At 44.3% G+C, this 124,259-nt stretch overlaps 4 protein-coding genes across 4 annotated transcripts; 2 read left to right on the forward strand and 2 right to left on the reverse strand.

The window, feature by feature from the left end:
- Positions 1-26,941: 26,941 nt before the first annotated feature.
- On the reverse strand, positions 26,942-61,074 carry WDR93 (WD repeat domain 93). The gene is made up of 17 exons (XM_033167767.1): positions 60,753-61,074; positions 60,121-60,331; positions 57,022-57,086; positions 55,441-55,519; positions 51,439-51,611; positions 51,126-51,167; positions 49,458-49,545; positions 48,172-48,355; positions 46,795-46,865; positions 46,452-46,538; positions 44,729-44,860; positions 43,703-43,910; positions 42,404-42,464; positions 41,462-41,618; positions 31,624-31,777; positions 30,016-30,135; positions 26,942-27,596 (listed from the first exon to the last, which is right to left on the reverse strand). Exons 1-17 carry the CDS (start codon positions 61,017-61,019, stop codon positions 27,578-27,580), a joined length of 2,118 nt encoding a protein of 705 aa, XP_033023658.1. The 5' UTR covers positions 61,020-61,074; the 3' UTR covers positions 26,942-27,577.
- Positions 61,075-62,940: 1,866 nt separating this feature from the next.
- Positions 62,941-72,086, forward strand: PEX11A (peroxisomal biogenesis factor 11 alpha). The gene is made up of 3 exons (XM_033167168.1): positions 62,941-63,096; positions 67,573-67,688; positions 71,300-72,086. Exons 1-3 carry the CDS (start codon positions 63,041-63,043, stop codon positions 71,854-71,856), a joined length of 729 nt encoding a protein of 242 aa, XP_033023059.1. The 5' UTR covers positions 62,941-63,040; the 3' UTR covers positions 71,857-72,086.
- Positions 72,087-82,359: 10,273 nt separating this feature from the next.
- On the forward strand, positions 82,360-101,049 carry PLIN1 (perilipin 1). The gene is made up of 9 exons (XM_033167766.1): positions 82,360-82,478; positions 83,462-83,525; positions 84,308-84,512; positions 86,622-86,704; positions 88,516-88,768; positions 92,232-92,386; positions 95,557-95,700; positions 98,040-98,285; positions 99,509-101,049. Exons 2-9 carry the CDS (start codon positions 83,481-83,483, stop codon positions 99,911-99,913), a joined length of 1,536 nt encoding a protein of 511 aa, XP_033023657.1. The 5' UTR covers positions 82,360-82,478; positions 83,462-83,480; the 3' UTR covers positions 99,914-101,049.
- Positions 101,050-112,628: 11,579 nt separating this feature from the next.
- LOC117056930 (ras-related and estrogen-regulated growth inhibitor-like protein) lies at positions 112,629-118,057 on the reverse strand. The gene is made up of 4 exons (XM_033167629.1): positions 117,830-118,057; positions 116,098-116,151; positions 114,843-114,919; positions 112,629-113,410 (listed from the first exon to the last, which is right to left on the reverse strand). Exons 1-4 carry the CDS (start codon positions 117,966-117,968, stop codon positions 112,985-112,987), a joined length of 696 nt encoding a protein of 231 aa, XP_033023520.1. The 5' UTR covers positions 117,969-118,057; the 3' UTR covers positions 112,629-112,984.
- Positions 118,058-124,259: the final 6,202 nt, after the last annotated feature.

Here is a 124,259-nt window from a genome sequence, read left to right on the forward strand (position 1 = left end):
TCTCACTCTGCCGACGAGCTGCACTGCCCTTTCCACCACTGGCATGGTTGGCAGCAAAAACAAACAAACAAACAAGCCCCAAGTGAAAAAGAAAAGACCCCCCCACACATGGTACTGCCAGATATGTGGTAAATGTGCTGACCATGATGCTCTTCTCAGCAGCTACCTCTTGGCTGCTGCTGTTGTCACCACATTGTGTTGGAAGCTGAGGTGCAACTCAGCTTGCTTAGAAGGGTGTGCATGGAGTTAAGACAAAAGTGGGGAACTCCAGAATCCTAAACTGTCTCTGTCTCTTTGGTCTCTGTGCTGACATATCCGTTGAAGGCAAAGTGATGTGTTAAGCTGGATACTCTCTCACTTCCGCCCTGCCTCTCATGCCTTCTCTGGACCTCAAGTCAGGAGGTATCTTCTGACAGCAAAGTTAGTCAGCTGGTACTGTAGAATTCTGTCCTGCCAAGAATGTCCTGTTAAGTGTAGGTACATGTAAGGTAAAGGGCAAAGGACCCCGGATGGTTAAGTCCAGCTGAATTTGACTATGGGGTTGCAGCACTCATCTCACTTTCAGGCCGAGGGAGCTGGCATTTGTCCACAGACAGCTTTCCAGGTCATGTGGCTAGCAAGACAAGACCGCTTCTGGTGCAACGGGACAATGGAACAGAAGCCAGAGCGCATGGAAACGCCATTTATTTATTTTAGTTATTTATTTATTCAATTTATACACCACCCCATATCCGGAGGTCTCAGGGCAGATCAACCCAAGGCCTGGTTAAAAAGGAACATTTTTGCCTGGCGCCTAAAGGTGTATAATGAAGGCGCCTGGCAAACTTCCCTAGGGAGAGCATTCCACAGATGGGGAGCCACTGCAGAGAAGACCCGTTCTTGTGTTACCACCCTCTGGACCTCTTGAGGAGATGGCACACAAAGGAGGGCCTCGGAAGATGATCTCAGGGTCCAGGTAGGTTCATATGAGATTTACCTTCCCGCCACAGCAGTGCCTATTTATCTACTTGCACTGTTATGCTTTCGAACTGCTAGCTTAGCGGGAGCTGGGACAGAGCAACAGGAGCTCACCCCATCGTCCATATTCGAACTGGCAACCTTATGCGACGAACCTCAACTTCACACTCTCCCCTTGTTACTAAGTGAATTTCTAATCAGGTGTTCTGGGTCAAATTTCAATCCACCCCACCTGTCCCTCTGAGGTCCGTCTGTTATGTCAATTCCCTTTTATTAATAATCTGGGAATCTCTTAGTAACTGTAGTTTTCCTGTCCAGCGGCCGTGGCCGGTTATATCCTCTGCTCTGGGCTTCAGGGGTTAAACTCTTCTTTGCCTACAGTTCGGGGTCTCTCTTTCATTAGATCCCTCACTATATCAGTTAGCTAAGCCCTCTTAGCAACTCTGTGGCAATACCAGGGTTTCCGCCCGCTAGCCCCTCCTGAGGGAACTCCAAGACACAAACTATCACCCTGCAGGTCAGTTTTGTCCTTTCCCTGAGTTCACCTCCTCATGAGCATACATAGCTCGGTGGACCAAATGAACGACGATATTTTCTTAGCTCAACAATAATAAGTCTTTATTTCTTTCAGAACATAACGGTTTCAATAATGTTTTATAAGCTTAGTTTCATAACAGAGTAAACTTTTTCTTTCAGCATCATATACACATCTTCAACGTATCCTAACCTACCCACCACTATCCTGGCCCCACGCCCTCCTTCTTCCAGTCACCTCTCTAATGGCTGCTCCCTCCTTTTAAAGAGCGGAATGTCCTGCCTCCCATGGGATATCTGCCACTCAAATTGGGGTGCCCATTAACTCATAAAACACCGTGGGTTTCTGAACATCCCTTAACTTAGATCCGATTCGTTACAACTGGCAAGCCCAAGAGGCTCAGTGGTTTAGACCAGAGCCCGTCCTGTTAAGTATAATTGCTTAATTGACACTGAAACAGAGAGTGCCTCTGTGTATTGCTGGAAAAGGTTTAACGTGGGGAAATTCCCCTGGAGTATACCAAGTGCTCTCTGAGCTCCTCAATGGGTTGAAAATTCGCTGTTAGTTGTTCTCTGGTAGCTAACATGTGAGTGTTTCATTTAAGGCCACAAGGGAAGCAGTTCAAGTGGAATCCCACCATCATGGGAGGGGGGGTGGCTGAGTCTTTTTTCTCAGGCTCTGTGGGAGTAAGGACGTGTATGACCCTCTCCAGTGAGTGAATACAGCTCCAAGCAGAATGGAGATGGTAAGGAGAGCAGACCTCTGATTTTAGATCTGTTTGGAGTATTTCATATTTTATAAGAAGCTGAACCTGTGCTGGACTGGCACATGATCTTATGGATATTTTGGATGTATCATTTGCTGTTTTTGTCTTGTTTTTAAGAAAGTTCTGCAAGTAAAGCTTTAATTAAACTTATGGCCCTCAACAACGTTTCTATTCCAAAATGCTCACAGTTGCTTCAAGATGCACAATATTAATGTCTGCACTATGTCCTTCTTATAAGAAGCCTTAGCTTTCTTGTTTTATGCCAAGTCTCTTCCAGTTGAAGGTGTGTTCCAAGCAGGGATTCATTTCACTAAAGTTAGCATGTGGAGTTTGCATGCAACAGCAGAAATTAACACAACACAGTTGTACCTTGGTTTTCGAACAGCCTAGTTCTCAAACGTTTTGGCTCCCGAACGATCGAAACCTGGAAGTGACTGTTCCGGTTTTCAAATGTTCTTTTGGAAGCTGAACATCCGACGTGGCTTCCGCAGCTTCCGATTGCCTATAGGAGCTTCCTTCAGCCAATCAGAAGCCGCGCTTTGGTTTTTGAATGCTTTGGAAGTCAAACAGACTTCCGGGACGGATTCTGTTCAACTTACAAGGTATGACTGTACAGAGTCATCTGAGAGTGCACAGAGATTGGGGGGAGAGAGGGAATGATGAGTTGACAGTAGGAGCTCCCCCCCCCCATTGCCTTGGAAGATTAGCTGAAATGCCTCCACAATTCTTAGCCACCCAATGGAGGGGCATGTGTCTGTTTACGCATGGATGTTCATGCTCAGAACTAGCTTCCCCCACTACAGATAGTCTCAGTCTTTTCATGCTCACTATAGCAATCCTGCACTCTTTAAATATAAATCGCTTGGCTAGCGTGGTGCCATTTCCCTGTAGTTTGTCAAGATTTATATCACATTTTAACATTCCGCATTCTGTCCTGAATTGAGCAATTTTTCAGTATTCTATAATCATCTCTCCAGGAAATGGCAATTACCTCTGCCTGCTTTCCTGCTGTTCCTCTGAAAATGCTGCCCCGCCCTCCATTGTACTGCTGCTGCAGAGAAGGGAAGAAAATCCCATCTAAGGCCCTGTTGACTTCCTTGCTTCCTTGCTTCCTCTTAGTTCCTCTTATGTTTAATTTTTATCAGTTTGTTCACTTGTTTATTTATATGCAACCCCTCCAAATGCCCCAGGAAGGTTGCAAATCTTTTATTAAAAACCTTCCAAAAACTAAACACCACTAAAAACAAGATCCAAAAATCAAACTGATTGCAGGCAGTGACAACATAATCTAGCTAGGTGAATTAAAAAACAAAAACAAAAAAACTCAGAGACTGTGCGCAACTAACTAGGCTTCTCTTAGCTACCTTTTGGGAAATGAAATGGAAGGAGCCCAGAATCCATCTTCCCTAGGTCAGTCCATAGCCTTGGGGCAAATACAAAAAAAGGCCCTGCTCTGTCTCAATTTTATTAGTCATGGGAGCTTTGAACTGAACCTACCCTGCAGATCTTTACTCAACACATGTCTAGATGAGGGCCGTGAAACTGTAGGTCAATCCAGACAAGACCAAGTTACAAGTGGATAGCCGTGTTGGTCTGCCATAGTCGAAACAAAATAGAAAATTCTTTCCAGTAGCACCTTAGAGACCAACTGAGTTTGTTCTTGGTATGAGCTTTTGTGTGCTGAAGAAGTGTGCATGCACACCAAAGCTCATACCAAGAACAAACTCAGTTGGTCTCTAAGGTGCTACTGGAAAGAATTTTCTATTTTGTTCAGACAAGACCAAGAATCACTTGTGCTGTTGACCAAGGGATTGGAGATTTGGCCAATTTGGAATTGGGTTGGACTTCCCTTGAGCACTTCATCAGAGACTCTGCTCAGTGTCACCCCATTCGCCAAAGTTTCCATTGTTTTGATTGTCATTATGTTATGTATTTTATACTGTAAACCACCCTGTGATTCTCAGATGAAAGTGAGTGAGTGAGTGAGTGAGTGGGTGGGTGAGTGGGTGAATGAATGAATGAATGAATGAATGAATGAATACAGTGGTATCTTGGTACTCAAAGGGCTTGGCTCCTGAACAAATTGGCTCCCAAACACCCCAAATCTGGAAGTGAGTGTTCCGGTTTGCAAACTTTTTTGGAAGCTGAATGTCCGACGTGGCTTCCGCAGCTTCCGATTAAGTGCAGGAAGCTCCTGCAGCCAATCAGAAGCCATGCCTTGGTTTTCGAACCATTTCGGGAGTCGAACGGACTCCTGGAATGGATTGAGTTCAAGAACCAAGGTACCACAGTATGTGTTGGGGGTTATTGGGTTGTTTTTAACTTTATTTTGACGATGTATTTTGTGATTTTATATTCTGATTTTATCCTGTGAACCGCCCTGAGACTTGCATGTATAGGGTGGTATATAAAATAAATAAATAAATATAATACAAATAGTAATAAATAAATAAAGTTAGGTAGCAGGGGGGCTGCCTAATCCTATACCAGACTACTAGTGGGTGAAGTGTCAGGGTGGGACCCTCTCCAAGCACACCGCTTGAGCCCTCCCCATCCTTCTCATTTAGCACCATGGAACTTGTGACAATACAAAATTAAAGGTTTTCGGAGTAAGTTTCAGATGACCTTTCCCTTGCAAAGGATCACCTGTGTCAATGCACACACTTTGCATGCAGAATGTCTCAGGTTCAATCCCTGGCATCTCCAGTTGAAAGAATCCGACAAGAGGAGATATATACGACCTCTGCCTGAGGACCTGGAGAGCTGTTGCCTGTCAGAGTGGGGAATACTGGGTTACATGGATAAATAGGCTGACCTGGTAGGAGGCAGCTTCCTATGTCCTCACTAGGGGCGGAGGAATTTGTCACTTTTGTTTCTCATGTTTCCAGACTTAAATTTAGTTCTCTGCATTTCCACATCAGCTTGCTAAAAAAAAAAGACTTTGTAATCATCAACATTTTAGTGCAAATTTCCCAGTATATACACTGTTCTGCAAAGCATTTTTTTCCTTAATAAAATGCAATGTTGTGTCTTATTTTCATTAATATATGCATTTTAATGCACAATTTAGTACATGCATTTTTGTGCGTATTGCCTGGCGGGACAACTGCATTGCAAAATTCAGAGAAGTGGGATTTCGAAAGGGCCATGTTTCTGTTTGCAGAGTTTCAGGATGTGCAAATTGGGTAAGTTCTGCACTCATCCTTCATAATGCTCCTTTGACACTGCAGCACTTAGAGTGGGTACCAAACATAATAATTAAAAATGCTGCCATTGTTTCTGCATTTAGAAGAAGGTCACTTCACCACTGCTTTTTCAATTCCCAGAACTGAAATTTGCAGACAGTTCAAAATGGCACAAGGAGTTCTGCTTTGTCTCCCTAAAGAAAGGGTTGTATGTGTGCAGGACTTTTGTGTGTGTGTGTGTGTGTGTGTGTGTGTGTGTGTGTGTGTGTTTCTCCCCACTAAGGAGATTGTCTCTGCTTAGTAATTACAAAATAGAAATGTCACTGCTGTCAAATGAGATAATACACCTCACGCATCAGGACACACACTGCTTAAAAATCAAAATGAGTAGAATTAAGAGGCTGCCGGGTGAATATGCATTGATTAAATTTACAGGCATTAATCACTTTGAATCAAAACTGAATCCCGTCAAGGAGGTGGTAAATGTGTAGGGAGAGATCAAAAAAATGGAAATGATCCCCCAACAAGGCTGTATTCAAATCACTACTGGGAACAGCTTTGAAAGTCACTTCGTTCAAGATCAGCCTGGGCTTTAATTTCATGTCCTTTATAATAGGAAACCCAGCTGGTGAGTGCTAGGGGAACCCCTGAGGTTTCCAGAAGTAGAAAAATATTTTTAAAAAACAAAAGCAAAATGGCGGTGGGAGGGGCCCTTGTTTACAGGCACAAGGGTTGACTGGGGCACTCCACATCCCCTCCAATATTAACCTCAGGGACATAATCTACATCATGGCCCCTATACCTCCTCCTCAGAGGATGGGGCAGGGATGCAGACGCAGCAGCTGAATGAAGTTGGAGCCAAGCGATCGCAACAGCCCTTTTTTGTGACCCTCCTCGGCGAGAAGCCCAGAGAACAGGCCTTTTCTGTGGTGGCTCCCTGTCTGTGAATGCTATCCCCAGGGAAGCTCCCTTGGCGCCTTCATTACATATCTCTAGGCACCAGCCAAATACATCTCTCTTTTCCCAGGCCTTTGGCTAATTAAACAATCTATGGCCTTTTAGACTGGATGGGGTAGGTGGGTATTGTTTTTGTTTGTTGCTGTGGTATGTATTTTTGTGTTATTTTATTGTAAACTGCCCTGTGATCCTCAGATGTATAGAAATGTAATTAATTATATAGAAATGTAATCAAGAAAAACCCAGAATGTTGGGTTAGGAATGTTGGATAATGATATCCAGGCCAAAGATAGAAGCATACTAATGTATGCAACCGCGTCAGCTAGACTCCTAGTAGCAAAAAACTGGAAGTCCGAAAGAATACCCAATAAAGAAGATTGGCAATTAAAAATGATAGCGTATTACAATTTGGCAACAAAATATGAAGAAATAAAAGGCATAAAGGAAACAGAAAGAGAAAGAAATTGGAAGCTGTTTAAAGACTATATTAAACATCACATTGGAAAAGCCGATCTCCTTGCAGATATGTAAAGGCTCAAATAAATGGAAAAGGGGGGGAGGAGAAAACCATATATATAGGTATGCAGATAGAACAAAGAATGGTATAATGCAACAAAGGGAAGGCTGTGAAGCAGGGGGAGTGGGGTGAGGGAGAAGCAAGGGGCTGAGGGGGGAAGGGGTAATTGGATAATGCAGAATGGTGGAGTTTATTTTGTATGATGATCTTATCTATATTTGATCAGCAATTTTGTATTTGTGTAACATTTGTTTTTCTTTGCTGTAATTGTGTGAAAATCAATAAAGAATATTTTAAAATTTAAGAAAGAAAGAAAGAAAGAAAGAAAGAAAGAAAGAAAGAAAGAAAGAAATGTAATTAATTAATTAATTAAAGCAGTTTCTAGACTGCTTAATTTGTTGTTGTTGTTGTTGTTGTTGTTGTTGTTGTTGTTGTTGTTGTTGTTAGACTAATCTCTGCATCAGTGTTCCTCATCTGTATAGTGGGTTTATGTTTTCTGGTTGCCACTCCCCAGCACAAGGCTCCCTGAAGAGTGACAGCACAGAAGAAGACACCTTCACCCCCGTATGGTCCCCCTTCATCGCACACGCAGCCCAACAAGACAATGACAAAAATCTACCGACAGCATACAAATCAATATGGCTAACCTGATCCAAAACACCCACCCACCCCACTCACACAGGAAACCAAAGACCATCACAGCCAACCACAAATGAACAATCAAACCCTACGCCAATCACAACCTCTCACCGCCAAAGAAACACAAGCAAACAACAGAGAACCAACACAAGCGACGCTGATACCAAATCCTACATATATTAAGGGAAATAGAAACATCATCTCCCCACCCCACCCTCCCACCCATCCCACCCACTTCCTTCTCCCCCCTCTCTCCCTAATGTCTCAACAACTAAAATTGATCTGTAAAAATGTTTTATGGAAAAATATGAGAGACATTACACACTTTGTAAACCAAGAAAATCTTTAATAAAAAAGGGGGGGGAAGTATGAGAAGGACCATTGCTCAGTGACAAGAGAATCTGCTTTGCTTGCAGAAGGTCCCAGGCTCAATTTCCAGGTATGGCGCCCCCATCTTGAAACCTTGGGGAGCTGATCCCAGTTACTTCAGGCAATAGTGAATGACGTGGACCAAGGATCTGTCTCATTGTAATGCACTGTCTTCTGTTACTATGGGGGCATTGCTACAAAGGAAAGAGTTTGGTGGCAGTGGTAGGAGCCCCATGCACTGGCTACCCACTCATCTAGGTGAACAGAAAAAGCAGCTCTCTAAAACTGTTTGTGATGCAAACAGGTAGGTGTGTGTGTTTGTGTGTGTGTGTGTGTGTGTGTGTGAGAGAGAGAGAGAGAGAGAGAGAGAGAGAGAGAGAGAGAGAGAGAGAGAGACTGCTCCTTATGCTCTTAGTAGGTCCATTCCTTCTAACAGAAAAAACATGGGAAAACTTGGATTATACCATTCAGGTTGCAGTCGAATAATAATAATAATAATAATAATAATAATAATAATAATAATAATAATAATAATAATAATAATAATAATAATAATAATAATACAGTTGTACCATGGTTTTCAATGTGAGTGTTCTGGTTTGGGAATTATTTTTGAAAGCCAGACGTCTGGTGCTTCCTGCAGCCAATCAGAAGCCATGCTTTGGTTTTCGAACGTTTTGGAAGTCGAAAAGACTTCTGGAACGGATTCCGTTCGACTTACAAGGTACGACTGTAATAATAATAATAATAATAATAATAATAATAATAATACACAATGGCAACTTGGTGAGACTTATTTCCAAGTAGACAGACACAGACGGGGCTGTGCTGCAAATTCTTTTGCATTTGGATGAAGCCGCAGTTGTAGACAAGATTTGGCATCATGATTTATTGCATCCTCCCTACCGCTGAATCCGATTTGCACACATGCCTCTGCAAAATGCTCACCTTGGCAGCCATCCTATTCCCACCCCAACCCACCAGCCCCACCTCAACTGCAAATATAGCTAAGGACATCAACAGCCGATGGAATTTGCAACATCAAGTTAACTGTCCCATCCATCTCCCTCACCATATTTTCATATCTTGTCCTGGGGTTCTTCAGCTCCCACTTCCTCTTTCTTCTTTGTAAATGCATTTGTAAAATATTTGTCAAAAAAACAAACAAACAAACAAAGGCCAGCAGGCACAGATAAATAATATTTGTTCCCCACCGACAATGTACTTGAATGTACAAGTGGAGGCGGAAAGAAGAGTGGCACTTACGGCTACATTTCAACAACAACAGAAAGACAAAAGGAATAGGCCAAGGAAACAAAGGGTGCGTCTGAATAAATGCTGTTGGGCTCACTGCACTAGACAATTAAAGCCGTATCAGAACACTTTAAGCAATTATGGCTTCCCCCAAAGAACCCTGGGAACTGTAGTTTTTTAAGGGAGCTGAGAGTTGTTAGGAGGAGATCCCATTCCCCTCATGAATCTACAATTCTCATAATCCGCTGGGATTGAGGATTGCTAGACACACACACACCCCTCAATCTGTTGCAGAAAAAAACAACTGTATGGAGGGACCGTAAAGACCCTTCCTTTAAGTAAACCTGTGTTTCCTTCAATGCATTATTGCATATTGCTTTATTTGGTGTAAGTTGTTTATTTTAAAGTTATTGTGACTCTTTATATAGGATCTGATTGTTACTATTCATGTTTGATGTTTTATTATTATTATTGTGTGTGGGGGACCACTCAGAGTGGCTGGGGCACAAATATTATTATTATTATTATTAATTCAGGGACTGTTGGACCACAACTCCCATCAGCCCCAGCTAGTATGACCAGTGATAATGGGAGTCTTAGTCCTAGGATGGCCATGATCCTACTTTCAAGGTGGGCGTTTACACATCTCCCTGTTAGTCATACCTTTCAATGCATTTTCCCATCACTATCCAAACCAAAGTATTATTATTATTATTACAGTGGCACCTCTGGTTGCGAACGGGATCCGTTCCGGAGCCCCGTTCATAACCTGAAAGGTCCGCAACCTTCGTGATTCGGCGCTTCTGTGCACGCGCCAAAACCCGAAAGTAACCCGTTCCGGTACTTCCGGGTTCAGTGCATTCATAACCTGTAGTGAACGCAACCCGAGGTATGACTCTATCATCATCATCATCATCATCACAGTATACAGAGGTGGGTTTAGGATAGTGGGACTGCGTGGAGCCTCAGGGGTAGCACAACTATGAAGTAGAATGGAAGGCGAGAGGCAGGGGGACACATTTTGGTGTCGCACAGGGCGTCACTGAGATTTGAGACTCCAAGAGCCGCCTCTGCAGTACACTGTATAGATTCAAGGGGATCTGTTGAGCTAAGGCAGCAGGGTGCATCATCTACTTCAAATGCGTAAACCTGGCAGGTTTATTGAGCTCATTGTTAACTAAAGTGCTTGCACCAGATTCAATGGCTGCTCCTTTTTCATTTCCAGAATCTCGGTGTTTCCCTGCAGAATGCATTTCTTTCACTTCGTTTTAAACCAAATCCCTTAATAATCAACATTTTTTGAAAACCCTCTTAATTAATAGAGTTGCTAAAAGCCACTCCGGCACATGGAGCAAAACACAACAAGAGACATTAGTTTGGCGGAAATGTAATAATGCAATCACACACAAATTACAGCGAGGCTAGAAATTATAAGCCGCAGCTGGTTTCAATTTGTTGTTTTGACCTTTAACTGAAAAATGAATTTTAATTGGCAATTGGCTTCGACAATATGTTTGGTTTCCAAAGCAATATCGGAACGCAACGGTTAAGTGGTTTAAATAACTGAGGTTCAGCCTAGTCTAATCTTTTGAGGTTCAGTTTAGACCTTGAGCAGCGGGCGAAACCCTTTCTCCTGCGGTCTTTCCAACAAGAGGCACTGTCAAAACAAGGTAAACAGTGTGGCAGTTAGGTCCTTAGGTATCAGAGAAGGGACTGGATCAGCATCTACTGGAAGAAGGGCCAGAGCATGGTTTGGGTTCAATGGTTGGCCAACAATATGAGAAACGTCAAAAATGCTTCGCCGAAGCCCGGTAAGAGAGAGGAAGAGAGAGTTTTGGATTTGATATCCCGCTTTTCACTACCCGAAGGAGACTCAAAGCGGCTAACATTCTCCTTTCCCTTCCTCCCCCACAACAAACACTCTGTGAGGTGAGTGGGGCTGAGAGACTTCAGAGAAGTGTGACTAGCCCAAGGTCACCCAGCAGCTGCATGTGGAGGAGCGGAGACGCGAACCCGGTTCCCCAGATTACGAGTCTACCGCTCTTAACCACTACACCACACTGGCTCTCACATGGTAAGCTTGCTACACTCTCACCATAAATGTACCTAGCCCAAAAATGTTAGGCTACACCAGTGTTTCCCAAATTTGGGTCTCCAGCTGTTTCTGGACTACAATTTCCATCACCCCTGACCACTGGTCCTCCTACTTAGGGATGATGGGAGTTGTGGTCCAACAACAGGTGGAGATCCAGGTTTGGGAAACCCTGGGCTACACCGTTCATACACCAATTCCTGTCTTCCTGTCTTCCATCTTCCACCCCACACGGGGTCAACTGAAGCAGGTTTACTTCACCCTGCTGCATGGAAAAGATGTAGCTGCCACCATGTTTTTCGCTTTTCCTCAGGTTCTAACTCGTATCTGGAGTCATCCTGGCAAAAGAAAAAAGAACAACAACAACAGCACAGCAAAACAGCAAATGGCACAGCAAGGAAAATTGCCATTTGTCTTCTCCACCCCTCCCTTCTCCTCTTCCAACGGAGTGAAATGCTTCCCTAGGGACACAGTTTGAAGTGCGGACCAGGGTGTTTTGCACCACAGCTGTTCCTTTGACTTTTTATCTTGCATTGTGATTTCTTTTTCTCCTTTTCAAAGGCCTCACTACAAAGAAGTCTATGTAAACTAATGAGAAAAATATTACATCCCCCATCGTCGGGGAAGAGTGACAAACCGATCCCATTATTTTTCTTGCGGACTCCAGTCTCCCACTCCCAGCGCACGCTTTCTCTGCGTTCCTGAGCAAAATGGAATGATTTTATTACCCGTGTTCCGCATGAGTTCCAGGATCTCATCAGTTTCCGAAATGCTACCACACGGCCTTCTCGGGAACATAGATTAACCTGCCTTGTGCTTCGAGGGGGGAATAATGAATACATTTTTTTCCCTTTGGCAAACACAGAGTTTTAAGGCCATTTGGTAAAAGACCTGTAGTATTTATAAAATGTGAGCGCCTGTTGGCTTTAGACAAAGCCTAGCCAGCTCAGGGTCCGAAGGCCATTCCTTGGATTATTTCAGGGAGAGGTCAATGTGGTGCTTTTGATATGTTGCAGATGATAATTCCCATCAGCCTCAGCAAAGTCAATTGTCAGGGATGATGGGACTTGTAGTTCATAATGATGGGAGAGTTATAGTCCATAAGGCCTGGAGGGCACCATGTTAATTATTACGGCTGTGAATACCCCACCTGTTTTGATTCAGAGCTTGTTCTGGTGCTTCAAAGTGGCCCGGATTTAACCTGGAATTTCAAGACCCACCCAACCTGAATCCAGACTCCAAATCAGAAAGTGCATTCTTTTTCTCCTCCATTCTCTATGCTAGTCTGTAACCAAAATAAAGTTTGATACCACTTTCTCCTCCATTCTGCTTTTATCCACTACGGATTTATGCCATGAGCTGCAGTCTGTAAGGTCAACTAGGGTATGGAAGATGAGAGATGGATGGGTGCAATGCTCTATTAATTTTCTGCATTTAAGGTCTTATGCTCTTATACTCAGATAATGATGATGATGATGATGATGATGATTTTATTATTTATACCCCGCCCATCTGGCTGGGTTTCCCCAGCCACTCTGCGTGGCTCCCAACAGAACACTAAAAACAGAATTAAATTTCAAACATTAAAAACTTCCCTAAACAGGGCTGCCTTCAGTTATCTTCTAAAATTCAGATAGTTGTTTATTTCCTTGACATCTGATGGGAGGGCACCACTATCGAGAAGGCCCTCCGCCTGGTTCCCTGTAACCTCACTTCTCGCAGGGAGGGAACCGCCAGATAAATATAATGATAAATATAAATAAATATAAATAAAATATATGATCTGAATTTTTGTGTTTATGTACAATACAGATGATGAGAAATAATTCTTTCATGTTGCAATGAAGATCAGATTATTAGAAACATTAGCGTTAGTTGTTGTTTTTTAAGTAGACAAACTTTATTTTTTGAAAAAGAGCTTTTCCGGCCTTCTTGTGAAAAATTTCAAATCACATCATGAAAATAAATTGTGGTAATGTATGATTCTATACTTAGCCCGGCCAAATCCACAAGACATTGCTGAGACATTGTAAACTTTAAATGATTCTTAAATAGCTTAGTTTTGCTAAATGACCTCTCCCCAGAAGCTACTGTTGCTGGAATTTTTAATAGTATTCTTAGGATGACACAAACATTTGGAAACAGGTCACCAAGCCTGTACTGTTAACAAGTTCAACAGATCTAATGGCTTTAACTGTGCATTTACAACATTTGCTTTATGTACGGAGGGTAAATGTTGCGTTTCTTTTCCAAAATCATCACCATTAAGGTCAGCAGGATATTGCTCTGATAAAGATTTCCTCACTTTCAAACATGGTGAGAGGTAAGTATCTCAAACGAAAGATTGTTTTCTGGTGTGGAGTCTACTATTTCTGCAAAGTACTTCGCAGGTTCCCCCTCAAGCAAAATGTGTTGTTCCACAAGATTCTACCATTCTGCAATAAATTGATTTTGTGAGTCAGGGGACAGATAATGAACATGAGTCACTCCTTTTCTGTGACTCCTCTACACTTAGCACCTGTTCCTGTCTAAAGGTAAAGTTACCCCTGACCGTCGGGTCCAGTCGTGTCCGACTCTGGGGTTGTGGTGCTCATCTTGCTCCATAGGCCAAGGGAGCCGGCGTTTGTCCGCAGACAGCTTCCAGGTCATGTGGCCAGCATGACTAAGCCACTTCTGGCGAACCAGGGCAGCGCACGGAAACACTGTTTTCCTTCCCGCTGGAGCGGTACCTATTTATCTACATGCACTTTGACTTGTGCTTTCGAACTGCTAGGTGGGCAGGAGCTGGGACTGAACAAAGGGAGCTCACCCCATTGCAGGGATTCAAACCGCCAACCTTCTGATTGGCAAGCCCTGGGTTCTGTGGTTTAGACTACTGCAACACCCGCATCCTGTTTAGGAAGTTTTTAATGTTTGATATCTTATTGTGTTTTTAATATCCTGTTGGAAGCCACCCAGAGTGGCTGGGGAGGCCTGGCCAGATGGACGGGGTATAAGTAATAAATTACTGTATTTGTTGTTGTTGTTGTTGTTGTTGTTGTTGTTGTTGTTGTTGTTATTCCTGAAGGATGGGGCCCTCACCTGGAGAGCAATTCAACGAGTCCTAAAAGTTCCTGTTGTTTGATTCACCAATGTGTTGGGATGAACCATTAAATGCTAGAACATCTTCTCCCAAGAAGAGTACAACATTGATGATGCACTTTAAAAGGTTGTTCCATTTCACAGCTTCAGTTTTGATTATACTTCTAAGATTTTGTCAACTCCTGTCTCAGGCAGCAGGTACTTTTCCAGTACCCATCAAGCTAAGTAACAGTCTCTGTGACAATTGCCTTTTTCGTGTTTTGGGATCCTGTAGGAAAGTTTCTGCCGCTTCCCATTAGAATCCCAGTCTTCAGCAAATATCAGTGCAGATGTAGAGGCAGAAGTGCTAGTCTTGATTGTCTGGTATCAAAACAATTGACATGGAAAGCAATATAAAGCTATATCTGTTGACTTCAGGCAAGCCACCGTGTTACATGTACTTCTCCATTAATGGTTTGAAATTTCAGTATGTATTTGCAGCAACACTGTTGAGATGTGGCTAGCCCTTTTATCTGCTGTAAAATACTTCATGCTATAACTGATCTCCCTCTGTTCAACTTTTAAAATGCTCTCCGGGCTTCACCATTCTTTCTGTCAGGTTCAGCTTTGTTTGTAATCAATATTACAAATGTAAGTAAAAATTGTAGCACCTAGCTATGCTTGCATGCTCAAAACAACAACAGTGCAGTAAGAGAAACCCTGAAAACATTGCCTTGTTGCAAGTTGGCCGAAATAACTCGAGTTGTGCTTTACAATTCTCCGTTCATTATATCTGAGCAACACCATTTCTCAGGTTAACCAATAATTCTAAATTAACAGGACAGAGATGAAAAATTATCCAGTCTTAAGAGGGCCGGATTTAGGTTTGATGAGGCCCCAAGCTACTGAAGGTAATGGGGCCCTTTATATGTCCAGCTGTCCTTTGTCAACAACAAATTGTCACTGTTTTTTATTTTGGGTATGTGCTATATGGTAATTTATGGACATAATAGGTATCTAAAGCCATTTTATTTGTTTTTTATCTTATATTTTGGAAATGTACATCCAGGTGTTTTTTTCTTTAATTTTTTTGGGGGGGCCTCAAGAGAGTGGGGCCCTAAGCTATAGCTTGTTTATCTTATATGTAAATCTGGCACCGAGTCTTAATAAAGCAGAGCACTATGAAACATCGTGGGTATGTTGAGTGTGGGGTTTGTTTTTTGTTTTTATTATACCTTTACAAATATAATTTGAATCAATGCAACTACTAACTAATCACAAGACAAAGAAACCAGTAGGAGAACACTTCAGTCTCCCAGGACATTCTTTACAAGATCTCAAAGTAGCTGTCTTAATACAAAGGAATATCAGAAATAGACTGGAAAGAGAAGTTGCTGAATTGCAACTAATTACCAAACTTAAAACCATGGAGAGACCTGGTCTGAACAAAGACATTGAATTCTTATCTCATTATACATGACAAAGCTATCTTTAGCCATCTCACCCCTTGCTTTTTCCTTTAGGACTAATTGCAGTCATTAACAGTTGTCAACAGGTCTTCCACACCTATCAGCCAATCACCCATTCCCACCACCCTTCTGAGTAATACCCCTCCCCACTCTCTCACTATATATATATAAGGGTCTGGTGACTTCTGTTTCAGTGTATCTGAAGAAGTGTGCATGCACACGAAAGCTCATACCAAGAACAAACTTAGTTGGTCTCTAAGGTGCTACTGGAAGGAATATTTTTATTTTTTATTTTGCTTTGACCTGATGTAGTCAGCACTTCATTTGTTCATGATAGTAACGGTGGCAATGAGCTGCTTCACCCTCCTCTGCTTGAAGGGGGGGCAAGATCAGTGCTGGCACCTGCTGCCCTTCACTCTGTCCCCTTGTAGGTGGGGGGCATCGCCCACAGGAGAGGCAAGGCAATCCCACCTTCTCACCTCGCCTACTTCTGCTCTCTTTCACCAATACTTCTGCACTGCCTCTCTGGATTGCCCCTAGGAGAAGTACGCGGGGGCACAGTGTCCAATAAGGAAGCAGGCTTACAGAAAATGTAAATGCTAAAGGTAATGGGAGCCCTGGCCATTAGGTCCAGTCGTGTCCGACTCTGGGGTTGCGGCACTCATCTCGCGTTACTGGCCGAGGGAGCCGGCGTACAGCTTCCAGGTCATGTGGCCAGCAGGACTAAGCCGCTTCTGGCGAACCAGAGCAGTGCACAGAAACAACGTTTACCTTCCCGCCAGAGCGGTACCTATTTATCTACTTGCACTTTTGACGTGCTTTTGAACTGCTAGGTGGGCAGGAGCTGGGACCAGGCAACGGGAGCTCACCCCATCGCGGGGATTCGAACTGCTGACCTTCTGATCAGCAAGCCCTAGGCTCAGTGGTTTAACCCACAGCGCCACCCGCGCCTTCACAAATATATGCAAACGTTTTCTGAGGTCCCAGGAAAAAAATATTTTCTATAATTTTTATTAAATTTTCTGTTTTACATTTTAGAATATTCATTTAAACAACCTTAAAATATCAATGACTACCCTTCTTCTCCTTCCATGGTACATTTTACACAACATAAATCCCTGCATATTTTACATGAACTAAACCACTCAGTATTCCATGATTACATCTATCAAAACTTATTTACACTGTTGAATTTATCTTAATACTGCCAACGTTTCAAGTGTATGCAATTTCCTCCGTATAATCAATCAACATTTCCCAATCTTCTCTAAACATATGTTCGTCTTGTTCTCTTATTCTATATGTTAAGTCTGCAAGCTGCACATATTCCATCAGTTTATGTTGCCATCCTTCTTCAGTTGGGACCTCGCCAGGGGCGTAGGAAGGTGGTGCGGGGGGTGCGGTCTCCCCCGGGTGTCATCCCTGAGGGGGTGACAAAATGACACATGCATCTCTCCTGCCCAAAATGGCAGCGTGGGGCTTGCACCCGCCAGGATCTCCGCAGCGCCCCCATGGGTGGTTCGCCCATCCCTTGCCGCTCCGGGTGCTGGAGCAGCTAGCTACGCCCCTGGACCTCGCACGTTTTCCATTTGGGGGCTAACAGTAGTGGCGAACATAACCTTTTTTGACACCTGGGAATTTCCATCTGAATTATCCCCAACTGAAAGGACTCTGGGGTTTTTTTTGGGGGGGGGTGCTTTTAAACACCCCCCCCAATTCATTACGAATTATTTCCTAAAACTATTTTACCCATTTACAGGTCCACCAGGTCCCAGGAAATTTCTGGCTCCCCTCCTTTGGCTGCTGGGACCCCTTTATGACCCCAGGCTAGGATATGATGTACCCCCTTGCACCCTGCTTTCCTGAGCTCTGCCATGGGGTTGCATGATGTCTACTTATGGTTTAAAACCCTGCCCAAACATGTGTTCATGAACTGGGGAAGAAGAAGACCTCCTGCATGTTTCTCCTTCTCCCTCTCCTCCTTGCTGTCAGACTGCTTTGGATTGCTTGGTGTGGATCTGATCTAACCTTGGACTGCCTCAACCCACTCTGTCCAAATTCTGGGTCAATTCTGTTCAGGATCTGGGATTCGGCCCAAGCCCTATTGATGACCCAGTTTTGCATTAAGGTTACATTCAACAGTGAACCGCAGTCGCTTCTTTCTCTCCGATAAATGTAGCTGCATGATCAAATTGTTACTAGGCACATTGTCTCATTCACACATTATGTTTTAGGTTTACACTTCTTCTTTTAAAAGAAATATATTGTTTGTTTTAAGCGTTCACAGACAGGACAGGCAACGAAATGCTGCAGCGTGGAATTCTCCTGTTCATTGTTACAGCCAGCTAGTCAATGCTGCCATCCACGAGGTTCAAATCCAGTCCAACCCACCCCAACAGCCAGTCACAATTCTGTAGCCACTGAGGATGGTCAGTCCTCAATGGGCAGTTTGGGGGAATTTTAAATGTAGTTTTATAAATCTCCTCAAGCCCAGGACTTTTTCCCCCCAGCCAGAATGCACCAGAACTCAGCTCTGTCGCCTCTCAGGTGTGCACTGTTGCCATTCTAAGACAACAAGAGACAGGTTCGTGGTGAGCTCCAGCACCTCTTTTTCTAGAAAAATAGCACTGCTTATACATAAGGACATAACTATCATGCTGTTTACCACTCCCTGTGAGAGCCAGTGTGGTGTAGTAGTTAAGAGTGGTAGACTTGTAATCTGGGGAACCGGGTTTGTGTCTCCACTCCTCCACATGTAGCTGCTGGGTGACCTTGGGCTAGTCACACTTCTCTGAAGTCTCTCAGCCCCACTCACCTCACAGAGTGTTTGTTGTGGCGGAGGAAGGGAAAGGAGAATGTTAGCCGCTGTGAGACTCCTTTGGGTAGTGAAAAGTGGTATATCAAATCCAAACTCCTCCTCCTCCTCTTCTTCTTCTTCTTCTTCTTCTTCTTCTTCTTCTTCTTCTTCTTCCCTGTTTAAAGAGTGCCTCTCATTGGAAAGACCAGAGGAAAAAGTGTTTCACCCCCTGCTCAAGGTGTAAACCATTATTTCTCAAACTTGGGTCTCCAGCTGTTTTGAGACTACAATTCCCATCATCCCTGACCACTGGTCCTGCTAGCTAGCTAGGGATGGATGATGGGAGTTGTAGTCCAAAAATAGCTGGAGGAGACCCAAGTTTGGGAAACATTGGCGTAATTAAGAGAACTCCTGGTGAGTTTCGGCACCTCTTTTTCTAGAAAGATAGCAATGATCAAGCCTACATATACCTTCCTCTTTTGTGTCCTTTTGACTTCATAAGCAGCGGCACTCATATCTGAACATGAGAAACATGAGAGAGAAGGCTATATTGCTTTACAGCTTTATTGCCTCCTCCCCCCCCCAAGTGGTTTACAAAATGCCGATACACTTATCAATGAAAAAAGGATTAATACAGCATAATAGGGAAGCACGACAGAAAAACATTTAAAACAACAACAGATAAACTCATCGGTCCCAACAAAACCCAGGTGATATTTTTTAAAAAACACACTGAAAAAGATAAGGGACTGCACCAGATGAGCTTTGCTGGGTATTATGAAAAATGGAGACAAACTACTCCTTCACTTTCTCTGCGCCATGCTGAATATTATACACCGCTATCATTTTAAGAACTTCAAAACTGAGAACTCGTGCTTGATTTTATGTTTTTCTCCTCTCTCCCAATCAATTTTCCTTTTCTGTTGTCTCTTTTATATTGTAACCCTGAGGGCGAGGAGTACCTTATTACTGGAGACTCTGGCTAAACATCAGGAAGAACTCTCTGGGAGTAAGAGCTGTTGGACGGTGGAACAGATTCTCTTTCTATGGAGGTTTTTAAGCAGAGATTGGATGGCCACCTGTCATGCATAATGACTTAGTTGAGATTCCTGCATTGCAGGGGGTTGGACTAGATGACCCTCAGGGTCCCTTCCAACTCTACAATTCTATGATCCCATGATTCTGGGATTCTCTGATTGTTAAGAGCCTTTTTTTAGTTGAAGAGTGGGATAAAAATGCTTCATATCAGCTGAGAAATAATGTTTTGAACTAAGAAAAATGGCCCAAGAAATAAATAAAACCAGAACTGTCTAATTCCCTCTGCTGCTGCCCTTTCTGAAACGAGCACACATAATTTCATGTCCTGTCATCACGATAGCATATTGCCTGTGTCATTTCAAAACTGTGAATCCCACCACCTTGCCAAAATGCTTATCTTTTCCCTTTCATTCTTCAATAAACCATGATAGAAACTAAGCCAAACATACCCCAATGTTTTGCTACTTGGGCCAGGAATGGCAGGAACCAAGGAAAACATTGGCAAGTTTAATTAAAAACTTAGCAATGTGGTTTACAGTGAGCCGTAACCATGCAGATAGCATTGCAATAACCCTTTCCCATATTAAATATGGCTTCAATATTGTTCAACAGAGAGTAGGACATTAGCACAAGTAATCATCCCTGCCCAGTCAGGGTTAAGGGGAATTTGCTATAGATAGAAAGGTTGTTTATATAATATTTCTTATATTTAACTTAATACCATTTCAACACCGCCCTTTGGCCCAAAGTACAAAACAGAAAGGCTGGGCTGGATGAATCCCAAACCGGAATTAAGATTGCCGGAAAAAATATCAACAACCTCAGATATGCTGATGATACAACCTTGATGGCAGAAAGTGAGGAGGAACTGAAAAACCTTTTAATGAGGGTGAAAGAGGAAAGTGCAAAATATGGTCTGAAGCTCAACATAAAAAACTAAGATCATGGCCACTGGTCCCATCACCTCCTGGCAAATAGAAGGGGAAGAAATGGAGGCAGTGAGAGATTTCACTTTCTTGGGTTCCATGATCACTGCAGATGGTGACAGCAGTCACGAAATTAGAAGACGCCTGCTTCTTGGGAGAAAAGCAATGACAAACCTAGACAGCATCTTAAAAAGCAAAGACATCACCTTGCCGACAAAGGTCCGTATAGTTAAAGCTATGGTTTTCCCAGTAGTAATGTACGGAAGTGAGAGCTGGACCATCAAGAAGGCTGATCGCCGAAGAATTGATGCTTTTGAATTCTGGTGCTGGAGGAGACTCTTGAGAGTCCCATGGACTGCAAGAAGATCAAACCTATCCATTCTCAAGGAAATCGGCCCTGAGTGCTCACTAGAAGGACAGATCCTGAAGTTGAGGCTCCAGTACTTTGGCCACCTCATGAGAAGAGAAGACTCCCTGGAAAAGACCCTGATGTTGGGAAAGATGGAGGGCATAAGGAGAAGGGGACAACAGAGGATGAGATGGTTGGACAGTGTTCTCGAAGCTACTAACATGAGTTTGGCCAAACTGCGGGAGGCAGTGAAGGATAGGCGTGCCTGGCGTGCTCTGGTCCATGGGGTCACGAAGAGTTGGACACAACTGAACGACTGAACAACAACAACAAAACAGAATTAAAATCAGTGGGGGGAAGAGACAAAAATAAATTTTAAAAAATCAAATCACACTGAAAGACAGCAATTAAAAGCAGCAGCTATGATTGTACACATACACACAAACACAAATACACATAACAGATAAGTTCCTCCCCCTCCAAAAAAGCTCCTCCCTTGATGTCAAAATGAGAGCACAAAGGAATTTCCACCCAAACAGACAGGACAATTGGAAGATGAAAATGGGCGATCAAACCTAAAGGCACATACAGTACATTCGTACCTTGGCTCCCAAATGCCTTGGGAGTCAAACGTTCCGGCTCCCGAATGATTGAAAACCGGAAGTGAGTGTTCCTGTTTTCGAATGTTTTTTCGGAAGCCGAACATCCAATGGGGCTTCCGCGGCTTCCAATTCTCTGCATGAGCTTCCAGCAGCCAACCAGAAGCCGCGCTTTGGAAGTTGAACGTTTCGGAAGTTGATCGGACTTCTGGAACGGATGCTGTTTGACTTCCAAGGTACGACTGTACACTTGAGCTTAAGTGGTTTCTGAACAGCAATTACAAAAGATACTTAGGGTGCAGTAAGTGAACAGAACAGTGTACAATGCACAATGTTCTGTGTACAATGGCATCTCAAACATGATCCTTCCATTACAGACTTTTAGTACATTCTTTCCAGTAGCACCTTAGAGACCAAGTGAGTTTGTTCTTGGTATGAGCTTTCGTGTGCATGCACACTTCTTCAGATGAAGTGTGCATGCACACGAAAGCTCATACCAAGAACAAACTCAGTTGGTCTCTAAGGTGCTACTGGAAAGAATTTTCTATTTTGTTTCGACTATGGCAGACCAACACGGCTACCCACCTGTAACTAGACTTTTAGTACCTTGTCCTTAAAGATTTGGCTAAGTTCATGAAGATTTCAGAAGGTTTTGCTGATTTTCACAGCCTTTTTTAAAGGATAATCATGGCAAAGGCAAAGTTAGAAGCTGGTTAGCCACCTTGCTGATTCTCAAGCCCCTATTTGCTTTCAATGTGGCAAAATGATGTTAGGGCAGGGGTGGGAAAATTTTGGCCTTCCCGATGTTGCTGAATTACAGCTTCAGCTAGCCTGAGCAAGCATGGCCAATGGCGACGGCGGATGGAAGATCTAGCTCAGCAACAACTGGGGGGGGGGCTAAAGGTTCCCAACACCTGTGTTAGGGGGACACTTGCAGAGAAATGGCAGGGCAGCCCCTCAAAACCCTTCCCTCACCCGGGTTCTCCACTGCAAATCCTCTCCACAGCTGCTTTTCCTACCAAACCCAGGGAACTCATTTGGAAACTAAAGTCTGAGAAATCTATAATTTGGTTTGCTATCCCCTTGCAGGCAATTACATGGTCTTAACAAGGAAAAACCTCAGTAAATATTATGCCATAGAACCAGTGAGATGTGTTACTGAGAAGCTTGGTTCGGCTAGAACTCTGCACGTTCCCTGGAATTATGTAGGTATTTTGGCTGCAATCTGAGCAATTAGTGTGGTGCCACTGCAAAACAGCAGAGGAAGCAGCATTTGTCTAAGCTGGAAAATCTCCTTTAGCAGCTAGGCGTGGGTTTGAACAGCAACATCAGTTTAAATATATATACATATATATAAAGCCCAATTACACCCTGGAACTCTGCCATATTTAATGGAAGTATTTACCTTTCTTGGAGTATGGATTAACTCTGGCAAGAACAAGAGGCTTCCTTCCAGCAAACATGTTCCACTAGCAATCAGATGGAGTCAAAATTTCCATTTCCTGGGGTAACATCACCACTTTCCTTCAATGTGGGGAACTTTGGTCACTTGGATCCGTGTCCTAATTTGCTAAAGAACCATCCATGACCATTTCCGAGCACAGCACGTTTCCGAGCTCAGTTCAAAGTGTTGGTGCTGACCTTTAAAGCCCTAAATGGCCTTGGTCCAGTCTACCTGAAGGAGCGTCTCCACCCCCATCGTTCTGCCCAGACACTGAGATCCAGTGCCGAGGGCCTTCTGGCGCTTCCCTTGCTGTGAGAAGCCAAGTTACAGGGAACCAGGCAGAGGGCCTTCTTGGTTGTGGCACCCGCCCTGTGGAACGCCCTCCCACCAGATGCCAAAAAACAACTACCAGACTTTTAGAAGACATCTGAAGGCAGCCCTGTTTAGGGAAGCTTTTAATGTTTAACAGACTATTGTATTTTAATATTTTGTTGGAAGCCACCCAGAGTGGCTGGGGTATAAATTATTATTATTATTATTATTATTATTATTATTATTATTATTATTATTATTATTATTATTATTATTATTCAGTTGCTCTGCAGTAGGAAACTTGTGTTGTTATGCTTGCTGAGTTTACCTGTGTCCATGGGCCAATCTCTCTTCCAGCCATATCGCCAACATTATTATCTGTTGGTCTTAGTTCTAATGCCAGTCAGTAAGCTTCTTTCCTATAAATGAGCATCTCAGGGATCCCCCCAAAATGTGCACTGCATGAATTTAATGCTTGCTAGGCTGCTCCACATTTTCCTTCAAGCCTGCTTTACTCCATGGATGACTTTCTTTAACTCAGCTAGATCATTTCTCCTTGCCTCTCAGGTACGGTTGTTATTTTCTTCCAATTAGTCGGGGCCCTTGCAGAAATTACAAGCCAGGAAAGCTCTTTGGATTTCTGAACCACATTAAAAAGGGTTTGAAGGAACCTAGAGCAGGAATCTGGTTATGGCTCAAGGCCAACCTATTCCTGGTCACTTCATCCTGGCCTGAGCCTGTATGTTTCTTTCCGAAATCAGAGTCAGCTTGAGCCGTCTCTCTCTGCTGGAAGAACCAGCCACCCAAACAATTGAATTGCCGACAAGAATCTATATATAGCCTCAACCTTGCACCCACAGTTCATGGTGAAATTTTGGGAAAGGCTTCTTTTTGTACTCCCTTCCTGGTAATCATTAGCATCTCGCTTCTCTCTCCTACACTTGCTTTTCTCATTCTCAAAATGTTGCTGTCTTTCAATCCTTGCATTATCCAAACCAACATCTGCATTTAAGCATCGAGTGCTGGTTCTACAGAATCCATCTCACTGCCTGTGCGGCAATTCTCCATCCTCCGATTGTTTCTATCACTACATTAGTAACTGTTCCAAGTATAAGTATATGGGTCACACACCTGGTTCTGGGTAACCTGTGCAACAGCTTGTAACAACTAGCCATCTCCCTGTTTTATGCTGCTGTACTGGCACTTCAAGCTTCAAAGCCAATTTACACAAAATGACAGACAATGAGTAACTAAATATTTTATTTGCATTTATCTCGACATTTGTTGATTCTCGCCAGATCCTTCAAGTAATCAAGACAGTATTGGTAATTCTAAATTAATACTAACATAGTGCAATAGCCACTGTGGCATGAAAGTGTCTCCAAACTCAAGATCCCCAAACATGATGTAATATATGGGTTCATGTTTCTGTGTGTACGGAGGAACATTAAATCAGTTAACAAAGGTTTCCTAATCATGAACACTAAAATTCTACTCTGCAGGTCTTTTAGACGGGCAATTACAGGAATGCCCTTTAAAAAGTATCTCATCAATCATTTCTGCAGTGCTTTGTAACTGCCAGACGACCTCCTTGGGAGGTAGAACACAATTTAGAATTACTTTAGCTTTTACACTTGTCTCGTGACAATAGAAAGGAAAATAACCCTATGTTCTAGCAGAACACGGAAGCAACTGCTATAACAATGCGCTATCCAAATGAAAACACAACCAGATTTTTTTTCAAAAGGCTGGAATGTACAACAAAATCATGTGTGCATCTACTAACAAAATAATTACGCCGCAAGGAGACTCCTCTATAATGTTCAGTGGGGAAATGGATTTTAAAAGTCTCTTAAATGAAGCTGCACTGAAAAAGCCAAATCACAAAGCAGGGGTTCAGATTCTGTTCCAAATAGGATGGGTGGGTTGGAGAACCTTAAATGGCAATGCTGGGCTCTCAGTTTAGCTTTGCTGTTTTTTTTTAATAACAAAAAATCCCTTTCATTTATGTCTTGCTGACAAATGGGTGTGCATGAGCAGTTCAGAGAATGCAAGAAGCTTGCAGTAACTGGGCTTTTGCTGCCTTTCTGCAGCAGTCCATGCAATGCAAGGTACTGTGTTATCTCTGCGTCTGGCAGATAGTGTATTCTGTGTATATCATGGTGGAGGGACTTTGTGGAAGCATCTCTCAACTCCCTATGCTTGGACTGGCTCCATTCATGCCCGGCTGACATGAGAGTAGGAATTGGCAGTGCTTCCAAGGACACTGGGGTACGTTTGGTACGAATGCTTGTCGTGTGCTTTAGAGTACTTCTGTTTTCTCCTCACCTTCTGCGCTGGAAATGCATAGTATCCCAACGTATGCCCCCTCCAGACCGTCATCATATTGTGCATTCATGATGACTTGCGTGCATGATGGTACCAGGGAAGTGATCCACAATCCCGCTGTCGACACTGTTTGAGAACTGCTTCGTTTGCAATTAGTTCATGTCCTGTAGCTTCCTGCTAAAATCCTGTAACGTTTATGCTACAAATGTTTGGGGGCGGAGGGGTTGTCCCACTTTTGTTGCATTACAGTGCAACGAGTGTCCTTCCAGGCAGTAATAATGTGGTAACAGGGAAGCACCGCAGAATGATGCTTATAAATCCACTATTTATTCTGCACCTATTATTGCAACAATGGCATGTTGCAGAACACAGCCACACACACAAAACACCTGAATCACATTGATGATGGCTGTTGGCTTGCTGTACCCATAGGACTACCAAAGGCAGGTTAATAATAATTGATTGCTACAATTTTATATGCTCACGTATCTCTGATGTTGGGGGAGGATCTCCCTTAGGATGGAAGCCAAATTGTCCCATAAAGTGTCGCCCTAAGAGACAGCTTAACAACACACCAGAGGCCTACGGCTTATTCACATTTATGGATTAAACTTTTAAGATGGTTGTCAGGAGTATTTCCACATCAACACACAAGATAAATATGCTAATGGTTCGTTTGCATTTTAAGGAAGACTCCTGAATCAGCTGCCTACTTTGGCTGTGGCAATGCAGCGCTCTCTAGTGGAAAGCTATGCTGTTGACATTCTGCTCGGAAAATACAGTACCTCTTAAACTCATAAGCAAGGTTGCCAGCTCTCACAAGTACTACCCAACTGGATCGCTGAGAAGTAGGTTTGTTAGCTTTATAAGGTGTCCTGGGCCTTTTTGTGAAATATTATTGCAATCCCAAAGAGCAGGGTGTTTCAAACTTACAGTCCTAACCATGGTTTAGCACAGTGTGAACAAACATAGAGAAGCCTTGAGATAATGTGCTTTCTCCCTCTATCCTGGGTTTGGGGCAAACAATGACGTGCCATTTCATCCTATTAAGTGCAAATCCTTGTTCTGGGGCTCAGCCTAAATGCCAAACTCTAATATGCCTCAAACCAGGATGACAGAGAGGTATGCAAAGAAAAGAGGGAGTGCATCATTCCAAGGCTCCTCTTCATTTGTCCACATAAACCATGGATTGCCATTATGCCTGAGCCACCTTGCAGCCTGTGGGACCCTGGGCCAATGAAGAGCACTCCACTGTGATTTGGAAACACAACTAACTGGCAGTGGAAAACAATTGTGCCTGTATCTCCACCATTAAAAGTACCTGCAAATAGAAGCAGCAAAAACCACATTTTCTTGCGCCTCTGCAATTTATTTGCATGTAAGGTTCCCATATTAACAAAGTGAGCATAGTGTCTTCTGTTGTTATTTATTTGCTGTATTTTAGTAGCAGTACTATTCATTTTTAAGATGTCGAACACTGGTAGGTGTCATGCAAGAATTAAAAGCAAACAAACCTAGGCCCTATCTATAGGTTCAGGTTCAGAAGGGAGAATGAGCACATGAGGAGGTGGTGATGGAACAGACAGTAGACTTAGACCACTTGCAGAGATTTCTTCAATATTCTGTAGCATCACATATTCCAGTTTCCCAGTATCTTTGCCTATGTCTCCTGTATTTTGCTCCACTTCCACCTTGCCCTTCTCTGACATTAATTACATTTTAACAAGGTTTGCCCTTTAAGCTTGACAGTCTATTCCCGTTTTGGAACTCATTACCTATTGGGTTCAGAGCCTGAAGGCTTGTGATGGTGGATCGGGTGCTCTTTGAAAGGATCCCAAAAAATGGTTATGGGAAAAAATAGCCAAGTTACTCTCACAGCCAGAATTCCTCAAAGCGCTCGAGCAAATGGCAAGGATGCTGTCCATGCAGAGTGTAATTCATTGGCTCATCACTGAGTCCTTTGACCACTGTGCCGGCCGATGTGTCATGGCTCTTCAGCATCCCTGGGAAAGAAGTTAGAGCAGGAAAGCAGAATTAATTGCTGATTTAATAGCAGCCATGTGCAAGGCTGGGAGGGAAATGTATGCAGGCACACCCACAGTCGCTATACCATTTAAGCTTTCCAGAGGTCTCTGGGTTGCAGCAAGTGCAATGCATTGGAGCTGGAAGGGGGTTATCTCCTCCCCTTTCAGATATAAGGCCACAAACTCACCTATGAGTAGGAAACGCCCGAAAAAAACAGAGAAAAATACAGCAAAACTTCTAAGGTGAGACCACACATAATCTTGTACTTCACATATACACAATTTAATGGAAGAATTGTAACAGTCGTTTTTTCTATGGTTTACAGACGCTATATCCTCTTAGGAATCAAAGAAACACACCATTTTTATTTTTCACATACTTCTACCATAAAAAACAAGGTAAGGAACCAAATACCTTGAAAAGCCACTTGGGCACATATATAAGCACGAGACTTTAAAACTTCCTGTAATAATAATTTATCTGATGTTGTTGAATTATGACCTTTAGTGAATGATACTTTATAATTCTGTTTAAAACCTTACATAACTCGTTTGATGTTGTTTAAAATGTTCAATTTTGAAACTTGATGTACTCTGTGCTATTTAATACTATTTGATATTGCCAGCTGAAGAAGGCATCCATGCCGAAACGGGGCCCTGTCCTGGTCTCCCTGGTTTACACCTGACACGCATTGGAGAAGCCCTGACAGCCATCTCTAAAAGACTTTAAAGAAAACTTTCATATGAAACTATTGTTGTTTAAGACTGTAATTCTTTACAGAATTGATAATACGTTTGGAATTACTTATGAGTAAACGCATGTTTTTTTGTTAAAACTTTGGCCGATGTGTCATGGCTCTTCAGCATCCCTGGGAAAGAAGTTAGAGCAGGAAAGCAGAATTAATTGCTGATTTAATAGCAGCCATGTGCAAGGCTGGGAGGGAAATGTATGCAGGCACACCCACAGTCGCTATACCATTTAAGCTTTCCAGAGGTCTCTGGGTTGCAGCAAGTGCAATGCATTGGAGCTGGAAGAAAGGAAGAACCCAGAGTAGGGTTTTGCAGCTAGAAGTTGGCTGCACTTTTAGGCACTCTGCTCAGAAGTGACAGGAAATGGGTTTAGCTAGGGCTGCCATATGTCTGGAATTTCCCGCACCTATCCGGACACAACTTTTGTGTCTTCATTTTCACTTCATGAAATATGGCAACCCTAGTTTAGCACTAGGGACGCGGGTGGCGCTGTGGGTTAAACCACAGAGCCTAGGGCTTGCTGATCAGAAGGTCAGCAGTTTGAATCCCTGTGACGGGGTGAGCTCCCGTTGCTCGGTCCCTGCTCCTGCCAACCTAGCAGTTTGAAAGCACGTCAAAGTGCAAGTAGATAAATAGGTACCGCTCCTGCGGGAAGGTAAATGGTATTTTCGTGCGCTGCTCTGGTTCGCCAGAAGCGGCGTAGTCATGCTGGCCACCCAGAAGGTGTACGCCAGCTCCCTCGGCCAGTAAAGCAAGATGAGCGCTGTAACCCCAGAGTCGTCTGCGACTGGACCTAATGGTCAGGGGTCCCTTTACCTTTAGTTTAGCACAACCCTTCATGATAACCCAAGTGCATGCCTCTGTGAGAGCTGCCAATTATCCTACTGGACTCAGCTCAAAGGTTTTGATTTTATCATTTAAAGTCCTACACCTCTGTTTTTAAGTTTTAATGCATGGGTAGGCAAACTAAGGTCCGGGGGCCAGATCTGGCCCAATTGCCTTCTAAAACCAGCCCACGGACGGTCCAGGAATCAGCGTGTTTTTATATGAGTAGTATGTGCCCTTTTATTTAAAATGCATCTCTGAGTTATTTGCGGGGCATAGGAATTCATTCATTTTTTTCCCCTTCAAAATATAGTCTGGCCCCCCACAAGGTCTGAGAGACAGTGGAACGGCCTCCTGCTGAAAAAGTTTGCTGGCCCCTGTTTTAATGTTTCACTGTGCTTATTGTTTCGAAATGTTTTTGATGGTTCTTAATTATTTAAAAAATGTGTCCCTCTAATTTCCTTTTGTATCACTGAACAAACGGCCTTGGCCCTGTACCTCCACCGTTCAGCCCAGACACTGAGGTCCAGCGCTGAGGGCCTTCTGGCAGTTCCGTCACTGCAAGAAGTGAAGTTACAGGGAACCAGGCAGGGGGCACAGAGCACCATGAGACACAGACATTTTTCTAACACTAACTGGTCAATAACATCCTTCTTAGCATGTGGCAAAAGGGTAAAAAGCTCCTCATGACAGCAAAATAACCTGCTTTAGGAAATTGCCTGGACTGGCAAAGGATGGATAAGCAGCTGCCGTTAAGATGACAGGCATGGGTTGGTGAAAGACACAGCAACACAAAATCAGCCTCTGAGAGTGACCAACTCACCTAGATTCCTCTTCCTCTACCACTTCTTGTGACTCTCCCTTTGCTAAGGCTTTTGCGTAGTTCTGCAGCAGGCTCCAGCACTCGGGCATCTGTTGGCTAATTGTGGACAGCCGCTGCAAGCTGGCAACGAGACAAAGACAGAGATTCCATCTCCCTGGGCTCCTGCCTGAGCCCACTTTGCCATGCCTCATTCACTCAGTGCCAGATGGTTAAGTGAGAAGGAGTTAAGTCAAGATGGTGTTCCCCAACACTGTAAGTAATACTTATCCTTCGTAGTTCTCACTTTAAAGTTCCCAAAGTGATTCACATCCGTTCATTTTTATAACAGCCACATAAAAGTAAGTGATCGGGACAAATGTAAAAACGGGACATATAAAAACTTTTTAAAATAAATAATGCAATTAATCCTCATCATATTGTTGCACTGGTTTTAACAGGCTGTCAACCACCTAGAGGACACAATTGGATAAGTAGTATAAAAGTGTGAGTAAATAAAATTACCATTATTATTATTATTATTATTTCAAATTATATCGTTCCTCTCAAAGGAGACCAGGGCAGCAGTTTAGGCTAATTTAGCCCTCAGAATAAGGAATACTCAGTATAAGGTGCTCATCTGTGTGGATCATGTTGTACTGCCATCTAGTGACATTACAAACAAATTGCACCCTGTGGAAAGCATCACAATAAATGCTGTATGCAATCTTCCCTGAAATTGGAGCTTGATACGTAGTTTATCCAGAGAGATCACAAGTCTTCTCTACTGCACCCAAAGTATACAGAAGCACCTCCGCCCAAAAGCACTGAACTGTCAAGGCAGGTACTAATCTATAGGCATATGTTGTTGTTCAGTCGTTCAGTCGTGTCCGACTCTTCGTGACCCCATGGACCAGAGCACGCCAGGCACGCCTATCCTTATGGCTGCTATTAAATCTGGAAATCTTGGGACCTGGGGTACACCCAGTTGCTCCATTAACAGGGGCCACTATCCTGTGGATTGTTTATTTCATTTATGAATTGCTTCCCCTGAAACATCCTGAAGCAATTAACATCAGTTTTTACATCAGCGATAAAAACGTTTATGAAAACAATTGCAAGTCCAGTGCAAAGAAAGGCTGGGATAAAAGTATCTGCATAAAAGGCTTGTTGGGAACGGAAGGTCTTCAAGAGGCACCCAAAAGTCAATAGAGACAGCACTTGTTGGACATGGAATGGGAGGGAGAGCAGGTGTTGTTGCCACACTATAAGCCTAAATCCCAGGACATCCTGATTATATGGGATCTGCCCTCCTGCTGACTGGTGAAGCAGCTGGTTGGGTATGTGAAGGCTGAATTACATTCCAGGTATCCTGAGCCCCAAGCTGTGTGTATATGTGCATGCCAGTATCAGCACCTTGAACTCAGCTTGAACAGAATATATGTTTTCCTTATGACCTTGGTGCTGTGCCAGAGGAGAGTTGGAATGCACCGAGTTTGTTTGAGAGTCTAACGCTGTTAGGTAGAGTGCTGATCTCTCCAGAGAACATTCCTGCTCCGGTCCCCTGTCGCAATCACATGAGCAAAAATGGCTTGCCAGCTCCAGGTCTTTTTTCCGATTCAAGAAACTTACCTATCTTTTAGGAAGATGTTACAGCGCTTGTCCCAGGGTAGGACTGCTACGGCTAAGTCTTTGGGTGGCTCTTTGGCTTTCAGGGTGAAAGCCTCCGTGAATGGGTAAGTTGTGAAGTCAAAGAGGAAAGTAGTTTCAGTTTGCTGCTTGATCCCTGTGGGCAGAAAGAGAACAGCTTGCTAAGAGAGAAATACACACACACACACACGAGTTGGGATGGGCACTATTTTTCTCTTTTGGGGGCTGTACTCCCGTGGGAGAAATTTGTTAGGAGTTGCATGCCACTAATGTGTTAAATGGAGGCAGTGAGAGATTTCACTTTCTTGGGTTCCATGATCACTGCAGATGGTGACAGCAGTCACGAAATTAGAAGACGCCTGCTTCTTGGGAGAAAAGCAATGACAAACCTAGACAGCATCTTAAAAAGCAAAGACATCACCTTGCCGACAAAGGTCCGTATAGTTAAAGCTATGGTTTTCCCAGTAGTAATGTACAGAAGTGAGAGCTGGACCATAAAGAAGACTGATCACCGAAGAATTGATGCTTTTGAATTATGGTGCTGGAGGAGACTCTTGAGAGTCCCATGGACTGCAAGAAGATCAAACCTATCCATTCTTAAAGAAATCAGCCCTGAGTGCTCACTGGAAGGGCAGATCCTGAAGTTGAGGCTCCAGTACTTTGGCCACCTCATGAGAAGGGAAGACTCCCTGGAAAAGACCCTGATGTTGGGAAAGATGGAGGGCACAAGGAGAAGGGGATGACAGAGGATGAGATGGTTGGACAGTGTTCTCGAAGCGACTGGCATGAGTTTGGCCAAACTGCGAGAGGCAGTGAAGGATAGGGGTGCCTGGCGTGCTCTGGTCCATGGGGTCACGAAGAGTCGGACACAACTGAACGACTGAACAACAACAACAACGTGTTATTGCTTTTAAATCACATACAGACATACCTTGGAAGTCAAACAGCTTAGTTCCCAAACGTTTTGGCTCCTGAACATCGCAAACCAGGAAATGACTGTTCCGGTCTGCAAACTGTTTTTGGAAGCCGAACATCCGACGGGGTGTCCACGGCTTCCGGTGGGCTGCAGGAGCTTCCTGCAGCCAATCAGAAGCCGCACTTTGGTTTCCAAACGTTTTGGAAATCGAATGGACTTCCGGAACGGATTCCATTCGACTTCCAAAGTACGACTGTATTCTATTGTTGAAAGTAATTTGAGTCTTTGCAGTTGACAGTGACAAACAGACAAACTCATTCATTCATTGATATGATAGGCTTATCAGCTTGGCAGAGTGGTTCTTGGTTCTTGCCTCCAGGTGCAAGCAACAAAGTTCAATAAATAGGACCAGGAAACTTCTAGAGAGGAGGGAAGACACAGGGAGATTCCACATTAAACAGCGGGTGTGCTGGATCACTGCAATAGGATATCTGAAAGCCTGCTGCTTGCTAATTGATACATTTCTCCCTTGGAGATTCCCTCAACTAAAAGGAACCTGATAAGAACTGGAATGTCAGGTTTTCTGGGCATCTTAGAGTTAATGATGCAAGAGGCGTTCTGATCCTGGGAGTTTAGCCTTGCCCACTGTAATACGGGCACTTTTCCTTTGTCTAGAAAAGGGGAGGTTTGGTTTCACTTTCCCCTTCTCTGCATCATTCTGCCTTATTGCTTTGTGTTACTGCTGAATGTTAGTTTGCTGCAAGCATGCAGCTCAAGTCTGGAGGACTTGTGTGTGTGTGCTACTAAATAAAGTCTAGTTTAGTTTAGTAGCACTGGCGTCTGTCAAGTTATTTCACGACGCCACGGAGAAGCAGACCTAAAAAGCCATCGTGACGCTGTGCTTAACTCTGCAACTGGAGAACGCTAAGGGCGAAGCAGAAGTGTGCCTGGGCGCCATTGATGTCGGAGACGATCGTAAAGGTGATTGATTGCAGTGCCGGCCAGCAGCACTACTTGGGTCAAAGGTTTTATGACCCAATATCAACACTATTCAAAACAGGTTATGGCTTAATGGCTTAATTGCTTTATTGCCAAGAAGCTACGCTTTGATGGCGAGGCGTCCTGAGGAGATTGATTGCCAGGACGGGAGGTCTGCATGTCTGCGGGGCCGGCAGCCGATAGCCCAGCTGGAGGACTGTTTTGTGCCATGCTTTTGAGGCACAAAGCAGGGAAACCTCGCTGGTGAAGAGAAGCCGTTTTCCGGAGCTGGGAGCTGAGAGGCGAGTGCTGAGTTTGCAGCCACGTGAGTTACCTCAAGCCCCAGGGGGGAGATGGCGCAGTCCCATGAGAGTTTCGTGCCACCTTTTCCAAGGTTGGATGGGAGAAACTGGCAAGATTGGGCCAAGAAAATGGAGATATTTCTGATTGCTAAAGATCTTTGGACTTGTACTCAGAGCCCACCAGTTCAGGCCCCTGCTGCTGAAGCTGCTGCAGCACTTAAGAAAGACCAGAGGGCTACTGCTCACATAGTCATGGGCATAGAGGAAGAGCTGATGGTGCACATAGACGCTGCCACTAATGCCCACCAAATTTGGGAGTGTCTTAAGCGTGTGTTTCAAAGAACGTCAGCTGGTGCCAAACTTCATACAACTAGACAGCTGTTTGAGTTACGTTTGCAAGAAGGAGGCTGTGTGCGTCAACATGTGGCCAAAATGCTGGCACTCTTCAACAAGTTGAGACAGCTGAATGTTCCTTTTTCAGAGGAACAAAAGGTCTATATCCTTCTGAGCTCACTAGACCCCAGTTATGAGACTCTTTCCTTAACGCTGGAGTCCATGCCTGCAAGCCAGTTGAATCTGGACTATGTTACTGGGAGGCTGCAGGACGAACAGGACCGGAGGCAGAGAGAGAAAGGGAAAGCTGTTAAGGGGGGTTGCTTTTTGCCTAAGCCCAGGAGTGGAGAAAACGCTGAGAGCTCTGTTAAAGCTTTTGCAGCTAAGCGTTGTTATCTGTGCAATTCTGATAACCATCTTCAGGCAGACTGCGATCAGGCTGACTTCAAAGATGGTTTCCATGGCAACCGGGAGATGAAAGGAAGACCACGTCGTGGGAGAAGAGGACCTTCCAGAGCAAGCAGAGGAGGGGCTGGAGCCCACTGCAAAGCAGCTGCATATGCCTTGGTTGGAAAGACAGTTGCTACCCCCAAGCTGCGTTGGTTAATAGACAGTGGTGCGGGGAGACATCTAGCGCCACCTAGCAGCCAGTTGCGGAACTGCAGGCCGATCCAAGATGCAACTGCAGTCACTCTGGCTGATTCAACCACAAGACCTGTTACCAAAACTGGTGTTATGTTCATGCCTTGTCTTAATGATGATATTGATGTGTATGTTTTAGATGGTATGAAATTTGGTTTACTTTCTGTTTCAGCTTTAGACAATGCAGGTTATCTGGTCAGTTTTGGGAACCAGGTATGCACCATCTCCAAAGATGGGAAACAATTGGTCCAGGTGAAAGGCCATGATGGGGTGTATATGCTGGAAACTGACAACAGCGCCACAGAGAGGGCGCAGGGTGCTGAAACAAGTAATGGCATCTCTGAGGAGACTCAAGCTCAGTATGCCAACTTACCCACGCATGATCAGTGTTTGCATTTATGGCATCGCAGATTCTCGCACGTGAATTGGAAATACGTGCGCAAGCAGGTAGAGTGCACTGATGGTTGTAAAATGAAGGAGTGCTCCAAGTTTCTAGACTGTAGAGCTTGTAAAAGAGCCAAAGTGCATTCTTGCAGCTACCCATCGTCTGATAGGGTGACCAAGCAAGCTTTTGAGCTTGTGCATGCGGATCTCTGTGGTCCGATGGGGGTGCCAAGCATGGGTAATTCTCGCTATGTTCTTTGTCTCACTGATGATTTTAGTCGAGCAGGATGGATTTCCACGCTCAAAGACAAGGGGCAAACAGCGAAAGAGATTATAGAATGGGTGAAAGCAGTAGAGGTGGAATTTGGAACCCGCGTGAAAGCGTTTCAGACAGACCGAGGCACAGAATTTACTGCATCTAAGCTGCAGGATTTCTTTCGTGCCAAAGGTATCAAGCATAGAAAAACTGCTCCTTATTCTCCTCAAGAGAATGGTGTTTCTGAGAGGAGGAATAGAACAATGCAGGAGGCAGTAGATGCTCTCTTGTTTGACTCAGGCTTGCCAAGATGCTATTGGGCTGAAGCCTGGAGAACTGTCTGCCACACTCTTAACAGGACATACAGTTCCGTGATAGGGACCACGCCCTACTTTCTACTTTATGGAAAGAAGCCCAAGGTCCACTATTTTCGGACTTTCGGGGCAGAAGCTTGGGTTCTTATCCCCAGACATTTACGTAGAAAGGGCAGTCCAAGATCGCAAAAGTTGATTTTCTGTGGCTACGAGACAGGTTCGAAAGCCTGGAGATTTGCTTTCCCAAATGGCGATCGTTCACGAGTCATAATCAGCAGGAGCGCTGAGTTTTGTGAGCAGCAAGGCTGGAAAAGGATTCACGGAAATCCTGAGGTGCTCACAGATCCGTTCAGCGATCTTGACTATGAAGATCAGCCAGTTACACCTGCTAGTGGTGCAGAAGGTGGTCAACCTGCTGGTGTTTCGGGCCGCATTCCCGAACACGACCAGGGTGCAGTGTCAGAGGGGGCAATCCCAAAGAGACAGGTGAAGACAGAACCAAGGAGTGCACCCACATCTCCAGAAGTAGCTAGGAGAGGCAAGCGAGGTAGGTCCCCAAGGTCCCCAACTGGGAAGCCCAGTCCAGGGGGACATAGCAAGCGCAGTAGGTCGCTTGGTGGTTCACCAGACGCCAGGGACTCCCAGGCTGAGTCTAGCACGTCTGGGTCAGGGGGCGAGTCACCGGTGGTGCCACGGCGTTCCAAGCGCACTACAAAGGGGAAACCTCCTGACAAGTTCCAAGCCACTAATGTTTGGGCCGGTTTTGCTCACTGCGAACCGGAAAGTTTCGCTGAGGTGCAGAGATTACCTCAGGCAGAATCCAGCAAGTGGCAACAAGCAATGGAGAAAGAACTTAGTGCCATGAAATCTCTTGGAGTTTTCACGCTGACAACTTTGCCAGCTGGACAGCAAGCTGTGAGCTGTCGCTGGGTCTATAGATTGAAACCCACTGCAAGTGGAGAGCCACAATATAAGGCTAGATTGGTGGCAAGAGGTTTCAGCCAGAGGCCAGGAGTGCATTACTCACAAGTCTATGCACCCACGTCCCGTAGTGAAACAATGAGATTGCTTCTTGCTGTAGCAGCGCAGAGAGGCGCAGAAGCTGCTCATTTTGACATTGATGTCGCCTACTTAAATGCACCGCTGCAGGAGGAAATCTATATGCTACCTCCTCCGGGTTTTGAGGGCGACAGGCCAGGTCTGGTATGGAGGCTACACCGCTCCATTTATGGTCTCAAACAGTCCACGAGAAACTGGAATCAGTGTCTCGACCAAGCGCTGGAGAAGCTAGGCTTCAGGAAAAGCCATGCGGACAACTGTTTGTACATAAAAGGGAAAGGTCAGCAACAAGAATTGGCCCTGATCTTTGTCGACGACATTGTGCTAGTGGCCAACACAAACAAACAGGTGCAGGAGTTTGCAAGTAAGCTGAGGCAGCACTTCAAACTCAAGGAGTTGGGTCCTGTGAACATGTATCTAGGGGTTCAGATTCACAGAGACCAAGATGGCAGTTTTGTGTTGAACCAGAGCGCAAAGATTGATCAGTTACTCAGAAAATTCAATATGGCAGACTGCAAAGGTGCAAGGACACCAATGGAGACGAGTTTTGTAACTGATAACCAATCTGTTGAAAAAAGAGAGTTTGAGAACCAAGAGGTATATCAATCTGCTCTGGGAAGCCTGCTCTATCTCTCGCAGTGGAGCAGGCCCGATATTGCATTTGCAGTTAATCTGCTGAGCCAAGAGGCAGCAAAGCCCAGTGTGATGGCATGGAATGGGGTCAAAAGAGTCCTTAGATATTTGCAAGAGACCAAAGAGTTTAGCCTCACACTGACAGCCCAAGGTGATGAACAGCTTCAATGTTGGGTAGATGCTGATTGGGCTTGCGGCTCAGACAGAAAGTCAATTTCTGGAATAGTGGTAAAATTTGGAGGTTCTGTAATTGGCTGGAGGTCCAAAAAGCAGAGTTTAATTGCTCTATCGTCAACTGAGGCAGAGTTCAGTGCTCTTTCAGAAATGTGTCGAGAGCTTGAATTCTACAAGTGCCTAGTGCAGGAAGTGTGTGAGAAGTGTTACCTACCCATCACCATATGGGAGGATAACCAGCCATGCCTGAAGTTGGCGGAATCTGGTCAATTCAACGCACGAACCAAACACCTGGATATTCGGTTCAAAAATGTGCATGAGAGCGTTAGGACAAATGTGGTCAAGCTGAAATATTGTCCTAGCGAAATGAATCTTGCCGATGGATTCACAAAGCCCTTGAGTTTCCAGAAACACGAAGTTTTCTGTGATGGGTTAAATGTTGAATGAAATGTATATATGTCTACCCAGGATTGCGAACGAGAGGGGGTGTCAGGTTTTCTGGGCATCTTAGAGTTAATGATGCAAGAGGCGTTCTGATCCTGGGAGTTTAGCCTTGCCCACTGTAATACGGGCACTTTTCCTTTGTCTAGAAAAGGGGAGGTTTGGTTTCACTTTCCCCTTCTCTGCATCATTCTGCCTTATTGCTTTGTGTTACTGCTGAATGTTAGTTTGCTGCAAGCATGCAGCTCAAGTCTGGAGGACTTGTGTGTGTGTGCTACTAAATAAAGTCTAGTTTAGTTTAGTAGCACTGGCGTCTGTCAAGTTATTTCACGACGCCACGGAGAAGCAGACCTAAAAAGCCATCGTGACGCTGTGCTTAACTCTGCAACTGGAGAACGCTAAGGGCGAAGCAGAAGTGTGCCTGGGCGCCATTGATGTCGGAGACGATCGTAAAGGTGATTGATTGCAGTGCCGGCCAGCAGCACTACTTGGGTCAAAGGTTTTATGACCCAATATCAACACTATTCAAAACACTATTCAGAACCATGTGGGGGCGGGCGGGCTTTTTCGTGTCACTTACAAATGTGACGCTCACTTTCACTTCCTGTGAACCAAAAAAGCCCAGCAGTCTCGTAGTGAGCACATTTTGCATACAGAAGGCCCCAGATACAATCCCTAGCATCTCGAATCGAAAGGCTCAGGTAGCCAATAATAAGAAAGGCCTTTGCCTAAGACTCAGGAGAGCCGTTGCAAGTCAGAGAAGACAATGCTGGACTAGACGGGTCAGGGGTTTGACGGTATATGCCACCTTCGTTTGTTCATGAGGTTACAACAGTGGGAACTGTTAATTAGCCAGGAATTCGACCAGAAAGGAAGTCGCTCACCTTGTAAATTGCTGCATGCAAGCTTCATGGCCTCAGAAAGAGGATGGGAGGGTTGCTTGCAATTTAACTGGAAATATTATGAACTACAATCTTGCACATGCATGGCATGAGTCTTCCATCAAGAGATGGGGAACCTGTGGCCCTTGAGGGACCTGTGGCCCTTGAGATGCCATTGCCCTACCATTCCCAGCAGTCCTGGCTATGGGCCATGCTAGTCGGGGCTAATGGAAGTTCCAGCCTTGAACTATATGTTCAAAGGCAGCTGGAGTTGGGCTTTGTGCATGCTCATTGTTGAACTGAAACCATTGACTTGGCAATCTAACTTTGCCTATGTGACCTGGCGGCAAGGTAATGGGGCCACACAGGAAATTTTACATACCACAACATTCTACAGTGCAGATACGAAGCACAAAAAAGTTGCAAATTTTGGAAGGGGGGTTCTGTAATTACAGAGGTTTTAGCAGAAGCATCTGTTTGGCCACTGTAAGAACTGGATCCTGAACTCAATGGGCACATTGGCCTGATCTAGAAGGCTCATTTTATGTTCTTAAAATGATTGTTGTGAACCACCAATCAATTAAAAAATTCTTCAAAAACTCCAAATCGCCAAAAGAGAGGAAATGCTTCAGCAAAAGAGGACTACTTCGAAAGAGAGAGAGAGGTGCAAATTTAGAAGCAATTACTGTATATTCTGGCGTATAAGACTACTTTTTAATCCAGGAAAATCTTCTCAAAAGTTGGGGGGTCATCTTATACGCCGGGTGGAGAATCTGCGGTCAAGTATATCTCAAACTCTATATTTTAACTGGAAAAGTTGGGGGTCGTCTTATACGCCCAGTCATCTTATATGCCAGAAAATACAGTACTGTAATTTAAATAGAAATATATTGCATCATATCAGGGAAGACTCTGAGCAAATGATCTGTGCCTTTGTTTTGTCTCCTGTCCAAGTGTTAACCACTACTGAGCAGCTTCAAAGCTCCTGCCCTCACTTCTTCTGTTTTTACCATTAACCAGCTTTAATTGGACAGCCCTCAAAATAGAGGACCCCTTCAAGTTGAGGTCTGACCTCTGAAAAGTAGGGCACATGGCCATCCCATATGTCTATCAGATCTTGGTCCTCTTCCCATATGTGTGTTGTGTCATGTATACTAGAGATTCCTGAAGAAAACATAAGCAATCCTTTTCTTTTTAAGAAAAATAGAACAGTAGAAGTGGGGGAAGGGAAAAGGGGAGAGGGCATGCTGATAATAATAATAATAATAATAATAATAATAATAATAATAATAATAATAATAATACCCTGCCCATCTGGCTGGGTTTCCCCAGTCACTCTGGGCAACTCCCAACAGAACACTAAAAACAGGATAAAACTGCAAACATTAAAAACTTCCCTAAACAGGGCTGCTGAACAGTATTATGTTCTCCAGCCTCAATTCCCCCACCATCTCAGGTCAGAGGAAGATTCAAAGTGCGAGGAGAAGAAGCAACTTTCCCTCTGCCCTCATAGAGTCCAGATTTTGTGGCTTTACTTAACTCCTCAGACTCAGTCACATAATAGGGGTTGGTGGCTGCAGAACAGCCCTTTTGAGAAATACTGACAGCACCTCAGAGGTAGCAACTTATCTGCAGGTCCAGACTAGCCAGCCTCCACATGGCCTCAGCATGCCACTGAAACAACAGCTCTCCTTAGGCAAGTTTCAGCCAGCATCTGCCACAGCTACCTGTCCAGGGTCCTGAAAGGCCATGCTTTGCCTTGCCTGTTGTAATCCTGCATAGCCTCTTTTGACTTTGCCCTATCGCAGGGGTGGCCAACTCCCAAGAGACTGCGATCTACTTACAGAGTTAAAAACTGGCAGTGATCTACCCACTTTTGGGGGGTTCAGGTCAAAGTTGCTGAGCTTTTTGGGGGAGGAGGAAAGCCCCATTTTGGGGGGGGGGGGAAATTGAGCTATTTTAAGGGGAGCCAAAGTTGTTGAGCTTCTTTGGGGGGAGCCAGTGATGTACCACAGACATCCAGTGATCTACCTGTTGGACGTACCTGCCCTATCAGATGTGACCCTGAAATGCCAGTAAGTGCCTTGCTTCAATCCAGCATCCCCTGGATTGAGCCAAGCTAGGGCACAACAAGCAGACATCTTAAAGAGTTCTCTGTGATGCTGCAGAGAACACAATAGAAAGAAATTTGCTTACCACTTGAGGCATGTTATGGGGTCTCCCCGCTTCAGGGGAGGGGCTTGAATGCCTCCAAGTGCTATTTCTGAGTTTTCAGTGCCCTGCATTATATAGGATCTATGTCTGCACAAGTGCCTGCATACAGATGACAAAGGAGGTGACCCCAGGATTTGACAACCTTGTCTGGTGTGGAAGGAGAAAGAAAAGGAGGTCTCAAAGACAACAAAAAAGTTGGGGGAGGTGGAAGAAGACATTCAATAGAATAAGTTTGTCTCAGGTGAATTCTCTATTCAGTCTGCCTGCTCCCTTTTGTATCTAGGAGATCCTACCTTGGAGGAGCAAGTATTGGCCCTGAGTATCCACAGAAAAAACAGGCTGCCAGGAAGTTGCCACCTTGTAGGAGGGAGGCATGATGAACTGGGAAATATAATCTTCTGTGGTGGTGTCCATCAGAATGGCTGTGCCGTCCCAGAAGAAAATCAGCACCTGGAACAATGGAAGTTCATCACTTATGACAGAAACCCACCTAATGAACGGATAGTGTTTCTATAGCTACTTTCTTGGATGGGATCAGCAGTGGGTCTTGGCATTTTCCCAGGTAGGTTATGATTCACATTCGCAGGCACAGCTGCGCAGAAGATTTTAACAGTGCAACAGGATTTATACAGGATTTTAACAGTGCAACATAACAGGGTCAAAGCCTACCAGTCTGGCTTCGTCCTTCCCTCAAAATCCAGGGGGTGAAAGATGTAGGGCTACGCAGAAGTACAAATCCCATTTCAGTCAAAAATGTATTTACTGATGCTGAGAAAACTCAGTTTCTTAGCCTCAGTTCTCCACACGGAAAGAAAAGTAGTTCAACTCAATAAACTGTAGACAGATGATCACTACTGTTGTTGGACTGGACAGCCCCTGTTAGGGCTACTGACCTTTTGATTTTGTGTGCTTTTAAGTATACAAGCATGGTTTATGTGGATAGTGGGTTGTTGTTTTTTTAAGTCTGACAACTACTCTAGGCCCCAGTTTAGACGTGTTATGGCTGCACACAGTTCTATGGGCTAGCTGTCTATAAAGCATCCATATTCTACCCACAAGAAATTGTAAGTCTTAACTGAAAATTTCATGCCCAGATACCTTAATCTTGGTGTGTTAATCTAACTAAAACAGTATCTCCTCTCGCCCCACCACACCCCACCCGCAATGCTGCTTTCACATTTCTGGTATTCAGAAGATGCAGAAGACATTATGGGAGGTAATCAGAAAACACTCACTGTATCAGGTAAGGAAGAAATGGTTGCTATAGCAGTGATGGTCTGATTGGGAGTCTCAGGCCTATGAAAGAAACCGAAGTTTGTGTTACTCTTTGTGCATTGTAAGGTCCTCGGTTAGTTGCTCATGAGTAAGCAGGCAAAACTACAAGTTTCCTTTAATAGTTTTATTGTGCAAACTATGCACAGTGCAGAGCTAATAAGTTCATGTCTGTATCAAGCGCCGTCAGAATCCAGGAATGGCGCCTTCCAGTTCTGACCCCAACAAAAGAGTTTCGGTATACGGAAACCCCACCTCCCATCCTTTCGTTTCACCCCTCGACGCCTTTGGGGTGCCGGAAGCTGCGTGTCTCCTTCATATCCCCTTGAGCTAGGGGAGTGCAGGGTCTCTCCAGCATCCTCAGAGCCTCTTCCCTCCATACCCTGAAATGCATGCATGCCCCTCCCCGCTGGAAGCCTCGCTGCTTCCTCTGCTGTCAGAGGAGGTGCTGCTGGTCAGGTGGGGCCGGGGCTCTCTGTAGCATCCCGAGAGCCCTTCCACCACCTTGCGCTGCGCCAGGGACAGTTCCCCAACAGGCATCTTGGGGGAAAAGCACATTGGTGAGAGCAGAGAAGTGGATTTGCATAACTATTCTGGGGAAATGGTTTGGTTTTGCTTCAGATTGCAAATGAGGCCAACAGAGTGTTCTACAATGTTCAAAAGTCATTGCCTCCAGCAGACATAGCCTGATGTATTCTTTTATTTTATTTTATTTTCATTTTTAAACAGCACAAGTCTCAGAATTCCACTTTGGTTTCATTTCTCCAAAATCCCCCCCCAAAAAAAAAAACTATGTTGTCAGTCCAGATTCCTGGGTGAAATCCTGAGAATACACCAGGAATTTCCCCTAAATGCTTTAAAACTCTGGGAGTGGAGGTATTCATTTTAATTAATGAGAAACTGGAGTTCCACTTTTCTCATCTGCTCTTACCTACTCATGCCCTGTTTCCCTAACAATACCCCCTTGTATCCCAAATGGCCTTCCCTTGTCCCACTGGGCAGTATTTTCCAGCTGCAACTATGAATTCCAACTCCCAATACTCCTTTGGAATCAGAGTAGTCCCGACCAACTCCAATAAAAAGAGGACTAGAAAATGAAATACCCTCTTCTTCTGGGAAGTACAGGAGTGGAAGACAAGGTATGCAGCTCTTTTTGTCTTTGGAGGGCCTGGGCTACAGAGTCCTCTCAATAGCAGAACATCTCCCACCGTTCAAACCAGGTTCTGGGTCTGTAAACAGCCAGAATCCTGCCTCATCCGTACCCCAGCAGCTTGGTGTCAAATTCTTTGGCTCCCGATGTAATCAGGTGGAGAGACCCATCTGTGCACAACACCAGAAGCTTCACTTTGGTACTCGCAAGAACTTCACTGGAGCCAGGAACTTTCTCGCTGAGTGAGGGTGAACATGGCATGAACTGGATGCTTCGTATAATGTATCCTTCAGGGAGCACAGTCACAGACAACGGGAACCCTAGGAAAGCATAAACATCACAGAAGGAGAACAGGAATGACAGCAGGATCCTCCTGGCCAAGGTAAGACAGATGGTTTCTACTAGACTGGCTGATAGGTGGGTGGGTGTGACCTGACAGCATCCATTCTTCACATCTGAGAGCCACACTTACCCAGTGCTTGGATTCTGTAATTTGCTACATTGGCTGGCCAGCCCACATCTATCACATGCTGTAGCATATTAGAAGATGTGTTTCTTAGTTTACATTTCTTAGTTTACCCACTTGTTTCCAGGCACAATTCAAAGTGCAAGGTTTTATTTATTTAAAGCGTTTTTTATCCTGCTCTTCAGCTAAAAAGGTTCCCAGAGTGGCTGGCCTATAGTTACATGAGATCAGTAAAAACAAGAAGGGTTCCCACCTACAGTATAATAATCTAAAATACACGAAATGAAAGGGGAAAGAAAACTAGCAAAGCCACGTGCCAATTCTTAAAGTTACACGGTAGTTATTATGGTGGCTAGCTGGAATGGAAATAGTTCAGGGAGAAGAGAAATCGAACAGAGCTGGTCTCCTGTCCGAGCTGATGGAATAGCCCTGTTTTTCCCCTCACTCTGCTGAAGCCTGACCTAAAAATCCTTAAACAACCTGGGGCCAGAGTACTTGGAGGTTCATGCCTGTTCCCACATGGATCGGCCCAATCATTAAGATCTTTGGAGACCCTGCGGTGCCTCATTTCTAGAACTCCCCTTTTTTTAATTCACCAAGTGCCTTTGCTTATGGTTGGTGAGGGAATAGCCCCATGGCAATCTCATGAAAGCTGGCAAGGAGAAAGCTCACCAATAGATTTTTCCCAAACAGTAATGGTTCCATCTTCGCAAGCAAAAGCCAGGTAAGAGGAGCAAGGTGTGATGGCCGAATACATGAGTGGAGAGGCACAGGGCCAAACCATGTCTGGTTTTGGATCAGAATCTAAAAAGGAATGAAAGAGCTTATGAATGATGGGGCCTCTAGGAAGGAAAGGGACAGTGCCTTTTGCTTAGTGCTACCCTTCGTTTATACACTCCCCCGCCCCCCCAGAGCACCGGAGTGACAAGCATGCTGAATCCAGCCTCATATTGGAAAGTGAGCGAGGTCCCAGCTAAGGAGGACTGGCAACTTAAGTTGACAAAATATGCAGAACTTGCAGATTGAACATATAGAATAAGAGAACAAGAAGAACGTACATTTAAAGAAGACTGGAAAACATTTATTGAATACAGGTGAAACTCGAAAAATTAGAATATCGTGGAAAAGTCCATTTATGTAAGCAATTGTATTCATTAGTTACTGGAGTTTAATATATGAGATAGACTCATGACATGCAAAGCGAGATTTGTCAAGCCTTTGCTTGTTATAATTGTGATGATTATGGTGCACAGCTGATAAAAACCCCGAAGCTAAAATTGTTAATTTGGGGTTCTCATCAGCTGTACGCCATAATCATCACAATTATAACAAATTAAGGCTTGACATATCTTGATCTGCATGTCATGAGTCTATCTCATATATTAGTTTCACCTTTTAAGTTGAATTACTGAAAGAAACGAACCTTTCCACAATATTCTAATTATTCGAGTTTCACCTGTATATGGAAAATAACTGTATACAGCTAAAAACGCTGACAGCATTAAGATAAATTCAACAGAGTAAATAATTTTTGATGGATGTAAAATGGAAAACTCATTTGAACGGTTATAGTAAAATATGCAGGGATGTATGATATGCAAGAGAAATGATATGATATGGAAAGAGAAGAAGGGAAGCCATTGGATATTTTAAAGTTTGTAAAATGTTTATTTGGAAATGTAAAATTAAAAATTTAATAAAAATTATTATAAATAAAAGAATCCAGCCGCCTATGAGTTGCTATTTGGCCCTACATCCTTTTTTTCACACCAAGGGGGTACCCTGCCCATCTGACTGGGTTGCCCCAGCTGCTCCAGGTGGCTTCCAAAAGAATATACAAAACACAACAGCACACCACACATTAAAAGCTTCGCGATACAAGACTGCCTTCAGATGTCCACGGGAGGGTGTTCCACAGGGCAGGCGCCACCACTGAGAAGGCCCTCTGCCTGGTTCCCTGTAACCTCCCTTCTCGCAATGAGGGAACCACCAGAAGGCTCTCAGAGCTGGACTTCAGTGTCCAGGCTGAATTATGGGGCGGGGGGGGGGGGTGAGAGGTTCCTTCAAGTATACAGGGCTGAACAGCTGTTGTGGACCCTCTTACATCATGCCAAGGGTCAGAACTACATTGCCAGACAGATTAGGCCCATGCAAAAAATGGCATCTCTGAACAGCAATATTGTATCATGGGAACACTAGACATTTCAGTGAAGAAAGCAACAAAGGGGTGGCAGCCCAGAAGTGGCAGGAGCAGGAAGCTCAGCTTAAAAATGCCACAGCTCCGTTGCAGATATGACCAGAAGAGTCTTTCTGGGATGGATCATGAGGAGGTTTGACAATGCACATAAAATTGCAGCTGTTACTTGCAAGAGTATATCTGCCCACACGGCATTACCAATTTTCTCCTTTGATGGGCGACTGAGAAGGTAGAAGCAGAGGTTGTGGCTCCTGCTCCAGTGAATGCTGAGAGCAATGGGCATATCTGGGGAATGGGAGAAAGAGAAGGCAATCAAAAAAGGGCCAACAGGGGAAACAGGTGCTTCAGAACCCCAGCACTGCTCCCCTCTCCCCAATTCTGAGAGCAAAATGAGAAAGCGAAAACAGGGGCCATGCAAAATTCAAATCCCAGATACAAAGTTCCAGATTCCCCACCTAGTTTTGTTCAGGCTTGCCTCTCTAATTCTGCAGAAGGAACTTCCGCAGTACAATTACATGCCCTACCAGGAACTGGAGATTACCTGGCTCGGCTCTGAATTCGGTTCCAACAGGCAAAGTGCGGCCAGGCAAGTGAAAATGGAACATAGCATTGCTGAAATGGCAGCCGGGGGGGGGGGGAGAGCGAGAGAGAGAATAAATCATTTAAAAACATATAGGATATATATAAAGGTTTAAGAAAAAAAGATAGTCAGTGACACTGGAATAAGTAATGCTTGTGCTAAAACCACCACAAAAAAGCAACAAGAAAAATTGCAATGTGACTTCCTGTTCAAGTATACATTATACTAGGGGCTGCCACCCCTGCTCATTCCACATGTCTGTCCACCTACCTGTCAACCCCCACACCTGGCCAACTCCTTCTGCCTAATAATAATAATAATTTATTATGTATACCCCGCCCATCTGGCTGGGTTTCCCCAGCCACTCTGGGCGGCTTCCAACAAAATATTAAAAATACAATAAAACATCAAACGTTAAAAACTTCCCTAAACAGGGCTGCCTTCAGGTGTCTTCTAAAAGTCATAGTTGTTTATTTCCTTGACATCTGGTGGGAGGGTGGGAATTACTACCAAGAAGGCCCTGCCTGGTTCCCTGTAACCTCACTTCTCGCAGTGAGGGAACCGCCAGAAGGCCCTTGGAGCAGGACCTCAGGGTCTGGGTTGGACGATGGGGATGGAGACGCTCCTTTAGCTATACTGGGCCGAGGCTGTTTAGGGCTTTAAAGGTCAACACCAACTCTTTAAATTGTGCTTGGAAATGTACTGGGAGCCAGTGTAGGTCTTTCAAGACCGGTGTTATGTGGTCTCGGTGGCCACTTCCAGTCACCAGTCTAGATGCCTTTGCATCTGACCAAACCCCATTCTTTTTACACCTTGCCCACTCCATCACCTATCCCCCTCACAGCTCAGCCCACTTCTCCCCACACATTTCAAAGAAGGGGGAGGCACTTCAGAGAGCAGTTTTCTGAAGCGTCTCCCTCCCTACATTAAACTTTGCTGCAGCTGCATTTAACGGAAGGGGAAGGCACTTCACAGACTGGTTTGCAATACTGCTCTGTGAATCATCTCCCCCCGCCCCTCCATTATATGGCTCACCTGGGCTGTCAGCTGCCTGCACTTCTCACTCACCTGCAAGCTGTCCCGCTGGAGCTGGTGTGGCCACCTATCAGCGGCCACATGAACTGCAGCGTGATGACAGCCTTACATTCCTATGTATATAGAAAGAAATCAAGCCACCGATTAATAAATTGTCCCATGAACCCAGGGTGGGCTAGAGGTGAATCTTTCCAGCTTTACTACTTCAGCAGAAATGAACTCTGGGGGTCTTGCTGCTCCCAGGAACATGACAAGGATGAAAGATGGAAATAAAAGTTAGATGTAATATAACCACCTACTCACCTGGGTTTCTCCTCCTTGATCTCTAGCTCATCTTCTGTCTCCAGATACTGTTGGAAAGTGCTATTAAATATCGCCTCCTGCCGCTCCCATTGGCTTTCCTTGAGCATATGGTTGTATCCCAAGCCAGTCACACTGCCATCATCACTCTTCATTAAGGCTTCATAAGGATGCTTAAATGTGCTTGCTGAATTTAAATGTATACAAGACAGTGTTAGAATCGGTCATGGGGTCCTTGCCATGAAGAATCCTTGTCTGATACGCAGCAGGATCCAGTCACAAAGGGCTACATCATGTCCTACTAGCGTAGACAGGAAACCTGTTGCAAATCTGCACATTGTATTCCCACTGGGCATCTTTTAGAGAGAGAATCCTCCCCTCTTAATGCCCTTTAATCAGGGAAGGAGAAACAGTAGGCACCAATTGAAAACATTCTATTTTCTTTCGGTACACTAAATGCTGTTCAGTATAGAAGACACGGTTCTGTAGGGATTGCAAAATCAGACCAACTCTGGGCTCTGATGGCCTCTGCTGGTCAATGCTGTTAGTGCTCTCCATTTCTGACAAAGGAAACACTCCCTGTTAATGGTGGAAGAGGTGCTTGAGAAAGTTGGAGGAAGTGCATGAAAAGTCTTAATATTTAAGGTATGTTGCCGCCTCCTGCAGGCTAAGGAGGTGCAATGAACATGCCTAGCCGAACGACACACACACCCTGAGTTTGTATTTCATTCCAACTCCCCTTGCTATTTTATTTTTTTAGATTGTGTGCCTGGAGGCAGGGGCTTTCTTTTAAAAAATAAATAAAGCTGTACCGCTCCAGACATGCATTACTTATCCTTTGTGTAAAGAAGGTGGACAGAGAGATCTTTTTCTCCCTCTCTCACCATACTAGAACCTGCAATCAGTCCATGAAACTGAACAGTAGCACATTCAGAATGCACAAAATGAAGTATTTCTTCAGTGTGCAAAGTTAAGACAATGAAATTTTAATGACGGTCTACAGAAATGGCTTTAGAAGGGGGTTGGACAAATACATGGAGGACATCAGTGGCAACTAGTCACAATGGCAAAATTCAAATCCCAGGACCATAGACAGCATGCCATTGAATACCAATTGCTGGGGAACCACAGCAGGAGAGGGTTGTTCTATTTATGTACATTTTAGTTGGTCCTAATACATGCATTTACCACACTATTTTTACATTTTGTATTTTTATTGTTGCACTGTTTCAACAAAACACAGAAACAGAAAAGACAGGCAAACAGAAGAGGGTAAGAAGAGTTCATACGTGCAAATGGTTTGGGTGATCTGATCTTCAGCAACAGAACAGGGGGAAGCAGCCTCGATTCAAGTCTGCTTAGAAGCACTTGAGGATCCTGTAATGAAGCAGAGAGGCAATTCTAAACAATTCCACTTCCAGAGTCCACTTTCCATATCACCCCATAAACTGAGATTTTCCGAAGCCAAGCAATTTCTGGTTATCCTCTTTGGAATGTTAACCAATCAGTTGATACGAAGACTGGGGGACCTCCTCTATCCTACAATAAAAGTGGGTGGACTCCAAAAATAATGCATGTGTCTCATAGCATCTCTCCAGATCCAAGACACAGGACAATGCATGGTATAAGCGTTGCACTCATCTAAAGCAAAACTAGGGGTCAGAAATTAAGGCTGCAGAGTCCAATCCAGCCCTGGAATGGCTGCTGGCTGCTTCCGCCGCATCCCCCCCCCCCCGCACGAGATGTCAACCAAGACGCAATAATGGTGTAAAGGAGTGGCATTTAGGAATATGATCCTCAAGTTTGTTGCAATTCTGCCTGTCTCAGAGCAGATAAATGGTTAATTCTTTCATAAGAGGCTTCCTTTACAGATAAGCTGCAGTGGGAATTGGCCGACTTCCATCTTGTGTGGTCTACTTTTTTTGTTTACTAGCATTTCCGCTGTAAGATCGTCAGTGGTTGCTCATGAGTAATCAGCCAGAAGCCAAACTTCTAACAACTAAGTTCTTTATTGTGCAAATATTTACAGTGGAGCTAAAGTAAAAACATCCATCTCATCCCTCAGCAGAGTCCGGGAATGACCGTTTCCGGTTCTTGGTCCAGCACAGGAAGCACGGGATTCTGAGCCCCCGCCTCCCCCTTCCATGTCCTTCCTCCCTTCGAGATCAGAGCGCGGGAAAAGGTCCCTGTTCCCCGCTTCCTGCTTGGTGTTGAGGCTCTGTGATCCTGACACAGCCCCTGCCCCAACTCCCTGCTTCCATCTCCCCCTCCCCACTGGAGGAGTGGTCTCCTCCTCCAGAGGAGGAGGATGACGAACTGCGGAGAGGGGGAGGTGGTTCCCTGTACCACAACGGATCTGGGAATGCTACCTCTTGGGGTGAGGGGGGTTTCCTGACATCCGTGATCCAGTGATGTGTGTTGTGTTTTTCAAACAAGATGGCATGTTCAGAATCTCTCAATAGTTACAGCCTAACTCATCTGTGTTAAGGGACCCTGGGCACATTAACCAACACCCTTCACTTCAATAACAGTTATATCACCTTAACAGTCATGGTTTCCTCCAAATAATGCTAGGAACTGTAAAAAAGGTAAAGGTAAAGGACTCCCAGACAGTTAAGTCCAGTCAAAGGCGACTATGGGGTTGCGGCACTCATCTCGCTTTCAGGCCAAGGGAACTGGCATTTGTCCACAGACAGCTTTCCAGGTCATGTGGCCAGCAACATTCTGGCACAACGGGACACTGTGATGGAAACCAGAGCGCACAGAAATCTCATTTACTTTCCTGCTGCAGCACTACCTATTTATCTACTTGCACTGGCATGCTTTTGAACTGCTAGTTTGGCAGGAGCTGGGACAGAGCAGTGGGAGCTCACCCCGTCGCGGGGATTTGAACCGCCAACCTTCAGATCGGCGAGCCCAAGAGGCTCAGTGGTTTAGACCACTGTTGGGCTACTTACCACCTCTTCAGCAACCAGTCCTTGGATTTCCGGAGACTTCTTCTACAGAAGCAGAAAAGGCAGCAATTATTATATACAAACTGGAGTCCCTCTAACATACAATGTGATCCAGGATACCCCAATTTCACCTAGGACCACTGCAGCTCCCTCAGCTCAACAAAGCTTTAAGACATGCTCATTCCTGCTCCCAGTGAAAGAAAAGGAAAACATGAATGAGTTTGTTCATTCATTCATTCTAATGAGAAGTGAAAGGTCATGGAGGGGAGGGGCGCAAAAAACTTTTGAAGGGCTAGATATGATCCATAGGAATTACATTTTTCTTATCCACCTCTACCGCAGCCTTCTCTGGCAGGTTTGCCTGGTTAACTTTCATGTCCTTGGTGTTTGCTGGAACTGTAAGTGCTACATTCTGGGCATTTTCTGCCTCTTTCAGCCAAGAATCCTTAGGCAATCGGTAGATCTCCAGCCAAGCCTCCGAGGTGCCTGCTGTGAGGAATAAGAAGAAAACAGATGAAGCAATGGGGAAGGAGAAGAAAGGTCTCTTAGTCAAGCAATCTCTCTAGTTTTGCTCCCTAAAAGGCAAATTCCTGCTTACTCTTGGCCACTTAGTATGTCAGGAGATACGGAAATATTGGCTAGTAAGTTGATTTTAAAAGCATATGAGAATGGGGAGGGGAGTCTTACCAAAACACACACACACAAAGTCACACACATTCAAAGTATCCATTACTCAATATCTGAAAGCATCCTATTTAGAAATCTCAAACCCTATTGAGAAAGTTTCAATGTCAGTGTCACAGCCTGGATTGTGTCACAAAAACTGTGCAACTAAGTCATGCAATTTGCTGGTGCAGTTACTTGCCAAAATTCTGGTCCTTTACCATCCAGACTGATTTATTATTTTTGTGATAAAGTTAATACATGTACAGTAAATACGTTCTACAAAAAAAACCAACAGTGTAAAAAAAACCAACTATGCTGAGGATCAGAAACTCCTACGGTTTGATAAGGCGTGTTTTCTAAAGCTCTTTAAGGATGCTTCTTCTAATAGTTTTATATTAGCAGTATACTGAGTATATTCTCGGTAAAAGCCAAAAGGAAATGGGATCGACCTCTGTAGGGAACAGAAGCAACTTCCTCACCATATGCTTGACTGACTTACAGTGCAATCTCATACATGTCTACTCAGAAGTAAGCCCCACTGAGTTTAACGGCACTTACTTCCAGTAAGTGGATACAGGATTGCAGCCTTAAGGAATGAACAGGAAAGGCCCGTTGTGTCCATATACCAGAGGTAGGGCCTTATTGGTGGTGACCCCATATCTCTGGAATGTCATTTCTACAGAATTCTATGAAGGCCCTTTCTCTAACTGGTCTTCAGACAGACCTACCAGCTGCCAGTGTGGTGGGACGGAACCACCCCACAAACAGCAGCATTGTTGCAGCTTACCTTGAAGGGGCTGAGGCAGGGCAGAATTGAATTCAAACATGTGCAGATGTACCAGTGAGAGCCCCAGATTGCTAAGAAACTTAGTATTAAAAAATAATAATAATAAAGCCCTTTCACATTGATTTTATGCATATATGTTTTAATTCAGCAGCAGGGAACCTGTGGCCACCCATATGTTGCTGGACTTCAACTTTCATTAGCTCCAACCAGTGTGGCCAATAGTTAGGGATGAAAAGCAGATAGATAGATAGATAGATAGATAGATAGATAGATAGATAGTTTATTCGGCATTTGCACCCATCATACAATACAATCATACAATACAAAACAAGCAGTCAATAAAAAATCAGATAAAATCAAATAAAACGACGACCCAATACAGGCCGCGGATATAACACAACTCACAGGGACCAATATTATCACTTCGATAAAACATATCTAAAAAAGAATTAAGGTTAAAATTTAGGCACCCAAAACTAAAACCAATGTCTAATTCTATTTTTGAAAAATATATCTAATTATCAGTAATTGACTGACATCCCACTTTGTCTCTTGTGCGAGATGACAGCTGTTAGGAATCTAGCAACATGTAGAGTTATATAAGGGTCCACATCTTGGAGAACCCAAGCAAGATGTAGGTCAACTGGCTTATCAGCAATGGACTGAATTATCGGATTTAATATACTGGCATGTATCGATCTGTACATAGGGCAATTGAACATTACATGCTGTAGAGATTCAGTAGATTTATTTTCACAGGCACACCTAGGAGAAACTTGGCTCTTAGTAAATCTATGACTCAGCACGTTCGATGGAAAAACATTAAACCTAGCTCTAATGAAGGCATAACGATGTGAAGCAACCGTGAGTGATGTTAAATAAGACGGAACTCTGTAGATAGGGGTAATGCCGATATTTAACGGCGAACAAACTCCCCCACCAGTTAAGAGATTTTGATATAGCTCCACATCATCCAGACTTTGATTTATACACCTTTTTGCTGCAGTAAGATCCAATTTGAGTAATTCGGGAGGTGAGATCTCATAGGTCAGCAATTTGGCATGGATTTTTCCAGCCCACAGATTTGTGAAATCATCCTGCCACATGCACTGAATAAGATAGTGGTTCGGGAGTTTATGCCAAAGGGTTAGCCAGTAAATCAAAGCTCGCCTCCACAAAACTGACTCCACTGAGGGGATCTTCATTTGTAGGCGAATGGCTGCATTACTTACGCATGATGGTAATTTTAAGCATTGACATAAGAATTGGCTTTGAAGCGACTCTAAAGGTGCGAGATTTGCAAAAGCGGCCCATAATGGGGCAGCGTAGGCCATTGTGGCCGTCACTTCAATGCTGTACACTTTCAAAGCCGCAGGGATGTATAAGGCCCCCTCAGAAAAGAAAAAACGGAGGAGAGCGTGAGTGAGGGCTTTTGTCTTATTGTATAAGTATTCAACTTGTGATTTCAACCCCATATTATACTGAAAATAAATTCCTAAATACTTGAATTTATACACTTGTTCAATTTTTCTACCCTCCAGTTTCCACGAATAGAGTTTCCGACTCCTTGAAAATATCAATACTTTGGACTTGGAGTGGTTAATAGACAAGTGGTTTGTATGGCAGTAGGTCACAAGAATCTTAAGTGCCCTCCTTAAACCCACCCTAGAGTAGGAGAGTAACACCGCATCATCTGCATAGAGAAGTAGTGGGCAACGATAATGTGCTATGCGCGGAGCGCGAATGAATTTGTGTGAGTCGGCTAGAGGCTTCCTCATGTCACTGATAAATAAGTTAAAAAGAAATGGCGCTAAAATGCAACCCTGGCGTACTCCCCTATTTATTGGCACAAGGTTAGTTAGATCGCCAGCAGGTGTTAGTCTCACCCTGGCCACGGACCCATCATGAAGTTGGGAAATAAGCCACAAAAGTCTTCTGTCAATTCCCCAACGGGCAAGTTTATCCCATAGTATTTTTCTCGGGATACTGTCGAACGCCGCCTTCAGATCTATGAAAGCAGCGCATAGCTGGCCCCGTTGGGGTGTTGAATATTTCCGGGCTAAGTGATGTAGAACAATTGCCTGATCTGTTGTGGATCGGTTTAATCTAAAACCGGCTTGTTCGTGGCCAATCAAATTAGCCTCGTCAGACCACTTCGTCAACCTTACCAACAGAAAACGGGCGTATATTTTCCCGATGATCAATAACAGGCTAATGTTCCTGTAGTTCCCTGGGTCACCGGGGGGGGCCTTTTTTATAGATAGGAATTATAATGGTCTCCTTCCATATTGCTGGTATCGAGCCAGTGGCATTAATTGCGTCGAAAGTTTTAGCCAATATCCCTGCCCACCATACAGAATGAAGCTTTATAGCCTCAGCCGGAATCAGATCCGGCCCAGGGGCCTTACCAATTTTCAGCTGCGCTATCAGTTCAAGAATTTCGGTGGGGTTGGTATTTGGCCAAACAGGAAGGGAACTAAGATGAAAAGCATTGTAGTGCAAGAACATCTGAAGGCCACCGGTCCCTTGCCCATATTTTAATTGATGAGGCTTTTTATTGAGATGTATTGTGAGTATAATGCCTATTTCTGTAAGCTATCTTCTGAGGACTTGGTCCTTTTTTATTTATTTTTTTAAAAGGCTATAAATATGTATTTGAAAAGTTACTTGTCTGCGGAGGGTGTTCTGGATTTTTTATTTGGAAGATTAGACCGAGTGGGTGCAGTATCACAAAACGAACTACCCAAAAAGAGAGATTCCAAAGGGAAACCTGAAGGACTTGCTGTAGCAAATATTAAAAAGTGCCACACTCCAGCCTGCAGGTTGCAACATGTCTGACTAAATCTGACAAATGTTGTGACTTGCCTTGTAGCAGAAAACCTGCATAATCAGCCCCGCGAGAGAGTTCCAGTGCCACACATGTATTTCGCTTGCTAATATCTTCCTGCCAAAAGAGAGAGAAGAAAATGGTAAATATACAGTATATTCTGAAATTAGAGCGGGTTGGGCTTGTGGATGCAGGAATGGCAAGTCGGGAAACCTGATCTGGCAGGTGTGTTGCAAAAGCTCTTTTGTCATTAACATGTCTGAATCTGAGCACACCACTTATCATGAGAGGACTCTGATGAGGAAACCTTGATGTTCTGCCGGGAAAATGCACAATAGGACATACGCGGCCTTATCACATTCATCATTGCCTCCAGAGTTCAATAGAAGCAACTCATTTTAACAGTTGGACTTGGCTGCAGATAAATACTGCACAGCGGGGAAAGCTGTGCCTATTGATCTTCCGCCTGCTGCTGGACGTTTGTTGAAAGCAGAGGACCTTATTCGGGAAGAAAGCTGGCATCAACAGGAAGGTGGACCATCAAAACACACAGCCCACAAGTGACAGGTAATGTGGAGTACAGGCTGGCTGCAAGAGGCTTAGAAGGAGAAGTATAGTCAGGGCTAGCACATCCAGTTTTGCTGCTTGAAGCAAAATGAGAAGTTGCACTCCACCCTCTCTGCTGCTAGTGGAGAAGCTAGCCAGCGCTGATTTCCAGTGAGATCTCACCAAAATCTGGCGAGATCACTCACACTCTGCGAGATCTCTCAAAATTTCAGCAAAAAACTTGCCAGAAGTTGGCAGCAGAGGCAATGGGGTGGGCAGGGTGCCCATGGGGGCCCTGCCTTGAGGGGTTCTGCTGCCCGAAGTGGCTGCTTCATCTTGCCTTGTAGGTGGGCCAGCTCTGAGTATACCAGATATGTAAAACCTTGAAGCAGCACCAGTCGGGACTTTTAACATGCATGCATAAAGTCAACAATAACTGCTGGCATAGTCCAACCAAAATTAAGTCCCATTAATATTTACGGGAGAGGGTATGCTAATGGTTCAATTTTATACACACATACAGTACTAAGTAGCAAGCCCTCCTGTCAGACCTACTTTGGGGTAAAGATGCATAGGATTGGATCATGCATCTCTTCCATTGGCATCTGTGAGAATTCTTATGGTTTAAGTTTGGCCGGTGTTGGTCATTCACATTTAACCTCATTTTACATTCAGACCGAGCCAAAGCATGTTTACTCAGATGGCCTACTGAGTGAAATGGAACTTGTTTCCAAGTAAGCATGCAGAAAGTTGGGGCACTGTTTTAGAAATAAACACCACTGAAAGCATAGGTCTTAATTCCAAGTAAAGCATGATCGTTATCAAGCTGTATATCAAATGCTGTGGGGGGACAGGTGTGTGTGTGTGTGTGTGTGTGAGAGAGAGAGAGAGAGAGAGAGAGAGAGAGAGAGAGAGAATAATTATACATATGAATGGATGGAAGTGCCTTTCTACTAACAATTGCACCAATATGGGTACCGCACAATGGATTTGGATAACTGGGTTTTCAAAAAGCTGAGATTCAGATAATCAGCAACTATAAGAGATACCGTAGATATATAGTGGGGACTTACCACTTCATTTATGGTTTTTATAGCCAGCAGATTCTCCTTGAAAAAGTAAAAAAGACGAGCAATACCTGGAACACAACAGCAGAAGAAATTGCACTAGGATACCTTTTCTTTCAAGTTCATTAGCATATCAGGTTTCCTCTTTTCCATTATCCATTAAATGACAAGTCTTATAAATGATCAGTTTTCCCTTCGGAGAGTTCTGAAAGGTGCAAATACTAATTCCTACTCATCCATGAAGCTCTCTAGTGACCTTGGGCCAGCTACTATCTCGTAGCCTAACCTACCGCATTTTTTGCTCCATAGGACGCTCCGGACCATAGGGCACACCTCATTTTTAGAGGAGGAAACAAGAAAAAAAAATTTTTTTCTGGTTTTCCTCTAAAACCCTTTTTTTTTTAGAATCAGCTCAAAGTTTTGCAGCTTTTTTTGCAAAGGGAAAAGCCCTGCTTTTTTGAGGATCAGTTCAGATTTGTGCAGCTTTTGCAAAGGGGGAAAAGCATTGCTTTTTTGCAAAGGGAAAAGCCCTGCTTTTTTGAGGATCAGTTCAGATTTGTGCAGCTTTTGCAAAGGGGGAAAAGCATTGCTTTTTTGCAAAGGGAAAAGCCCTGCTTTTTTGAGGATCACTTCAGATTTTTGAGGATCAGCTCAGATTTGTGCAGCTTTTGCAAAGGGGGAAAAGCATTGCTTACAAACCAGTAAGCACCAGTACAAAGCAGTAAGCACCAGCAGGTAATAGGAAGCACGAGGAAAGCGAACCAGTACAGACCAGTAAGCACCAGTAGAAACCAGTACGTACCAGCAAGTAATAGGAAGCACGAGGAAAGCGAACCAGTACAAACCAGTAAGCACCAGTACAAACCAGTACAGACCAGTAAGCACCAGCAGGTAATAGGAAGCAAGAGGAAAGCAAACCAGTACAAACCAGTAAGCACCAGTACAGACCAGTAAGCACCAGTAGGAACCAGTACATACCAGCAAGTAATAGGAAGCAAGAGGAAAGCAAACCAGTACAAACCAGTAAGCACCAGTACAAACCAGTACAGACCAGTAAGCACCAGCAGGTAATAGAAAGCAAGAAAGCAAACCAGTAAGCACCAGTACAAACCAGTACAGACCAGTAAGTACCAGTAGAAACCAGTACACATCAGTAAGTAATAGGAAGCAAGAGGAAAGCAAACCAGTACAAACCAGTAAGCACCAGTAGGTAATAGGAAGCAAGAAGAAAGCAAACCAGTAAGCACCAGCAAGTAATAGAAAGCAAGAGGAAAAGTAACAGAAAGCCCCAAATGGCTGAAAAACTTAATTTCCCAGGATCCTCAGCCCTCCCAAAGGAACTACTGTGCAAGGGGCCTGGGCGGGGCAGGAAGGGAACTTATCTCCCTCCCCGATCTCTTGCAATCAGCTGTTGAGCGGGTTCCTTTTAACACTCTCTTTCCCTCTTGTCAGCCTTTAGCTCTTTCTAAAACAGAAAAAGCAGGATCTGCCTTTCGCCCCTGGGCAATTTGGCTCCAGGGACCATGCATTCGCTCCATAAGACGCACAGACATTTCCCCTTACTTTTTAGTGCGTCTTATGGAGCAAAAAAATATGGTACCTCATAGAGTTGCGGTGAGGATAAAATAGAAGCGGAAGAATCGTGGAGGCTGCACCCTGAGTGCCCTGGAGTAAAGGCGAGATATTACATCTGCATAGCTGAGAAGAAGCCCTGCTCCTTTGAACCCTAGCATCTCCTGTTACCAGGCTTGCTGCTTACCTGTGACCATCACTTACCTGTGACCATCAGCAGTCCAGCAAGTCACCAACTGCAGAAGCAGTAGCCAAAGGGGGTTGGTTTTATGTAGCAAAGGAATCACTGTAGTTAAGTGGCAGAGCATCTGCTCTGCCTGCAGAAGGTCCCAGGTTCTAACCCTAGCAACAGCTGAGATTAACTTATCTAACTTAGCCATGGTCATTCATCTCAGTGGGTTTACTCTGAGCAGGACTAACATTGGCTATGATTCAATAGAGATGGTGCTGGTTTGAAACACAATGGAAAGGACCGGTGCCGTCATGCTAAAAACCCAATTCCAACATAGTATGGAACAGGCCTCCTGATGAGATGGTATCTGCAGTTTCATAAGGAACATTATTTCAGTTATCTTGGTCCCAAGTTGTATAGCGATTTATGCACCAAAACCTGCACCTTGAACTTAGCTTCGCAACTACAGTAACGCAGCCAGTGCAATTCTTCCAACATGTTGGTGATATCCTGTCCCAAGTTCAGCCACTGCATTTTGCACCAGCCCAACTTCAAGGACAACCCTACATAGAAAGCACTACAATGAATTGCAGTAATCCAGCTGGGAGGTTACTACAGCATGAAAAACAGTAATTATGCTTTCTTGGTAAAAGGCACTCCTAGCCACTGAGGTCACCTGAGCCTCCAGTCACAGAAATAGATCCAGGAGCACCTTCAGGGAAAGTATATCTATACTGTAGTAGGCAATTGATCATTTATCCAGACTGGAATTGGTCAGGCCTCCATATTGCCAAGATTCAGATTCAATTTGTTGACCCTCCTCCAGCCTACCATCAAGCCCAGGTGCTGGACCATGGCTTACACAGCTTTCCTAAATTAGATGATACACAAAAAAATAGAGCTGGCATCATCAGCGTACTCATCACACCTTACTCTCTTATTTGAAAAGGAACATGGTTGCTAGTGTGGGGGCAGTTTCTTGCAAAATCCGAGTCATGCACCAGTTCTGGCACAGAAATGGCTGAATGTGGGTATCCAAGTAGCAGGACAACTCAGACATATGACTACAGAGCTGCTTCAGTTGCCAAAATTATGCTGAAAAAGACAATAAACAACATTGTCTCAGGCAGGATTCATGCTTCTTAGTTGCAACGAGAAAAGGCATGGGGCCACTATGTGATCCCGAGCAAGCCACTTTCTTTCTTTAGTTCCCCCTTCTGTGAAATAGAAACAATACAGATCCCTCTCACAGGGTTGATAGGACAAACATAACAGAGGCCTAAGTTCCTCATAAGAAAAGTAGGATAGAAAATAGTGTAGAAAACATAATTAATTTGCAAATGGGTGTTAAATATACTTACCCAGATCATCCACTGAACCAATGAGATAGGAGCTACTGCCAAAGTTTGAAACCTTGATGGCACAAATCTCAAGGTTGGCTGCCTCCCAAGCACATACCTTCTCACATGTGGGCTTTTCACATGTGGGTATGCTGAAGACAGATAGTCCCATAGAAAAGCCAATGAAGATGAATTCTCCAGTGGCTACCATGCAGTTTGCCCTTCCCTCAACCTGGGAATATTGAAAGTGAAGAAAGCATATTGCCCATTTCAGCAATTAATCCCATTGCATGCATTAATTCACTGCTGATAAATATTAAGTGTTATCTTCAGTGCTGCCATATTAATAACCACACTAGCCATTTTGCACACATGTACCAGTAAGTAGACTGTTAAATAACCATCACAGTCTGTGCTTACTGCAGTTCATTTCCCTCTGACCTCACCATCCCACCCGCTAACAATCATGTGTATATATGCCTAACACTTCATACATATGGTGAAGTGGATTCTAGTCTACAAAAGCTTATGCCGTAATAACTGTGTTAGCCTTTAAGGTGCCAGAAGACTCTTTGCTATATCCTACTGAATTCATTGGGGAGCTACTGCTAAGTAAGAACTACTCATCCCACAAATTGCCCGCGAATGAGTACCTGGAATTCAGATGAAGGTGGGTACTTTGGGGGTGGAACCTTTGGTTGCCTGGTTTCCTGTAATGGTTGCGGCCCTTCAACAATTTCCCAGGTTCGCTCAAGCAAGAGATTCACCAGTTTATTGATCATCCGATAAGGCTGAGGCAAAGTATCACGGAACTCATATGGATCTTTCAAGAATATATCTTCCTCTTCGTCTTTCTTAATCCAGTCCTTTTCAGTGGGTGAAGGTATGTCCAGGGGCTGCTTGCGGAGGAAGACAGGCATTTTTGTGCCACTTCTATTGTCCCTCTACAAGCAGTTGGGCAGCTTTGAATCTTAAGAAAGCTCTGTAGTAAAATATAATCTGATTATTGATCAGGCGTTTCCCCCCCCCCCTAAAAAAAGCAGTTCATTATACTTTGAGAAGCAATACCTGCTTCACACCATGGCAACCAAAAGGGAGAGCGAAGACAGCACTATGGTGCTGAGGTCCAGCATTTGGGCTTCCCATAGGCATCAAGTTAGCCACTATGAGAACAAGATGCCTAACTAAATGGGCCTTTCGTCTGATCCAGCATAGCTCTTCTTATGTTCCGCTCTACCAGAATTCAGTGTGACTGTGTTCCTCACTAGAAAGCAAATATGCCTATGACTCCTCAGAAGTAAAGTTTAGGAGAGTCTTGCTTGATAAAACAGATAAAACAGTATCACACTCCTACTAGGGATCCCCAGCAGACGTTATTCATAGGCATGCTGTCTCTAACACTAGTCTAATAACTATATCGTCCAAATGGAAACTCACTAGGTGAAACCCTGGATCAGTTGCTTTCCCTCAGATTAACCTACCTCACAGGGCTGTGAGCAGGTGTTTTTGTTTTTTTAAATCACCTTCTTCACCAAAAGGCTCCAGAAAGTGTAGATCAGGCTTCCTCAAACTCAGCCCTCCAGATGTTTTTGGCCTACAACTCCCATGATCCCTAGCTAGAAGGAACAGTGGTCAGAGATGATGGGAATTGTCGTTTCAAAACATCTGGAGGGCTGAGTTTGAGGAAGCCTGGTGTAGATGGTTCCTCCTCCCAGGCTGAATCTGCACAACCACCCTATGAGGTAGATTACACTGGGTTTGCCCGTGTGAGCAGTCCAAGGTCACGCAACAAGCTTTATGGCTACATGAGGGATTTGAACATGGATCTCCCTGGACCTAGTGTCATAAGAACAATTATTATTATTATTTATTTGTATCCCACGCATCTCATTGGGTTGCCTCAGCCACTCTGGGAGGCTTCCAACACATATAAAAACATAATAAAACATTTAAAAACTTCCCTATACAGGGATGTCTTCTAAAAGTGTTTATACACACACAGAGAGAGTGCTTTTTTTCTTAAAAAAATGTTTAGGGGTATTCTCATTTTGACTCAAGAAAACCCCCATTTTATAGTTCAAATTGGGAAAAATAAATATAGTAAATGGACAAAAGTACAAAGATTCACAAAATGTTTAGGGGTAATCGTCCCCCTGCATCCCCCCAGAAAAAAAGCACTGTAATATATAATTTATACTTTTCAAATTTATACATTTCACTGATTTTACAATCATTTGACACTTCAAAACTTGACTTCCTCTCCCCACTTCTGCGTTCCTTAAATTTATTTTTAACATCTTCTGCAAATCCAAATTAACTTAATTTGTTCATTTATTCATCTTCTTTAAATATATACTCTTATGAAACTGCAGGTTATTGCAATAATCCCGCCAATATTTTTAATCTCTTTACAATTAATCTCTTTACAATTTATCTGTAAATATTCAATAAACCATTCTAAAGGTTATATGGTTCCTCATCTCCAATCTTACTCTCAAACCAACTGGCCCCATTAAAATAAAAAAAAAGTGTATGCGAGGAAGATAAATGCATATATATACACGGTGCTGAGCTCCAGAGACATGTTAATGAATCTTATTAATTAATTTCACAATAACAAATCACAACCCCTCACTCCGCTTTCCAAACACCAGCCCCGCACCTGTACACGTGTACACACGCACGCACGCACAAAAAAACAAGCACGCTACACCTGTTTCCGGAAGTTGACACGTTGCCATAGTAACCCAGACCCGGAAGGAAGGAAGGCCGTATTTGCGGGGCTGGACGATCTACGGGCGGGGAGGCGGAGCTAACTCTGACCACGCCCCCTCCCCGAGAGCCAGCTGATCGCACAGGTGGCCCGTTGCGGAAAGTTCCGTGTCGGGGTTCCGAGCTGCTTGGCCGCCTTCCGGCGTGGGGTTTGCCGCCGCCTTTGCAAATGGAAGCGTTTGTGCACTTCACCAACCAGACCCAGGGTCGAGATCGGCTCTTTCGGTGAGGGGGGGGGGAGGAAAGAGGCGAGTGGGTGGGTGGGCTGAATAGCTGGTGTCACCCAAAAGTTTTGATTTTGTTTTAGCGTTATTTTGTATTGATTGCTAAAGGCGCTTTTAAGGCGGTGTTCAGTTATAGTTGTCGATTTCGCAAACCTTTCCCACCATACCAAAATAGAGAGAGAGAGAGAGCGAGAGAAGCAATTGTGCAATCCTATATACTCGCGGTGCATTTTTTTTCTAAAAGTTTAGGGGTACTCATTTAGAAAATCACCATTTTAGAGTTCAAATCGGGGGGAAATAAATACAGTAAATGGACAAAAGTGCAAAGATTCACAAAATGTTTAGGGGTATGCCTACCCCCAGGGGGAAAAAGCACTGTATGCTCAGAGGAACTTCCTCTCTGGTAAACTGGGTTGTAGGATCTCTGCCTTAAGTATTGCATACAACTTCATAGAAATGAAATGTAGTCAGTGACACCCCTCTGAACCTGGCATAGGCAAACTCAGCCCTCCAGATGGTTGGGGACTACAACTCCCATCATCCCTAGCTAACAGGAGCAGTGGTCAGGGATGATGGGAGTTGTAGTCCCAAAACACCTGGAGGGTCGAGTTTGCCTATGCCTGCTCTAAACCAGAAGGGGTGCTCTGTGCTCAGTTTCCAAAATTGCAGCAACTGCTGATGCTTGCGGATAATGCCATCCCTGATGATCAGGTTTCTAAAATACTGCTGAGGGAAGCAGCAATGCACCCTGTGAAATGCATCCAGGTAATTAAAAAAGCTCCTGGGAGCACAAATTTGCCCAACCACAGAAGAGGCTGCTCTGATCTTTGCCACTGCCCATGTAACAGATTGTCCAGATTGAGGATTGCTGCAGAAACGCCGGCAGCCGGGTGCCTCTGAAATAAGGTTGACAGTCAGTGTGGTGTGGAGAAGGTCCAGGGTTCGATTCCTGACATATATTTTTTTAAAGATATCTATACTGCCCTTCATCCAGGCATCACATGGCGCTTGACAATATAAAAACACAAAAAGACATGCCATAGTAACAAACAAAAGCAATACCCCCCCTCCCATTTAAAAGACCATAGATTGTTTAATTAGCCTAAGCGCTGGGTAAAGAGGAGTGTTTTTGCCTGGCACCTTAAGATATGGAACAAAGGTGCCATGGGAGCCTCCCAGGGGAAAGCATTCCACAAGTGGAGGGAGCCACCACAGAAAAGGCCCGTTCTCATTTTGCCAACCTCTAGACCTCTTACAAAGGAGGCACACAAAGAAGGGCCTCAAAAGATGATTGCAGAGTCCAGGTCAGTTCATATGGGGCGACTCTGTCCTTAAGGTATTGTGGTCCTGAGCTATTTTAAGACTTTTTCGTCAAAACCAGCACTTCAAATTGGAAACTAATTGTCGACCAGTGTTCTCAGGCCAGGATCGGTGTGATATGCTCAAACCGTCTTGCCCCAGTGAGCAACCACATAGGGCTGGGAATGTCCCCTGCCTGAAGCCCCGGAGAGGCTGCTACCAGTCAGAATAGGCAGTAGATTATTATAGAATCATAGAGTTGGAAGGGAACCCAAGGGTCATCTAGCCCAGCCCCCTACAATACATGGTGCCTTCATTCCGTATCTTTAGGTGCCAGCCAAAAACATTCCTCTTTTCCCGGGCCTTTGGCAAATTTAACAATCTATGGTCCACAGCTGTCACTGGGTAGGTTCAAACCACCAACCTTCTGGTTAACAGCCAGACCCATTGTGCCAACATACTGAGTTTGATGGGTCAGTGGTCTGACTCATAGAACAAACATAAAATACTGCCTTCTACTGAGTGTAACACTGGAGCTAAGAAAACTAAAGTTCAAATCAAGTCTCCACCCCCATTGCTCAGCCCAGACACTGAGGTCCAGCTCCGAGGGCCTTCTGGCAGTTCCTTCCCTACGAGAAGTAAGGTTACAGGGAACCAGGCAGAGGGCCTTCTCGGTAGTGGCGCCTGTCCTGTGGAACACCCTACCATCAGATGTCAAGGAAACAAACAACTATCTGACTTTTAGAAGACATCTGAAGGCAGCCGTGTTTAGGGAGGTTTTTAATGTTTGGTGTTTTATTATGTTTTTAATATTCTGTTCGGAACCTCCCAGAGTGGCTGGGGAAACCCAGCCAGATGGGTGGGGTATTAATAATAATAATAATAATAATAATAATAATAATAATAATAATAATATCAACATGAAGCTCACTGGGTGACTTTGGGCCAATCACTAGTTCTCAACCTTGCCTATCTCATTGGGCTTTTGTGAGGATAAAAATTAGGCATGTATTATCTGAGCTTCAGGAGGCGGTAAAGGTCAAGGGACCCCTGACCATTAGGTCCAGTCGCAGACGACTCTGGCGTTGCAGTGCTCATCTCACTTTACTGGTTGAGGGAGCCGGTGTACAGCTTCCGGGTCATGTGGCCAGCATGACTAAACTGCTTTTGGTGAACCAGAGCAGCGCACTTATAAAAGCAGCTTATAAAAGAAATTGATTATAATTAATTTTGAAACTGCGGTGCTCTTGTCAGCAGCAGATTAATCTGCAGCAATGAACAGCTGATCTCTCGATCTCTCTCTGCTGTGAAAACCTAATCATGTGAGGACCAGCAAAGCTAGTTATGTTTAGCCTGGAGAAGAGAAGAATTCACATATCTGAAGGGCTGTCGTGCAGAAGAATTGGCAGACTTGTTCTCTGTTGCCCTGTGTGGTGGATGACCCTTGCTCCGAAAAGCGTGGTCAAAATTAAATGGTTCAGGAACTCAGACTAGACCGAATTTCATCAAATCATGCACAGACTTTACTAAAACAAAACTCAGCAAGAGAGGGTGGGGAAGCAAATCTGTTATGATTGCATTTTTTATGAGAAGCTTTTTGAACCAACATGGAAACCATAACCAACTATTTTTCAGAATTCACACTCCTTTGATTTTTGCGAGGCTGGTCTCCCGACAGAAAATGTGCACATCAATGCATATATCAGGGGAAAGTGTGCATTAAAATACATTCATTGGTGAAAGTAACACATAAGCATGCAATATATTGGAGGGGGGGGGAACGGCTTGCAAAGATGTGTGTCTTGGTTGGAACAGCGTACAAAAATACGTAAAATTCACATGAAAAATACTGGTGAATTTTTATGAGGATTCAAAAACAAGAACAAAATAACAGCCACAAATTGCCGGAGAAATGTGGAGGACTCAACCTAAGGCTGGAAAAATGAGAAACTTAATAGAAGTCAAAAAGGACAGGTTCATCCATCCCTGGTAGTGCTAGAAAAACAGGACTGCAGCTGATGTACTAAGCAGCCAGAGGGAGAATGCTGCCTCACTGAGTCATAACTCAGTAATAGGGCAAATGCTTTGCACACGGAAGGTGCCAGATTCATTCCTTGTTATCTTTGGGAAGGGCTGTAAGATGCTCCTGTCTGAAATTCTGTAGAGCTGGAGCCAGGCAGCCTTTGCCAACCTGACGCCCTCCAGATATCTGGGAGGAAACAAACCACAGTCCCTGGCTTAGCATCACACCTCAATTGGGGGCCATGGTTTGTTTTCTAAACAGTCCAGAAAGGCATGTCTACAGGCACATCATTAACCTTGGTTTAGCATGATGTGTGAACTGGGCCAGACTTTAGGAAAGAAATGGGAGGCGGGGAGATGCTTTCCTATTCCAAGCCAACACATTTCAAGAATACCTGCTCTTACTCTTGGGTGTCTACTAATAATACATTTTTTAAAATTTATATTTTTATTCATTTACATACCGCTTAATCATTTCTAGGTGCTGGACATAAAAAAAAACAACCCACAGAAAATGGGTCAATAAAACAATACAAAGTTAGCAGGAAACCCAAGACCACCTTGCAGTGCTTGCTAGAACAAGAAGCCCATAACCGTATGTCTGAGGTTGAGCAAGGAGGCTGTCTGTCTGATCTCAATTGGGAGGGAGTTCCACAGGCACTGAAACCATGGCTTCTAAAAGTTATGAGCCATGGGATACTATCAGCAGGGACTCCACAAAGATCACAATACAGAAGGGACCAGGGTTAATATTTCCTGGACCCATAACATAAGAGCAACCAGTGTAAGCTTTCAGCACCAGAGCTGTGTACTGGACAGACTGTGCGGTCTGTCCTCATCAAACGCAGTATTTTACACTAGCTGGAATTTCTGGATCAGGCACAATGGTAGCCCCACACAGAGCATGTTGCAGTAATGAATTCTTTATTATAGAGTGCATGTTCGCATTGCTTGAGTTGCCTCCTAGTACCGGGTAACATAATTGTGTGCGTAAGGATATTTTGTGAGCAATCGCCCCAAGGAAGAGAATAGTTCTACTCCTTTGATGCTTCTGGCTTAATTTAATTGTGGGAGAGACAGCCCTGTCCCTCTGCGAGTGGCCTGTTTTTGCCTGTGGTGTGAATTGGGTTCTCTGTGTTTTTCCTCCCCATTCCAGAGCAACTCAGTATGCATGCATGCTGCTTAGCTATATGTTAGAGCATAAGACCGGCCGGGAGGAAGTGATAATGAAGCTCAAAGACCTGGAGGCAAGCATGCGCTCGGGCCGCAAGTGTAAGTACGTTGCTTATTAAGAAATACCAAAAAGAGAGAGGGGGGGCACATCTTTTGTAGGCATAATCTGGGGATGGGGAGCAGAAAAAAGACCAGTTGCAAATGCACAAAACCAGTACTGTATATCAGGCATGTCCTACATGTAGATCGTGATCTACCGGTAGATCACTGGACGTCTGTGGTAGATCACCGGAAGATCAGTGGCTCCCCCAAAGAAGCTAAAAAACTTTGTCTCCCCTAAGAAAAACTCAACATCTTTGCCCTGCACCCCTAAAATGACCTAAACCACCAAAAACAGGACTTTCCTTCCTAAAAAAAAAGCTCAATGTCACTTTCCTCCTCCCTAAAGAAGCTCAACAACGTTTATGTGAACCCAAAAAACAGGACTTTCCTTCCTAAAAAAAGCTCAACAACCTTGACCTGAGCCCCCCAAAAGGGGATAGATCACTGCCAGTTTTTAACTCTGTGAGCAGATCACAGTCTCTTGGAAGTTGGCCACCCCTGCTGTATATAATTGAAACAGATCACAAATGATGATGAAAACAATGGAGCCTGTGTTGCTGCTCTTGAGTTAGTTTGGAGTCCTGTTAATTGAAATGAGAAGAGCACATGCTTATAGCTCTTCATCAAATCTATCAAAAATGGTCTGTTGAAGGGGTGGAGGGACCTTTGAAAGCTCAAGGTCCACATTCCCTTCTGGGCAACTTTCTGGGGGCCACGTGGCAGTGGTGGGTGGGGCCAGAGGCAAAAGTTTGCAGAGCAACGTATGTAAATGCATGTATGTAAATGTTGTCTTTGAACAGTAAGCTACGGTAGTTGGTACACACCCACACACCCCTCCTCCAGCCAGCCAAGCACAAGGCACTATCAGATTTCAAGGACACGTTCCAGCCAGGCAAAAACAGTCAAGGAGGGTGCAAAGCAGGACCAGTGAGGGGTATGGTCTGGGGACAGTATCAAAGGCTAAACAGAAAATTTTGGAGGACTGCATTCAGCCAATGGGCCTGAGGTCAAACACAATAACAGAGGTTTTTGCAGGGGTTTTTTTTTAAAAGAAAATTGCATAAATAATATACGTGATTTCATTGATGTAGACATGAATGGACAGTGACTCAGGCTGCATTTCATCCACCCTTATACCTGGAAATGCTCCATTTGAGGAGGACAGGCTTGCAAATAAAATCCTATACATCCTCCTTTCCTTTTGCACAGTTTTCAGCGTGCCACCTTAATTTGTTTGTAATAAATAAATTGCTCAACATGCAAGTTAGCAGTGTACACTGGGGGGGGGGGGAGCTGAGTGGTTGAAACAGTTTTAAAACCCATGATTGATTCCCAGGGGCAGCTTTTGCTTGTTAACTTCCTTCTAAAACTGTGTGGGAAAGGGGTGTGTGTGCTGTGCTCGCAATGAAAATGTGCCCTGTTCCAGATATCTGAGCCCATTTCTTCCTGTAAAAGTCTTCTCTCCTCCAATATCCAGCATTAACTGGTGGGCTGTTGGTACCCAGTGTGATGTATATTGATGGATCTTGGATTAAGTTCCTATACCAGAAGCATCCATGTCTGTTGACTACTGGGTGATGAGGTTTGAGGGTTTTTGTTGTTGATGTTTTTGATCAAACAGTGTGTAACTTTTATGAAACAGGAAAACAAATAAATGAAAGCTGTTTTATCATGTGCTTGTTGTTGACAAGTTTGCTTACCTTTAACGGTCAGGCGGCTTTTTGGCCTAGACCCATCCCCATTCACAAACTGGCAATGACGGCTTGGTGGGGACTGCCCAGCCAGCAAGCGTGGTCTCCTGGTGGATAAATTGAGGCCTGCCCAGCCTCTTCACCTCATTCTCCTTGCCGGAACACTTTGTGTGCAATAGGTGTGCAAGTCTACCCATCCCATCACCTTTTGTAACTCTGAAGCCATGTAGTAAATCTGTTTTGTTTTTAAGTTACTCTTCTAAAGACCCTAACTTTCATTATGTGTTGCTGTTATATTTTGTTTGCTTGCCTGCAACCATATCCAAGAGGCTGATATTTAGAAGACCATAGGACCCTGTCCACCCAGCCAAATGATGGAGTGTATTTGGAATAATAAATGTGACTTACTCCAGCCAGTTCCAGGTGGGATTCTGTGGGTGGGATTGACTCACAAACCAGCAAATGTGCAGTTAAAGTGGATTTGGCACTCTTATGCAACAAGCTGGCTTCATGTGTGTGTGTTTTTGTAAGCACTTTCCTTACACATATGTACACACACACACACACACACACACACACACAAGATATGTCTATTTGTGGTAAGGAAAGTAATGGGGAAATGCCCTGAAAAGTGTGTTGGAAGTCATGGCTAGAAAGAGAGGTTATTCAAAACAATAAAAAAATATTATCAAAGGCCTATGATTATCTGCTTGAATGGAACCTGAAAGACGAGGAGGTCAAGATAGTGATGACCAGGTGGGCTATCGACATCGGTCATAATATAGATTTTGATAAATGGATCAATCTATGGAATAGTAGTTGGAAATTCACAGCATGTTCATCATTGAAGGAGAACATGTACAAAATGATGTACCGCTGGTACCTTACCCCAATTAAACTAAGGAAAATCTATAAAATTGGAACTAACTGTTGTTGGAAATGTGAGATCCATGAAGGGGAATTTTTTCATTTATGGTGGACATGTGACCCAGTAAAGCAATACTGGGAAGAAATATATAATGAACTCAAGAAAATACTGAAATATACTTTTAAGAAAGTACCTGAGGCATTCCTTCTAGGAATGGTAGGAATAGAAATAAAAAAATTGGATCATAAGTTTTTTTTATATGCGACTACGGCGGCGAGACTTCTGTTGGCCCAGGTCTGGAAAACAAAGCAAATACCAACTGTCCAGCAATGGCAACAGAAAACGACTGAATATATGGAAATAGCAAGGATGACAACGAGAGTCAGGCAACAAGGGGAGGAAACGTTTAGAAAAGAATGGGAAAAATATATGGAGTATTTAGACAAGATATGTAAACTGTGAAATATTGATGTATATCTCATGGCGTATAGAGATATGGGAAATGTATTGGTAACTTTGGCTAAATAAGTGGAATTACTATAAGATGTGAGGAGATATTGACTTTAATAGTGAATATGGAAAATTAACGAATAGGAAGCATGGTATGAAGGTAATATGGGAAGGAAATCCACGTGCGGAATACAGATGTAAGACATAAGGAAGACATAATATGAAAGAAGGGAAGTCCAAGCTTGGAAATAGTGAATGTTAAGAATGATATGAATTGTATTATATTTTTTACTATTTTTATTATTTGTCTATTGTTTCTATCATCTACAATGTTATTATATGTTTGCTTTATATTAATCAATAAAAATTATATTCAAAAAAAAGAAAAAAGAAAAGAAAAGTGTGTTGGGGGGGGGAGATAATTGCTTTACGTTATGTCATATAGTCACCCCCACAAAAACATCAGAATGTATGCTCAGTGAACAGCGGGTGGCGTATAATCTCCAGGGCAAACCTTGAGCAAGCAAATCAGGATGAAAGCTCAGTAAACGGGCCGTCTGGAAACGAGGCCATTCTAATAACTGTGGGTTCTCTTGCAGTGTTCAGACTTGGTAACATGCTGCATGCCTTCGTTTCGGCCAGGCACGCCTCCCAGTTGCCAGATTTGGTTTCCCGCTGCTGCCTGACTGCCTCCAACCTCAACCGTGTCCTGTACTTCATGTGCGACACTGTCTTGTGGGTGAAGAGCGTGGGGCTCGTATCGGATATCAACAAGAAGAAGTGGCGCAGCCGGGCGACCAAATACTACTACTATTCCCTGCTGATAAACCTGGCCAACGACTTGTACGAGCTCTGCCGGCGCATGGAGCAGGCCGCACGGAAAGGGAAGCTTCAGGAGGACTCATCTCGGCCCCAGAGCTTAACTTCTCTGGCAACTAGTGGCCTGCAGCCATTTCTCCTCCTCCTCTGCGTCACGCTGAAGAAGCATCCTCCTTTGCTGCTGGACACGGTGAAGAACCTTTGCGATCTCTCTAGTCCGTTGGACCTGCTGGGAATCTACAAGACCAACCCTGGAATCATTGGGCTCTGCGGCCTTATCTCCTCCTTGGTGGGGATCCTCACCATCGCCGTCCCACAACTGAGACTGAAGTATTGACTTTGACGCTTCCCTGATGGCTTCCATTTTGCAGAGTGGTCCTTTGGATATCAAGCCCATTGGGCGGGCTTCCTCTGTCCTGTCAGAGGACTTGTTCTCTGCCGCTGGCTTGGTTTCTGCCTCTTTCCTCATACGTTTTTGCCGCCCTTCGATGGGAGTAGGCATCAATCAGTGATGGCATCAGAAAGAGTGTGCCAGATTTACGTATAAGCTAAACAAGCTATAGCTTAGGGCCCTCTCTTGGGCCCCCCCCAAAAAAAAATTAAAGGAAAAAACAACAACACTGGATGTACTTCGATAAAATACATATTTTGTTACGTGCAAATGGCTTTAGATACCTATTAGGTCCATAAATTACCCATCTGGCATATATTCAACACAGAAAAGCAGCGACAATTTGTTGTTGACAAAGGACAGCTGGACATATAAAGGGCCCCATTACCTTCAGTAGCTTAGGGCCTCATCAAACCTAAATTCGGGCCTGGGAAAGACTGAGGAAAACAACCTCAGAACTATGTAACAAAGAATGTGAAATTGTACAGTCAAGATTTGGGTCTGAATGTAGAAAAAATGGCATGTGGCCTGCATGAGACTGGCTGAGGGCAGTCAGCGGGTTATGTCCAATGTAGCACTAAACAGATATTCTGATCTCCCCCTCTCCTCCCCCTGCTCACCCTTGAACCCTATTCTGGGGTTTTTCCCTAACCCTCCAGAGCAGATTTGGGAATGGGGGGGGGGAATTCCCTTGCCCTAATTATTGCACTGAAGTCTTGTTGAATACCACCCACTTCATCTTTTCCTGGAGAACTGAAGTTGGTTTAGAATCATAGAATCACGGAATTGTTGAGTTGGAAGGGATCACGAGGGTCATCAAGTCCAAGCCCCTGTGATGCAGAAATCTTTTGCCCAACATGGGGCTTGAACCCACGACCCTGTGATCAAGAGTCTTGTGCTCTACCAACTGAGCTATCAGAGGGGTCACATCTCAGGCTATGGGCGCTTTCACATCTGATCTAGTTTTGCAAGTTTTTTTTTTTTTTAATTGCTTCAAAAAGTTGCCAAGCTGTTTGACTAGAGGCTATAGTGGGAAAGCAAAGTCTTGTAAAAAAAGCAAAACAAGACTGTTGTGTGTGCAACTTCATCCAAATGCTGCTTCCAGTCAAACAGAATATATAAAAGTGCAAAACCTAGTTCACCTTTCGGATAATTACATGAGTATACATACTATGAGGAAACCATTTGACTCTCTGTAGAGTGGGGAACTTCTCCCCACACCCAAAAGATGTGAAGGTATGGGCGGGGAGGAGAGACAGAAAAATGTGGGGTGGGAAACTCTGGCTACTGACTCTTGATATGGACTCTATGACTGCCAAAATACAGTCGTACCTTGGAAATTGAACAGAATCCGTTCCAGAAGTCCGTTTGACTTCCAAAACGTTTGGAAACCCAAGCTTGGCTTCTGATTGGAATCTCCTGCAGCCAATCGGAAGCCGCAGAAGCCCCATCGGACGTTTGGCTTCCAAAAATAGTTCGCAAACCGGAACAGTCACTTTCGGGTTTGCGGCATTCGGGAGCCAAAACTTTCGAGAACTAAGCTGTTCGAAAACCAAGGTATGACTGTATGTAATTACAGGTATCCAGGAATTCTGTGCATGTTCTTTATAGGGCTACCTCCTGGCCCATATTTATCCTGTCCAGCCTGCAGATTCTCACTCCCAGCCTCCTAACATATAGGGATGCCAGGCCTAGCACCAGAATATGCCTTACCTTCTCACATAGCACTGCCTTTCTTGTTGCTTATGGTAGTGGGCAAATCACTTTTTCCAAATGTCACTGGGTGAATGATTTGTTTGTGTTTCCCTGCCCCCTGGGGGGGCATGTGGGGGTGCAGCATATGCACACAGGTGCATCTGAGTTACAACTTGCTTTGCAACAAAAGGAAACCATAGGTCAGCTGTAGTTGGAGAAAGGCCCGAGGAACAAGCTGGGTGGCTTGAGAGCAGAGAACATTGTGCAATGTTGCCAGCAATTTTGTAATGTTCTGAACAAGCAATCTTAGTGCTATCAGAGCTTTGTGGTTCTCACACACAAACACAAAACTTCCAGGGGGCAGTAGGTTTTGGTTTGGTTTTGAAAATTTAGGGTGTAATAGGATACATTAAGAACCCGACTCTTTTGGTGTAGAGCAGGGGTCCCCAAACTAAGGCCCGGGGGCCGGATGCGGCCCAATTGCCTTCTAAATGCGGCCCACGGACGGTCCGGGAATCAGCGTGTTTTTACATGAGTAGAATGTGTCCTTTTATTTAAAATGCATCTCTGGGTTATTTGTGGGGCATAGGAATTCGTTCATTTTTTATTTTATTTTTCAAAATATAGTCCGGCCCCCCACAAGGTCTGAGGGACAGTGGACCGGCCCATGGCTGAAAAAAGTTTGCTGACCACTGGTGTAGAGCAGTGTTTTTCAACCTTTTTTGGGCAAAGGCACACTTGTTTCATGAAAAAAATCACGAGGCACACCACCATTAGAAAATGTTAAAAAATTTAACTCTGTGCCTATATTGACTATATATAAAGTAATTTTCCCACGGCACACCAGGCAACATCTCGCGGCACACTAGTGTGCTGCGGAACAGTGGTTGAAAAACACTGGTGTAGAGGATGCAAGTTGACTTTGGAGTTCCATTTCCAACTCAAGTGTGCAGGTTTCTGAGTTTTAGCAAGTCATTAATTCTCCACACCCCCCCCCCCAAAAAAAACCTACTTTGCATGGTTGTTGTGAGGCAATCCAGTGTACAGCTTCTTGGAGGGATGGGCAAATGAAATAAAGAAACAAGAGTCTAGGTTGTCTAGTCTCAGAAGGTGGTGGACTCTGCTTCATTGGAAGATTTTAAAGAGAGGTTGTATGGCCATCTGTCAGGGATTCTTTAGCTGTGCTTCCCGCATGACCCTTGGGGTCCTTTCCAACCCAATGATTCTAGTTTTCCTGCTTCTTACTCTCTTAACATTTTGTAACTGTTCCTTTTTGCCGAGGATGCTTTTGACTGTAAGACCAACAGACATAAACTCATGACATAGAAATGCATCATCTTCTTGTTACAGGTGGGTAGCCGTGTTGGTCTGCCATAGTCAAAACAAAAAAAATCTTTCCAGTAGCACCTTAGAGACCAACTAAGTTTGTTCTTGGTATGAAACGAAAGCTCATACCGATAACAAACTTAGTTGGTCTCTAAGGTGCTACTGGAAAGAATTTTTTTATTATTTTGTTTCATCTTCTTGTGTTCAACAGAATTCTGATGAAAGCAATGAGATGTATTTCTGTATCATGAGATTAGGGCTGTTGGGTAATGCTAGCAGGTGCAGTCAGAATCACCCTCTAAAAGAAGATGCTGTATTTAAAAGGCTCATTTTTAAGACTAAAATCTGGGAGTAGACTGTTGGGAGCTCACACTTCAGGATTTCTAAAAGCTTTTAAATTTAAGCCATATTTGTGACTTGGGACAGGGTGGAATCCTTTTCTTGGTGCCTTTTAATCTTGCATATTGGGAATTTTTTAACGTGTTTATATTATAAGGTATTTTAACTTATGCTAATATTTTGAATATGTTGTAAGTTGTTTTGTGACCTTTTTCTGCAATGAGCGACTAACAAGTTTAATAACATGAATTTTAAGAGCAACCAGCACCTTTAATATCACACTATCTGGAATAAAAGCTGCTATACTTTCATTTTTTTCCAGGGGTGAAAAAAAGAAAAGCAATTGCAAACTTCTGAGTTTGAATTTGAGTCTTGTGTTTGGTTTACATGTGGTAGGTGAAAAAAGTCACTGATAGAGAAATGGGTGTTTGTTCCCTTCTAAAAGGGGAAGCCAAAAATGGAGCCTTGCAATGTGTACATCACTTTTCAGCTATAAAACTTCACCCGCTGCTGGCTTTGCCGCCTAACCAGACCTTAAGAGGAATGAATTCCTGGTGAATCTCTCAAGAACAATCCAATTCAGCAAGATGTGTTTCAGCCTCCAGATTATTGCATCAAAAAGCAAGACCCCTTCTGCTTCCAATTTTTTATTGCCCCTTGTAACACAATCTTAGAGGACATTTCAGCCTTCTTTCAGCTTTGCAACATACATTCAAAGGTGGTTGGAACTGAATAATGTAGGTCCGCCTTTCTCAGCCTTGAGTTCTCAGATCTTGTTGGACTACAACTCCTATCATCCCTCACCACTAGTCCTGCTAGCTACAGGTGATGGGAGTTATAGTCCAACAAGATCCGGGGACACAAGGTTGTATAAGGAAGCTTTAGGTGGAAAAATGTGGTTTAAGCACCAGCTCAGCTATGGGTTCGGGCCTTGGAACAGAGATGGAGAACCTGTAGCCCTCCAGATGTTCTTGAGCTACAACTTCCATCATTGCTGACCAACGAACATGCTTGCTGGGTCTGATGGGAGTTGGAGTCCAGCAACATCTGGAGGGGCCACGGATTCCCCATCCTATCTCTTCTGCACCTTCATTGATAAAAGTGGTGTGGCACCTAGCAGCACTCCTGTGAAGCTTTGGAATTTTAAAGCATGTTCTCAAGCTGTTTATATTCCACTATTTGCGTTTAGCGGGTCTCACCGCATCCATCTCGCGGACCTGATTGCAGGCAAGAATGTGTAGGACGGCACTGTTGTACAATAAGATGAGTCAATCAAGTGTTCTGCTCTTGTCTCAAACATAACAAGAGAACAGTATAACAGCCAGTGTTTGCATCTCGGATGGGAAAGAAGCAGCACATCATTCATTTGAATAGTTCCCTTCATATGAAAGGGCCATGGCTCAGTGGAAGAGCATCTGCCTTGCATGCAGAAGGTTGCAGGTTCAATCCCCAGTATCTCCAGGTAGGGTTGGGATAAAACTCCCTGGCTGAGACCTGCAACTTCTTCTGATGTTCCTGTTGACAACTGTTAACGACTACAATTGGTCTTACAGGAATTACCAAACTTAAAACCATGGAGAGACCTGGTCTGAACAAAGACATTGGATTCTTATCTCATTACATATGACAAAGCTATTTTTAGCCATCTCGCCCCTTGCTTTTTCCTGTAAGACCAATTGCAGTCGTTAAGAGTCGTCAACAGGTTTTCCACACCCATCAGCCAATCACCCATTCCCACCACCCTTCTGAGTAATACCCCTCCCCACTCCCTCACTATATATAAGGGTCTGGTGACTTCTGTTTCAGTGTATCTGAAGAAGTGTGCATGCACACAAAAGCTCATACCAAGAACAAACTTAGTTGGTCTCTAAGGTGCTACTGGAAGGAATTTTTTATTTTTTATTTTGTTCTGAAATGCAGAACATCTTCAGGAGGAAAGATTAAGGGTACAACCCCTCCCCACACTCCAAAAGATGAAGCGGCAGCCCATGGAGAATGCTCAATGGCCATACAATACTGACCAACTATTCAATGGGAATGGAGTAACAAGAGGGAGGAAGAATGGCATATCCTGGAAATGGGCAGGGCTAGCAGAAATGCTGAACAGTAGCCTCAGCCCTGCACTTAACACTTCCTTAATGGCAGTCCTGAAGATACAATCACCCACAACGCTTTGATCTTATGGTAGCTATTTAAAATCAGAAATAGCCAGTGTCCTTTTTTGCCCCCTTAAAAAAAAATGTTTAGGGGTACTCTCCTTTTGACTCAAGAAAATCACCATTTTATAGTTCAAATTGGGGGAAATAAATACAGTGAATGGACAAAAGTACAAAGATTCACAAAATGTTTAGGGTTATGCGTACCCCTGAGTCCCCCTGGAAATAGCTATCGTGCGTGGGTCTGTGGGTGGGAGTCTGAAAGTGTAACAAGGTGGGGAATGGGTGCTACTTGCTTCACCCGCAAGTGCAACTGCAAAGCCAGGAGTTCTGGCTGCTGTGCAGTTTCTTTCTGTGCATGTGTTTCATTGGGCTGAAAACCAAGTGGTCTGATTTAACCCCATTTCAGTCTAGGACAAGGAGCACTTGTGCTGTGGGATGGTGTGTCGTGTATGTGTGTGTGTGTGTGTGTGTGTGTCTAAAGTCATCTATGCCAAGCAGAGTTTCCTTTGCCAAGTGCCCGGCCCACTGTTTGGGAGCAACTGCTGCACTTTGGACTTCTGTCTGCGGAGAGGAATGATTAATTCCCAGACCTAAGGAAAGAATTTCCACTTGGTTGCAGCAGCTTTGCTTCTTTGCCTATATTTGTGGATTTGAGGGAGGAGGAGGAGGAGGAGGAGGAAGCCATGCAGAGACTGGGGCTGGTTTGCCTGGTCTGAGACCACTGGTGGTGATTTAGGGTCCCGTCTGCACTATGCATTTAAATCGGTATCATACCACTTGAAACAGTTTTGGCTTCCCTGCAAAAAATTTTGGGGACTGTAGTTCATTATGGGTTCTGGAGAAGTGGTATGAAACCCCTATTGCAGAGTGATTTAACCATCCATTTTCACAGGAAACTCTGGGAATTGGAGCTCTAGAAGGGCAGTAGGGGGTCTCCTACCAGTTCTCAGAACCTGGAGCATACTACATTCCCCAGGATTTTGAGAGGGAGGAAGCCATGGCTGTTTAAAGTGGTATACAAATAGAAACAATAGAGCATGTGCTTCTGAAGGCAGCCCTGTTTAGGGAAGTTTTTAATGTCTGATGTTTTATTGTATTTTTTTTTAAAAAAAGAATTTATTGGTTTTTCCATAACAAAGAACAACCCAACACCTTCACCAACACTAACCCAAACACCTCCCACCACAACTATAACTAAACAAATACAAACACACCAACGATTCTTCTTCTTATTTACATACAAAAAAAAATTCTTGGTTGAATCATTACTGTTGACTTCCCCTGCTTTCTCTCCTTCGGCTTCAATTCCAAATTTTACTTTAATAACTTCACATCTCTAAAATTAAATTCATTTAAAAATTCAAAACTAAACATTCTTCTTAAAATCTTATTTTTTAGTTCATAATAATATATCACTTCTTAACTTAAATAAAATCTAGTCACATTATAACTTCATAATAATTAATAACAAAGCTTCATATCTTAACATATTATTTCTTAGATCAAATCATATCAGACGTCTTCTTTCCCTTAAACTGCTGCTAATAAAGAAAAATTTAAATATCCCTTCTCTAGTTCAGAGACTTAAAATCTTTACACACCGGCTTCAGGGTACCATAATAGACCATCTTGTCTTTACCCTTAATACAATTCATCCTATCCCGCTTCTAACCATTTTCCTTCTGCGTCTTATGCCGGAGCCACTCCTCAAATTGTCCTCTTTTCTTATAAGTCCACAGATCCAGACAAAGTTCACAACAATCCTTGCATAGAGCATCAGGGTACACAGTTCATCACCTTCCAGCTTCTCCGGTTCAATATTCCATTCTTCTTTTATTTGTAGACTTAATAATTTTTTCCCCATCACTCCCGAGCTCTCACCCCAGAAGTTGGATATAAAAAACCTCCTCGTCCTGGGTCTGCCACCCCCGCAGGACTTTTCTTCTTTCCGGAGTTGCCAAGCCATTTTACTCTGTTCTTCAATAATCCCCTTCAGCTCTTTGCCAAGGCTCTCTTCCATTGCAGCCATGTCCTGAAAAGTCTCCTCTGTGGGATATACCTTTTCTGTCATATCCCGATTCAACAAAACCAGTTTCTGGTTAGGCAGTTCCAGCCTCAACAAAATGATCCTTTGCTCATCAGTCAATCCAGAGTCCAAAACTAGCTCAAAAACGAAACCCAACATGGTAGAATTGGGCATAGGGTATCAAATTTCAGTGTTTCCCATCTTAGTCACAGTGTTTTTCCACTCAATTCCCAACCTCCGCAGCCATTTTCCCTGGAGTCAGGGCGAAAAGATTACAAGCTAACCATTTTAAAAAGAGATATTTGTCACTGTCTCGTTCCCCGGAAGGGGATCTAAACCATCTCACTTATCCAAAGTCAAAACATTGTATCCATCACTGTAGCAGCCGTTACTATCAAAGCAGTTATTTTCTTTTACACCGAGGGGGGAAAGACAGGCTTCCTTTTCATTGTCTCTCCCGGAGCTCTAAATGCCAAAAGTAAATCCGATCGAGTACTCACGACCACCGGGCTTCCTCTTTTTTCCCTTTGCAGGTAGAACGATGTCGCTCACCGCGAGCGGCGGCCGCCGCTTCGACGGCCCGGTTGGGGCATATCCCCTATAGCCCGGCTCCGTGGTCCCTTCACCCCCACTCCCCCTTTACAGGGGGAACGAGGGAAGGGTTCGGAGCCTTAATGGGCTCGCCGGGGTGCCCGAGGCGCGGGGCGCTCTTCCCACGCCTCACCGGAGCCCCGCTTTGCGGTAGCGGGGCTCCAACCCCCGGGCCGGCCTGGGTCGCCTCGCTGCCGAGGCAACCCACGACCGCCCGCGATGGCGTCCTCGCCGGAAGTCGTTTTATTGTATTTTTTAATATTTTGTTGGAAGCCACCTAGAGTGGCTGGGGAAACCCAGCCAGATGGGTGGGGTATAAATATTATTATTATTATTATTATTATTATTATTATTATTATTATTATTATCATCATCATCATCATCATCATCATCATCATCTCCAGTGCCTATACTATAGAGACATTCCTATTAGCCTCATCTCCCCACTATTTCATAAGTACCCAGGGTGCACAGGACAATTTTGTACCTCCCTGCTGCTGTAAGATACCAACCCTGCTACAACGTACAACGTTGCCAGATTCTGCAAAGCAGCGTTCAAAATTCGTCAGGTGGTGACCTGTGCCACAAACTAGATTTAGAGTGTTCTCTAAACTGATAGTTGTAGTCTTTTATATACTAATTTTTTATGCTCTTCCATATCCATTTAATGTTCCTACCCCTTCTTTTAGTTTCTTTTATGTCTTTTAGATTTACCTTCTGTTTTAATACTTTTTAGCTTTCCAGAACGTTTTACAGATTCTAAATGATTGTACCCCACCCTACTTATGCAATGCCCGTAATAAAGATTTGATTGATTAAAGTGGTATAATGCAGCTTTAAATGTATATTGCAGATGGGGGGCCTTGCTACGTACAAAGCTACTCAGTGATGATCCGTTCAGGTTGAGATGGAGGGAAGCAAAGCTCCGTGGGCACAACAGTTAAACCATGGAGGGAGGAATCCATAACTCTCCAAATGTTGGACTACCATGTACATTATCCCTGTTCATTGGCCATGCTGGCTGGGGCTGCTGGGTATTGGAGTCCCAACAATACCTGAAGGGCACCCCATTGGTTACTCCTGCATCTAATGGTGTGGAAGGTAACACCCACATAGTTAAAAGTTGGAGGGCAGGTGTGTGCATGAAGAATTGTTTGCAGTTTGGAACAGACTCTGAAAGAGAGGGAAGAGTCATGAGAAGGGTGTAGTCTTGGTGGATATTTATTTGGGGCTGTGGATCTTCTGGCTATAGGAGTAGCCTACTGGCAGTCTACTTCCACTTATGCTGTGCTTGTTATTTGTAAATGAATAAAATATTACCCCAAAGATGAATGTAACTCTCTAGGGCAAAGGAAACCAGATTCCAGAATTCATTGCCCCAGGAACTTCTTGCAACTAGGGTGTGCTCAACCAGGCCTGGCCCTGAGATATTTTGCCCCCTACCTGTAGATCTGGGTATCCTCTCTGCTACCACTGCAGTGCCTGAGCTGCTGCCAGAACTATCACCACTACTGTACCTTCACCTGCGTGGCTGCCACAATGCAGCCGCAGGGGCGTAGCTGCAGCGGTGAAGGCAACGAGGCTGTGTTGGTGGTTTGGACCAGGCCTAGGCAAACTCGCCCCCCCCCCGATGTTTTGGGACTACAACTCCCATCACCCCTAGCTAACAGGACCAGTGGTCAGGTATGATGGGAATTGTAGTCCCAAAACACCTGGAGGGCTGAGTTTGCCTATGCCTGGTCTGGACAAATCCCCAGCAGGGCTGGCAGCGCAACAGCAGGAACAGGGCTCAGATCCGCCGCCTGAAGCAAATGGCTTCACCTTGCCTTATGCATAGGCCACCCCTGTGCTCAACAGCAGCAATATAATTCAGCTCTTACTGCTCCTAGGTATATTCATAATCACACTGTCAGTCGTTGATATATTACAAGGCACAATTAGAATGCAATTTGAGCTTCAGGTGCTTATGGAATGTAACCAAAAATGTACACATTAACCTGAGCACTTTTTAAGCAAGGAAGCTGGAGACAGAAAAGATAACCCAGAAGGGGAACTGGCAGTGCACCCCCTGAAAGCACCTGGATTATTATTTTTTAAAGGTTTAGGTGCTTTCTGAAGATCTGGAGACTCTGACCCAAGGGGATATAATTTGTCCTTTTGGATGTGTGATTTGCCTCTTGCAGATTTGGCCATTTGAAGATCACAGTTGGGCAATGTTTCGGACATCCGCCTGTGTTTTATGGGATCCAAGGAAGCTCTTTTGCCCAATTTCCACAGCAACTTGGCAAGACCCCTGACCCTATTAGCTGGAAGGTGGGGCTTGCTTGCATTACTGTCTGGGGTAAGACTTGTCTCTGTCAGAGTTGAGACAGCACTGCTGCACGTTCTCCACTCCTGGCACCTTGCTAAAGGCAGTTTGACTTGTGAAGCCGGTGAGTACCATTCTAATATAGTTATTGCAAAAATACACCTATATGGTGGAGATGCCGGTATATGTGACTTCTGGAGACTCCTTCCTCGAGCCACTCTACGCAATGTAGATTATGGCTGCAATCTTTTCAGGCTGCCCTTAGGCATCTGGTCGTCCACTATGAGAACACAATACTGGACTGTATACGCCTGTGGTCTGATCCAGCAGAATCGTCTTACCTTCTTATGCTCAGATGCATCTTTTTATTTAGATATTCCAGGGGGGGGGGAGATGTTTCAGAGCTTAGCCTGTCACACATTCAGCACTTAGTGGTTAAAAAAGAAAAGAAAGGAAGTGTTAAATGTACCAAAATTCGGGAAGGAGGCAAAAATTGTGAGCAGGAACGGGTGATAATTCCCCCCCCAAACTTCACATTTGCTTTGCATCGCATTTCATTTACTGAAAAAACATGCAAAGTGAAACACAGCTGTCCTTAAATGTTCTCACTGCTCTGTATTTTGCAGTGCAAGCAATGGGTGCAAAAAATGCATATATTCAGGTAGAATTAAAATGCATGTATTTTGTAATTGTTGTATATTGGAAATAAATAAAGATTTGTTTGTTTGTTTGTTTGTTTTAAAGAAATGAACAAACCTGTCCCTCCCCAAGGGCTGCTTTTGATTCTATTAACAGGGAGTAACTGCGTCTTTAAATTTCTGAATGCAAATGTAATGAGTACTAGAGAGCATGAGAAAAAAAATAAACTGTGCTTCCCACATTATTTGAGGGATAATTGCACGTTTATTGCATGTGTAATTATATGCAAAGATCCCCAAGACAGCTGTTTTCCTTATAGAGTCTTGGCACCCAAAGCTGCTTTTCCAGTGTCAGGGTTGAAGTTCCAGGATTGTACAAGCTTAGACTCTTCTGAGGGCTTCCCAAGAAACCACACAGGAAGAATCTCTTGCCTTTGCGCTGCGGATTAATTTGTTCTCTGCACTTTAGTTTACAGGCTAATGCAAGGATGGCAGCCAAAAGCAAGCAGGTAATGCAGAACGGAACCCCTAAGGTAAGTGCGTGGGCAGAAATCAAGACGGAGAAACTTGTTCCCTAAAGTAACAGGATTTATGACGGCTCAATGCATTTTGAAACACAGGCTCCTCCTTCAGAAGCGACCTTGAACTTTCAAAGTCTGCAGAATGATTGAAGCGGCTTGCACAAATGTTGCTGCTGGCCTCACACCGTGACAAAGCTCCAGTCACATGTGGGGCAATTGTTCCTAAACTGCCCTTGCAGGGTTTGCTCCCCTCAACCTTCATTCATTCAGTTTACCGTATTGGCCTGAATATAAGCCGCACCCAAATATAAGCTGCACCTTTAAAATTGGAGGGGGGGGAGAAAAAGAAAAAGAAAAAATACCCGAATATAAGCTGCTCCCTTCCTCACTGCTCCTGGCTGCATACTGGGCAGGGGGCAGGGAGCCGTGCTGTGTTGCTGACGGTTTTTCCCCTTCCTTGCTCTCTCCCTTCCCGGCCTTGGGGGAGAGGACAGGGGACTATGCATGGGGCGGTTGCCCTCTGGCACTGTTTGCCCCGCACCCCTGGCTGCATACTGTAAGATTGTGAATATAAGCCGCACTTTAACTTTTCACGGTTGGAATTTGGGGGGGGGGGAGTGAGGCTTATATTCAGGCCAATACGGTATTTACCGTACTGCCTTTCCTCCGAGGAACTCAAGGCCAGCGTATATGGCTGCTTCACAACCACCCTGCGAGGTAGGCCAGGGTGAGTGTGTGAGGAATTGAACCTGGATCCTTCCCAGTCTTAGTCCCTTACCTTCCTTCCCCAACAGGGAAATAATAACGCATTGCAGAGGGTCTTGCACCTACCGGTGGTCAATTCAGCATGCAGCAACCTCCAGAAGGCGTATTCCGTCACCAAAGAAGCTCATCCCCTGATGGCGTCAGTGTGTGGGGCTTATGAGCGAGGCCTCCAGAATGCCAGCTCCATAGCTGCATTGAGCGTGAAGCCTGTGGTAAAGAAGCTGGAACCTCAACGTAAGTCAAGAGTGGGGGTTCTTTGGCCTGGGGGGCAAATGTGGCCCTCAAGGCATCTCTATCTGGCCCCCGGAACTCTCCCTCAGCCACACACCCAGCTTTGCACCCTGACGCTTCTTGCCTGGCTGTGATTTGGCCTTGAATGTTTCTAACACCTCATGTTTGGTTGGGTAGAGGATGGAGAGGAGTGTATGACTGGGCGTAGAAACTAGCCCTATTGTACAAAGCTGAAATTTACATTCACATCGACACCCATTTTTGCTTCCGGCCTTTTCCACCACCAGCATGCGGCCCTCGGAAGGTTACCCTGGAGGGAATTTGGCCCTCAGGCAGAAAAGTGTTCCCCACCCCTGATGTACTGTAAATGCTGTATTGTTTGAGGGCTGGAATTGACACAAAGGAAACAAGTGCATTTTTTTTTTTAAATTCCTGGCCTGAATTGGCCCCATACACTCTCAGGCAGATACTGGGACCACAAAATCCTGTGTGGGTTCACCGTTCCATGACAAGGCCAGGGAAAGGAAAATATGGCACCATGACAGAAACCGACAGGAATGGCAGTTGAATTCAGCTTCCACAGTGGTGAGGGAGTGGCTTCCTCCACTGTAACTAAGGGCAGCAGGTCCACAAATTTTACTGCCTGGGTCAGAGCAGCAGTGATACACATGTGCGCAGACAAACATCTGCTCAAATCAAGGTGCATAAGTTTCAGCTAAGTTTCCTTTGAGGGAAAATGTCCCACAGGCACCTCTCCACATGTCTGACACTAAAACACACACACACACACACACACACGATAAATGAAATAAACATTTCTCTCCTTCCATGACTCCCAAAATCAGCAGCCCGAGCCATTCGCCTCTCTGTACCTAATGATAGGGCCAGCTCTGTCAGCTCAGCTATAATTGAAATGCTTTGGGGGGAAATGTGTCATGGAAGGTCAGGCAGCAGAACAGAAGGATTGTGTTTTTCACTCCCTTCTTTTCATTATAAAATTAGATCTTCCCCTGCCACCTTGCTTTATATATGAACCAGTAAAACACATGGTAAGGCAAAGATGGCTTCTCTGCCACATGTTTCTTATATACAGTGCATATATATATATATAGGTACCCTCATTTTGACTCAATAAAATCACCATTTTATTGTTCAAATCAGGGAAAATAAATACAATAAATGGACAAAAGTACAGGAACAAAGATTCACAAAATGTTTAGGGGTATGCATACCTCTGCGTCCCCCCCAGAAAAAAGCACTTCTTATATAGCTCCGAGGATGTGGAGGGAAGACCCAGGGAGTGAGGAATTGTGTGCAGGGTCCCCATCCCGCCACAACACACACACACACACACACACACACACACACACCTGGCTAGCGCTTTTGACTTTAACATGCAAGTATGGGATATAACAATTATACCCAGGCACCCGGGTCAAACAAATGTCTCCTGTTCACAGTATACAGCAGAGCCTCCAAGTGTTCTTATTTTCCTGGGACGTCCCTGATTTAGAGAAGCTATCCCAGTTTCTGATTTGATCCTCGGATGTCCCACTTTTTCTTAGGACGTCCCTATTTTCATTGGAGAAATGTTGAAGGCTATGGAGTTATTCAACTCCCGAGCCGTCTCAAGCATAGCTGTCAACCCTCCCTGCTGTTCCCCACTGCTATATACCAGTACATAGCTGTCAACCCTCCCACAAAAAAAGGGAAAGGTTGACAGCTATGGTCAAGGCAATCCTGTAAAGAGAAGGTATTTTAAAATGTTTAAAGTTTTTTTCACGTTTTTATATATCTTGGGAGCTGCCCAGAGTAGCTGGGGCAAGCCAGTAAGATGTGTGGGGTAGAAACAGTAAAATTATCTTTATGGAATGGGATGTCCCTATATTCATTGGAGAAATGTTAGAGAGTATGATGCAGAGATGGAGAATTTGGATGTTGGACTCAGAATTTGGCTTGTGTGGAGATCGTTAATTATCTCCTGCCATCAAAGGTACACTGGTGAAGTGTGTGTTGTGCATGGACTGACTGAATCAACCAATTTACAGCAGGCTCCTTCTCCCCTGGCTCTTCCCTAGAACTGTGTTAGTATCTGAATGCTCTTTGATTCAGTTGCAGCAGCCAACATCCTGACTTGTCGAGGTCTGGACCATTTGGAGCAGAAGATTCCTGCCCTCAACCAGCCAGTGGAGAAAGTAAGTTTTGAGACTGCTTTGTTTGATGAGCCCTAAAGACTAGGTAAAAATGTAGAAAGCCAGCTCATTCTAATGTTGTTAAGATACACCTCTTTGCCCAGCCTTTGGCAGTTAAGATATTTCGTTATGCAGGACCCACTTCTTCTTTTGCCAAATAGTTTTTATTCGTTCTCCAAATTTTAACCAATCAATACCAAATTACATCAAATTTACTACATTTTTTCCCCAAATGAGATGACTTCCCGTTCTTCTTCCTAGATGTGTCCCTACTCCCCCTATTTACTGCTTTTTCCCATTTTTGTTTGTTTGTTTATACTTTTCAAGTGTATACATTTCATTAATTTTATACATTTCACTAACTTTACAATCATTTTGACATTTCAAAACTTGACTTCCCCCCCTTTCTGCAGTTCCTTAAATTTGTTTTTAATATCTTCTGCATATCCAAAATAACTTAATTTACTCATTTATTCATCTTCTTTAAATATATACTCTTATAAAACTGCAGGTTATTACAATAATCCTGCCATTTTTTATCTGTTTATAATTTATCTGTAAATATTCAATAAACAATTTCCATTCTTTTGTATATATAAAAAATGTTATCTTGATTTCTTCTTATTCCGGTAAGTTTTTGTATCCATTCTTCCTTTGCTGGGACTTCTGCTTCTTTCCATTTGGGGGCAAGTAACATTCTTGCCTCCTGCCCACCTAGCAGTTCGAAAGCACGTCAAAGTGCAAGTAGATAAATAGGTACCGCTCTGGCGGGAAGGTAAACAGCATTTCCGTGCGCTGCTCTGCTTCGCCAGAAGCGGCTTTGTCATGCTGGCTACATGACCCGGAAGCTGTACACCAGCTCCCTTGGCCAGTAACGTGAGATGAGTGCTGCAACCCCAGAGTCTTGCCACTGTAATTGCATACATGAATAAGTTTCTATACATTATAGGTATTTCTGTCCCTATAATTTCCTATTTACTGCTTTATAATTCCTTTTGAATTATGGTGCTGGAGGAGACTCTTGAGAGGCCCATGGACTGCAAAAAGATCAAACTTATCCATCCTTAAAGAAATCAGCCCTGAGTGCTCACTGGAAGGACAGATCCTGAAGTTGAGGCTCCAGTACTTTGGCCACCTCATGAGAAGAGAAGACTCCCTAGAAAAGGCCCTGATGTTGGGAAAGATGGAGCGCACAAGGAGAAGGGGACGACAGAGGATGAGATGGTTGGACAGTGTTCTCGAAGCGACTAGCATGAGTTTGGCCAAACTGCGGGAGGCAGTGAAAGATAGGCGTGCCTGGAGTGCTCTGGTCCATGGGGTCATGAAGAGTCGGACATGACTGAACAACAACACAATTCCAATTCACATTTCAGCCCTCATATCTCACCTTGAATTTTCACATTTTCCAATTTAATTCTTTCTACTTCTCCCTCAGCTGTCTAGTCTACTTGTATACTTAGCAATATCTGATTCCCTCATACAGCAAAAGCAAAAACAAATGAGGTCTCCCGGCTCCTTGCCTCTCCCCCGTAAATCCTTACTTGTCATTTCTGTACTAATTCTCTCTTTGTTTTCATCTTGCATGTGTGTAGATCTGGGACGCACTTCTTTAGTTGAATCTATTCTGTTGTGTTTTGGCCATTATAAGAGTTTTGTGTTTTACCTTTATAACTGTAATAGTTTTATTTCATTTCATAACAGTGTACATTATGTTGTTGTAACTTGCCTTGGAGCATTATAGTGACAGACAGGTAAGCACCCTTTTAAATAAGTAAAATAATAATCTTCTTCTCTGTCATCTCCTTCCGCTTTAGGTTACATCTGATCTGAAGGACTCCATCGTAACTTACATGCAAAGTGCTATGCGCTCAGTTATGCACACCTTGGACCGAGTCATGGGACTGGGTGCCAAAAGCTGCAAGCAGCCCAAGAGTAGCATAAGGGACGCAGCAGAGTATGCCAGGACCAGTCGAGTGAGCCAGCTGGCTGAAGCTGGAGTAGATGCAGCCATTGACAAACTGGAGAAGCTCGTGGATTTCTTCCTACCAAAAACCGAGCATGAGTCAGGTTAGTTAGTACAGGGACTGACTTTGGTAATCTTTCATAATATATCACTCTGTACCAGGCCAAAATTTGAGATCTTCTCAATTAGAGATCTTCTCAGTCTTGCAACCCCGTCGGCTTGACGCTCTGTGTGGGGAAACTGTCTACACCTCTCTAAATCCAGCGCTGCTTAGTACCATTACAGTGGTACCTCTGGTTACAAACTTAATTCGTTCCAGAAGTCCGTTCTTAACCTGAAACTGTTCTTAACCTGGGGTACCACTTTAGCTAATGGGGCCTCCCGCTGCCACCACGCCGCCAGTGCGTGATTTCTGTTCTCATCCTGAGGTAAAGTTCTTAACCCGAGGTACTACTTCCGGGTTAGCGGAGTCTGTAACCCGAGGTGTTTGTAACCCGAGGTACCACTGGTACCTGATTTTGTGGATGGGTCGTAGGGTTGCTCTATTTTGAAGAGCAAAAAAGAGGACGCATTTGCCAACTTCTACTTTTAACTATGGGTCGCTAGGATGATTCTCATTTTACATGCCCCTGAAAAAGAGGAGGTGTACTAGAAAAAAGCGGACATGTGGCAACCCTAGCTGGTGTTAGGTCGCAGATATGCCAAAAGAGGACAAAGCAGCCCTGTTGTTGCAAAAACGGAGGTGGTGAATTTGTGGTGGATTGTCCAGCTATCTTCCCCAATGTTACCAATCCCCAAATAAAAACAAAGAAAACTGATTTCTACTGTTAAGAAAGTTCACCTAGCTTGCAACGACTTTCACTAGGGGTTCAGGCAGGGCTCTCTCCCAGCCCTACCTGTAGATGTCAGGGATTGAACCGGAGACCTTCTGCGTGCAAAGCAGATGCTCTTATCAAAGGGCTACAGCCCTTTCCTACTATGTATTGCATATGGGAATTCAGTAATTTCCACAAGGTGGCACTGGAGGTGCTTCTGTTTCCAGTACTCTGGGGGTACTTCATGGAACTATTTGGATTCAAACCACAGTTAATTATTTATTTTTAACAGAAACTCATATTGCTTAACATGTCCCATCTGAAATTAATAATTAAAAAAACTGAGGTAAAATGGCCATTCAGACAGAGAATTGTTAGCTGAAATTACAAGCACCATTTTTTTTCCTGCTTAGCAGCAAGTCATTAAGACTGGGTTAAACCCTTAAACTAATTAAAAACTGGGAGTTGTATCCAGTGTTATCACTTGGATGATGGAAGGGTCTTTGATCTAGTGGAACCTTCTATCAGCAGAATGGAGAAGGCAGGCAATGTTGGCATATTCACCACCCCCAATCACCCCGCTTTCCTCCAACTTGCTCCAGAGAGGAGGAGTTTACCCTTCAGGGCATCATTGGAGTTGGCATACTTCTGTAGAGGGGAGGGTGAATCGGGAAAAATAGCTGCCCTCCCTGTTCCACTGATGGAACCCTCCACAGAATCAAAGGAACCTTTCTGCCAGTACAAGGACATCATTGGTTTCAAGACAATCCCTTATAAATGGACACCCCAAAAAAGACATTCATGATTAACCAGCAGCATGTTATCTAAAATATTAATTATTTTTAACATGAGTTGTGTCAGGGAACTGCCTCCTGGCCTGCTGAGGGGAATGGAGGGTCCGTTAGCATACAGAGAGCCCCGATGCCAATTGAGCAGCCACACCTCTTCCAGCCCGAAGAGCAGCCACACCTCCAGTGGGGAGGAAGGGGAAGGGGCCAGCCGGGAGAGGAGAGGGCTTGGGGGTGCTGCAAAGAGCCTCGCTCGGCTGGTCAGGTGTTTCCAGCACCCCAATTGCGCAGAGGGGTGAAACGCAAGGAGGGTAGGAGGAGATTTGGGGTGCCAAAACCCTTATGCTGGGGAAGGGGCCACTCCCAGATTCTGCCAGCGACTGAGTCAGACATGCTTTTTGTAGCTCTGCACTGTAAATAGTTTGCACAATAAAACTGCAAAAGACTGTTTGGGCTCTTGCTCCGTTACTCATGAAGCACCATCACGCGAACCTTACAAGTTGTTTTTAAAACTGTGGGTGACAGTAAGGGTGCGGAATAAATTTGATCCCATTCACATTTAATGGTGAACCTACCTAAATTCACACTTTCTGAAACAATACTCTGGTGCTCTGCCACAACAAATCCACTTTTGACAACACCCAACAAGACTTTTTGCAGTAAGGAAAGCGACTGGAAAATGCACAAAAAAGTGTGAGATAAACAATTGGTTGACGGAAAGATGTAGAACTTCCAAACAAACAAATAAAGATGGATGCTCAATAAAGAACGGACATGTTCTAACCTCCATGGAAGCTTTGTGCAATAAACAGGTTTTCCAAAGGGAGCCAGGGGGGAATGAGAGTGTATGTCCGATGCCAGTTTTTATGTGAACTGCCCTAAAAAGCTGGGGGGATTAATGAATGGGTAAGATTATGCAGATGTCATTCATTGATCAGTTACAGGTGCCATAGTCGAAACAAAATAGAAAATTCTTTTCAGTTGCACCTTAGAGACCAACTGTGTTTGTTCTTGGTATGAGCTTTCGTGTGCATGCACACTTCTTCAGATACTTCTTCAGATATTCATTGATCAGTTCATTAAAACTTAGTTTGATGGATTGGTAAACTATGCAACCTTATGCACGTCTATCTTCAATTCTTTCAAGTTCAATAGGACTTATTCCCAGGAAAGCGTGTGTAGGATTGCAGCCTAAAAATTTCTTTAACCTTACTTTAAAACTCACCTTTGACAGCTACTGTGGAAGTGTAAGGTGTAGCTTATACTCACACCAAACTGTCTTGCCATTCTATTTAATTTTTGAGAAGGCAGGCCTGAGTCAGCTACTTGAAAGAAAATTGAAGCAGAAAGAGGAGAGATGATCTTACTTATATTTATAAAGATGGAACTAAAAAGAGAATGTGAGTCTGCTACTCATCAGCTGCCTATAACCTGGCCTGTTTATTAGTAGGTAAAGGTAAAGAACCCCTGGACGGTTAAGTCCAGTCAAAGGTTGCTATGGGGTGTGGCGCTCATCTTGTTTCAGGCCGAGGGAGCTGGCGTTTGTCCACAGACAGCTTTCTGGGTCATGTGGCCAGCATGACTAAACCGCTTCTGGCACCACGGAAGACCATGACGGAAACCGGAGTGCATGGAAACGCCATTTACCTTCCTGCCACAGCGGTACCTATTTATCTACTTGCACTGGTGTGCTTTCGAACTGCTAGGTTGGCATGAGCTGGGACCGAGCAACGGGAGCTCACCATCTCGGGGTTTCGAACCGCCAACCTTCTGATCGGCAAGCCCAAGAGGCTCAGTGGTTTAGACCACAGCGCCACCTGGGTCCCCGTTTATTAGTAGGGATGCTCTGATATCTTAGAAAGTGCAGAGGCATTTAACCTCTTTGTCTAATATCTTTGTCTAATATCCTCTCTTGCTCCTTGATTGCATGTATTTTCTCATCTCCCCACATTTTTCTTCTCTAGGGCCCAAGCCTCCAGGGAGGTGTGAGTCAAGCACCTTTGGAAGAATAAAATCCTTAGCTGCTACTGCTTTCCACCGTGCATACAAAAAGACCACCCAAAACATTCAGCACGTAAGAGACAAAGGGCAGGATTTGGCAACATGTATCCCAGGTCTGGTAAGTGTCTCTGCCTGGAATTCTCTTGGCTAAAATGAGTGTGGCTGTTGTACCAAGTACTGGATTAGCACGTAAAAGTTTAATTTAGGGCTTAGCATGTAATAGTTTAATTTAGGGCTTAACTAAACATTAATTTTCTATTTTAAGCATCACTCATAATAACTCTCCCCATGGCTCCCACTGTTCTAGGACCGTTTGAATTCCCTGCCCAAAATCAAATGAGCCATCGTCAGGACACAGTTGTAAAAATCGTAATGCCTTTGTTTCTTTCGACCATATTTCCTTCTCGATTCTTAATGCTGTCACTGTGCTCATGAGGACTGGAAACTAAAAAAATAAAGTAAACAAACAAGAAGTAAACAGAAATGCCACGAAGCCCATCTGGTGCATGTAATGTGTGGAACTTTAAGCACTCAGAACTACTTCTTCTTCTTCTTCTTCTTCTTCTTCTTCTTCTTCTTCTTCTTCTTCTTCTTCTTCTTCTTCCACTGCTCTTCATCCTAGTATCACAGGGTGGTTTACAATATCAGAATACAAAAATATGCAACATAATAACAAACAAAAACAATAACCCGTCCACACACAGTTCAAAAAGTCATAGTTTCGTCCTTGGTCTCTTTTGGAGATGCTTACTGTCAATAGTGACATCAGGAGATTCCGAGGGCCTGATAGAGAGGCCTGAGGACCCTGGGCCTTAGGTTCTCCACCCTTGCTCTAACCATTACACTACACTATTGGCCTGCATAGAGAACCTACGTTCCTAAGTAAGCCAATTCCTAACTCTGTTCCTAATTTATTTTTAGGATTATATAATAGTTTCCTGTGTTTCCTTTTAGTGTGGGGTTCTGATCTCTGGTAAAGACTTTATCTCCGGGCACTAGGTTCACAAATGAAGATGAAAAGGCTGGTTTATTTTTAACTGGCTCTGTATTGATTCATGACTTTGATTAACATCCTCCCTAAAGCCATGAACTCTCCCTGGTGGAGTCATGGGAGCACGGGAGGAGGAGGAGGAAGACACGCAAATTATCCCCCTTGGTACCTCCTTTCCAACATCCTGTTGAGTTTGTGCCTGGGAACCATCACATAGCTACTTCCCCTCCCAAGACCTTCTTTCCCCCTACTCCCCATGTATATCTCCCAAGGATTGGGTCCTCCTGGCTCCAGTCCCAATATAGAGAGATGTCTTGGGTGCCCAAGATTAAGTAGAACATGTTGTGGTTCCCTTGAGCTGGGATTTGCATGTGCAGCTTCTGGAGGAAGCTACTAAGCACTCTTAAGAGTCTTTTCACTCTTGAGAGCTAGTGTGGTGTAGTAGTATAGGGTGTTGGACTAGGACTGCAGAGAGGGAAACCCGGGTTCAAATTGCCCCTCTGCCACACTCAGTTGATGGGCTTAGGCAGTGGTTTTTTTTCTTAAAAAAAAAAAAGTTTACCAAAATGGTGCTCTCATTTTGACTCAAGAAAACCACCATTTTATAGTTCAAATTGGGAAAAATAAATACAGCAAATGGACAAAAGTACAAAGAACATACATTACCTCATATTACACAGCTGCCAGCTCGCAGTAACTTCCACATTGGCATGTACATTAAATGTATTTTAATGTATTTTAATGTTTGGTGGAAACCGCCCAGAGTGGCTGGGGAGACCCAGCCAGATGGGCGGGGTACAAATAAATTATTATTATTATTATTATTATTATTATTATTATTATTATTATTATTATTATTAGGTTGTGTGCACTAACATCTTCCCGATTCCTCCGCTTGCTGTTGGTGTCCGTCGCCAGATGTCGTCCTTTCAAAAACCATGAATTTACATACACTTGAAGGCTTAAACAAACTCAAAGGAGGGCCTACCAGTTTTATAAACATTTAAGTTGGCTACAGGGTTCAAATGCAATGAAGCTCTTGTTGGAGTCAGTATTAAATTCATCTGAGAGAAGCCACGTTCACACTCACTTGTTGAAATTGGGATGTTCTTGATTGCGTCTAAAAGAGGCATAAGAGATGGTGGAATCTTCTTTTCTGAAAAGTACTCTCGAAAACCCCTTAGAAAGTCCAAATCTGTTGCACCAGTTCATTATTTCTGTTTCACCAAAGGTTAAAGGAGGATTATCTGGCCAAGTTTTACAATCCAACACAGGGTAGCAACGGAATGGATGATTCACCGTGCTAGAGGAGAAACTAATTTTTTTAACATTTTTAGTTTCTTGTTTAGGGGTATGCGTAGCCCTGCGTACCCCCAGAAAAAAAAATCGCTGGAATTAGGTAATTTGCTATCTCTTAGCCTAATCTACTTTACAAGGTTGATGAGAAGATAAAGTAGAGCGGCCACATGACCTGCTTTACAGAGGACACTCCTCTGTTTGAAGGTCTGGATATTTTTAGGAGTCTTCTGTTTGAAGGGCTGCCCAAGCTAAACTGGGTTAAAAAATAAAGAAATCTAAGAAGGGAGAGCAGGAGGGATCTTGAAGTTCACAAAAACATTGGTCACCTGGGTGCAAGTTTTCCCCATTAAGGTGAGGTGTATTGTATTCCTACATAAGATACAGTACTTAACCACCAACCTTTTCCTGTAGCATGAGTCATACTGGGAGGTGGGGAAGAACTCCTTTTAGCTGCTCTGGTGGGGTAGTGAAATGTATAAAGGGGAATAATGTGTAGCAAATTACTTTATTCATGGAAAGTGTTCATTATGAGTACATAAAAAGCTTTCAAATATAAAAATAACTTCATATTCAATTTATACATTTCTGACGCTAACAATTTATAGACAGTTGAAACACAGAGAGACACCTGATCTTGATGATGGGGTTCTAGATGCTTGAATGAGGCATGTCTGCCAGCCAGGGATAGCTCAGCTGGTAGAGCATGAGACTAAGTCTCAGGGTCATGGGTTTGAGTCTCACGTTTGGGCAAGTTTCCTTCATTGAAGAGGGTTGGATTAAATGACCCTTGTGGTCCCTTCCAACTCTACAATTCTATGATTCTATGATTTCTGCACTTACACCAATACATAGAAATCACTGACCCTTTGAAATTTGTACTTTGATGTGCCCAAAGTGACAAAAAAAATCATTTCTCACCCACGTTCAATTAATTTTAATCCGCATGCCTTATTTGGACCTGGAAACGCATAGACCCTTCACCATCTCCTTCTGTGCAGGTTGTCTTGGCCCGGCAGAGCTCAAAGAAGGTCCTGAAGATCATCATTGGTGTTCAGAGTGCAGAAACCGGCTGGCTAAGCAAGAAGGTTCAGAAGGTGCCAAAGAAAGAGGAAGAAACCAAGAAAGATGACACTGCGAGAAAGGTACAACTTTTGAAACCATTATTCTTGGACCATGTGTGTGGTGTGTGTGTAGAACATAGATCAGTGACAGAAACCATCCTTTGCACGCCGAAGGTCCCAGGTTCAATCCCTGCCATGTCCAGGTAGGCCTATAGGAAACTGCATAGAAAAATGTGTTTAAGATAAATTTGCACTAAAATGCTGATGAGTTTTCATGGGGGTTGTTTTTAAGCACAAAACGCTGCAGAAATGTGGTGGATTGAATTCAATGTTGGAAAAACGAGAAACTTAGAGAACGGAAATGAACAGATCCTTGCACCCTTGCGTAGAATAATTACTCCCCACCAAGACTATCATCTTGCTTTAAAAGAAAACCTCAGGAACAAAGAAAAGTAGTTTTTAGTTTTATGCAAAAGAGGAATAGCTTTCCAAATCTTTCAAACTCCCATGTTCACAGAGAAAACTTAAAATGATATCCACTGTTCTGCACTGGAGAAGCAGAGTTAGCTTTTTAGGAGATTAGCTTTGGCATGTAAATAAATGGTATTAACCTGTTGAATCCAGCTGTTTCGTGATTTGAGGTAGCTGGGCATTTTGCTTTTTCCCTCCATTGGATGCAACTGGGGGAGTCAAACCAGAGGCCAAATTTCCACAGGAAATTCATCCTCTATCCAAACAGCCAGGGGAAGGAAAAGGCGGGAGCTTTTTCCCAAGGGGGCATGGCATTAAAAAGCCAAGCACAGGGTCTTTGATTATATCAAAGACCCTGGAAATTCAGATGTTGTTACTATTATGACCTCTGTTCAGTAGTGGGGGCTTTCAGGAAAACTTTAAATTTACAATTTTTCCATTGTCCTAAATTGATGGAGCTCTGGTTTGACATGTTTACCCAGAGAAAATTGAATGTGCTACTGTGTATTGGGAGCAGAATGGTAGGGATGTGGGAGAAATGTGATTTTATTTTTGTTTGCATTTTAATGAAAAACTACCTAATTCACCCTTCTGCAAACCCAGTATGTGAGCTGACACACAGTTATGCTTTAAAATTTGTACTGCTCCGAATTCTGCAATTCAGTTTGCCAACCAACCAACATGTACAAAAATGCACATATTGAGGGGAAACATGTGTAAAAATGCATAGGTTAATGGAAACAGCATACAAGAATGCATCGTAGCAGGAAAAGATGCTTGAAAAAATGGTGCATATTACTCAAAACAGAATTAAGAAATGTGTATGTTAAGAGAAATTTGCACTAAAATGCTGGAGCATTTTCAAATTACTGCAGAAATCTAATATTGGGAAAATGTGAAACTGAGGGAAATTGAAATTGTCAGAATTGTCCATCCCTAGTGGGGGGAGGGATTCTGTGGGAGAGAAGCCATCACTCCCCCTAAAGCCTGTGAGATCACACCAGCCAGGGCAAAAGGTTGGTGAGGGGGATACTTTTATTTGTTGCACACCTGACCTGGTTCAGCCTTTTAAAAAAAAGTTTAAATCCTCATTGATACTAACTGGGTCCCGTTGACACTAGTTTTTCATCCTTTCTGGGGTTACAGTAGAGTTTGGGATCCATCAGATCCAAGATATTCTCAGATTCACACATGGCTCACCCTGCTTCTGGTCCTATTGCTCCACAACCTAGACCTAATAATGCTTAGCACCCTTAACAAACTACAGTTCCCAGGATTCTATGGAGAACTGGTGACCCGGAAACTACAACTAATCCAGTATGCAGCAGCTAGACTGGTGACTGGGAGTGGTCACCGAGACCACATAACACTGGTCCTGAAAGACCTACATTGGCTCCCAGTATGTTTCCGAGCACAATTCAAATTGTTGGTGCTGACCTTTAAAGCCCTAAACAGCCTCAGCCCAGTATACCTGAAGGAGCATCTCCACCCCCATCGTACAGCTCAGACACTGAAGTCCAGCTCTGAAAGCCTTCTGGTTGTTCCCTAACTGGGAGAAGTGAGGCTACAGAGAACCAGGCAGAGGACGGCCGCCTCAGTAGATGTCAAGCAAATAAACAACTATCTAACTTTTAGAAGACATCTGAAGGCAGCCCTGTTTAGGGAAGTTTTTAATGTTTGATGTTTTATTGTGTTTTTAATATTCTGTTGGGAGCCACCCAGAGTGGCTGGGGAGACCCAGCCAGATGGGTGGTGTATAAATAAATTATTATTATTATTATTATTATTATTATTATTATTATTATTATTATTATTATTATTATTATTATTATTATATTAAAGTGTTATGAAACCGCTACATCAGAATGGTGCTGATGTAGTCATGGGTACTCATACAGGAAAGTCGTGCTTGCTCAACCAAGATCCTTGGCTTTATTTTCTGCTTCTAGACAACAAAGCAAGTCGAGGCACAGAGCTTGGTGGGCAGTGTGTCTCAGAACCTGCAGACGTCATGCTTCTCCATCGCCTCAAGGGTGAAGGATGCCCCTGTTACTGTCTGGAATGCGGCTGGGCAGCTTCTGCAGGTCTCCCCACAGAGGGCCATGTCTGAGGCAGGGGACAAAGTGGACCTGTTGATAGATACCTTTCATAATATCACAAACAACCTGCTGGGAACATTCTCCTACTATGTACCTGTAAGTCACATCTCCCTCCTGAGGGATAAGAGGTGGAGTGGTGGGCATATTTGGAGTTCGGATCTGCATTAATTGGAATGGGGTGTGCTGCAGCTTGAATCTTCGTGAACCATTTGCCTGTGCACAAACTAGCTTGGCATTTGGAATGGAGAGGGGGGGATCCGATTCATTTCACATTTCAAGGGGGACCTACATCTAACTGGCATTTTCCCAAAACACAACCATCATTTGAAATTTGCAACCCTCCGAATGTTGCAGTGCAGCTCTCCAGCCAGGTAATAGGTACAAAAATGCAGATAAGTCCATCTATAGCATACAGCAATGACGTATATTATACGTACAAAAACATATCAGGGAAAATTGCTTTGCCAAAATGTGTATACTAGGCAAAATTGCGTACAAAAAATTGTCTTTGGGAGATATTTGTGCAAAAATGCTGATGAATTCTCATGAGGACTTCTGTTTGTTTAAAAAATGCAGACTGATGTGGGAATGTGGAGAACTGAATTGAAAGAACCGAGAAACTGAAATTGACATAGTCACCATTCTCTACCCATCTCTCTCACAAACACAAATACACACAGATACAGACTTGCTGGTTGCCTTAGGTCTTTTCCCTGTGTGCCCAGCTTTCCTGTGATTCTACCCTATGTGGATGTAAATACCACAACCACCTGGATGTAGCTCATTGAATGGGTCTTTCCCACACCGCTGACACCCTCCCTTAGGGCCAGGGACATACTGGGTAGAAAGGCACTGCTCATGCAGGTGCAATGGTCATGCACATGCATCACAATGCCAAAAGTTGAAGACTGTAGGATGTGGCCTATATCTGTGCAGGCTGCAGCCTTTGCAGAAATCTCTAAGGCAGCAGTGGGGAACCTGTAGCCCTACGTATCTTGTTGGATTCCAGTTCCCGTGGCCAGTGGTCTAGGATGATGGGAGCTGTAGTCCACCAAAATCTGGAGGGCCACACTTCCCCACTCCTGCTCAGAGGCCACACCTGTCAGTGGCATCAGTAGTGCGCCCCAGTATTGTGAGAATGTTTGTGCAAAGTTCTGTCGTGAGTGCTTGAGCCCACCCTGCAGAAACCAATCTCCAAAGGTTGAGTTGGGAGGAATTTTCTGAAAAATTATAGGGTCTGGGTTTACCCATCCAAAATTCACACCTCTCTCTCTTTCTCTCTCTCTTTCCATATCCACTCTCTCCCACCCCTGGTTTAGCTTCCAAAGATCTCGGCGAAACAAGAGGAGACTGCAAGCGTGCCCATAGCTAATTCTGAGTCAAGTCAAGACCAGGAAGGTACCCAGCCTGTGAGCCCAGATGATGAGGAGGAGGAGAGGGGGCTCGCGTATCAGCTCCTAGGAGTTCGGCGGTCTAGTCGAGGTCACCATCCCCTCTCCTTCCTCAATCTTGATGGGCCCCTTCCTCCTCAGCCAGCCCCCTCCCAACATCGGAGCGCAGCCTTTGAAGCTGAGTGTGCAGGATCCCGCAAATCTGCCTTCTCCCCTTACAAGGATTGGGCCGGCAGCAGGAGATTGAGCGAAGGGCTATGCCGCCCCAGTTCGCAGGTTGTGTACACCAGGGCTCATACAAGCCTCCACAGCACCACCTTCAAGAAAGACTAAGCCAATTAGAGGCCCAAACCCTCTGCTTAATATCTTGTTCAGTCTCTTGAGTCTACTGCCCTTGTTGGCTTTGCAAGCTGTTTAACAGGCACGTCCAACTCCCTAGAGACTGCAATCTACTCCCAGTATAAAACAACTGGCAGGAATCTACCCATTGTCACGGGGGGGGGGGGACCAAATTTGTTGACCTTTTTTTAGGGGAGTCCAGTCTTCAGTTCCATATTAGTTTGCAATTTTTCTTTTTTTAAAAAAAAAACACCTTGTGAAAATTAATCGGCATTTCAGTGCTAATTTTTCCTAACAAATGCATGATTTTTGCCTAATATTTTTGCCAAGGAATTTCCTCAAGTATAATGCATTTTTGTAAGATAATTTCACTAACATATGCATGTCTAGGTACACTTTACCCAAGCACATGCATTTTTTGAACGCTCTAATTGGCTGGAGAACAACACAGCAAAGTTTGCAGATGTTCATATCTCAAGGGACGGCTTAGTTTTGGCTCACGTGTTGTGAATAAGGCAGGTTCACCTTTAAATGCGAACTGAATTTAATTTCTCCCCATTCCTACCCTCTTGAGTTGGACGCCAAGTTTCATCAGCCCCAGCTAGTACAGTCAGTGGTCATGAATGATGAACATTGGAGGGCCACAGATTCCTCAGCCCTGCCAAATGGATTGACATGCTTAACATAATGCCTTTTTTGACCTTAAGAACCATAGCTAAAGACAACCTTCCTAACTTGGTTGGGCTACTTACATTCCCATTTGGGGCTTTAAAGAACGAATGGCAAATCTGTGATTTCCTCTTAGCTGACAGAAACATAGAACCGTAGAATTGTAGAGTTGGAAGGGACCACAAGGGTCATCTAGTTCAACCCCCTGCAATGCAGGGATATTTTGCCCAATGTGGGGCTCGAAGCTACAACCCTGAGATTAAGAGCCTCATTCTCTACCAGACTGAGCTATCCCTGGCCAGCAAACATGCCTCCTTTGAGCATCTAAAACCCCACCATCATGTGTCTGTGTGTTTTTAGTGTATGAATTGTTAGTGTCAGAAATGTATAATATGAACAGTTATTTTATATTGGGAAGCTTTTATCTACTTTCCATAAATAAAATAATTTGCTACACATTATTCCCTTTTAAGCATTTCACTACTCCATCAGAGCGGCTAAAAGGAGAGAGAGAGAGAGAGAGAGAGAGAGAGAGAGAGAGAGAGAGAGAGAGAATTTTCTGTTTTACAATTTAAAGTACTCATTTTTACATTCTTAAAATATCAATGACTTCCCTTCTTCTCTTTCCATGATTCATTTTACGTATCATAAATCCCTGCATATTTTACAGAAACTATACCATTCAGCATTCCATTATTACATCCATCATAACTTATTTACACTGTTGAATTTATCATAATGCTGCCAGCGTTTTCAGCTGTACACAGTTATTTCCCATGTATTCAATAAACGTTTTCCAATCTTCTCTAAACGTATGTTCTTCTTGTTCTCTTATTCTGTTCCACTGTCAAGCAGCTCTTATTGTCAGAAAGTTCTTCCTGATGTTTAGTCAGAATCTCCTTTCTTGTAACTTGGCCCAGGTCCTGTGCTCTGGAGCGGTGGCATAGAAAGGGAGTGTGGGGTATGTGGTCCACCCTGGGTGTCATCATTGAGCGGGGTAACAAAAAATAATTCCCTCACCCACCTCACGCCCCTTCCTATGCCACTGCAGGAGCACTCTCCCCTCGAGTGAATTCCAGAAACCAGAAGCATTGCTCCCTACGCCCCTGCCCGGCCCAGCCAGCTGGGCAGAGAGCGAGGCTCCCCCTGGAGACCAGGAGGAGCGGTGGGGATCTTCCTGCTAGGTTTCAGCCGCCTGGAAGGTTTTGAAGGCTTGATCGGGTTGAAATGTGCTGAGGCTGCTTGGGACAGGTTTCCATGAGGGCTGCTTTTCTGGTGTTGTCGAGGGCGGTGTGGGAGTGAGTTAATACTTTTTGCTGGGTCTGGGTTGCTCTGGGTTTTATGACTGCATGGTGGAAGCCACCTTTGGAGGCTCGTTGCCCTAAAAAGCAGCTTTTAAATCTTTGCAATAAGCCAGAAACCCACCATCCAGCTCCATTTCTTCCCCTCTCCATTCCTCTTGCCACCATCAGCATACATCCAGCCACAGTCCAGCCAGTGTGGTGTAGTGGTTAAGAGCGGTAGACTCGTAATCTGGTGAACTGGGTTCGCATCTCCGCTCCTCCACATGCAGCTGCTGGGTGACCTTGGGCTAGTCACACAGCCCCACTTGAAGTCTCTCAGCCCCACTCACCTCACAAGAGTGTTTGTTGTGGGGGAGGAAGGGAAAGGAGAATGTTAGCCGCTTTGAGACTCCTTCGGGTAGTGATAAAGCGGGATATCAAATCCAAACTCCTCCTCCTCCTCCTGTGGTAGGGAGCAAGAGCAATGGAGGGAGGGCTCAGGGAATTGAGGGGGAAGAGTTTGGAGATCCACACTTAGGTGAACATGGAGGCAGAGGTATAGCTGGGTGAGGCAGGGGTCACACCACAGGGCCTGCAGTGTACCTGAGCCACGTGTCTCTCCTGAGGGGGAGGCAGCAGGCGGACTGCTTACAAGCTCTGTGCTGCTTTTTCGAGCTGCACGGGGCTTGCATCTGCCCACAGCCTCAGCTGCCCTACAGCTGATGGGGAGGCTGCGGAGAGGCTCCACACAGCGCGCCCTGCCTTGGCTCACCCCGCCCCCATGGGCAGCTCGCTCTGCCCCCACCGGCAGCTCACTCCGCCCCCGACTGCAGGGCATGCACGCTGCCCTGGGCACCAGAGCAGCTAGCTACGCCACTGCTATGGAGCAGGAGAAAACAAGCCTTGCTCCATCTTACATGTGACAAGCCTTTAGATATTTGAAGATGGCTATCATATCTCTTCTCAGTCTCCTCTTATCCAAGCCAGCTCCCTCAACTGTTCCTCATAAGGCTCTGTTTCCAGTCAGTTTATCACCCTCTGCACACGTTCCAGCTTGTCAACATCCTCCTTAAATTGTGGCACCCAGAACGGGAGACAGTACTCCTGGTGTGTGGTCTGACCAAGCCAGAATAGAATGGTACTGTTACTAGATCTGGACACTATTATTCTGTTCATGCAGCCTAGAATAGCATTAGGCCCTTTTTTGCTGCTGCTGTGGATTCACATTAAGCTTGTGGTCTACTAAGACCCCCTAGATCTTTTTCACATGTACTTCTGGCAAGCCAGGTGTCTCTCATCTTATATTTTTGAGCAATGGTCCCTCTCTTGAGATGGGGGTCTTCAAGCAGAGGCTGAGACAACCTTCTCTTGGGGGTGCTCTAGACTAGGTGTGGGGAACCTTTGGGCCCCCCAGATGTTGCTGAACTATAACTCCCATTGGCCCCCCAACAAGCATCACCAGTGGCCAAGGATGATGAGATATTATGTGTGGGCATAATACAGTATTCAATTTCTGTCTTGGGAAAAATTTACAGCGTGCTGTGCGTTGAAGGAAAACTATATGAAAATGATGTATAGATGCCACTTAACACCAGTAAAATTAGCAAAGATGTATAGAACTGCTTCTAATGTTTGTTGGCAATGTAAAGAGAAAGAAGGCACGTTCTACCATATGTGGTGGACGTGCAAGATAAGCAAAGCTTTATGGGAAATGATATATAACGGATTGAAGAAAATGTTTAAAATAACATTTGTGGGAAAAACAGAGGCTTTTTTAAATTAGGCATTTTAGGTATAGAGATTCCAAGAGAGCAGAAAATGCTTTTTATGTATGCGATGACAGCAGCGAGACTACTACTGCCCAGAGATGGAAAGGAGACAAAGTTCCAACCAGAAAGCAGTGGCGTAGAAGGTGGGTGTGGTGAGTGTGGTACGCCCCGGGTGCCATCACTGAGGGGGGTGAGAAAATGGCAAAAATATGTGTTATTAAAATAGTAATAAAAATGAGGGGGCTCGCGACACATTTTTTTTAAAAAAAATATATTATTTAAAACGATTTTAATAACTTATTCTGACAATTAATTAACCTCAACAAGTTGACATAATACATATTGAAACTTTTTAGTTCAGTCGATAAACGCAACGAAATGCGGCTGAACTCGACGTAGTGGAGAGTGTATGGATAAGGAAGGGGAGGGGGTGTTTCCGCTGATTTGCCAAAGTCTGTCTCTGCAGTTTGGACTTGATCAAGGCGTAAACAACTGGTGACTCATCATCATTCAACCCGCAACCAATCCTATCCGCTGCTGTACTGGTCAGTCAACCCACGTCATTCTGTTTAATTAGTTGTGCATCATTAGTTAAGCTTATAAGTGCTGTGCTGAATTTATTTCTGTTACATTTTTTAGTTGATTGATTCATTGTGATCACCCTCTTCTCTATGATATTGAGTTTGGTAAGTAACGTAAATGTTATGATGTGTGCTATTTGTGTGTATTTGTACGTTAAGCCAAAGCTGCAAAATAGCAAAATTAAGTAAGTAAAGAATTTCATTCATAAGAAATTCCCATCGCGGAAAAATGGTTTTAAGTGCTTATGCTCACAATGTTAAGTAAATAAACCGGAAAATAATACTTGCAACTGTAAGTATCTTGTTTTTCCTTCTTTTAATAATTTCAATGTGTGTGGGGGGGGACAAGAAATTTTCCGCACCGGGTACCACCTGACCTTGCTATACCACTGCCAGAGATGAGTGGCTGATGGAGATGATGGACTATGGCGAAATTGACTGGGGAAATCAGAGACTAGGAAGAGAAGAAATTCAAGAAAGAATGGGAAAAAATTATAATGTATTTAAGAGAACACTGTAAGCAACTAAAAACTTTGGCAGGATTAGAGTAATACTTGTAACGTACAAAATACAATGGGAAAATGGTTAATAATATTTCTAACAAATTAGAGAAAATAGGATAAGCTGAAGGAAAAGGGGATTGACAATGGAAACCACGGAAGGGCGGTGGGAAGTCAAGGGATTCTGAGAATCCTAAATGTGAAGGTGAATGATATGTTGTAAAATTTAATAAAAAATATTTATAAAAGAGAATTGTAGTTAAGCAACATCTGGGAGGCCACAGGTTCCTGCTGTAGACTTTGTGCACCAAGTCAACAAGTCCTTCTCCAGCTTTATGAATCCTTGCCAGCTGGAATTTCTCTTTAACTGTTATCCTGCCGCTCCCCTACATGCACACACTTGCTGTAATGAGCAGAAATCCAGAGATGCCACACAACAGGCAGGATACAGGGTTGGTGTGTGGGAGATGCCGTGGTAAATATAGTGCATGTCTCCGGGCCGTACTCTGGCAACCCTTTGGAGTAGGAGAAGAAGGGGGGGGGGAGAGAACAAATCTAAAAGCCAGTAGGATTGTCACTTTAAAAAAAAAACCCTATTAATTGCCTTCTTCCAGTGTTCTATTAGCCCCCCAGGCAGACAGAAATTTGCAGCACATCAAGCTGCCAAGAAAGGCATAGAAATACCAGTCTGGGTCTATGCAAGATTTCCAGGCAAATGGTCTAGTACAGGTAAATTATTTCTTGGTTGGAATCAGGGAAGTATGTGGTACATTCCCAAAAAGTCCAGGAAAGAATATCAACAGGTTAGATCACTGCAGATGGTGACAGCAGTCACGAAATTAGAAGACGCCTGCTTCTTGGGAGAAAAGCAATGACAAACCTAGACAGCATCTTAAAAAGCAAAGACATCACCTCGCCGACAGGTCCGTATAGTTAAAGCTATGGTTTTCCCAGTAGTAATGTACGGAAGTGAGAGCTGAACCATCAAGAAGGCTGATCGCCGAAGAATTGATGCTTTTGAATTATGGTGCTGGAGGAGACTCTTGAGAGTCCCATGGACTGCAAGAAGATCAAACCTATCCATTCTCAAGGAAATTGGCCCTGAGTGCTCACTAGAAGGACAGATCCTGAAGTTGAGGCTCCAGTACTTTGGCCACCTCATGAGAAGAGAAGACTCCCTGGAAAAGACCCTGATGTTGGGAAAGATGGAGAGCACAAGGAGAAGGGGACGACAGAGGATGAGATGGTTGGACAGTGTTCTCGAAGCTACTAACATGAGTTTGGCCAAACTGCGGGAGGCAGTGAAGGATAGGCGTGCTTGGCGTGCTCTGGTCCATGGGGTCACGAAGAGTCGGACACGACTGAATGACTGAACAACAACAACAACAAGTATGCTAGCTATGTATCCTATTTTTCAGAGCACTATTCTTTATTTGAAAATGTCCCTATTTAAAGGGTAGTTTAGACCAGACTTGGACCAAACTGCCCTTTAAATGGGGAACACATTCAAATAAGGATAAAATACATTGGAAGGGATCAGGTGAGTCTTGAAGGAGGAAGTTACCTGGTAGCTGCTTTTCCCACTACGGTCGGTGAGATGTGTGTTTTTTTCCTATTTAAATTATAGTATTTATTTCTCAGTTTGTATCATGCCCTTTAGCATGTGCAAATTGTATGTGGAACTGTTGTCACTCTCATTTCTTTTAGTTATGTGTATGTGGACACTCTTAAGTAACATGTTCTAACATTGTGCGCATTCTGTCCAGTCTGTTACACAGCTTTTGAATCTCTGAGTTGCTCTGTTGCACTTTCCTGTCTCCATGCCTATAAATAGCTTCTGATTTGCGCTTTGTATGGTCCTGGCAGAGAAATTAGCATCTAAGCCTTCAGAGCCAGCAGGTCACTTGATGGCAGCAGCAGCAGCAGCAGCAGCAGTGAGGAAGGAACACTCGAACTGGAATAAATAATAACTGTCGACATCTATGTGAGGTTTCTGCTTGGTCTCATTACTGGTTTCTCCCAGATTTCATGAGATAAGTCAGAAGGCTGTCTCTGCTGGGGCTACCAATCTTTCCCCTAGTAGGAGGTTGCTGCCTTCTGTGGCTTTGTGACAAATGGAAATCCAACTGATAAAGCTTTTCCCCATCAGTGCATGGGAGGAAAAGTCACCTGTTCAATTCCTGCCTGTTGAGGCCACCTACCACCCCACTCCTGTAATTCTAACTGAACAAGAGTGGATCTGGATGAGCAGCTGAGTAAGTGAAGTAATGTGATCAGGTCACCTCTGTGACTGACTGTCATTCATGTGCTGATAACAGTTGATGGGCTCTTCCGGGGGCTCTCTTCCAGTAGTAGTAGTAGTAGTAGTAGTAGTAATTTATTATTTATACCCCACACATCTGGATAGGTTTCCCCAGCCACTCTGGGTGGCTCCCAACAGAATATTAAAAACACAATAAAACATCAAACATTAAAAACTTCCCTAAACACCAAACTTAAAACCATGGAGAAACCTGGTCTGAACAAAGACATTGGATTCTTATCTCATTATACATGACAAAGCTATCTTTAGCCATCTCACCCCTTACCTTTCCCTGCAAGACCAATTGCAGTCTTTAAGAGTCGTCAACAGGTTTCCCACACCTATCAGCCAATCACCCATTCCCACCACCCTTCTGAGTAATACCCCTTCCCACTCCCTCACTATATATAAGGGTCTGGTGCCTTCTGTTTCAGTGTATCTGAAGAAGTGTGCATGCACACGAAAGCTCATACCAAGAACAAACTTAGTTGGTCTCTAAGGTGCTACTGGAAGGAATTATTTTATTTTATTTTATTTTATTTTGACTATGGCAGACCAACACGGCTACCTACCTGTAACTTTCCTAAACAGGGCTGCCTTCAGATTTCTTCCAAAAATCAGATAGTTGTTTATTTCCTTGACATCCGATGGGAGGACGTTCCACATGGCAGGCGCCACCACCAAGAAGGCCCTCTGCCTGGTTCCCTGTAACTTCACATCTCACACTGAGGGAACTGCCAGAAGGCCCTTGGAGCTGGACCTCAGTGTCTGGACTGAATGATGGGGGTGGAGACGCTCCTTCAGGTGGACTTTGGTAATATGATTCTTTGAGCAAGGACAAAATTTGGCACCCCTCCCCCAATATATATATTTATTTTCATGCTCTCCTCCCTCTTGCCTTCCATTCTGTGCCCCCTCAGCTCGGTGCCCTGTATGGGGGAAACCACCCACACTGCCCTAAATCCAGCACTACCTCTTCACCCTTCCGATGGTTCAGTACGTGGTCAGCCCTTCAAATAGAAGACTCTTTCAAACAGAAGACTGTCCCCTGTAAAGTTGGACAAATGTGACACTAAGAGAGCATCCTGAGCACAGCCAGCTCAAGGAAAACAAACAGCTGGTAGTTGTTGCTGTTGTTATTAAAACATTTCCCATAAGAAGAAGAAGAAGAAGAAGAAGAGTATGGATTTGATATCTTGCTTTATCACTACCCGAAGGAGTCTCAAAGCAGCTAACATTCTCTTTTCCCTTCCTCCCCCACAACAAACACTCTGTGAGGTCAGTGGGGCTGAGAGACTTCAAAGAAGTGTGACTAGCCCAAGGTCACCCAGCAGCTGCATGTGGAGGAGCGGTTCCCCAGATTACGAGACTACCGCTCTCAACCACTACACCACACTGGCTCCCAGAGTAAAGTTGTAGATAAACAAAGAAGAGAAAAAGACGCTAGAAATAAAGGGAAAAGAGAATGAGCGAGGAGTGAGATAAACAAAACAAAACAAAATCATTAGCAAAAGATGCAAGAGTACACACACACACATACACACACACACACACACACACAGAGAGAGAGAGAGAGAGAGAGAGAGAGAGAGATACTTCGGAAGTCAAACAGAATCTGTTCCGGAAGTCTGTTCGACTTCTAATACGTTCAGAAACCAAGGCACGGCTTCCGATTGGCTGCAGGAAACTCCTGCAGCCAATTGGAAGCCGTGTCAGATGTTTGGATTCCAAAGAACATTTGCAAACTGGAACACTCACTTCTGGGTTTGCGGCGTTCAGGAGCCAAAATGTTCAAGTCACAAAGCGTTTGTCAACCAAGGTAAGATTGTATATAGGAATGTGATGCGGAAAAATGAAAAAAAAAATGGAATGGACAGCTTCATCCATCCCTACTTCTGACTCACAGTGATTTGAGCTCTGGGCCATCTTTGAAAGGGCTGAAAGAATGATGCATCACATAATTTGGGTTGTTTTGATCTCTCAGCATATCGTTGCTTTGCTCTGGAAACCACCTACAAGTGATGTTGCATCTCAAGCCATTTTTAATTTCTGAATAAGAGGGTCTTCAGCATCTGGCACAAACTTACTGTTACAGCAGCAAAGCGTGTGTTGTGTTTGTGTACACGTGCTTGGCAGGTCTTCTCTGCTCTGATCTAAGCCAGGGCTCACCTAGTATGTGGTCAGCGACTGGAGAGAACAGTTTATCCAGGGAGAAGCGGAAAGCTATATAAACAGCCACCTTAGCAAAGCGACGGGTGCTGATGAACACAAATAGGCAAAACAGGGAACATTCCTGCCTGGAATCACAGTAGCAGAAGCAGACCTCGTATCTCTAGGAGTTCTGCAGCAAGGTAGGGGGACAGAATTGAAGACGGGAGGCACTTCCAGATGAGTTGTCATTGAGCATTCATCCTGATACACTCGAAGGGAGATCAAATGTTGGCTACTTACTTGAACATTCACTCTGATTCGTTTGTGGGGAGGTTAGATGCCATTGCGTCAAAGTACGCATTATCCCACAGGTTCCAGTGCATTTTCCTGTCACTTTCCTTACTGCAATTAGCCTGGTGCTTTGGAGGGGAAAGTTTGTTGCGCAATACCTCCCAATGTGCGACATGGATGTGCCAGTGTCATGGACTGCTTGGACGCAGAGGAATGGTGGGAGAAACCAGCTGGGGAATCCCTAAGGGAAGCAGGCTCAGAGCCTGGGGATCGGTGGTGGGATGACGATGAATGGTCAGAGGGAGAAGAGGGAGAAGACTGGGAGGAGTTGGTGTCAGAAGCTGAAGAGGCAACAGGGCTTAGTGAGCGGCGGTGAGTCCGTGGTAGAGAGCAGTCCAGACTCAGAGACAGAAGCCGAAGCAGGGGAAGAGGGGGGCCAAGAGGCAGAGATGAGTCAGGCTGTTGGAGGGCCCCTCCTGCTGCAACAAGCACCCCTCCCCCCTGTAGTTTATTCTACAGCAGGGGCCTTTTTTTAGCCTGGGGCCACCTTAGCTTCTGTGCAACCTTCTAGGGGCCTCATGCCAGTGGTGGGCAGGGCCAGAGGGAGAAGTGGGAGGAGCACCGAATGTCAGTGTTACCATTTTACCATTACATAGGGGGCTAATTACCACACACAAACCCCTCTTATCTTTCATCCAGGCATGCAAGACACATCATCAGAGTACAAAAACATGCAAAAACATCCAAGGAGGGTGTGATTGAGTGTGGGCTGGGGGGGGCGGAGAATCTCGAGGGCCAGATAGAGACACCTAGAGGGCCACAATTGGGTTCCCCATCCCTGTCCTACAGTGTATTCTTTCTTCTAGCGTGGGGAAAAACAAAAATCCAAGTAAACAAATAAACATCTTGTTCATTGCCCATTTTCTGAGCTGTATGACAGCTGCCCTGCCCCTTATCATTTGGCTCCAGGAATGTTCCCTTTCCCTCATCCTGTTGAGAACAAAAGATGACCCCAAAACCGCCTGAACAAGAGGTGCATCTGTGTTTATTTTACTCCCTTGTGCACAAAAGCAAAGTACCAGCACATAAATGAGTCTAGAAACAGCCACAGCCGTCTTATTTACACACACAGCCTTCTCAGCTCACCGTAGAAAGAAGAGCACATGGTAGTGACTTGAAATTACACACATATATTCAGGAAGTGGCTATGCATTGTGGAAACGACAGTGTGAAGGGTTCAGATCCAAGACTCATTTTCAGTTGTAGGCTGTAACACTAGAACAGAAGTGGAGAATCCTGCACGTGCCCCCCCCCCGATATTGCTGGACAAAAGCTTCAATTCTTGATGACTGGCCATGGAGCTGATGGGAGCTGACGTTCAATACCATGTATGCAGCGATCTCATTCCAAAGAAACCAACCCCAGGGTAGACCTTGTAACTTCTCTCCACTAGGCTGCTACCTGGGAACTGGTTTCCTTTGCATGCAAAGGATTGCTTTCCACAAACAGCACATATCGAGTGCTTCTCCCTCTCCACTGGACAGCCACTGCCCAACCCAACCTGTGCATCTGGGGTGAAAGGGCAGACCATCTCCTTGCAACCTCCCTTCTCTGCCAGAGGAGTCGACTGCTGCTCCCAATTCCTTGCACTTTCAATCGCTTCTTAGGTGCCCCGGGGACAATTTTCCAGCAGAAGACAAGCTCCAGCTCCTCTCTGGGATCAGGCTGTTTAAGATCTACCACACCCACACAAGGCCCTGGAAGGAAGCCATGTCTCTCTCCCTTTGCACAGGCGTGTGCTGTACATCACTTAAGAACAGCAGCTGCCTGCTGCCAGCCAACGGATTGGGAGGGAGGGGTGGCTGATTAGGACATGGAGTTCCAGGCACCTACTCACATCGCTGCAGCTCAGCAGTAAAGCAGTCAAGTCAAAAGCAAGCAAGACAGAACCGGAGGCTGGAGGAAGACTTGGCAAAGACTCCTGCATCTTTGCTCAGAACACGCAGCCGACAATATGCTTCTTCCAAGCTGCTGTTACCAAGGCAGGAGTAGCGAGGACTTGACACCAACGTGTACAGTGGGAGGCTAAGATTGTACCATATAAGTTTGCCCCATTCAGCCTCCAATGGGCTTAAGAGATGGGAATGTTTTGCATGAATAAAGTCCCAGATTCTACTGTTCAGGTCCAGCATCACCAAGCAGCCCCACCAGTGTTGGAGACTGCAGCTGGGTTTTAATTTCCCACAATGCCCCATTACGTTGCTCAGGGGGCACTACTGGAAATTAAAATGTCGGGGCACACCCAATCCCCTGCCCCGGTGCCTGCAGCAGTGCTGATAAGCCTGTTGGGGGCCACCCATGCAGAGATGACCCTGCTGAAGTCACCTGAATCCCAGGCATCTGCAGTTAAAGGCTGTTGGGTAGCAGACCTGGGGAATCCTCTGTAAGAGGATTTGCCAGCAAGCCAAATTAGGATGTACTGGGCCGGGTGGGTGACTCAGTGTAAGATAGCTCTGTACAGTGTTAGGAACTCCAGAGCTGACAATGAGATTTGCAATCCCATCCATCGAGTGAAATTCCCATCTGTGCCATGGGGTGTAAAATGAAGATGTAGGACGGTCGCATCCACACATTTAAAGCATTTTTATGGCCCCCACCCAAATAATCATGGGAGCTCTCGTTTACCCCCTCACAAAGCTACAATTCCCAATACCCCTAACAAACTACAGTTCCCAGTATTCTTGTAAGGTGAGGGCACGCTTTAAATGTGAATTAAAAATATGGTGTGGATGCAACTGTTGTCTCTTTCAGTCCAGAACAGCCTTTTTTCAACCTTGGGTTCTCAGGGGCTCTTGAACTACCGCCCCCATCATCCCTGAACACTGGCCATGCTGGCTAGGAATGACAGGAGTTGTAGTCCAACAACATCTAGGAATCCAAGGTTGAGAAAGGTTGGTCTAGAGATATGGCCCTGTGCAAAAGCCAAGGTTTCATTGCAGCTCTCGTGCACCAATATAGGAGACTGAAATGCAGACCCGCAGCTTAAAACAAGGGTCTTGGGCAAGAAGCTACCTGCCCTTATCCAATTCCTACTGTGTGAAAGTTCAGGGGGAAGGGAACGTTCATCCCCCCCCCCCCTTAAGGGCAGCCTGGCACCTCTTGAATTTCAACACCACAGGAAATCACTTTATTGCCTATTGAGTCGCATTGCCCTGCAGACTCCTGCCTCTGGAGCAGGGTTAGAAGAATGAGATACCCTACTCCAGGCAGTGAAGGCTGGATGCCATGGTGTTTCTCATATTCTCAGTCCACCTCACTAGTGGTGGTGGGTGCCCATTGGGACTGGTAGGGCAGAAGGCAAGGAGACCAACAGTAGGTGGCTCCACAGCCACTGACAGACCGAGCCACCCCCTGATGGGTTGTACATAAGAAGGCAGGCAGGTGGGAGCTGGCTGATGGCAGACTGAGGTTGGTGGGGCAGTGCCCTGTTCGCCCTGGTGGACCAGCTTCCACCATGTCTCACATGGAGTCTGTTCTCTTCCGGGCAAACACAGCAGACACGCTCTTCACGATGCTGCGGATCCCAGTGCCTTTCTTCACGGCCAGTTTGGCCTCGCAGATGCGTTCCGCCAGGCTGTTGAAGACCACGAGGGCCCCGTGGTAGGCCTCTGCTGCTGACACCTCGTAGAACTCGCAGTCCAAGGAAAGAGCCAGGAGCCTGCCCTCCTCGCTAGAGACTGTGCGCCGGTGGTGCAAGTCTCGCTTGTTGCCCACAATGACAATGGGCACTTTCTCCTGGGATGGTCCTTCTTTGGCCGCCTTGATGAACTGGACTTTGGGCTGCACACTGTTAAAGCTGGCTCGGTCACAGATGCTGTAGACCAAGACAAAGCCATCGGCCCACTGGATGCGCTTGTCCTCAGAAGGGCTCTCATCTGTCCGTTCCTGAAAAGGAAGAAAAATGTAAGGGTTCCAATGTTTAGTCTATTGATTGGTTGCTCTTTTTTATTGAATAAAAACAATGCCCTTATCAAACAGTTGGTCTGCAAATATAAAGCATTCCCTTGGAGGGGCGAGAGAAGGAAAGATGTATCTTCTAAGTTGGTGATTGGAGAACCTGCAGTTCTGCAGATGCTGTTGGACTCAGCCTCAAGCAGCATGGCCAATGTTCAGGATTGATGGGAGTTGTAGTGCAGCAACATACTGAGCCCCCCACCCCAATCTGAAAGAAATAATAATAATAATATATTCTTCATCACAATTGTTGTTTTTCTCATATGCAGATTTATTCAGTTTATTGACTGAGGTTCATGTGACTAAAATTTAATCTAATCAGATGACAAATAAGTTGAGAACCCAGGAGATGCAATAAAATAACATTAAGAAGGCTGGTCTTTCAGAGGAGCACCATAGAAACAAATGCCATTGACTGGAATTCCCATAGTTACGGTAGTCAGGTACTTCTCCAGAAACTAATCCTGTGCAACAGTCTCACACACGGCTTTTGAACTTGCTGCACTCTTGTCAAGAGGAGACTCCTACTCCCCTTGTAGAGCAATAATTCCCTGAGCTCCCTGGGAAGAGGGGTTGATTGTTAAACCACTCTGGGAATTGTAGCTCCGTGAAGGGGAACAACTCTCAGCACCCATAACAAATGACAGTTCCCAGAATTCTTCGTGGAAAGCTCTGGCTGATATAAGAGGGCAGATGGGGCCTTAGAAAGTGGAGTTTTACACACTTACACACACACACACACACACACACACACACACACACGAGAGAGAGGGGGGGGGAATTTGGCACGAAGCTTGTAATTTAAAGGCACTGATCGTCTGCCAGTCCTTTGGGAATTAACTGAGATCAACTGGGAATATTTATATTTTTAACTGTTGCTTGCTTTGCATTTGTTTTAAATAGTTTACTTTCTTATTTTAAAAAAATCCCCACCTCCCACAATCATGAATCTCTTGTCAACCTTCTGTCATTGCTGTTCAAAGGCGGAGTATAAGTACTGGAATTTGAATGAAGGTGATCGTGTGGACGGTTACATCCAGTCAAAGGCGACTATGGGATTGCGCTGCTCATCTTGCTTTCAAGTCGAGGGAGCTGGCGTTCGTTCACGGACAGCTTTCTGGGTCATGTGGCCAGCAAGACTAAACTGCTTCTGGTGCAACGGAAACATCGTGACAGAAGCCAGAGCACACAGAAACACCGTTTACCTTCCCACCACTGCGGTACCTGTTTATCTACTTGCACTGGCATGCTTTCAAACTACTAGGTTCGCAGGAGTTGGGACAGAGCAACGGGAGCTCATCCCATCGCGGGGATCTGAACCGCCGACCTTCTGATTGGTGATAGTTTAGGATAACCCCCTCACCTGTGAGCAAGGGAAATCCCAGATGTGGAAGAGGATCTCTCTGCCTTCCGCTGCCAAAGTGTGGGTGTAGATAGACTCTGGGTGGGGAAAAGCACACAGTTCAGGTTTGCCAAAAAGCCGCTCCCAATAGCTCTGTTCTCTCGCTTCCCCTCTCTGCGTCTGCTCCTCTGCCACTCCCTTTCCTACCTGGCATTCCTCTCCAGGTGTTAGCAACTGGCAGCCTCGTAAAGCAAGAAACGAGAACTGAAAAGTTTTATACAGTTTCGATCCCTGTATGGGACAGCGGCATATTCCTGCACTGCAGGCAGTTGGGCGAGATAATCCTCAGGGTACCTTCTAACTCAACAATTCTATGAATCAAAGATTTCTCCTTCCTCTTTAGTGGCAACTTTATACAGCCAAACCTCGGTTCCCAAACACCTCCATTTTGGAACGTTTAGGCTCCCGAACGACGAAAACCCGAAAGTAGGTGTTCGGGTTTTCTAACTTTTTTGGAAGCCGAACATCTGTCGCGGCTTCTGCTTGCAGCCAATCGGAAGCCATGCCTCGGTTGTTGAACATTTCGGAAGCCGAATGGGCTTCCGTAACAGATTACGTTCAGCAACCAAGCTTTGATTGTACCCACAAAGTGGCTTACTGTGTGTGGGAAGCTACTGTGCAGTGTTGGCTATAGGTGCCCTCCTTGTGGCAGTTGAGCAGCAGGCTAAGAATCTGGACCAGCTGCAGGACTGAGAAGGCCCTGGGGAAAGCAGCCTCCAGGTCCTGGTGGGCCTGGATGGACTTTTCTGGCCCTGTTGATGGTGCTACAACCAGTACCGGATAGCTTCGAGCTGCCATTTAATTTTCCATAGTGCCCAGGAGTAGTGCAATGCTGGAGCCACCATGTGACATTAAAATGGCAGAGGTCATAGGAAGTTCCCTTATTGGCCCACCTAGCTCCCTTATTGGCCCACCTAGGTTTCAGGTTTGGAGAAGCAGGCATCAGCGCAGAGACAGACTCCGGCAGCTGCCTGAGAATCCCCTATGCTGGCACTGGTTTTTCTAGAATCCCCTCACTGGATGGTAATCTAATCTACCCATCCCCTCCTGCTCCACATTTCACGGCAGAAGGAAACGACCCAGCTCTTTGCACAGCATCCATTTTTGCAATTGGGATTTTTTTTCCTTTTTTTTTCAACCATCTAGCCTGCCCAAGGGTGACATGAAATTAACAGGCGCAAATCTTTCTGTGCAATGATGCAATTAAGACACTCACCCATGTCTCCATATTCCCCGATGAACCTTCTAGTGAGAAAGCGCACTGTCAGAGCTGTGAAAAAGAGTGGGAGTTGTAAATGTTATGTAGGACAGATATTGAGTTTTGGGGGGGGGGGACCTTTGTTCTATTCTCAGACTGAGCAAAACAAAACAAAATCACACCACCCCGGACGCAAACTCAAACCTACAAATATGAAAGTTCTCAAAATTAAGTTTGCTGGATTTGTAGCTGATCTAACTGCTATCCCCCCCCCAAGAGAAAATCTTAAACCAAAAGCATAATTTTGCACATGGTTTATAACCATGTGCTAATGGCCACTTCCAATTAAAGATGTTTGCAAAGTTGTAGGTCACTGCTCCTATAAACGTCTATAATGATAGCACAATCCCAATTGTGTTTAGTTCCACTGAGCTGGTTTGCATGTAATGCTGTGCCAAACCATGGCTTAGCATGAACACATGAGAATTGCAACCTTCTGAACTCCTCTCCTGGTATTGTTGCCACCATACAATCTGGGCCTAAGCCATGGTTTGGTTTAGCGTTCCATTTGAACCCGAGCTTGTGGTCTGTCTCATTCTAGACAAACCATTTATAGCTAAGGTTTGTTCATTAGTTTGCAGTTCAAGAATCGGGGCTCAAATGATACAGTACGCCAAATTATGGCTTCGCTCACATAAACGCAGCAGGAGGAGGACTGGGCAAGGAGCAAACACAATCTTCTTTCTGGGAACCTTCACAATAGTGCATTTGCCCTAAACCATGGTTTGGTTCAGAGTTACATGCACACCAGCTCACGGCATTCTGTGGACCTTGCTCCCTAATAATTGTATTCAGGATAGCAGCCTTATTTCTAAGTTCAATAGAATTTTTGTGGAATTTCCTTCATACCGAGTTCCATAACACTTGGGGAGCATATGATTGGGCTGTTATTTTATCTTTATTTCTTACATTTCTGCTCCACCTTTCTTCTACCATAGAACCCAAGTTGTTCCCACACAGTCACCCATCCAGGCATTAACCAGACTCGAGCCTGCTTAGCTTTGACAAGATGGTCACTTTGTTTGCCTAAAAGCCATTTTGCTAGTAATGCCTCAATTAACATCCAAGTTAATATGCAAAAACTCACAAAAAAGGTGCAGCTATTGACAAATTATAGTATATATTTCATGTATGGATGCAATCATTATACTTCAGATTAGAGTTTCTTTAAAATAAGGCTGCAATCATTTGTACATCTACTTGAGAGTAAGTCCAATGAAATCAGCAGGATCTACTTCTGAGCAAACATGCACAGAAGTCCACTGGAAATATATACTGCAAAAGTTAAGAAACAAAAATTAATTTAAAAAAAGAAGACATTTCAGTGAGCTGTGAAATACTGCAATCTTCTCTCTGCGCTTCACATCATTTAGCAATTCCGATGAGAGGAGGTTAGCAATTGGCTCATACAACGGGATCGTAGTGGATCATGCAACTTTTCTCGTGTACTGTAAATATGGAACTCACAAAACATTGCTGAGTTGTGTTCCACCCTAGCTACCTTTTCTGAAAGGCAAAAGAGAACTCTCCACTTCAGATAGCACACGTTTAAGTTTTGCATGCTTCTCAAGTTGAGAAGTCCCCAAAATGCAGGGTTTCTGTCTTTGAGGGGGTGTTTTGCAGCATTAAGTTTCCAGGTTTCCATCGTTTGGCTCACCTTTCGTTACTTTCTTCCAGTGACAGAACTCACCTGATTTTCCCACGCTGTCTGCTCCAAGGACCACCACATTGGCCTCCACTTTCAGTGGCGAAGGAGTGGGTGCCTCCACCCCAGACTGGTGGTCTGGGGTGTAGCTGGCACTTCTACGCAGAGGGATTCGGAGGACCATTGGTGGATCTGTTCTCACCCAATCTGTCAACCCCTGACTTGTCTCTTTGCTGCTTTCCTCTCTCTGTTCAGTCAGAAGGAGAATGACTCCCTTTCTGACTGCAGCTGGAGGAGTGATTTGCATGGATCATACCATTCCTAATGAACAGGAGGGGTTTCACTCAGGGGAGCTGCTAGGTGAACAGATCCCCAGCTATTAAAAAGCACACCGTGACAGCAACGTAGCTGGCTAATTTTATTCACAATGAAATTGTCAAGAGGAACTAGTGATGAGATTGACCCCCCTGCATTAGAGTAGTGGGAGAATCTGGGTGGGGGTCATTCTTCTATATAGATTTCGCCTCCAGTACTTTCCATATATTATACACACAGCCCAATATGGAATGAGATGAACCCCATCATGTGTTCAAAGTGCATATGATTGGTATCTAACACACCGAGTAAAATTGAGTCAAAATGTACAAAACAAGTTGAAAATTGTGTTGGAAATGTAAAGAGAAGGCGGGTACTTTTTACTATATGTGGTGGACATGTACTTTGGTAAAGGCTTTCTGGGAAATGATATATAATGAAGTAAAGAAAATGTTTTTAAAAACATTTGTTTAAAAAACCCGGAAGCCTTCTTACTAGGTATAATAGGTGAAGAGTTACCAAGAGAAGATAAAAGTCTTTTTATGTATGCAACAACGGCAGGGAGAATGCTACTAGCCCAGAGATGGAAGGAAGGAGAAATACCAACAAAAGAAGAATGGCAGATAAAACTGGTGGGAGTATGCGGAGATGGCGAAACTGACGGGGAAGATCCAAAACCAGGAAGATCAAATATTTTCTAAAAACTGGAGTAAATTTATAATTTATTTAAAAGACCACTGTAAACAATTAAAATCTTTGGCAGGGGTGTAATGATACTTGTAATGTGGAATTACTTATGGTAATTATGGTTATAAAATACATGGATAATGGTAAAAGATGCAGAAATTTTAAACTTAAACATGGAACCCATGGAGGGAGGGAAGGAGGTCCGAAGGTTCAAAAGAACCTTGTATTTTAATGTTTGAAATGGTTATGTTTTATATGTATAAAATTATCAAAAACCCAATAAAAATTATAATAAGTAAAAACAAAGTGCATATGAAGGCCTCTGTTTGAAGGTATTTTCTGTTTGAAGAGCTGTCTGTCCAGGGGTTTCCAAGCAGAGGTTCACAAACGTCATTCAGGTGACCTCCGGCATGGAACATTTACAATATGAATTCTACAAAATTCAAATCATAATGCAATACAAGAAAGAAGAGAACCAATAACATTGCAATAAAAAACGCACAGCATCTAGCACAGTGCATTACATTTGTTGCAACAAGCAGGAAAATCGTGAAGTGGTCCTCTAGGGTCTTCAACCATTTTCACATGGTCCATGGTGGGGAAAGTTTGCGAACCACTTGTGGTTAAAAAAATTAAGGGTTGTGTGTCCAGCTAAGTTCTACTCAGAATGGACCTATTGAAATGAATGAACCTAACTCTATGGTGTTCATTAACACCAGTGGGTTTACTCTGAGTAGAACTAGCACTGGGCACCACACAATGAATCTTAAGAAGGGAGAGAAGGCAACTTGAAGTTGCCCATTCAACAGCAGCACCTAACAGCAGACTGAGCAGGCAGGCAAACAGGTCACCTGGGCACAGTCTTGTTTTGCACTCTGGTATAATCTGTTGTGTTTCTGTTTAAATGACAGTAATTATTTCTAAATCTGCATCTCAACATATAAATTAGGATATGCAAATTAATAATAATAATAAATGCAAATTATGCCCTCTTTTTCGGCAACATGTAGCAGGCCACTTTAAGCATGGCATGTTCCAGAATAGGTAAAAAAGTAAAGGTAAATCACCCCTGGATGGTTGAGTCCAGTCAAAGGCGACTATGGGGTTGTGGTGCTCATTTTGCTTTCAGGCCGAGGGAGCCAGCATTTGTCCACAGACAGCTTTCCTGGTCATGTGGCCAGCATGACTATACCATTTCTGGCGCAACGGGACACCATGACAGAAGCCAGAGCGCACAGAAACACCATTTACCTTCCTGCCACAGCGGTACCTATTTATCTACCGGTACTTGCATTGGCATGCTTTCGAACTGCTAGGTTGGCAGGAGCTGGGACAGAGCTCACCCCATCGCTGGGATTCGAATTGCTGACCTTCTGATTGGCAAGTCCAAGAGCCTCAGTGGTTTAGACCACAGTGCCAGCCGCATCCAGAATAGCACCTGCCCCAGAAGATATAAGGTTGTGGTGTTACTTTCTTATTAAGAAAATGTTACCTATTGCCTTTGCAAAATTGCTCATAGCAATACAGAAAACTATATATAAAAGGATTGAAATAGCTGTACCCTTTATTTTGAATTCAATTTGGAAGCACACACTCGTCAGGATGGAGGGCACTCCTATACCATCATTATTTTCAGGTGAGATTTTATCACATCCTAGCAAACCTGGGCTGCTCAATTCAAACTAATGTGGAGCTCTTACGAAACAAACCAACTTCCTGGCACAGACAGGACTCTGGGCGATAATAAGAGAGACGGCGATGTGTACTAGAAAGTGTGAGATGACATTTGCTTGACACGATGTTGACTTAATCTCCCCACAAGCAAATCAAGATGAATGCTCATGAAACAAGTCGTCTCAAAGCAAATGGAGAGAGGTGTGTGCAGAAACTTCTGGCTTTTGTGTGGCTGAAATGTAATCTAATGTACAAAGGTAGGAGTCACATCTGTTGCTCCATTTATGTTCGCCTCAACCCTGGCATGCGGACCCTATAAGGGGCCATCGGACAATGTGACCCTCAGGCTGAAAAAAGGTTACCTATACCTGCTTTACAAAGACCTGTGGAAGCAAATTAGTCTTCAGCGGGCGATTACGGATGGACTTTGCAGTAACTCACCCGGTCACTTGTTTTTCACAATTCCCAAGTTTAGTAAAATTGTTCATAAACCTGTGTGAGCTTGGCCTGTCTTCTTCGGTTGTGAGAATCCCATAATTGGTTTTGGTTCGTTAGACTGCGCTTGCCAGAACTCCTTGTGCAATGGGTAGCACTACTTACAGTTTGCTACTGTTAATTGTTGCCCATTATCACCACCAAGTATTTATTTGCACGCCATTAGGGATACAGCAAATTACACAAAAAATGGAAAAAATGTGCAAATTTGTTTGTCTTGTGGTGCCTTTGTCCTCATCTGCATGCAATACCAACAGACCATCTTGTGTTCGCAATATGTACCACTCTGAATCTTGACCAATGGGTCGCCTTTTTTTGAAACCCAATTTGTTAGTCACAGTTTTATGTGTTTTACAGAATATTTAACGATGGACCATTTTTTTCTGCATTGTTCAGAATCCTGACCCCCCCCCCCAAGTTCAAGTTATTGTGCAATCCCCCCCCCTTTGGCATTTTCTAGAATCTTGAGCTGCCGGCTACATATTAGTGCATTTTCAAAATCCTGACTCCATGGGTCACATTTTTCTATTTTGCTATTGGGGCAGCCATATATGATCCTGCTTTTAATACCATTTGCACCCGCAAACGTTTTGGGGCAATCACACAGCTTCATTCCCAATTAGTGCATATTCCAGAACTTCCCACTGAAAACCTGTAACTTCTAATGCCACAAATGTTCTGATTTTTTTTCTGTCCCCCTTTGGTTGTACTATAGCTCCTCCAGACTGGAAACTTTGGAGAGAGAAAAACCACATAAAAAAACTGTTGCCAATGACCTGCTTGCAACATCAAATATATCTGAATGACCCATTTGCAGTATTAAGTCCCTATCTGGAAGCACCAATGATTTTAATCTCTGCTGCTGCTATATTGTCACTTTCTCATTTTGGAATCATGCTGCTGCTGTATTTGCTTTGTTTAACCTGTCGCTGGAAAGACAGTGTCTTTATTTCGTAAGCAAATGCGATGCAATAAAAACAAACACTTTTCAGGTGCTTTTTTAAAACATAAAAGTCTTTTTTGTGGTACCACAACCCCCCATTGCTGTTTTTTTGGCTCTAAAACAGTAGCCTATTTAAGGAATCACAATACTCTGTAAAATAAGGCTTAAAGGTACAACAGAAAACATGTGGTTGGCATATCAGAAATTTGATTACCATTCATAAAGAATAAAAGAAAACTGCATTCAAGAGGTGAACAAGGCTCTTTCATTGTTTGGGATCATTATAACAATACCAATTTATAATACAATTACCAATATCAATCATTGAACCAAATTATATAATTCAGATGAGGCTCCCCACGTGCTAGAATTGATTATATTTTCTTTGTTTCTGTGTTCCAAAACCTTATTGATTTCAATTACATTCCAGTCATCATCATAATCCCTTATACAACAGCTGCAATATTTATAACTTCTATTCGTGTTGACACATTAAGAGATTTATGCAGTGCTTTTTTCGGGGGGGGGGTGCAGGGTACGCACACCCCTAAACATTTTGTGAATCTTTGTACTTTTGTCCATGGTGGTTTTCTTGCGCATGGGTGCCTGCTGCAGAAGGGATTTGTGCTGTGGAGGTGTTGTGAAAAATGCCTATGTGGCTGTGTTGACAGGTGTGCAAAGGAGGGGTGCAGAAGCTAAAGCTATTCAGTTGAACCTCTGGTTAGAAAGTTGACATTTTTTTAGCAATGCCCCCCTAGTGAGCCTTCTTTTGTTCACTTCTTTTTATTTCGAGGCAGTGCACACCTATGTTTGTGGAACTGCAAACCTTTCCAGTCATAACAAAATAAAAAATTCTTTCCAGTAGCACCTTAGAGACCAACTAAGTTTGTTCTTGGTATGAGCTTTCGTGTGCATGCACACTTCTTCAGATACATGTGTTTTTTCTCCAGGGGATGCTGTATTGTGTGGATGTTTGCAACCCACAGTCATGTGTTACTCCAGTCAAATCCCACATATGAATGTGGGGAAAGATGATGGTGTGTAGCCTGGTGTAAATTAATTTGTAGCCTGGGGGGGATTACCACGGCGTGCACTGTCTCTGAGAACCGTAGGGTGCTCAAAAATAAGGGTCCTGATCCCTTATTTTCAAATCCGAAACTTGACAGCTATGCTTCTGTGGGTTGCAAACATCCACACAATACAGCATCCCCTGGAGAAAAAACAAAAGCACGCAGGGAGCACCAGCTTCCCTGGCAGGCCCTGAAAGAAGCCCTCCTCGGCGGCGCCCTGAGGAGAAAGAAGGCGGCGTGCAGCGGGCGGCGGCGGCGGCTCCTCCTCCCTCATTTTTAAAAGCCACATCTTCCCCCGCCGCCTCCTTTTCGTCTCCAAAAGCCTCCCTCACTCGACGGCTCCCTCGCCAAGGAAAGAGGCGGGGCCGCCTGCCGACGCCATTTCCCCGCGCCGGCCTAGTCGGGGCCCGCCCAGCGCCGACGCCTCAACGCTGGGTTAGGTATCGCCGCGCCAAGGCTCAAAAGGAGGCGACGACGAGGTGAGGTGAGGTGGGAAAGTGCACCGCGCTTCGTCAGCGGCTTCCCTGGGAAGGGTGCCTCTGAGCATGTGCAGGGTGTTCGCGGTGTCCCGCTCCCTCGGGCTTGGTGTGCTCAAGGCTTATTTCCCTGCAGGGGGCATGGAGCCGTTTGTCCCGCCGCGTCTCAGCAACCCCGCACCCATGCAGGACCACCCCCCCCTTTTAATTTCCTCGACCCTCCCATTGTAGGGGGATTTATCGGTGCCTGACTCTCCCCCCCAAAAAAACCCCTTTTTTGCCTATGCGACCTGTGCCCACCCCACATTTTCTCGTGGGGTGCTCAAGGGTGACTCCAGCTAGACTTGCGCCTGATGCTTCTCTTTGTTATTCGGAAAAAGTTAGGCCTTTGGAAGTTGCGGTTTCTACATGTTGTGCTGCTAGTGCATTTTTTTTAATAGGGCAATTAAAGTTGCCACTTATTATAATTCATTTATTGTGTTTCTATCCCACCTTTTTTCTTCAAATAAGGCATACGTTGTTCCTGCCCCCTTATTTAGGCCCCACAACAACCCTGCGAGGTAGGTTAGGCTGGCTGTCCCAAGCATAGCTGTCAACTTTTCCCTTTTCTTGCGAGGAATCCTATTCGGAATAAGGGAATTTCCCTTAAAAAATGGGAAAAGTTGACAGCTATGGTCTCAAGTTCAGCCTGTGAACTTCATGGCCGCATGGGTATTTGAACCCTGGTCTCCTAGGGTCTTAGTACGACACACTAACCATTACATCACACTGATTATGTTGTCTAGCCCTTCTTTTAAAACAGGTCCTGAGCTGCA

The sequence above is a fragment of the Lacerta agilis genome, chromosome 13, assembly GCF_009819535.1.
Source record: "Lacerta agilis isolate rLacAgi1 chromosome 13, rLacAgi1.pri, whole genome shotgun sequence".
In the NCBI taxonomy this organism is placed as follows: Eukaryota; Metazoa; Chordata; class Lepidosauria; order Squamata; family Lacertidae; genus Lacerta; species Lacerta agilis.

Excerpts from the sequence above, each read along its gene's own strand:
- WDR93 (XM_033167767.1), bottom strand. The coding sequence starts at position 61,019 with ATGCCTGTCTTCCTCCGCAAGCAGCCCCTGGACATACCTTCACCCACT. Across the intron at positions 42,465-43,702 it reads TTTGACACCAAGCTGCTGGG|GCCTGAGACTCCCAATCAGA; the intron begins GTACGGATGAGG and ends TTTCTTTCATAG. Across the intron at positions 31,778-41,461 it reads CCAATACTTGCTCCTCCAAG|GGATCAAGCAGCAAACTGAA; the intron begins GTAGGATCTCCT and ends TTCTGCCCACAG.
- PEX11A (XM_033167168.1), top strand. The coding sequence starts at position 63,041 with ATGGAAGCGTTTGTGCACTTCACCAACCAGACCCAGGGTCGAGATCGG. Across the intron at positions 63,097-67,572 it reads GGTCGAGATCGGCTCTTTCG|AGCAACTCAGTATGCATGCA; the intron begins GTGAGGGGGGGG and ends TCCCCATTCCAG. Across the intron at positions 67,689-71,299 it reads CATGCGCTCGGGCCGCAAGT|TGTTCAGACTTGGTAACATG; the intron begins GTAAGTACGTTG and ends GTTCTCTTGCAG.
- PLIN1 (XM_033167766.1), top strand. The coding sequence starts at position 83,481 with ATGGCAGCCAAAAGCAAGCAGGTAATGCAGAACGGAACCCCTAAG. Across the intron at positions 92,387-95,556 it reads CAACATGTATCCCAGGTCTG|GTTGTCTTGGCCCGGCAGAG; the intron begins GTAAGTGTCTCT and ends CCTTCTGTGCAG. Across the intron at positions 95,701-98,039 it reads AAGATGACACTGCGAGAAAG|ACAACAAAGCAAGTCGAGGC; the intron begins GTACAACTTTTG and ends TTCTGCTTCTAG.
- LOC117056930 (XM_033167629.1), bottom strand. The coding sequence starts at position 117,968 with ATGGTCCTCCGAATCCCTCTGCGTAGAAGTGCCAGCTACACCCCAGAC. Across the intron at positions 116,152-117,829 it reads AGACAGCGTGGGAAAATCAG|CTCTGACAGTGCGCTTTCTC; the intron begins GTGAGTTCTGTC and ends TCTTTTTCACAG. Across the intron at positions 113,411-114,842 it reads GGGATTTCCCTTGCTCACAG|GAACGGACAGATGAGAGCCC; the intron begins GTGAGGGGGTTA and ends CTTCCTTTTCAG.